The 134,195-nt window shown below is 37.9% G+C and overlaps 7 protein-coding genes and 1 long non-coding RNA gene across 10 annotated transcripts; 5 read left to right on the top strand and 3 right to left on the bottom strand.

Moving 5' to 3' along the window:
- The first annotated feature begins 10,157 nt into the window (after positions 1 to 10,157).
- LOC137966059 (uncharacterized) lies at positions 10,158 to 56,119 on the top strand. Its single transcript, XM_068812524.1, has 24 exons — positions 10,158 to 10,319; positions 18,982 to 19,112; positions 38,778 to 38,862; positions 39,567 to 39,620; positions 40,922 to 41,013; positions 41,098 to 41,201; positions 41,620 to 41,695; positions 41,963 to 42,398; positions 47,268 to 47,606; positions 47,697 to 47,903; positions 47,995 to 48,093; positions 48,194 to 48,266; positions 48,718 to 48,845; positions 48,939 to 49,236; positions 50,242 to 50,453; positions 50,541 to 50,665; positions 51,143 to 51,260; positions 53,395 to 53,450; positions 53,543 to 53,636; positions 53,742 to 53,922; positions 54,819 to 54,887; positions 54,983 to 55,101; positions 55,177 to 55,239; positions 55,731 to 56,119. Coding segments are annotated over exons 5-24 (2,907 nt in total). The 5' UTR covers positions 10,158 to 10,319; positions 18,982 to 19,112; positions 38,778 to 38,862; positions 39,567 to 39,620; positions 40,922 to 41,011; the 3' UTR covers positions 55,839 to 56,119.
- On the bottom strand, positions 14,288 to 14,719 carry LOC137965331 (uncharacterized). Its single transcript, XM_068811641.1, has one exon. It carries the CDS (start codon positions 14,717 to 14,719, stop codon positions 14,288 to 14,290), a length of 432 nt encoding a protein of 143 aa, XP_068667742.1.
- On the bottom strand, positions 14,807 to 15,406 carry LOC137965333 (uncharacterized). The gene has a single exon (XM_068811642.1). It carries the CDS (start codon positions 15,404 to 15,406, stop codon positions 14,807 to 14,809), a length of 600 nt encoding a protein of 199 aa, XP_068667743.1.
- LOC137965334 (uncharacterized) lies at positions 32,972 to 35,726 on the top strand. The gene is made up of 3 exons (XM_068811643.1): positions 32,972 to 33,788; positions 35,093 to 35,446; positions 35,677 to 35,726. The coding sequence occupies exons 1-3, from the start codon at positions 32,972 to 32,974 to the stop codon at positions 35,724 to 35,726; spliced, it is 1,221 nt and encodes a 406-aa protein (XP_068667744.1).
- Positions 36,118 to 38,859, top strand: LOC137965335 (secreted RxLR effector protein 161-like). Its single transcript, XM_068811644.1, has 4 exons — positions 36,118 to 36,534; positions 37,501 to 37,557; positions 37,697 to 37,848; positions 38,721 to 38,859. Exons 1-4 carry the CDS (start codon positions 36,118 to 36,120, stop codon positions 38,857 to 38,859), a joined length of 765 nt encoding a protein of 254 aa, XP_068667745.1.
- Positions 56,120 to 70,666: 14,547 nt separating the features above from the next.
- LOC137966460 (cytochrome b5 domain-containing protein RLF) lies at positions 70,667 to 77,333 on the top strand. Of its 3 annotated transcripts, none has more exons than XM_068813077.1 (6): positions 70,667 to 70,746; positions 72,834 to 72,898; positions 73,051 to 73,438; positions 75,902 to 76,036; positions 76,860 to 76,910; positions 77,025 to 77,333. In XM_068813077.1, exons 2-6 carry the CDS (start codon positions 72,866 to 72,868, stop codon positions 77,099 to 77,101), a joined length of 684 nt encoding a protein of 227 aa, XP_068669178.1. In that variant the 5' UTR covers positions 70,667 to 70,746; positions 72,834 to 72,865; the 3' UTR covers positions 77,102 to 77,333. The 3 variants fall into 3 exon arrangements, with proteins under 3 accessions (XP_068669178.1, XP_068669180.1, XP_068669181.1); XM_068813079.1 differs by lacking the exon at positions 70,667 to 70,746 and adding an exon at positions 70,811 to 71,144; XM_068813080.1 differs by lacking the exon at positions 70,667 to 70,746 and adding an exon at positions 70,811 to 71,140.
- Positions 77,334 to 83,424: 6,091 nt separating this feature from the next.
- Positions 83,425 to 85,996, bottom strand: LOC137966669 (uncharacterized). The gene is made up of 4 exons (XM_068813356.1): positions 85,800 to 85,996; positions 85,628 to 85,708; positions 85,483 to 85,540; positions 83,425 to 83,634 (listed from the first exon to the last, which is right to left on the bottom strand). The coding sequence occupies exons 1-4, from the start codon at positions 85,994 to 85,996 to the stop codon at positions 83,587 to 83,589; spliced, it is 384 nt and encodes a 127-aa protein (XP_068669457.1). The 3' UTR covers positions 83,425 to 83,586.
- Positions 85,997 to 107,155: 21,159 nt separating this feature from the next.
- On the top strand, positions 107,156 to 107,917 carry LOC137965036 (uncharacterized). Its single transcript, XR_011115993.1, has 2 exons — positions 107,156 to 107,258; positions 107,348 to 107,917. It is a non-coding gene; the product is annotated as an uncharacterized lncRNA (long non-coding RNA).
- Positions 107,918 to 134,195: the final 26,278 nt, after the last annotated feature.

Genomic DNA, 134,195 nt, shown 5'->3' on the forward strand with positions numbered 1-134,195 from the left:
TACATGCTATATCGTTTGCCAGTGAAATACAAATGTCATTGGCAAATATGTAAAACCCTTGGGTTAGTCAACTTGATGCAGGAGATGAATTTCAACTGCATTATTCAGTTCATCTCTTGACGTCGTTAGTGGAACACCAACATTCAATTCATGTAGATGAATAAGATAAATCTAAAAATCATCTACAAGGTTTAATTTTGGGAATCTGGTTTCCGCAGTATATTGTGAATCATCCAGATGAAGCCTCCACAATTTAATTTCGGGAATCTGGTTTTCGCAGTATATTGTGAATCATCCCGATGAAGCGGGCACTACGCTTTGAACCCTCGTCGATTTTATTTTTTTTAGGTCTCTCTCCTGCACCCTCCCTCTCTCGGTCTCCTCCTTTCTCGCGTCACTTCTTCCTCCCCGAATTTTTTCCTCTGTCTCTTTGTGCCCATCTCTATTCTCCCTACTCGCTCTGGCTTCTCCGTTCTCCCTATTTCTTCGCCCTTCTCCCTCTCGGCTTCCCTTTCCCTTCTCCCTCCCGTTGCGAATGTCCTCTCGGCCTCCCTCTCTCTCCCTCGCACTCGCTCTCCCTCTCGGCCTCTCGCTCACTTCTCCCTCTCTCCTATCCCTCTCTACTCCCTCTCGGCCTCCCACTCCCTACTCCCTGTTGTTACTCTCTTTTCCCCCAAAACACCTCCCGATTTCGTTCAATTTCCCTCATTTCGATTTTTGACATTTTAGTGACGATTTCTTTTATTCTACGTTGATTCAGCTTCGATTCCCCATTCAGCTTCGATTTCACCCTTCGGCTGCGATTTTCCCCAAACTTCAGAAGCTAAGCCTAAACCCTATTTTTTTATTAATTTAGTGATGTATTTGATTTAATTTTTTTTTTTTTTTGCTTAATTTGGGGATTTAGGGTTAGGGTTTATGGTATTTATGGTTCAATTTCATCTTTATAGGGTTTAATTTCGGGATTAGGGTTAGGGTTTAGTGTATTTAGGGTTAGTGCTTGACATTTAAGGGTTTAGGGTATTTTTAAAAAATTAGGGTTCTCAATTTTGGGGTGATAGGGTTTAGGGTTTAGGGTTTGGGACTTTTAGGGGTTTTAAGATCTATGGTTTAGGGTTTAGGTTCTTGAATTAGGGTTGAGAGTTTAGGATAATTTTTTTAGGGTTCAGGGTTAGGGTTTAGAGTTTGGGGTGTTTAGTATAGTTCAAAAAAGGCTGAGTTGCCTACACCAACGTGCATTAGCCAACGAAAACTAACCCCCATCACCGACGATGTACAGTTAGTAATGACTCGAAGTCATACAGACAACGATAATAGCAATGGTTTTGTGGAAGGCGATACCCAATCAACAAACTTTCGGAGGCAGTGTTCATTAGAATCCACAAGAGTTGAACAATTTTGAGATGACATAGCGACTTGCATATGGAATGATAAATAGTGATTGTATCTTATTGCTTTTGAACATGTGTTGTTTTTATGTACTAAACTTGTAATTTGATAATTTTAATATTAAAAGCACGAACTCATTATTAGAATAATCTTTCTTAGGACATATATATATATATATATATATATATATATTATTTTTATTAAATTTTGTTACTATATTAAACTAGATATTTAAGTCTGATAAATAAAATATAGTTACAATAAGCTTTTGATCAATTAATTATTTTCAATTTTGTGGGAATATATTATTAATTATTACCACGTAAAAAAGCCATCTTCTGTTATTAATAAAATAATTCCTTATTTATTCATTATATTTATTTTTTAATTATTGTATTACATTAATGATTTAATAGTGGTAGTTAAGATATTGTTAAATCAAGCATTTGATCCATTATTTTGGTTTAATTAACCCATTTTTTATTTAATAAAATCAATGATTTTAAATTTAATGAAAACATATTATTAATTAATAATATGTACAAATATATAGTTATGATTAGATCAATTTTCCTGTTTAATCATTCCTTTTTAGGTTAAAGTATATCATATGTTATTAATAAATTAATAATTGAACTTATTACATTCGTTTCTGTTATTTATAACATTATTGTTTTATAATTAATCATGTGCGTATTTCATTGGCTCACATAATTAATGTATTAATGTACAATAAAATGCAATCATTAAATAATATAATATCTAATCCAATTAATTAGTATATCAATATATTTTAATTATACATTAAATTGCTTATTCGTGTAGTAATAATGCCTATTTTACCTAATTTGGGGGTTTAAGAATTATGTTTTAATTAAGTATACTATTAGGGTTTAGGGATTCTCTTGTTTTTTTATATTTTTCTCATATTGGGGCACTAACGCTGGAAACTAATTTCCAGTGCACATGTAATTGTCTACACTAACACCAAGTTCGTAGATGAAGTTCATGTAGATGAATGAAATGAATTTGAATTAGGAGATGAAGATGAATTTCAAATTTTCGTTTTGTTGACTAACCCCCCCACTCCCCTCCCTCTACTAGCAAAAAGGAATTTTGTAGCAGAAGTCTTAAACTTTTGCGAACGAAATTAAGATTTTTCTGACAAAAGTACAACTTTAAAAAATGAATCTTCCTTATGATAGTGAAATAAACCTTTCTTTTACCTGTAAAATTATCAATTATGTTGGCGTAAGAAATATTTTATAAATTATTTTTATTTATTTTGTTTTTTTCTGTTGACTATTATATAACAATAAATACTCAAAATTGGTGGATGAACTTGCACCTCTATACAAAATGAATTCATATCCCAACTACAAATAAATAAACTATTTGGAGAAATATAATTTTGTTAAATTGCATAGATAAAAATTGAAAGGCACACACTAGGTATCTATAACATAATCCTCATCTCCTAAGAGCTCATCATCATGCATCTTCGGAGTGTAGCTAACAAATGAATCTCCTTGGGTGATGCATGTGACACAGAAGGTATACACGGTGCATGTGGAGTTTCAATATCAAATGATTTGTACAATTGTATCCGATATCAATCATTATACCAATTGGTATTTATTAATACTAATTAATGATTATTGGAAGATTTGATGTAAATAGAGTGTCATTGATATAATTAGTTTATGTTTTCTAACAGTTATATATGTGACACACTAACATTTTGCGCATATAAACTGCTAAAATTCTTAATCATCTAACTAAATATCATCTTCTTCTTTGTCTTCATTCTTTACCCTCCAATTAGCGTAGGAAAACGTTTAGGAGGAATATCCAACCTAGCCAATGGCCCAACATTATCTTCCCCTTGGACAACATAAATGTTGTCATTTGACAACTCCTGTTCAAAGATATCTATTTCAATAATAGTTGTTATTTATTGCTCTACAATATTAAATATATTTCTCGTAACCACGTTTTGAGCTACACATCAAGGAACACCATATTTTGGGTAATCCATGTAGAGAACTTCTTCCTTTTGAAACGCTAAAACAATATATCATCATTGCACCATGTGTATGAGGTATTGATGCTTTTGAGCAACTGAACAATCTTGATACCTTGTTTTGTACTACTTAATCGAACTATTTGCTCATGAATGCATAAATAGAACTATTCCCCAAGTATCGTAGATAGATTCTATGAGTCACCACCCCATAATAATAAAAAAAACTATCTTCATAGTACTTTGACAATGATGCCGCTATTGTGAGTCCTACAAATCACATTGACCTATTCAGTGTGGATTCATATGTCATTATAATGCAACTGGAATAACTACTACTTGATATGGGGCTCATACTCGGGCTATATATATCACTGCACACATCAAGTTTGTCATGATTCACTAAAAGTTGTAAGTTGGGTGCCACTAAGATCTTATCAATAGAACTAACACACCATTATTTTACACCTAACTAGCTTATTTTTGAACTAGGCAACAAACTCATCTTCATGTCATTGGTCCAAATTGGTTCACTTTCCAAAAAAAAATGTGTTTCCTATTTAACATAAATACTAGGTTATTAAAACAGAAAATCTATAACTAAACATATATAAAAAATTACAAGAGGTATTCTTCAATCTCATTACAGTTATATAGGATATCCACAAAATTTTCTTATATAAGATAGCATCAATAATTAATTCATTCTTTCCACTCAGTTCACATGCAGTTGTACAAAAACCAATATTCTGTCCTCGAAGCAATCAACATCTCCATTATAATTCCAATCAATTCAGTTGAATTTTGTTTCAAATTCATTCAGGTATATAGAGCAAAACATCAAAGTTTCATTAGTTAACATATGCATTGGTGGTTGAACCTTCAAGATGAGCATTATCTCGTCTCATGTTTTTTAATTTGCGGAGAAACCTATTCAACGACCATAGATGGAGACAGTGTATGATGATTCCCCTCTCAATTTGGTACATCCATTGATATTTGTATAGAACCACAAAACAATGCCTTGTGTGGTAAATGAATAGCCAAATGGACCATCATGTAAGAAAATAATAGTGAAAAATCCTTTCTAGCTTACATAAGATTATCTTGATGTCATGCTATAGTTTTTTCAGCACATCAATCTTCAATGTTTTTTTAGCACAACAACCTTTGTTTGATAGATAACCAGATAACCACGTAATTATCACAAGAAGCCAGTGTAGCATCATTATATAACAACCATGACTCTTTAAACCCGATATATATGAAACATCCACATTGGTGCATCTTGAAATATTTGAAACGTACCCATCTGGAAACTTGATAATACAAATTAAGCGAAACATAGAATTATTTTTCTCTAGCGGGGATATTGAGTATGATGCATGAGGTGTAAACCAAGTTATCATCAATTCAAAAATGTAGTTCATTTCCAAGCCAAGTCTAATTTTTATGGAGTCCTTATATTTACTAGGCAAGTTCAATATCAATAATATTGTCATAAATGTTTTTCTCAACGAGCATAACACCCAAACTGTGTCTTAAATCTCAACTTTGACAAATAAAATAGTGCAAAAATATGCTCTTCTTCTTTTAGTTTAATTCAATAGGAGATTATTTTTTCTTTCTATTGTTTTGAGTTTTTCCATATGGCTTATAGGGGAGCTCGTGAATTGTCTATCAATATCATTTACCTGATAGTTTAATAAGATAAAGGGGGATCAATGCTCTTGTGTAACATCAAGCTTCCTATCCCTTTGCATTGCAACCTATAGTTTATGGGTAGAAACCAGTGATAACCCATGCACCATTCCCTTTCCTTCATGTTTTAACCACGCAAAATTTGTTTAGCTCATACACAATGAGCATGCCAATTTTCCTTTAATTCTCTAAATTGAGAGTGAATTGTAAGTCGGGAAAATATTTATGGTCCAAAGGAGTATCACACACATCATAAAAACATGTCCTTTAAATGGATCAAAGGTTTGCACTCCCTCTTCCCTTAGTTCCGACTCATCTACCAAGGGGCGCATATAAACATCAATATTGTTGCTCGATAACTTTGACCCATGAATTAATAAACTCATCATGCAGTTATTATCTTTCATACATTTCCATGAGGCAAATTATACAACAACAACATTGGTCATACGTTGTAAGATGTGTTGACCTAGGTTGACTTTAATCCATATTTGATGATAACAAAACTTCACTGCATTTGTTCTAATATTTACAAATCTCGCATTTTAGATGCAATACCTTCAAGAGACTCAATATTAAGGTCTATACAAAGAACTAGTAAACTCAAGACAAGACCTCGATCTTTATGATATGTCAAGTTACCTTGAAGAGGCATCCGCACGCAAATATTGAAGATTCAAAGACTATAGTATAAGTTGTTTGAAAATATCCCCAAAACTCTAACCATATATGAGGACAACCACCAAACTTTGATTTTAAGGTACACAAGAGAATTAAATATTTATGGCATATTTTTTAAAACCATGTTTAATCTATGCATCGAAATAGTTTTAGACTTACAAAGTCCCTTAACCAAGTTATTGTCATGCTTAAAACTTATATTTTCATTCTGGCATAAAGCATGATCGATCATACTTATGGCATGATCAATCATAGATGATGTAGTTTGGTAGAGCACATAAAAACATGATCAATCATAGTTTGTCTATGATTTTTGGCTTGATCGATCAACAAGCATGAGGAACTAAAAATCATAATTGCTACACATGGTTGATTGATCATACAGCACTTTGCAACCTTTTAAAAACGGGCAAACAATGATTAGTTTGGGTGGAAAACTTATAAATACCCCTTCAAACACGTCTAGGAGAGTAATGTGAGCATTTATTGGCAATTCATAGCATTCAACAACCATTTTACTTTAAATTCCTTCATAAAACCATTTCTTGAGAGAAATAGAGCTACACTCTTACAAAAACCTCTTTTCTCTCTCAAAATCATTATGCACCGTAGCATTTCAAGTTCTAGTGACTTATCTCTTAAGCATTAAAAGATTGGGGACTTGGAAAGTACTAGGAGAAAGTTGTCTCTCCATATTCAAGGGAGTAAATTTCTTTTTTCGTATGTTCGTTTTTCATTTATTTTATTAAGAGTGTTCTAGAACATGGAATCTAGAAAGGTTCTTGTTAGAACTGTAATCTAGCTGTAATATGAGAGAGATTTTGAGTATTACACATGGCTTAAAAGATAACCAAAATCTCTTTTGTGTAAAATTTTAGCTAATAGAGCTTATTAGTGGAATTTTCTTGAGCATGAGTTTTTGTGCAATAACTACCAATAAGGGAAAGAAAATTCTATCTTAACTGTGATGTGTGCTTTTGTTATCTTATTCACTTTAAACTTTGCATACAAACACCAAATTTTAACTTTAAAATCTCAGTTCACCCCCTCTTTAAAAGCCACTTGGGCCAACAAGAAGTTCTTATATTACTAAGTGGGTTAAAACCATCATTGGCAAGGCCTAGGCGTTCATTATTTGAGTGTACAACAAACCACTTGTGCTCTTTATCAAATTCATGTCAGAGTTTATAATTTGTCGAATGTCTCAATGTATTTACTTCATCTATGTGCATCTTGGCATGCCATCTCATGTCTTTTGTTTTTTCTTTTGATGTGAACACTTATTGAAGTTGTTGCTTGAGTGAGAAATATCGTAGGACTTTATGAGGCGCTAGTTTTTGTTTGTTGTTTGATCCTACAAGCCTCAATTCACTATATTGTGGACAATTGTCCTCCTTTTCACATTGCTTTTAGAATTGGACTCAATCATTTTTACATGCATATATCTTATCATATTGTAATCTCATCTCGTGCAAGAGAGTCTGTCTCATAATTGTTATGCGACATTAACTAACACAAAAGAAGAACTTTCATCAACACAAGTATATTATCCATTCCTTGTTACTTATATCGCACGTTATCTTAATATGGAGTAAACATATTAGAAAAATCAGCATAGAAAACCTCTGACAACCAGGATATAGTTCTCTATTGGCATTCAAGAACAAGGATGAAAATTTGACACTACCACTTGTTCCATGTTTCGATTGCGTGATAGGATTACTAAGCCCTGGTTAGCTATCATTGACGAGTGTATATTTTGTTAACACATCATAGTTGAGATCATGGATTCTATGCATACAACTTGTTAGAGCAATGGTAAAATCAGGTTGGTCTCCATTATTTGGATGATAACAAAAAAAATAGCTTGAAAGTATTCTACTAATAGTGTTCTCAATGTATTTAGACACATGCCTTTCGACACAAATATCAAGTTGCAAAATCAAGACTCGAAGGAAAAATATATTGAGAATTGTTGTTGAGAAGAAGAACTTACACAAAGAAGAAGTCCTGAAGACTTGAAGGCCTAGAGTTAAAGTCAAATAGAAAATCTTAAGAGCTCTAGCTATGTAAGTAGATAACCAACCAAACTTTGATTTGTAAGCACATTTATTTCATATCTAGAAACTACTCTCTAGATAGGATTATTCGTAAGCACATTTGATTGTTGCCCTGATCAATTAATAGGCTTAGAAAACAAAAACAAAAAAACATTATTGTTATATATGGTTGATCGATCATAAATGACATCCCATGGATATACAAGTGATCTTCTAATTGGTGTACATGTTGGAAACCTTATTAAGATATATTTTTTATGGGTAAAGCATATTGTTATTAGAACCAAACACATAGTTTTTGTGTGCCATCTGATGATGAAGAAGCCATAACAAAGAGTCCGCGACAAGTCTTATGTTAAACGTTTCTCATAGGTTTCAAAGATTATAAGGCGAATCTCATGCAAGACAAGTCTCATAAGTGAAGCAAACTCAAACGAAAAGGATGGAATAAAAGAAGATGTTTCCTATTTGTTTTATATCTCTTTTACTTTTAATTTAACAAGTTATAGTTTGGGTGTAATAGGGTAATTGAGAACGTACAGTTCATTTGTAATTAGGAAGTTGTTTTTCTCTTTATTAATAAGATTGCCTAAGAGGGAAGAAGACAACTACATGAGTCTCCTCTCTTGGTTTCTTTTGTCTTAATTTGCCTTCACCTCTCATCTCTCTCGTTCTCTTCTTCCTCTCTCACGTATTCCTTTCAAGCATGCCCACTTTTTGAAATTAACATGAATAAAAGTCTTTAACTCTTTCTTATATTCTCCAGTGTATAACTTGTTGTGTAAAAGCTTCATCAAATTCTTGTCCCTTTTCTGTTTAACACCAACATGTCACACAAACACATCAATTATCAATATCAACTTGATTTATACATAAAATGATTCTAATTTCAAATTGTAAAATCCTTGAACTATGGCTCCCAAAGCACATTCTAACTACTTTATTCAATTGAATTTGTGACTCCACCTAGCCCATTCAAGACTTAATATCATTTAGTGATGTATGGTTATAATTTAAGATGCCTATCAAAATCTTGATAGGATCTCGCTACACTCCTCATGGTATATTGGTACAATTTTTTGACATATACGTACAATGCTCTGTCACATACTAGTCAATAAAGTATACAATATTATTGAAAGGTAGTTACATTTCATTCAAATAATTTAAATTAATAACAAAAAGATAGAAAGACACAAACAAATATTTGTTAGACTACATAAATAATTAAGAGATAAAGTAATTAAGAACTAGCTTATTTTTACACTAGAAATAAATTTATTTTAAAAATAAAAAATAGGGTTCAAGTAAAATATAAATAATCAAGAACCAACTTGTGTTTGTAACAAAAAAAATATGATTAAAATAAGTGGTAACTAATCAAGGATCATTTTAATGCTTTTTGGTTTATTTTTCCACGGTTTCTTATTGAAAGAGTAGGAAACTCAATTTCCTATCCCTTTTAAATATTTCTTAGAGGCAAGATGAATCTAGCAGAAAATGTTTTCCCCAAAATAGCACAACACCAAAAAATTTTGGTCATAAAAAAAATTTCCACTAGACTATTTTTTTCCTATTTCTTATTAACACAAACACACCCGAAATTCAACTTGGTTTATCCCATGGAAATGAACAATTGCATGTTTGATTGTTTTGTGAGGAAAGGATGATGGGAGAAAAAAGTTCCTCTCCCTCATTAGGCTTTAACATTATACTTAGTGGCTGCCTAGGGGAAGAAGGTGCCTATCAAACAATTCTCACCATGTGGTCAATTGTAGAAATTAAAATTCACTTGTAAAATAATAATTTTTTGTCAAAAAAATTAAAGTAAGCAAGTGAGAGAAATGACTCACTAAGGTTAATTGGCAAATAAATAAAATAAATATTAAAAATAACATATAACATTTTATTGAAATTATAAAATTTATGAAATAATATAAGACTATTATAACACATGCAAAATTATTAACTAAGTATGTAATTAACTATTATTTAAAATTAAATTACTATTTAAGTATAGAGAGATTTATTTTTTTTAAATTAAGCAGTGTTTATGGTAAATTTATTTATAAATGAATTATAGTAGAAAAGATCAGGAATTTTAAAAATGGTAATGTTTGAAAGTAAATTTGGACTTTAACCAAAACAAAATAATTGTCAGCGATCCGCAGAGTCAGCCTGCGGAGGTCAGAGGCCCTTGGAGCTGACGAAATTACCGGCCCGCAGGCTACCAAATTTATCGGTTCCTTCACTGGCTCTTTTTCTTTAATGGCTTTTGTGGCGTCCTTCGGCACCAAAGCATCCTTCTCCCTCACAGTTCACAACGAACCAAAAATTATATGGAAAAAGGCATAGGAGTAAGAAAGCCTTTTAGTCGATGAGACACAGTTCTGCAGATTGAACAACAAAAGATTCATTTCATGATGTTCGCAAAACGCCTTTTTAACAAGGTCACAGGCCATCAGGTTCCGTAATGTCAACCTTTCTTTTGATCGTTTGTTTTGAATTTTCGATTCTCTCAATTATGAGCTACGGACAGTTTTTTTTTTTGTTTTTATTTGGGTTTTTGTTGTGAGGGGTAATTTTTGTTTTAGTTGAATGGAGTTGGTAAGAAGTTATTGTTTCATTCTTCTACGTGCATTTTCTTTTCCTTCTCTCTCATTTCTTTTCATTTGTCTCCCTCCCTTCAAATCGGAAAATTTGCCATTTCAATAGAATTAAGAGATATACATCAATTACAGAAGATTGCTAGTGAGCTAAACATTTGTGTGTCTGTGTGTGGTTGGTTGGGGGGAAGGGGGTGAGGTTGTTGAAAAGAAAACATCGATACGGTGGGCTTGGGACTATCATAAAAGTGTAGAGGGAAGTCAACTCTCAACGTAAGCGTAAATTGTGCCAGTTTGGATCGAGGTGCTACACTTATGTTTCTTAATTTCTAATTTGTAAAACGGTGTTGAAGAAAAAAATTAAAAAAAACGCATTTTAGTTTATAAAACATTTCTCATATAGTTTATTTCTCAACAATGGTTTATACTGGGTGATGTTGTTTATTTATGCTATTTACTTAACAACGAAATGCAACTTCGTTTTTTATATTATTGCTGGAAGTGGTTACTAATTGGAAGAAGAGAGTTAAGGAATGATTTTGGGTGTCACAATTTTAAATGCAAAGGTGGAAAATAGCCCTACACTTCTTGGTTTCTCATCTTTTATTCAGAATGAGTTGGTGAGTCAGCTCTCCTTCAGGACTCTTCGGATTAGGGGCTGTAATGATTCTCTCTGAACCTTTGGCTTGGATTTTCCTAACCTTCAGCCTAAATTTGATCAAACAGTTTTGAAAATTGGAGGCTTTTGAAGTGTCATCCTTTATTTTTACATTAGAGATAAGAAGTGTGTTTTCTCTTAGTAGATAACATTATAAGGCAAAATATTGTGCTAAATGTGGACAGTAGAGTGACAGAAATCTTTGTCATGGTGACTTATTCTTGTAGTGTCTCAAATCTCTAAGAATAAAAATCTACGTTTTAAAATCTTCTCCAGCAGATTCTTTAACACATCATTGGATCAATTCGTCAAGATGACAAATAATATCTGTAGTGAAGATAGCCGTTATAACTCTCAGATAATCCTTTCGAAAGAGTAGTTTCTAGATATGAAATAATTGCTGAATGAGTTTCACAGAGAAGTTTGGGTGTTTTTGATACTTCTTCTTGTTTAGGTTTTTCAAATAGAACTGATTCTCTCTGTAAATAAGGTTTCTTTTTTTATGAAATGATGCTGATTTTTATTAAGACAAAAGCTCAAAAGAGCAAATTACAAAGGAGGGAACCCTTCCCATACAATGAGAGATTGCTGGGAAGTTCCGAATTTTGCCAATTTATCAGCCAAAGAGTTGGCTAATCTGGGAATGAGATTCCAATTACAATGCATAGATGATACAATGTCAGCAATACTGTCAGTGATGGGCCAGTGGCGCCAAGGGGGGATGCTGTCTTTGGAACACCAACTAATAACCGTCTTCGAGTCTCCTTCAATGATTAACTTGCCATGGAGACGATCCCTGAATATTTGGAGGCCGAACAACAGAGCTCTAACTTCGGCAGTATTAGAATCTGCAATGCCCATCGGACCAACATAAGAAAGAATGGGGTCTCCATTGTGACCTCTGAATATACCACCAGCTCCGCCTGGACCAGGACATCCAATAACACTACCATCAAAATTCAGCTTTATGCAGTCGCAAGGGGGAGGATCCCAGATAGCCATTCTAGGAGCTCTGCTAGGGCCAGACATGTGAGCGATCAAATTCCAATTTTCCCGAAGGGAAACCCCTGATAGAGTGGCAAAATCCTTCTTTGTATGAAGCCAACTCGAGATGAGGCCGACGGTTTGAGAAGCCGTGTTGTCTGGGGTACTAGCTTTGGAATTGAATCTCCAGTTGTTCCGCTCGAGCCAAATGCACCATGGAACATGCGTAAGACAGGCCGAAAAAATTAACTTACCCAATTGAGGAAAGAGAATCCCTCGAACCATCTCAAAGGTGCCAAAGAGGTAGCCCCAGTTGGAGCCCAATTTTTTGAAATATCTTCATCCAAGTTTGCCATGAAAATCGACAGTGTAAGAGGACATGGAACTGTCTCTTCACACTCACCGCAAAGGGGACAAGAAAGATCGGGGGCAGTGAAACCTCTTCTATGGAGGTTGTCTGAAGTAAGAATCTGCTCTCTGATGGCTGACCACACGAAGAACTTGATTTTGCTTGGCACTAAGAGTTTCCAAGCCAGATTTGCCTTGTGCTCATGAAGACTATAGTCTTGCTTTCTGATATGAGAGTAAGCCGAAGTTACAATGAATCGGCCATTATTACTGGCCTTCCAAATCAGCTTATCAACTGAGTGCTCCTGAATAATAGTACTGCTGAGTTTAGTAAGGAGAGAAAAAAAAGCCAACGATTCCTCATCGTTTAATCCCCGACGAAGCGGAAGACTCCATGAATCAGCCATAGAGCAAGAGAGGTTGTTTGCCACCCTATACTGCCCCGGAAAGTCCTCTGAGAGAGATCAGGGGCCACACCAGTCGTTCGACCAGAAGAGAAGGGTCCTTCCGTTGCCCATGTGAAATGCGGTAGCATCTCTGAATACTGGAAGGAGCTTGAAAACTGATTTCCATCTCGGGGATAGGAGGTGAGCAGTGCCACCCTCTCTCCACCAGGCACCCGAAAACTGAAGGTAGAATTTCACCATATTCTTCCATAAACTATTGTGTTAAGAATCAAAAAGTGGGAGCCCAATATACGTAGCTGGCATATTTTCCACAGAGCATCCCAGATAGTTCGCCATATTCCAAAGCTCAGCTGGATCAATATGATAGCCAAGGAGAGTGGTTTTTCCCCAGTTTATGTTATGACCAGAAGCCAATTCAAATAATCCCAGCACGGCACACAATTTTTTGATTTGATCCATAGTACCAACCCCGAAGCAAATTAGTATCATTTGCAAATTGGAGAACCGAAATATCAAATGCTGTGCAATCAGTCGTGGGTGGGAGCCATCCCATGTTCTTGGCTGAGTAGATTAAGGAGGATAGGTATTCTGCCACCACGTTGAAGAGCAGGGGGTAGAGGGGGACTCCGTCTGATTACCCTAGTTCCCTTAAAATACCAGCAAATTGTGCTATTGAGAAGGACGGAGTAGTTTGCAGAGGAGATGCAACTTTGGATCCAAAAGCGCCATTTTTCATCGAATCCCATCTTCCCCAGGAGGGTGTCCAGAAACTTATAGTTAACTCTGTCAAATGCCTTTTCGAAGTCAAGCTTGAGGATGAATCTGGGGAGCTTTCGGACCTTGAAGTGATGACTAAGTTCATGACATGCCATGGCTGAATCAAGAATGTTTCTTCCCTTAATAAAAGCACTTTGGCCATGGTGAAGGACAATAGGGAGGATTGCCCTGAGACGACTAGCAAGGAGGCGCGCAATCACTTTATATGCACTGGTAGTGAGACTGATCGGCCGGAAGTCGGATGGGAGCTCTGCCCCATCTTTTTTAGGGATGAGGGCGATGAATGAGGCTCCGATACTCCTATATCTGATGCAATGCTGATAAAAGGAGCGGGCCATGCTGGAAATGTCTTCTCTGATGAAGGGCCAATAACGACAATAAAATTCTCCGTTGAATCCATCCGGGCCGGGAACACGATCCAAAGGAAGACCAAGGGCTGCAATTTCAATTTCTCACGTAGAGAAGGGGAGCTCGATGAGACTAGTTGCAGTTGATGGAATAACTTGAAGGTTAACCCGTTGGAAGAAGGGCCGAAATGGTTGATGATCAAAGTATAAATCTGCAAAAAAATTCACCAGTGAGTCATAAATAATGGCTCGGTCCGAGGTGGTCTCACCGTTGACGCTAAGCGTGACAATGCGGTTGGCCCTTCTTCATGCAGAGGCGACTGTATGGAAGAATTTTGTATTAGCATCCCCGTCGGAGAGCCATTTGAATCTTGCACGTTGCTTCCAGTGCACTAACTTGTTGTGGGCGAAGGACTGCAATTGCCCTTGAAGGGCATACCTCTGAAAGACTTCCGAAGAAGAGAGACCTCTGACTTCCTCCTCTGAGTCGAGAACGGCTATCTGAACAAGGGCATTGGTTCTCGCAGTTGAGGAAGATGCCTTCTTTTCAGAAGCCCAAGACCTCAGTAGCGGCTTTAGCATCTTAAGCTTGATTGGGAAGTCCCGCCCTCTTGGTCCTACAACAGACATATTCTCCCAAAAGGATTGGAGAGATAGATCAAAAGAGGGGTCGGCCATCCAATTATTGTTGAATTTGAAAGGGGGAGGGCCCCAATTGCCAAAATGGGTATCAATCATAATCGGCCAATGATTAGAGACGGCTCGATTGAGCACTTTAACGGATACATTACTGTAGAGTTGAAGCCAATCATTGCTGGCTAAGAATCAGTCCAACTTTGAGAGGACAGGGGGTTGTCTGCCATTTGACCAAGTGAAGGTCTTCCCAGATAGGGCAATCTCGTCCAGGTCCCAACTGCTAATAAAATCAGCAAATAGCCTCATGGAGGTAGTGATTCTTCGGGACAACGGGGATTTCTCGTGGCAGAAGCGAGTGACATTGAAGTCACCCACAAGCATCAAAGGAATAGGCCACTTCTGACAAGTCCTAGATAGATCCTCCCAAAAAAGATGGCGCTTCTGGTGTCTGGTAGGGCTGTAAACACCAACTAGGCACCAAATGTTCCCCGAACCTTTGTCTCGCAGCTTGATGCCAAGGGAGTAAGAGCCACTGCAACGGTCAAGCACCTCACTAGTATTGGTGTCCCACATCAGTAGGATACCGCTTGCCGATCCCACTGCATCCACTGAAGCCCAGCCTGGCTCCTTTAGGTGCCACAACTCACGGATGTATCCAAGGGGTAGAGAAGCCACCTTGGTTTGTTGGAGAACAACAACGTTTGCCTTGGTAGAGGCAAGGAGGTCCCGGATGGAGGCGCGGTGACACAAGGACCCAATTCCATGGACATTCCATGAGAGAACAATCATTGATCATCTTTTTTTACTTCTTAGATGGGTGGTTATCTCTTAGGAGAGGCTCCGCGAAGACAGTGCCCACCACCTTGGCAAGTTCCATTATCTGGGCCCAGGTTTCTGGGTCGTATTTGCGTTGATCTGACTGAAGAGCTGCCACAAGCACTTAAGCTCATTCACCCGGCTTTGGAATGATGAAATCTCCCGCCTCTGGGTTGCAGGGATTCGAATAGTGGCACTGGGTCCTCCCTGTAGAAGCTGTCTCTACTGCCCTCTAGCTCGGCGCTGGTAGGTTACAACGGGAGGGGGAGAATTGTTTTGCCTGTGGGCACGAAGAGTGTGCTCACTGCTTCCGGACTCTGCATCGGAGAGGTAGTTTTTAGGGTGGGGATTTCTCGGGGGTGTGCTAGGGGGGATTCCAATATCTGGGGGGAAGTTTGTGGAGTTGTGGGTGGAGGGTGAGGTTAAGGGTATTTCTGGAGTTCAGACAGAGGTGTAAACGACATCTGGAGCTAGGCCAACGACATTTTTTTTAGGGGACTGGGTTGAGTGGGTGGGTGAGTGATGTGTCGGATAAGTGGGGGGAATGCTGGGGTGTCAGCGAGTATAGATCCCATGCCAACTATAAGGCTGCCTGGAAGGGCTCGCAACTACTAAGAGGGGGCAGAGTCGAGAGGTGCACTTCCCAGCTCATTGGCTGGCTGTGTGATTTCCCGAGGTTTGATTGTGCTTTTGGGGACCACATCTCTAAAGTCATCCATTGCAGCGATGCTGATACGGATCCAATATCGCTCATTATCCACTATGACACATTTGAAATATTGCCCTTCACATGGGTGAAGAGGGTTGATGAGGATCCGGGCCTCATCCAGACGGTGTCAGTGCTCTGTGAGTGAGTCCAAAGCAATGATAGTGCCAAACTCGGATACGACTCTTGAAAAGACCGCGTTTTGCCATAGAAGCCCTGTAACTGTGACCCATTGGCGGTATTGGCTGGATGGTGCTGAGGGGAGCCACTTTCAGACCTCGATGATGCCAGAGCTGGTGTGGGGTATGATGGCAAGAGCCGCAGAAGACTCTTGCTGGGTTCCGAAATGAACAAGCCAAGTTTGGGGAGTGAGATAGGAGATTCTAGGAGTGTAAGGGAGGTGAAGTGCATCAATCAGCCATTGAAGAATGCTGGATTTGATGACTTAGGGGGATGTTTGCCGAGAATGGAGCGAGTCAAAATTCTGCGCCCATCATGGAGAAGGTTTGGTGGGATTTGAATGATTTCGGCTGTTTTTGTGGGAGTAGGGGGGACTGGTGTATGGTTTTGGGGCAAATCAGGAATTTTTGGGGAGGAGGGGGTGCTGATATGAGTAGGAGGGGATGTCGGGAGGGTGTTTTGGTGGCGCTAGGTTGCTGGAAAGAGAGGTGGAAATCTTACTCTGGCATCACAAGGGCTGATTGACTCTTCTGTTGTGGCTAGCACTGGGGAGAGGCTCTAGAGGGCATCAGCTAGCTCATTCCAGCCAAAACCCGAGTTTGTCGCCTCAGGTATGAATAGCCTGGCTAAAATGAAGGTTCCTCTTCTGTGGGTGATCCTACATTCCCGGCGACCACGGAATGTAGTCACCGAGAAGAGAAATATCGAGTCCCGTGACCAGAGCTCACGGGATTTTTCAGTTTCTGAGGTAGCTCTCTGGAATTCAGCTTGAAATTGTAAATAAGGTTTCTTGAAAGCTAACTATTCTCAAATCAAATTGTCTGACTAAACAATCCCATATATCGCTGAAATAAAATGAGTTTCAATAAAATTTGCACACTTAAGTTATATAGACCCAAAACATGTAACTTTCTTTTGTCAGTTACCACCTTGTTTAACATTTCCCAACTAGGTTGATTGACACCTTGTTGTGATATCAGAAGGCAACAAGGGGTTTCGGTCTAGGTGATAACATTTTGATTTTTTACCATGTTCCTGATCGATGCTCGATAGTTACATTAGGTGTTCTCAAGCATTGATGAGAGAAGGATACAAACCATGATACTGCTGCTATGGGTGGTCCTGGTTCAGCCTGGTTTAACTCGGTTCACGTATTGCTTGAACTGGTGCAACATCATAATACATTGTAAATAAATGTTTTTTGTGTTAGCTTCAGTTTTTAGTAGATATATATTTTTCTTTGTTAACACCCAACTCCTACAGTAGATTTTTTATCCCTCTTCGGGAAGTCATGAGTTCAAATCTCACACTCTCAGTTTTTATATCTTTATATATTTATTTTTTTCTAGATTTGTAGCTCCTCTTTCCTTCAAGTGCTCCTTTAGTACTCATCTTTATAAAAAAATATGAAATTGAAAAGCAGTGAAGCTCTACCTTAACTGAATTGCCCCAGTTGACCCAGCCAGTTTTCTGGTCAAACTGTTTAGCCCTGCAAACTCAGCTGGCTTTCACAAGAAAATGGATTTCTCCATGAAAGTTGTTGACCGACTGTTCGGTCTTTCAACACAATTTTCTAGAGATAGGCTTAGATTACATAATAAAGAAGTCATAGACAGCCCCTGCCTCCATTCGACCTAAAGAAGGAAAAAAGATCCTTTAGACATGATCATATAATTAATTTGCCTACTGTATTGCCACTATACTATACTTAATTACAAGAAGACTTAAATTAATTCTCGCCTTGCAAATTACTGAAGAGAGGGATGTCCGTAACTGATAAAATAGTGGGGGATAACTGTTGCTTCTGATGGAAGGACTTTGAAAGTTGTGTTCATGGTAAAGGCAGAAGCCTCCACTATTAAGAGTAATGGAGACCAACATGTTGGTGGATACAGAACACACGACAACATGTGTTTCTAAGCAATTTTATAGTGGCAGGGATGATAGACTTATTAACAACAATTGGGGTTCACTTTAGCAGTCACCCTAGGTCTTTGGGGTTGAAGGATTACAGGGGTTTGGGTACAAACTCTGGTAACAAAATTAGACTGGTGAATCTCTCTCTAGTCTTGGATGAAGCAGAAGCAGTTCCATTAGCTTGATGGAGAAAAGGGTACATTTCTTTGGATGCGTATGACCCATTAGATAAGGATAAGTTGCTCATTGTATACTTGGATGTGTATTCATTGGTTACTTTCATTGCAGACAGTTTGGTTGCCCTCACATGTCTAGGTTCAGTATATTTTGCAAGCCTTCATGCTCCTGTGGAGCTTCTTGTTGTTCATATGAATTCTTTTGCTTGAAATAGTCCATGCAGCACTAGTATGTTGCTGATGTTGGCAATTGAGAATGATGGAATCAGTGAAGAGGGAGCTCTTTCATGGACTAGAGTTCTTTTATCAGTTAATTTATATATTTTTGCCTGTTTGGTGTTTGTTCCAATTTGAACAATGAAAAAGTGAGATTTTATTTGTTCTTGGTATTTATGAGTAAAAAAATCTTCAATCATCTTTAATCACATGGTGGTGTGGGAAGTGGTTTGAAGTTTAAGGCATTCTTTGGCCTTTTTTATTGGATTCGGTGACTTCTAATTTTCAACATCTACTAATTCCAACCTTCTTTGTTGTTACTTTCTAAGCCTTTTTGTTGTTACTTAATTCAGCATAACACACGCCAACCACACATCGCATCAGCAGATTTGGATACACGAATGTCTGTCCATTACGGTATTCTATCCACGTCTTCAACTTTGGCTTTTGATCCAGTCCAGCGCCTCTTGGCTATTGGTTCACAGTGAGTTCAACAGCTATCTTTGTTTTGTTATTGTGTGGATAGTGTAATTGTGAACTACAGTTAGCAGTTGTTGTGGAAATGAATGATCGACTAGTTGCATGCATGAACCTTCCTCCATTCTGTTCTGTCCTGAGCTACATCACTTGTGAAATATGAAAAATAAGAAGAAATAGAGGAAGAAAGAAGAGGAAAAAGAGAGGAGAAGAAGTTGGAAGGAGGCTGTGTCGAAAGAGCAGCAGCCAATGGGTTTGAGGTCGATCCTAATTCTCCTTATACCCCCACTTGACTTAAAAGATTACAAAAATGACTTATATGCTCCTCTAAACTTAAATCCCTATAACTCCCTAATTACACATTAGATTGATACAAAATTTTAACCAAATAGTTCTAACATGAAGACAAGCTAATAACTATCTTAAGCGGAGACCATGGGAAATGATTAAAATACCCTTTTTACATAGATTTCAATACTTCCCCTCAAACTGGAGCTTATATATTAAAGAGCTCCATCTTGTTACAAAGATTCCCAAACTCTTTCTTTCCCAAGGCTATTGTCAAGATATTTCCAAGCTGGTTCACAGACTTGACATATGGAGTGACTATAGTTCCACTCATCATAGCATCATGGACAAAATGGCAGTCAACTTCTACATGTTTAGTTCGTTCATGAAACACTAGGTTGCGGTGAATATTGTGGCTTAGTTATCACAAAACATCTTCATAGCTTATGTAGTAGGAAAACCCAACTCTTTTATTGTTAACTTCACCCACCAAAATTTCATTAACTGCATGAGCCATTGCTCGTTACTCTACTTCTATATTAGAGAAAGCTACAACATTCTGTTCGTTACTTGTCCAGCTAACTATATTTCCTCCAACAAAAACATAGTATCCTAATATAGATTTTTTATGCAACTTAGATGTTGTATAGTCTACATCTGAATATCTACTAATTTTCAAATGCTTATGTGATGTGTATAATAATGCCTTTTCTGGTGCACCCTTCAAATTTCGTGATACCTTATGTGCGACCTTCAAATGCTGCTTCCTCGGATGCTCTATAAATGGGTTGACCATGCTCACTGCAAATGATATGTCAGGTCGAGTTATTGTAACATTTTTTTTTTTTTGTTGAGAAAATGATGAATTTATTTAAAACCAAGAAACATAACAAACAAGATTTGGCAGGCCTCCCCCTTACAAGAAGGGCATGAAGAGAGGCCACTTGCTTAGCATAACCATTTGCGACAGAATTTGCAGATCTAGGCACATGGGACCAAATACAGGTAAGGTGGGATAGAATGTCTAGAATGGAATAATACACATCCCAATGATGCTACGACAGAGGAGGGAGAGGACAACCATCTAACAATCACCGCAGAGTCTCCCTCAATGTGGAGCGGCTCGGAGAAGTGCTCGTGGAAGATGATGAGGCCTTTGAGGAGGAGGGCTTGAAGCTTGCAACAATGGAGTTAGAAATGCCCATATGTCCATGTTGGAAGATATGATGTAATTAGACTGTCATTGATGTAATTAGTTTATGATTTTTGTCTCTTCTTCATTCTTACTAGGGTGAAGGCGTCGGCCACTGTCACTTCGAGCCTGCCCTGTGAGTGTCTCCAAGTAACAAGAACATTGTCACTTCCAGCAACGGCCAAAGCTTCGGTCAACGATCGGAAAACCCTAACAACCAAGCCGGTGAGTATCTGAAGGCCCTGACATAACCCAATGACACGGAATGGATCGCTGTCTCTTGGTGTTGGCGACTAAAACCTCTTCTCCCTTTCTCATACGAGAAAAGCAGATTACAATCGAGCGTGTGAATCGCAACTTAGGTAAGGTCATTTGCATCAACTTGGCTAGCGGACCGAAGATGTCCTTCATTTGCATACCAATTGTAGCCCTTTCAGCCTTCGTCCAACAATTTCTACGCTGCACCCATGCGAGGACGGGAAGGTCGTGCGAGCTCTGGTCAGGTAGCTCGGTCTTCACCTTCTTTGTGCCCACATTTCGTGGTCGCTCTCCGGAGCTTCTCTTAGGCCCCGACCTCGACGAGCGTGCCATCTCCCACTGGCGAAAACAAGTAGATGTTCCACTCTCCTTCCCAAGCCCCACCAAAACCAAATCCCCCCTCCCCCCGAATCCAATTTTTCCCCTTGTCTCCCCCCTCCCGAAACCTCCCAAGCCAACTCCCTCGAAATTTCCTGCACCCTCGAGCTTTTCTGAGCCAGCACCTAACCGAGTTCTCAGAGACCATTTGCCTACGCCCAAACCTTCTTTGCGACGACGTCTTGTGCTGGTGTGCTCAATCATCATTCATACCAACTCCGGAATTGACAAACAGCATCCTCCAGTGGTTGAGTGCTGAACTAAACCTCACATATACACCCAGAATCTCCTATCTCGCCTCCCAAACCTGGCTCTTACATTTCTGCACTCAGTCGGAGACAACGATAGACCTCACTCTCTCACCTCACCCCCCTTCAGACATTGCAGGGATCTCGGAATGGCTTACCTCGACGCCATCCAGCCAGTTTGGGCAATGGGCGACTATAACTGGCTTAACAGTGGAGTTATGACAATCTTTGGTCTTCTCGTGTATCATTGCCGAGTTCGGGTCCATCATTGCTTTGGATCCACTCATTGAGCATTGGCACCGACTCGATGAGGCCTGAATCCTCATCAACCCGCTTCGCTCCTCTGAAGGACTGCACTTTAGAGGCATTATGGTAGACAACTCCCTCTTTTGGGTTCAGATCGACATTGGTGCTATGGCAGACTTCTGACGTGTGGAGTATCCCGCTGTTGATGAGCCATCTAGAGATGCCTCCCCACAGCCTGACAACGCATTGAGAGCAGCATATTCTGACTCCACTCCTCCCTAGGAAATGCGGTCCTCCCCTTGCAGCCCTGGAACGAGCCGTGCTGCTGCCCCGCAGGCCCCTAGGCATGCCTGTCCCCTTGCCTGCCACGGTCACCTCCCTTATCCCCCACCCACATGCACCAAAAAACTCCCCACCACTTCCAACCTCTCCGCAAAATTAACCCCTCTGATTCCCAGCAGATTTTCATCAGCCCCCAGCTACCACCCACCGACATTCACCCCATCTTTACTCTGGAAATAGCCACACCCCCACCGTCCCCCCATTTGGAGGCTGCCGCATGTCCCTCAGATGCGCCCTCCCTTCCTTTAAATTCAATCCCTCCCTCCCCACCTCGACACCCCACCCCCTTAAACTACCACTTAGATGCTGAATCAGGGACAAGTGAGCAAGCTCCTCAAGGCTGCCGCCAAAACCACTCTCCATCCCCCACAGTCACATACTAGCAGCGGGCTAGAGGTCAGCCTTGGCAATTGCTTCGGGGGGAGCCCAATGCTCAAACCCGCTTCTCTTGGGATCCAACGACGAGCCTATTTTGTTTTTGCGAAATTGGGTGAAAGATCCCAATGCTTCAGTCTAAGCAGCACAAGTTTGACCCGAAAACTTGGGCTCAAATTGTGGAATTAGCCAAAGGGATGGGCATTGTTTTCTCGGGGCCTCTCCCAGGGGACAATCATTCCTCTAAAAGTCAAAGAAAAAATAAATGATCAATTATTGTGCTCTTGTGGAATTGGCTCGCCGTAGCGCCGTGCGTCTATTCGAAGCCTCCTTGCCTCTACTAAAACAAGCAAAAAATTCAGCTTAAATCCGGATCTTTGCATGCAACAGTATACTTGCATGACCTTTGGTTCTTCCAATGCGAATATTTGCTTATATATAGATTAGATTGACATGAAATTTTCTCCTTTTGAAACTAGATTTAAATCCCTTTCAACCAAGTATAACTTCTCTTCATAAAATATATTTCTTTCGAGATAAATAATCTAATAGAGTTCGGACTCTGTAATCTGGCCGAACTGAGTACTCTTTTTTCTTTGGCCAGCATGACCATTGACTCTTCCGAGATTGATATCTCTATCTAAAAAACTCAGAATGAGAATTCGTTGAATAGGTAAAACAATAGACTTACATATCTTTCTTTTGATATATAATTCTCCACATAAAGTCTCGTTCATGATGGCATAAAAAGACTCGAAAGTTGAAGTTTTCTACTGCTGCACAAAATTTTTCTGCTTCTTGACCTTTGCTGCTTCAGATGTCGATTTTTCTTTCTAAAAATATATGATCTCAATGATTCTTTTTGAGTTTGAAACTAAACTCAAATATCTTTCCTATGATATATAATTTTCTATATGAAACATACTGTAAGAGAGTTAAAAATCCAATGAAAAACATGAATTGGGAAAGAAGAGTAAAGGAAAAATGAGAAACTCCTTTTGTTTCTTTTTATTTTTCTTTTTCCTTTTCCTTTTCTTCTTCTTCTTCTTCTTCTTCTTCCTCCCCTTCTTCTCCATCTTCTTCTCCTTTTCCATCTCAGATCTTTCCTTGCTTTGATACCATGTTGAAACTTAAGATTCCATGATGTATAATCACAGTAGAAAAAGATTAAGGGGTGAGAAGAAGAAGAAGAGTTGCGGAGAGAAGGTTTTAGGAGGAGAAAAGGAAGAGTGACGAATTTGGAGAAAAAAAGAGGAAGATTAGGGTAATGGACTTATCCAAATCCTCCCTCTTAAGTTGTATTTATAGATATCAAAAGTACTACAATTAAAAGAATACCCTTCACCCTAGTAAGAGTGAATAAGAGACATAAATCTTTAGGTGAGGTAGTGAATAAACATGAAAAAGATGCAAGCCAATCAGATGTTGCCGCTCTTAACCTTCAATAATCCGTTGGTAAGCTTGAGGGTCAGTTTCATGGTAGTAGTAATAGAGGTGGAGGTTGCCCTTTTTCTACTTGAGGCTGTTCTCGAATGATAGAGGGGATCGAAAATGCATTCACTATGGTCAGTCTAACCATATTTCTAACAAGTCATCCTCCACGATCAGTGGACCTCAGAAGCGATCCTGGTAGATGCGAAGCCCGTGGAGGAGGCCAGAGAGTTCAGCAGTGGTCGAGTCCGCAATGCCAAGAGGATCAAAATATGACATAATATCAGTTCCTCCAGGACCAAAAATCATCCCCCCAAAGCCAGCTAAACTCGGGGGTGGCTTCCGAACATCAACTTGGCGGGGCGCTGGGGGAATGGACATCTGAGCAATGATCTTCCAGTTGGTGCGGGAAAGGGTACATGATAAACAGCCAAATTCTTTTTGATTGTGAATCCAGGTGGAGATAAGACCCGTAGTAGTGCAAATCACCTCAACGGCAAAGTGCGAGGTAAGATTAAACAAGCAGCTAACAGAAGCTTATCGAGGCTTGGGACACGAGTGCCAGATGAGAAACGGCACATGGTGCTCAAGTCAGGGGGGGTGCAGAAATTGAGGCCCATGCTGTCAATCATAGAGGTTCAGACCTTCCAGGCAAAAGCATAGTGGAGGAGAAGGTGACTAATGGTCTTGGCTTCCACCCACAAAGGGAACAAAGAGGATTAGGAGCAGTGTTTCCATCTCTGATAAGATTGTCAGCAGTGAGAATCCTGTTGCGGCAGGCACTCTTGAGGAAAAATTTCACCTTTGGAGGACCCAAGAGCTTCCAAGCAAAAACAGCCTGGTGAGGGGCGGGAGGTTGTGTACAACCCAAATTTTTGGTAAACCTACTTGGGCTAATTCCATAGTCACTTACAAAGATGCCACCTCTCACACTGGTTCACATGATGAGATTTAGTAGGTACTACAACGACTTGGCCGGTTGACTACACCATCTATTACTCGTGCCACTGAGTCTGATCCTTCATCCTCAACAAGTGCCACAATGGCGAGTATAGGTATGATTGCACTGAATGTGTCCCGCTCTCTCTCTTGGATCATCGATTCAGGGGCATCTATCCATATGTTAGACGTCCTCCTTATTTCAGTCTATTCATTCATCTCCTTTATATCACCGAGTTACTTTAGTTAATGGATTCACCTCTCCTATTATACTTACCACTCCCCGGAAATCTTTAAATTCAGTCCTCTTTGTACCGAGATTTAAGTCAACCTCTTGTCTGTTAATCACTTCACTAAGTCTTTAAATTCACCAGTAACCTTTCTCCTACTTCTTGTGTTTTTTAGGACTTGGAGACGAAAATGACGATTGGTTCCGGGCATGAGAAGGGAGTGCTCTACCTACATGATGATGTTTCTATTCCCAAAGTTGTGACACTTACTACTACAAACTCCTCATCCTTATGGCACCTATGCTTGGGGCATCCATCACCAGTTAAGCCGTGTCAGTTATTTCCTTCCTTGCCAACAAATATTTCATTTGATTGTGAATCTTGTCAATTGGGAAAACATAGTCGAGCAAGTTTTCCAGTTAGTTCTAGTCGTAGCACCAAATTGTTTGACTTACTCCATTTTGATGTATGGGGTCCATGCCGGGTTCCTAGTCCATTTGGATTCAAGTATTTTTTTTCGCTCACAAATGATTTTAGTCTAGTAACTTGGGTGTATCTCCTACGGGAGAAATCCGAAGTATTTGATATATTTTTTATTTTTTTAATGAAATAAAGAATTAGTTTGGTGCTTGTGTTCATGTTTCTCATACTGATAATGGAATGGAGTATCTCCATCAAAAGTAGTCATCATTTTGTGCTTCCCATGTTATTACTCATCAGACATCTTGCGCATATTCTCCTCAACAAAATGGGGTAGCAGAACATAAGAACAGACATTTCCTTGAGGTTCCTCGGACTTTATTATTACATTGAATGTTCTTAAATTTTTTGGGGAAAATGTTGTTTTAACCTCTTGTTTCTTAATCAATTGCATGCCCTCATCTGTTTTGCATGGTCAAGTTTCTCTACAAGTTTTTTTTTTTTTTTTGAAATGATGCTGAATTTTTTTATGAGAGCTCACACGAGTAGATTACACGAGGGGAAACCTTCCCAAACAATGAGAGATTGCTGGGAGGTTCCGGATTTTGCCAATTTATCAGCCAAAGAATTGGCTAATCTAGGAATGAGGTTCCATTTACAATAAATGGATGACACAATGTCAGCAATACAATCAGTGATTGGCCAGTGGCGCCAAGGAGGGGAGTTTTCTTTTGAACACCAGTTGATGACAGTTTTTGAATCGCCTTCAATAATCAGTATGCCATGGAACCGCTCTTTAAAGATTTAGAGGCCGAATAGAAGAGCACTCACTTCAGTAGTATTTGAATCAGCAATACCCACCGACCCTGCATAGGATAGAATAGGGTCTCCACTGCTGTCTCTGAAAACACTACCAGCTCCAGCCGGCCCAGGGCAGGCTAAAGCATTGCCATCAAAATTGAGTATGATGCAGTCGTAAGGGGGAGGATCCCAGGTGGCCATAACCGGATTCCTACAGGGGCCTGCCAAGTGCTATATAACCCCAATTTTCTTGAAGGGAGACACCCGATAGAGAAGCAAACTCCTTCCTAGAATGTAGCCAGCTTGAGATAAGGCCCACTGCCTGAGAAGCTATATTATCCGGGTTGCTAGCCTTGGAGTTGAATCTTCTGTTGTTTCGCTCTAGCCATATACACCATGGGACATGCGCAAGGCATGCCAAGAGAATTATCTTGCTTAGCTTAGGAAGGCGTATCCCCATAACCATCTCAAAGGTGCCAAAAAGGTCTTGATGTAGCCCCATTTGGAGACCAATATTCTAAAATATCTTCATCCAGACTTGCCATGAAAAGCCGCAATGTAAGAGAATATGCTGGATTGTCTCATCGCACACACCACAAAGGGGACAAGTGCGATCGGGGGCGGTGTAACCTCTTTTATGGAGGTTGTCAGAGGTGAGGATCTGTTCCCTGATGGCCGTCCACACGAAGAATTTGATTTTATTAGGCGCTGAGAGCTTCCATGCCTGGTTTGCCTTGTGCTCATGCATGCTGTAATCATGTTTTCTAATGTGAGAGTAGGCGGATGCAACTATGAATCGGCCATTAATGCTGGGCTTCCATGTCAGTTTATCAATTGCATGCTCACGAATAGTAGTGCTGCTGAGTCTGGAGAGGAGAGAGCAAAAACAATAGTTTCCTCATCTTTTAATCCCCGACAAAACGTAAGACTCCATGAGCGATCTCTCCAAGAATCAGCCATTGAGCAAGAGAGGTCCCTCGCCACCCTAGAGAGTCTCGGGAAATCCTCAGAGAGGGGGCGGGGGCCACACCATTCATCCGACCAAAAAAGGAGGGTCTTTCCATTGCCTGTGTGAAAGGAAGTTGCATATCTGAATATTGGGAGGAGCTTTTGAATTAATTTCCATATCGGGGATAGGAGCCGAGTAGCGCCAACCTCCCTTTACCAGGCACCCGAAGGTTGAAGATAGAACCTGACCATATCACCCCATAGGCTGTTATGCTTGATGTTGAAGTTCCAGATCCATTTGAGCAAAAGGGCATTGTTCATCTCCTTCGTAGGCCGAATGCCTAAACCTCCCCGATTTCGGGGCATGCAAATATCCTTCCAACTCACCAAATGGTATCTGAAGGTGTCCTCTGATCCTCTCCAGAGAAAATGACGACGAATGACGTCAATCCTGTTGCAAACGGAGGCCGGACAGTGCATGAATGATAGTAAATAGTTTGGCAGTACAACCAAACAAGACTTGAGGAGAGTGAGCCGCCCAACCGTAGATAAAAGCTTGCCCCTCCAAGTAGCTAGTCGCTTCTCAAATTTCTCAATAAGGGGGGACCAAAGTGTCGCCGAAGGCCGAGAGTCAATGAGTGGTAGTCCAAGATATGTAGTTGGCAAATTTTTCACTGAGCACCCCAAATAGTCAGCCATTCCCTGAAGCACAGGTGAGTCAATATGATAGCCTAGGAGGGTGGTTTTCTTCCAGTTAATGTTATGTCCAGAAGCCAGTTCAAATAGCCCCAATACAGCACACAGTTTTTGGGTTTGATCCGTAGTATCAACTCCAAAGCAAATTGTATCGTCCGCAAACTGAAGGATCGGCACATCAAAGGCTGCACAGTCTGTCGTGGGGAGGAGCCAACCCAGGTTTTTGGCCGAATAGATAAAAAATGATAGGTATTCCGCTACCACATTGAAGAGCAAAGGGGAAAGGGGGTCTCCCTGTTTGATTCCCCTGGATCCCTTAAAATAACCGCAAGCCATTCCGTTGAGAAGAACGGAACAGCTTGCAGAGGAGATGCAACTTTGAATCTAGAAGCGCCATTTTTCCCCGAATCCCATCTTCCCCAGGAGAGTGTCCAAAAGCTTCCAATTAACTCTGTCAAAGGCTTTCTCAAAATCAAGCTTTAGGATGAATCTGGGAATCTTTAAAGCCTTAAAATGGTGGATGAGCTCATGACATTCCATGGCCGAGTCTAATATATTTCTTCCCTTGATAAAAGCATTCTGGCCATGATGGATGGCAATGGGGAGAACCGCCCTGAGGTGATTGGCAAGGAGGCGCATAATCACCTTGTAAGCACTGGTGGTGAGGTTGATCGGCCGAAAGTCAAAAGGAATTTTTGCCCCTTCTTTTTTAGGGTTGAGGGCAATAAACAAAGCTCTGATGTCATGCTGATAGAACGAGTGGACCATGTAGGCAATATCCTCTCTAATGAAGGGCCAACATCGGCAATAAAATTCCCCATTGAAACCATCCGGACCCGGAGCACGATCCAAAGGGAGATCCAATGCTGCTTTTTCAATTTCTTTACTAGAGAAAGGGAGCTCGATGAGACTAGCTGCGACCAAAGGAATAGCCTGGAGATGAACCCTTTCGAAGAAAGGGTGAACTAGCTGGCCATCAGAGTATAATTCTGCAAAAAAGTTCACTAGTGAGTCTGAAATAAGGGATCGATCCGAGGTACTCTCACCATTGACGCTGAGCGCGGTGATGCGGTTGGCTCTTCTCCGAGCAGAGGCGACGACTGCATGGAAGAATTTAGTATTGGCATCCCCCTCAATGAGCCATTTAAATCTTGCACGCTGCTTCCAGTGCACGAGCTCACTATGAGTGAAGGACTGCATTTGCCCTTGAAGGGCGTATCTCTGAGTTACTTCTGAGGAAGAGAGGCTTCTAGATTCCTCTTCAGAGTCAAGAGTGGAAATCTGAGAAAGGACGACGGCTCTCTCGGCTGAGGAAGAGGCCTTTCTCGTAGAGGCCCATGATCGCAACAACGACTTTAGCATCTTGAGTTTGGCTGGGAAATTTCAGCCAGTCGGGCCACCTTTGACAAGTCCTCACAAGGTCATCCCGGAAGAGATGTCTCTCGTGGTGTCTAGTAGGACCATACACACCCACGAGGCACCAAATGTTCCCCGATCCTTTGTCTCTCAATTTGATTCCGAGGGAGTAAGTGCCACAGCACCGATCGATCACCTCAATGGTATTAGTGTCCCACACAATCAGAATGCCACCAGCCGATCCAATCGCATCCACAAAAATCCATCCAGGCTCCTTTTGAGGCCACAACTCACGGATATATCCAAGGGGCAGAGAAGCCGCCTTGGTTTCTTGAAGAATAACAACATTTGCCTTGGTAGAGGCTAGGAGGTCCCGAATTGCGACACGGCGACGCACGGATCCAATTTCTTGAACATTCCAAGAGATAATGATCATTGATCACTAGTCTTCTTCTTGGACTTCTCAGACAGGTGGTTATCTTCCCTGGGGGGCTACGTGTAGACGGTGCCCATCGCCTTGGTAAGTTCCACTATCTGTGCCCAGGTTTTTGGGTCAAATTTTTGTTGGTTTATCTGAACAGTAGCCACATACTTCTGAGCTCTTTCGTCCGTCTCTAGAAGGATGAAGTCCCCTATCTTTGGATTGTAGGGGTATCTAGAAGTAGCACTGGGACCATCCTGGAGAAGCTGTCTCGGATGACCTCTATTCCGGCACTGGTAGATTGCAAGGGGAGGAGGAGGAATTTTGGGGTGGGAATTTCTCGAAGGCGGTGGAGGGGGAGTTCATTATTTGAGTGGTGGTTTGAGGGGTGTGAGGACTGTGGGATGGGGTTATAGGGAGGCCTGTGGGGCTTTTATTGGGGGGGGGGGGGGGGGGGGGGGTGTGGTTATTTCATGGGGTAAAGTATGAAGGTGAACAGCAGCTGTAGGTATCTGGGGGAGTGGAATAGATTCTATCAAGGATAGTATTTGTGATGGGTTGAGATGGACTGGTGGGTGGGTGGTATGGCAGGCTGGAGGGAGGGACAACCAAGGAGGCAGTTGGAATAGAGTCATCGCCAACTGTAAGACTGGCTGGTTCAAGATGCATCTTCTGGGGAGAAGAGGCCGGGGTTGCTGCTCTCAAGTTTCTCTGCAAGTTTTAAAACCTCGTTGTAAGTTGTTTGATGATGTTCCTCGCATATTTGGATGCACAAGTTTTGTACATGTGTCGGGTAATTCCTTATATAAGTTGTCATCTCGATCTGTCAAGTATGTCATTTTGAGACTCTTGTAAAGAAAAGGGGTATAAGTGTTATAACCCTATTCGACGGAAGACATATGTGTCAGCTGATGTAACCTTCTATGAGCATATTCCATATTTTGTATCATCTACTATGTTTCCTGTATCATTTAGTCCCTCTGTGGATAGTCTTGTCTTATAGCAGTTTTGGATGCACCAGTCACATCAGGTTCTTCTCCACCTCTTCAAGTTTACAACAAGCACCCTCGCAGTGAGTTACCACGTACTGTACCTCCAACTGCTCCAACTCCTGATCCCTCTCCTCTAGATCGACCATCTTTCTCTTTACCTGCAGGTCTAGTTCTGTCAGATTTGGATTTACCCTTTAGTCTTCGAAAAGGTAAAAGGTCTTGTACTTCTCATCCCATCTCAAAGTATGTGTCATTTGACTTTTTATCCCTATCTTTTAAATCTTTTGCCATGTCCTTGTCTACTTCCACTATTCATTGTTCAGTGCAGGATATTTTGTGTTCTTCAGAGTGAAAACATGCCATGTATGATGAGATGAATGCGAAGAACATGGCATCTATGTGATCCATCAGCAAGCACAGCTATTATGGAGGGTTGTTGGCTGTACACCATTAAATATAATGTTGATGGCTCTATTAAATGACACAAAGCAAGGCTGGTGGCAAAGGGGTATACACAAACCTTTGGTGTTAATGTATTTGAGAGGTTCTCACTTGTGGCCAAACTTATATCGATACGTATATTTGTCTCTGTGGCAGTTAATTAAAGATGGTTTTTCTTTCAATTTGATGTGAAAAATGCCTTCTTGTATGGTGATCTAATGAGGAAATATATATGGAGCAACCTCTTGGGTATGATGCTCAAGGGGAGATGGAGAAGGTATGTAAGTTAAAGAAGGCTATTTATAGACTTCAACAAAGTCCATGAGCATGGTTTGAGAAGTTTAGTACTGTAATGATGCAATTTAGTTTCTACAAAAGCCATTGCAACCATTCTATGTTCTTTCTCAAAAGGAAGACTAGTGTGGCTATCTTGGTGGTCTATGTAAATGATATTGTACTGTGTGGGGATGATCTTGAAGGCATTGCAACAGTTAAAAAGCACTTGGTGGTTATTCTTTTTTTTTTTTCAAATTTATGATTTTAATGATAACTCCGACTATACTCCACTTTAGAGAGGGTTTTTGGTCTTAGTCAAGATAGGTTAAGGGTGCGTCGGAATGGTAGCTGCTTAGTCTCATCCGAGAGTCCAATCTCTTTGTATTACTTTTGTGTCTTTGAATAAAAAGAAAGAATGGGGTTGATTTAGGCTCCTTCAGATAAAAGATTTGGGTCGTCTAAAGTACTTGGCATTAAAGTTACTCGTAGTTTAAGAGGTATGGTTCTTTTTCAAAGGAAGTATGTGTTACGATATGTTAAAATGTATATTAAATGTAATTTATGTTCATCATTGTTGTATAATTTGGGATATGTACATAGGGTTATTTGATTAGGCTTAATGGGATTGGGGGGGGGGGGGGGGGGGGGGGGTGGTATTGTCTTGGGCCCATGGGCCATTTTGTAACAGGAAAACCTAAAGGTTAAATACTTAATGAAAGGGGAAAATCCCGAACGGAAACATTTTCGGATTGATTCGTGTGTGCTTCGTTTCGCCGTGAAACCAGAGAGCTACGCTTTCTCTTGTGGATTTTTGGACTGTTCCGTCAGTCCCTTGATTTTACTTTGACATGGTATCAGAACTCTGAAGAGTAACCTTTCCGACGCTTTTTGTCCGACGACCTGTGTTGTCCGACGAGTTTTTTTTTTTTCTCGCTTTCGGCATTGATTTCGGGCGTTGTTGGAAACATTTGTCGGGGGGGGGGGTTCCGTTGTCGGACAAGTTCCGTTGCTAGGAAGGGGGTTCTCGCCGGAAGGGAAAACGAACGGCCGAGGGTTCTCGCCAGAAGGGGAAACGAAAGGGGTTGTCGGAAAGTCTTCTCCGAGCTCGGAAAAGTTGTGGTTCCGTCGTCGGAAAAGCTTCATTGGTGGTTTCGTTGCCGGAGAAGCTACAACGGGAAGGGGATTCTCGCCGGGAAACTCGCTGGAAGGGGGAACGAAGGTGCAAAGGTGTTTTTCGAATTTCTCACAGTTTGGGGGTCTAATTCGAATTTCTATTACCATGGGGGCAAATCTTGGATTTCTAAAAGTATAGGGGTCTATTTGCAATTTCTGAAAAGTGGGGGTATATTTGGAATTTCTTATCTTACGGGGGTGCATCAGGAATTTGGTTCGATTTGACTTTATCATGTCAGCAGACAAGTCCGATTTTGCTCCTATTTGGTTCACGGGCAAGAACTACGGTACTTGGGAATTTTAGTTCCGGCTATTTGTTCAGGGAAGAGGTTTATGGGGTCATATTGATGGGAGTGATCCGGCACCTGGCGATGCTGACGCATTGTCAAAATGGATCATCATGGATGCTAGAGTCATGACTTGGATACTCGGATCTCTTGAGCCTCACCTAGTCCCAAATCTGAGGCCCTACAAAACTGCCGCCAATATGTGGCATTACCTCCACAAGATTTATCGTCAAACCAGCACGGCTCGTCGATTTCAAGTTGAATATGAACTTGCAAATTTCACCCAAGGCAGTTGTTCGATTGAAGAATATTTCTCGGGCTTCCAAAATCTATGGGCTGACTACACTGACATTGTTTACGAGGATGTCCCTGCTGCTGCTGTCTCTGCTGTGCAAACTGTACATGACACCAGTAAACGGGATCAATTCTTGATGAAGCTTCGTCCCGAGTTTGAGATTGCTCGATCACATCTGATGAATCGTCATCCACTGCTGTCCCTAGATGCCTGTTTGAGTGAACTTCTCTGGGAGGAGCAACACCTCACTACTCAGGCTGGCATGGAACCTCGCGTTCAAGCTGATCTCTCGGCTCCTGTAGCTTATGTAGCTCAAGGAAGGCCTCAGGGTCGGGACACCAGTTCTGTTCAGTGCTTCCACTGCAAGGCTTATGGTCACTTTGTTCGGGACTGCCCCAAGAAGTCGGTTCTGTTCTGTAGCTACTGTAAGAAGCCGGGTCATCACATCACCGTTTACCCTACACGACCTCCACGGAGGAAACCTACAGCTTATCATGCATCCACCGGTACATCTAGTTCTGCTACATTGCCGCCTGCCGTTTCGGTCCCTATCATTCCTGTTCCACCAGCACCTGCCAGTTCCACCACTCTCACTCCTGAAATGGTACAACAGATGATCATTTCTGCCTTTTCTACTTTTGGTATCTCAGGTAAACAGAACCTTTCTACTCAACCATGGTATTTTGATTCTGGTGCCTCTAACCACATGACCAACAATGTGGTATCTCTTTCGAATGTCAGAAAGTATGATGGCAATCTGCACATCAACACTGCTGATGGCAACACTCTGCTTATCAGTGCTGTTGGTGATCTCTCTCCATCTTTAGTTGATGTCTTTGCGTCTCCTGTTCTGTCGACAAACCTTTTGTCTGTTGGTCAAATGGTTGATAAAAACTGTAATGTTCAGTTTTCTCGCTTTGGCTGTGTTGTGCAGGATCAAGCGTCGGGGAAGGTGATCGCGAAGGGGCCTAAAGTGGGCAGACTATTTCCACTTAAAGTCTTTCTATCAATTGTTATTCCACGTTCTCCTGTAATTTCTTTTGCTTGTAATGTTGTTGGATCTGGCCCTAAGTTGTGGCATAGACGTCTAGGCCACCCAAACTCGGTTGTACTTCGTACATTATTTAAATCGGGTTTATTAGGCAATCAAGATTGTACTTCTCGTGACACGTCTTTTGACTGTTCATCATGTAAGCTTGGCAAAAGTAAAACTCTATCATTTCCGCATCATGCCTCGCATGCCTCCCACTGCTTTGACCTTATTCATAGTGATGTTTGGGGAATTACTCTCGTTATTTCGCATGCACAAATTAAGTACTTTGTCACCTTTATTGATGATTTTAGTTGATTTACCTGGGTCTACTTCCTACGAGCTAAGTCTGACGTTTTTGTCGTTTTTAAGAGGTTTCTTGCACTCATTGGAACCCAGTTCTCCGCTCACCTTAAAGTACTCCGCTCTGACTCTGGAGGCGAGTACATGTCGGCAGAATTCCAAGAATTTCTTCAAATCAAAGGCATTATCTCTCAATGTTCTTGTCCCTCGACACCCAACAAAATGGTGTTGCTGAGCGCAAAAATCGTCACATTCTTGATATGGTCCGCACCCTTCTCATTAAATCATCCGTTCCTCCTAGGTTTTGGTGTGAAACTCTCTCTACCTCCGTTCATTTAATTAACCGCCTGCCCTCGCCTGTATTGCATCATGTCTCTCCTTTTGTTAAATTATTCGGTTATTCTCCGTCCTACACAGATCTTCGGACGTTCGGTTGTGTTTGTTTTGTGCATTTACCTGATCATGAACGACATAAACTTACAGCTCAATCCGTTATGTGTGCATTTCTTGGGTATGCCGGTTCTCAAAAGGGCTATGTTTGCTATGATCCTCAGGCGCGTCGAGTCCGTGTTTCTCGGAATGTGGTCTTCTTTGAAAACCAATATTTCTTTCCCTCTCAAGTTACTCTTCCGTCTACCTCTTTGTCTAGTTTGCCGAGCTTTGATGAGTCTCAACCCACTACCTCGCTGCCCTCTCCTCCTTCTGACCTAGCGTTTGCTCCTGATCCTCCCTCTACTCCTGCTCACCTCCATCTTCGTAGATCCACACGTAGTTCTCACCCTCCTGACCAGTATGGTTTTCCCTCCCCTGTATCTCTGGTCGCTACTTTGTCTTCTATTTCCATTCCTTCTGGATATAAACAGGCTATAGTACAGGAGTGTTGGCAAAAAGCCATCCAAACTGAACTACAAGCGCTAGAGGAGAATCACACCTGGGACATTGTGGCTGACCCTCCTACTATTCGGCCTCTTGGAAGTAAGTGGGTCTTCTCTGTCAAGCTGCGTTTCGATGGATCGTTGGATCGGTACAAAGCCTGCCTTGTGGCCCTGGGGAACAGGCAGGAATATGGGATTGATTATGAGGAAACTTTTGCCCCAGTTGCTAAGATGACCATAGTCCGTACTATCTTAGCCATTGCCGCCTCTCAATCTTGGCCATTGCATCAGATGGATGTGAAAAATGCCTTTTTTCACGGTGATTTGCAGGAAGACGTCTATATGAAGCTTCCCTCGGGTATGTCTACATCCTCTCCTGATCATGTCTGTAAGCTACGACGTCCTTTGTATGGGCTTAAACAAGCTCCCCGGGCTTGGTTTGAGAAATTTCGCAGCACACTTATCCTCCACCGGTTTACCCAGAGTCAGTATGATTCCTCTCTCTTTTATCATAAGTCTGTTGCCGGCATGGTCATTCTCTTGGTTTATGTGGATGACATCATCATTACTGGCACTGACTCTGGACTGATTACCAAGCTTCAGAAGGTGTTGCATGCCACTTTTCATATGAAGGATCTTGGACGTCTCACGTACTTCTTAGGGCTGGAGGTCCATCACACACTCAAAGGTATTTTCTTAAACCAACATAAGTATATTCAAGATCTTATCACACTCGCTGGGTTGGAGGACACATCTTCGGTGGCTACCCCTATGGAGGTCAATGTCAAATATCGGAAAGATGAAGGGACTTTCTTTGATGATTCGACTATCTATCGACGACTAGTCGGAAGTCTCATATACTTGACTACTACTCGCCCAGACATTTCCTATGTTGTTCATAAGGTCAGTCAGTTTATGGCATCTCCTCGACACCTTCATCTTGCGGCCGTTCAGTGCATCATCAGCTATCTGCGCGGCTCCCTTGCTCGTGGTTTATTCTTTCCTACTGGCTCCGCGCTACATCTGGTTGCCTACAGTGATGCTGATTGGGCAGGGTGCCCCGATACCCGTCGCTCTACTATAGGCTGGTGTATGGTTTTAGGCGATGCACTGATTTCTTGGAAATGTAAGAAACAAGATCGAGTGTCCAAGTCATCAATTGAGGCCGAGTATTGTGCTATGTCTACTGTGTGTTCGAAAGTTATTTGGCTCCGTGGTCTTCTTGCTGAGCTCCAGTTTCCTCAGCCCTCATCTACACCGCTTCATGCAGATAATACAAGTGCTATACAGATTGCAGCCAATCCGGTTGTTCATGAGCGTACCAAGCATATTGAGGTTGACTGTCACTCCATCCGCGACACTTTGGAGCGCCGGGTAATATCTCTTCCGTACATTTCTTCGGATCTTCAAGTGGCCGATGTCTTCACCAAAGCATTGTCTCAATCCCGACATAATTTTTTGGATGGCAAATTATTGCTGGTTGACTCACCATCATCAATTTGAGGGGGGATGTTACGATATGTTAAAATGTATATTAAATGTAATTTATGTTCATCATTATTGTATAATTTGGGATATGTACATAGGGTTATTTGATTAGGCTTAATGGGATGGGGGGGGGGGGGGGGGTATTGTCTTGGGCCCTTGGGCCATTTTGTAACAGGAAAACCTAAAGGTTAAATACTTAATGAAAGGGGAAAATCCTGAACGGAAACATTTTCGGATTGATTCATGTGTGCTTTGTTTCGCCATGAAACCAGAGAGCTACGCTCTCTCTTGTGGATTCTTGGACTGTTCCTTCAGTCCCTTGATTTTACTTTGACAGTATGTGTTAGATATGCTGCATGAATATGGTCTATTGGGTGCAAAATTAGTAGACACCCATGGAAATCAATCATAATCTCCATGACACACACTCCTACTCTCAAGGACAAAACGTAATACAAATGCTTGATAGGTAAAGTGATCGAAGCTACAGTTTACTAAGCTCAATATATCTTTTTTTGTGGGAGTTGTGAGTCAGTTCATGAAAACCTTAAAAAAGTGCATTTAGAAGTTGTCCAGAGGATTTTAAAGTATTTGAAGGGTCCTCTTGGAAAAGGTTTGTTGTATACTTAAAATGGCAAAATTGATGTTCTTGGATATTCTAAGCAGATTATGCTGGGTGTAAAATGGATAGATGATCTATGTCAGGCTACTGCTTTGTTGGGGGTAACTTAATAAACTAGAAAAATAAGAAACAGACAATTGTGGCCGGGTTGAGTGCAGAGGCCAAATATAGAGTAATGACTCACACCGTTAGTGAGATTATGTGAACTAAGTATGGTTTCTTATGAAATGTGACAATCAGACTGCTATCTTCATTGCAAGCAATCTTGTATTCCACGAGAGAAATAAACATATAGAAGTTGATTGTCATTTTATCAGAGATGTAATTATGGATGGTAGTAACTCCATAGGTGAAATCATCAGACCAATTTGGAGACATATGTTGAAGAGCAGGTATGGAAGAGTCTTACATGACTCTCACAATAAGAAGTTTCATAGAGCCAAAATTAATATGGTGGAGTCTTATAGGAGTCTCACAGGAGGAGGTCTCATAGAAGAGTCTTAGCTAAAAGTGTTTTAGTTATGGTAGTCTTCTAATTATGTTCAGTTATTTAATTATGCTAACACTTATCTTTAAGTGTTAAATTTTGGGTGTAATTGGGACAAGGGTAGTTTAGTTGTAATAGAATTTTACTTGTTTCCTCTATTATAAATAAAGGCTCATTGTACTCAAATTACAACAGTTTAGTAAAATATTTCTCTTTTTCAGAAATTTGACATGGTATGTATTTACAAAGCCTTTGAGAAGATGTGAACGTTTTTTTTTTTTTTGTGTCAAACTGGGATTATTTGATATCTACTTTCCAGCACGAGGAGTGTTAAAATACTAGTTCAGCGGTATTTTGGCTATTTCCGATATCCTGATTTATCCTATCTTATGTCTCTTCGTTAGATAATTACATTATATTCTTATGTTTCAAGTTTTATTAAAAATAGAGTTGTTTTATAGAACTTATGTGATTTTTTGTAACTAGGGGCATTTTTGTCCTTCTTGTAATTATCATTTAAATCCCTAATAAAACGAGATAGCTTGTGCTTTTCAGGCAAGAACTCCAATGCAGTCAAGGCTGCTTGTCCCCTTCCTCTTCTCTCAACTCTTCTCTTCTTTCTCCCTCAAATCTCTTTCTTTACAATTTTACTTGGCTTAGGTGTACTTGTCTCCCTCTGGAGCCATTCTTAATGAAATATTTGTTCTCATTGTTTAAAAAAACATATAAGAAGGCAGTAACTATGGTGACTTTCTTTATTTTTATGTTTTTTATCAGGTTGCAGTTTCGATTGTGTGCTAATATAAATTGTCTGGTACTGTTTGAATGGTGCAGGGATGGTAGGATAAAAGTTGTAGGTGGGAAGAATATTGAGGGGCTTCTTGTGTCCCCAAAACAGTTGCCATTTAAAAATTAAGAGGTTGGTATTTTGGGTCATGGAATGAAAATAAATCACTAAGTTACTTCTGGGTTCTACCATTGCAATTATGTCTGTCCCATAGTCACTATTTTCATTTTTATACTCGCTTGACTTTGTGATCACTTTTTCTTTTGTTTTGGGAGGATAGATATTTGAATTTTTTGTACGTGAATCTGATTTTTGCAAAGAAGACAATATGGTGGGCTTTTTTTGTAATACTCTAATCAGATTGTCACTGTACTTAATTCATTCTGAAAAAGTGTTACGTATGTCCTTTTGAACAGTTTCATGATTCTCTTTGCTAAAATCCAAAGAAAATTTATGGTCCAAATTATTTTCAATTGTTTAAAGTATTTTTTGTACTTACAATGTTTATAGTTTGTTTTGTTTTGTTTTGTTTATTATTAGTTTTTTGAATGTCAACATGCACACACCCCGTTATCCCTTAGTGAGACTTGAACTCAAAACCTCACACATAAAAGAGAGAGAGAGAGAGAGAGAGAGAGAGAGAGAGAGAGAGAGAGATGACCTACGTCTTTCCTAAATTCATATATTAAATTCATAATATACGAATTTATTTCATAATTATGTTATTAATTTGTGGCTTTTCTGTTGATCGTATTATTCACATTAATCTTGTAAGGCTTTGCTGTTTATGCAAAAGAAAAAACTTATTTATGATAAATTAATGTATTCTTTATCAGTTTTTACACAACCAAGGGTACCTGGTGAGCATCTCCAATGAAAATGATATTCAGGTATTGCCTTTTACTTTTACTTATTCAATGAACTCATTTATCGTTTTTGCTACACACTGAACTTGTTTTATTGTATTCTATCTATAAAGTTGGGTCCAAGGCCTATCCCAAAATGACTAGCCAACTTAGGAAACCTCTTTACCAACTAATATACTCAAGATCTTTGTACTCACTAATCTATGTGGTACTATTCCTTAACACACCCCTCACGTGTAGACCCTCTGTTTGTGGCTCTACAAGTGGATAATTTAGGAGTAGGCAGTTTAGGTGTAGGCCCTCTTTTGTGGTTATACAAGTGGATAGTTTTAGGTGTAGGCCCTTTTTTGTGGCTCTACAAGTAGATAGTTTAGGTATAGGCCCACATATGAGTACCCGGCAACGGAACCAGTAAGATTAAGATTAACTCGCCACCAACAGCAGTAACTCGCCGGATTAAGATTCTGGTTTGAGTGAGGATATACAATAACTCAAACAGCAGAATCAGTAGAGTAGAAAAACTTCCAACCAGTAACATTATTCTCCGATGAAGATAAGTAGCATAACTTTCCAGAAATAATACTGAAGGTGGTGTTGATACGGGGCTGGATCAAACCAACGGGTTGGGATAGAGATGTATGTACCAAAACCATGATCATCCACCGAGCAGAATCTGATTCTGCTTTACAAACTCATTCACCGAGCAGCCGAAATATGAAAAACTCAGCAGTAGAAAGGGACTTCCAGTAATGATGAAAAGCAAAATAGCAATATGAGCAAATAAAAAAAATGATGGGGTTTTTTTTCAATCCTGAATAACCATAGATGTGAGTCCTGAAAATCAATGCTCCGATACAATGTTGATTTTCAGGACTCCATGATTTAGGTCATGGAGAAAAATGAGAGAGACACCATTGGGAGAAAATAGGAGGTTATGGTCTTGATCCAAACTCTCCCCCATAATGTATATTTATAGATATAAAAACTACCAATATTACAAGTATATCATTCACCCTAATAAGAGTGAAGAAGAGACAGGAAATGTAAACTAATTACATCAGTGCCACCCTAATTACATCATATATTCCAACACTATCTTAATGGTACTAAGAGTTACCTACAAATCTTTCTAAAAAATAAATAAATAAATAAATAAAATTACCTACAAATTTTTGGCATAATCTCCATTTATTGATGGCTCAGTAGTGGACCTAAGTACATAAATATGCATAGGTATTGAATGGCCAATATTCAGTTAGCTCTTCTTCATGCCATGTGTTTTAACTCTAATTACATATTAATTTGGACAATTTCCCTATCTTCAGGTCTGGGATCTGGAGCATAGGTCTTCAACTTGTTGCACACAGTGGGAATCTAATATTACTGCATTCTCCATAATTCATGGGACATATTTCATGTAAGCCATCGTAATGATTTTTCTGTACAGCTCTTATTTTTAATCAAATAAAAGCCTTCACAGAGCAACTACTCTTTTATGTAGGTATGTTGGGGATGATAATGGCTTGATGTCTGTTTTGAAGTATGACATTGAAGAAGGGAAACTCTGTAGGTTGCAATATCAAATACCTGCAAACCTTATAGCTGGTAATGTGATGGTTCTTTCCGTAAACATATTTTTACCTTAACTTTTAGTTTGAATATAGTTCATGAAATACATAACTTGTTCTCGTAAATGCAAAATATCTACTGGTCATTACTGCTTTAATAGTGCTTGGTGGTATGCTCACCTGAAGATGTGTTTGCCAAATAGATGTGCAACTTCTGTAATTAAAAATTCTTAGATGGGATTTATAAATAAACTTCTCTTTTCCATCAGAGGATCCTTTTTTTTCTTTTGTTGATAAGCACAGCAGATGGACATAAGCCTTTGCAGAGTTTTGAAATTTGTGCTGCTTTAGCATTCATTCTTCTTCTTCTTCTCTCTCCCTCTCTCGCTGATATCATTGTAGGTTTCAAATGTTAACTTCGTCTAACCATGGTCACTCCCAATCTACTTTCACAGAAGCAGCTAGTGTTTCATTGCCAAATCGTCTATCCATAGTTGGAATTCTGCCACAACCTTGCACCTCTGGCAATAGGTGAGGTAGAAGTAATCAATAGTGGTTTTTTTCTATTTTTTCATATACATACTTTCCCAGCTAATACTCTTCTGATTTATTGTACCTGAAAACCATCCCATGAATTTTTAAGTGTATGAATTGTAACTTGTTACACATGATACATTACATTTATTCCTTTTTTTTTCTTCTTATTGTTCTTGTATGCAAAGTCATCTTTATATTTGTATTACTAACGAAAAGTTTTTTTTTATCTGAATGCAATTCAAACTTGTTTTACTTTTGCAGTGTGATAATTGCTTATGAGAATGGATTGATTATCCTCTGGGACATTTCTGAGGCTCGTCCAGTTCTTGTTAGGGGTTACAAGGATAATCTGCCAAGTAAGACTTCTGATGAACTTCAGACCTCTTCATCTAGCAATGGTCAAGAAAAAGAGATATGCTCGCTTTGTTGGGCATCTGCAAGTGGGTCGGTTCTTGCAGTTGGGTACATAGATGGGGATATACTGTTATGGAATATTTCATCTTCTGCTTCCACTAAAGGCCCACAACAAGCTGAAGTTTCATTTAATAGTGTGGTTAAGCTAGAGCTTTCATCTTGTGAAAGAAGGCTTCCTGTCATTGTTCTGCATTGGTCTCCAAATAGTAAGCCATGCAATGATCGTGGAGGCTATCTTTTCATTTACGGTGGGGTTGAAGTAGGATCTGAGGAAGTTTTAACAGTAAGTATTTCACTTGTCAGGCGTTTTGTTCTGGTTAGAGAAGGGTTGACCTATAGCAATCATTTTGATGATATGCTTCTACTGGAGCTGCATATATTCAAAATTTAATGATCTGTAAAAGTAAACATCTTGATAATATTACTAAACTTGTGTGAACTGAACTGTTTTTTTATCAAATTGAAGCCAATCTACTGATCGTTATGGTTGACGGGAAGCATTCTTTGCTTTTCTTTATATCTTAGCAAGACATTCAGATCATGATATGGTTTGTTCATTGGATTTAATTACTACTTCTGGCAGAATGATATGGTGCACTATTTACTTTGTAGTCTTTTTTGTCCTTCCTTTGTTCTTCTTTGAATTTGATTTGGCCATAATTTGACTGTTATTAAGTTATTGACTGGAGTAATCAGCGGGTCTTTAGGAAGAGAATGAATACCATAAGCATGCTTCACATAGCCGCTAAGCGAATGAAGGGTAGACTTTGTAGCCTATCACATACAGCTGGTGATGCTTTGAAGAAAAATGCATAAGATGTATCATCAATATCATGAAAAGAGTTGTATGTACATCACTGTAATTGCAGATGTAATAGTCTCACCTTTCTTCAAAAGGATAAATACTTAAAAATGAGTGTTTATCACTATAGATGATAAGTCAGTTATTTATATCATGATATGCCACTTGATGTTGACTACATAAATAGGGAAAATTGTTATAATAATTGTTGGAAAAAAATAGTCTCACATGGAAAAATGAGTAGAAAGATCTTAGGTTTATTAGTTGGGAAAGAAGGTTCCTAACTTGGTTAGTCATTTGGGGTGGGCCTTAGACCCAACTTCTAACATGGTGTCAGAGCATGTACTCTGGCATGGGCTTTCATCTCTGATTGTCCACGTATAGCTGGAGCCAGAAAAAAGGTCTTAGATGAGAGGGGAGTGTTGAAAAAAATGTCCTACATGAAAAATGAGTAGAAAGATTTTGCGTTTATTAGTTGGGAAAGAGGGCTCTTAACTTGGTTTGTCATTTTGGGATGGGTTTTGGACCCAATTTTTGACAATAATATACTGATGGTTGCACTTAAATAGCTATTAAATCATTCAAAACAGATGGTCTATGAAATAAATCAAACAAAAAAAATGGGGTTTTATTGGATCGTGTTTGAGTGGGGAAAAGTCCCACATTGAGAATTGGGAAGAAAAGTTAATGGGTTACAAGATTGAGCAATATGCTTCCTAAGTAGCTAGTCATTGTAGGAAGGAATTGGACAGCCTAACAATGGTGTCGGACCAGGTTGAGTGCACAGGCCATGGCCCAGTGCAAGATCCCCAGTTTAATTTTGTATCGAGGGTTCCATGAGGTGAGAGCTAGGTTTTTTGTATCTTGTGGACATGTCTATGCTTGTTGGTGTAAGTCTGGACATGAGGACAAGTTTGAAGTGGTAAAAAGTCCCATATAGAGTAGTCTTGAGAGAAGTGATGAATTATAAGGTTGAACAATAGGCCTTTTAAGTGGCTAGTCATTTTGGAATGGAACCGGACTCAACCCAACAATGGTATTAGAGTAGGATGAGTGTGTGAGCTGAGATCCAGTTTGTGCTCCCCAGATTATCTGTTTGTTATGGGTTCCATGAGGTAGGAGTCTGTGTTGTTTGCTTTTCGCCAAGTCTCAAATGAGGGGGAGTATTAAGTGGAAAAAGTCCTAAATTGAGAAATGGGAAGAAAATTTAATGGGTTATAAGATTGAGAAATAGGCCTCCTAAGTGGCTAGTCATTTTGGGATGGAACTGGGCTCAACCACAAATCTTTATATACTTTATATGAATTTAAATTTTTTTTTATTTGAAAATTTTAGATTAAACAATCTTTACCATTGAAATCATCAAATAAAATTAGGTGCTCTCTAAATGGTTCAAGGAATATTGCTCCTTTATCTCTATAAATTAATATGGGAGGAAAAGTTAGACACAAACATGCAACTACTAACAATGGTGAATGCCAAGAAGGATCCCTAGAACTATTCCGGGATTTTCAGGTAGGCTCAATGTAGATTGGGTTGAATAAATCCATCAACCCAAGGTGACTCCAACCTGGCTGAAATTATAATGAGAAGAAAATTGGATTACCTTAAAGCTGTGCCATTGAATTATAGCTGTAATGCTCACACTTGGAGTCGCAAGAAATAAGCTTAATCAAACTAGTCCTATGTTGGGTGTTTTGGTGACATGTTGCACACATTGAATGCTTATTCCTAGTATGATACATGATATCATATGGGCGTTATGATTTTTTGATAATTGTTTTAGTATGAAACAGACTGTTGTTGACCAATATTATACATGACATAGATGCCCACCTCTGATGAGCCCTTGTGTGAGCCAAGTCGGGTTTCTGGTTCTCAGATTCCTAAATGCATAACTCCTATGTTGAGGGGTTGTTCATGACTTGCCTATGTGGAGTTAGGTCCAAGGCCCATCCCAAAATGACTAGCTAACTTAGGAAACCTCTTTCCCAACTAATAAACTCAAGATATTTGTACTCACTAATCCATGTGGGACTATTCCTTAATACTCCCCTTCACGTGTAGGCCCTCTTTTGTGGCTTTGCAAGTGGAAAATTTAGGTGTATGCCCTCTTTTGTAACTCTACAAATGGATAATTTTAGGTGCAGACCCTCTTTTGTGGTTCTACAAATGGATAGTTTTAGGTGTAGGCCCACATATGAGTACCTACTCTGATACCATGTGAAGTTGGGTCCAAGGCCCATCCCAAAATGACTAGCCAACTTGGGAGACCTCTTTCCCAACTAAAAAACTCAAGATCTTTGTACTCACTAATCCATGTGGGACTATTCCTTAACAGACTACAAACATTCATCTGGTACATCCTGCTCCCTTTAGCCACTGTAGTTCTACAGAGGCTGAAGCGAGAGCTTTGCTTCATAGGTTAAGACTTCACAAAGATAATATTTCTGACCCTCTTACGGTTGAGGGTGATTCGAGGATCATGATAAGCTAGTCCTTGCAGAGGAAATCCCCCAGAGCTCTTCCTGCAGATCTTCGATGAGATTGAAAACATCTATAACTCTTGTTATTTCTTAGACTCCTACTCCTGGAGGTGGCAATAGTCTCCCTGGTTCCTTGGCTAAAGGTGGTGCCTCGCCTTGATACCGTGTGTGGAAAAACGAACCATGCAACTGATTGATCACTGCTTGTATTCTCTATTTTTTATGTTTTTCTTTTTTACCTTCTGTAATTTTCTAACAAGGCCCTCCCCCCCTCCCCCCACCCCCCCTTCTCAATCCCCCCCCCACACCCCTCTACCACCACCACCACCACCCCAAAATAAAAAACAACTAATAGTACCCCCAACCCAAAAGATTACGCTGCTGTTGCTAATAAAACAGAGGAACATGGTTCACATAACTAGCTTTATGGGGAAAACTTTAACAAAAGGTGGACCTTGACCTGCTTCTATGCAAAAGGCTGTCTGAGAAATCAATACTTGCTGACTTTTATTGCTTTTGGACTTGTAATAATATAGTCAACAAAGAAGACGGGGAAGCAAGTGTACTCATCAACCAGGATAACTAGACAGCATAAAGAAAGCTTGATGCCCTAGCTTCATGTTCAGATGGCAACCCAAGCACTGGGCGTTTCCCCAAACACAGATAATGACAACAACTAAATCCTCTTCAAGCATGGGAGGATTATAAAAATTATTGATGATAAGCCTTAAGACTTTGGAGAAAGGTCTTAACTATACATCCTAGGAACCACAATGACCAAATGAGACAGAAAACTGCTTGTTCTTTCATTCTTTCTGCATCCTTGATAAAGTTCCCTTAAAAAAGGCACGTTCTTTATCGTGACAGAACAAATGTAAAATGTGTTATGCTCTAGGGATGGGAATGGGCTTGATCCCACAGCAATCCTGCCCCCAAGAAACCCTGTGATGGGTTAAACTTTGAACCCTTTACCCTGCCACGTCCCCGCAAAACCAGTGGGTCCCGGTAAATCTGCTTCCTCCCTCACTAGAGCCGCACCATTGAATCTGATACCCTTGGCAAGAAAATGACCTGCCGAGGGAAGCAATAAGGAGCTGGAAGCTTGTATTGATTGAAAAGAAAAACAAAAGAAAATGAAGAACATGAAGAAGAAGAAAGTGTACTTGCTGAAGAAAAGAGCTAGTGCTCGTTCCTCCTTGGCATTCCCATCACAGTCCTTTCTCCACGATATCTGTCTTTTTTTCTCATCTTCGTTGTCTAAAAGCTTGATCTCGATGAAAACTAGGATTCCTCCTTCATCAAGTTAAAACGGCCAATAGGTTCAGTTCCCTTTAAACCAACTGAAACCCATTACCAACTGTTAAGAAGAAGACTGAGAATAAAAAGCGAAAGAAAATAGCCTCAGATCAATGAGATCTGCCTCTGTTTTTGTAAAGGCTTAGAGGATCTTATGCAGCAAATTATCCTATTCGTTCTATACATTCTGTGGATGGGGTACGGTGGATGGTGACTCTCTCCTCTTTCACTTTCAGTCTCTCATTCCCCTTTGTAAGGCGGAAATAAAAAATAAAGTAGGGCAGAAGAAAAGGGAAAGTTTGATATCTTCATTGCCATTTATGCCCTCTAACCTTCTTCTTGATCCAATCTTCAGATTTATATTTCATTTCCTAACTAATAAACTCAAGATCTTTGTATTCATTAATCCATGTGGGACTATTCTTTAACAAAGATAATATAGCTGCTAGACATTACAGTAAGTGTAAAATGAAGATATCGCTCTTCAATGGATTTTCTAACAGGCTGTTTACATAAGTCTCTATCATATAATAATGTGATTGGTTCCTTGCTTGCCTCACTATTACAGGTCTTGAGTGTTGATTGGTCTACTGGCCTAGAAACTTTAAGATGTATTGCCCGTGTGGATCTCACACTGAATGGATCTTTTGCGGACATGATTTTGATACCAAATGCAGGCCCACCTGAGAAAAGTTCCCTGGCCGCTCTCTTTGTGTTGACAAACCCAGGTCAACTGCATGTATATAGTGGTGCTAGCTTGTCCTCTATATTGTCCTCTCAACAGGAGAAAACACCTTCTCTGCTTGCAGAGCAATTTCCTGTTGTAATACCCACTCTTGAGCCACATATGACCGTGTCTAAGCTCAGCATAGTATCATCAGGTGCAGAGTCGAATCTTCTCGTAGAGGTAAGTTCCAGATCAACAAAAAGAGACAAAAGAAAAGTAAAAATGTAAAAAAAAAAGAATTTACATCTTCTAGCTCTTTTCATTGTGTAGATGGCATCTGTTATGAAGTCTCCTGGACCTCTGTCACTTTCCATGCGCACAAATTGGCCTTTAACTGGTGGTGCACCCAGTGAATCATCATCTGCTAAGGACACTGGGATCGAAAAGTTATACATAGCAGGTTATCAGGATGGGTCGACCAGGATATGGAACGCCACAAGTCCAATCCTGACACTCATGCTTGTTCTAGAGGGGGAGGTTGGAGCTTCATCATTGAAACTTTATAATATATCCATCTTTCACTTTGTTGTAGCAGATTTCTATAAAAAAAGTATGTTTTGTCATTTAGGTACCCAGTATCAAAGTGGCTGGTGCGAGTGCCGCAGTGTCAGCATTGGACTTCTGTTCCACATCTATGAGTTTAGCTATTGGCAATGAACTTGGTCTGGTCAGAAGACCTGTTTATTTTTCTCTTTTGTCATCTTATATCTACTTCACGACATGTCCTTAGTGCCAATTTTCACCTGTATCCGTGTTGATTCATTTAGGTCCGTGTTTATAAGCCATGCAGTAATCCTGGTGAGGTGAATTTCAACTTCTTGACTGATGCTAAATGTGAAGGTGAATAATTTTTAATTTTTTATTCATTCAATAACTGATGTTGCCCAACATGTCAGATAATCATTCCTTTAGATACAGGCTGATTTGTTTCTTTTGTTTTTAGGGCTGCTTCATTCCCTCCTGTTGTATCATTGTACAATCTTTTTTAAATAAACTTTCTCACTTTACTCAAAAGATTGTTGTTGTCTAACACGGACTGTCCAGACTTCTGTTTTATTCACTAAGTTCTTGGTTCTTGTCAGTTTGCATGGACAGAAGTAATGGTTTTACAATGAGTAATTGATTCCAAAAATTAAAGTTCCAATAAAGGGAAAAATATATAGAAGACGTTGATAGGACTCGGGCATGGTAATGTCATACATTAAAACATGGTTAGCTGGTCCAGCTATTTGTTTCTTGTTTCTACCTTCCATGTTCTTAGACCCTGTCATTGGGTGATGATATTTTGCAGTTCATGTTATCCATCAGGGGAAGGGTTTTTCTTGTGTGACAGCCATTTTAATCCAAACTTCTGTCATCCAAGTTCTTCAATTTGCAAACTCAGGCTCAAAACTTGCTATTGGATTTGAATGTGGCCAGGTATTATCATTCTCTCTTTTTCTTTTAATTCTTTTGTGTAGTGATTAATGTTTCTCTTAGATTATTAATGAGCTTATCCGTATTTCATTACAGCTTGCAGTAATTGATTTACAAAACTCTTCAGTTTTGTTTCGGAAAGACTGCATTTCTAGTTTGAACACCCCAATCATTTCTATTGTTCCCTGTGGGTATGCACATATTAGCAACTCGATAGCAAGCAATCCAACTACAGAAGACACTAGAAGTCCAGTGGGATCACGGGAAGGAGTTCTATTTATTTTAACCAAGGATGCACATATTGTAGTTATTGATAGAGTAACTGGTGACATTCAGAGTTCACAATCTTTGCAATCCAAATCAGGGTCCTTGGCGATTTCCATGTATGTTATAGGCAAGTGAGATTCTCTCTTTTTTGATTATCATGAATGAAGATTATTATTGTTAAGGAATAGTCCCACATAGATTAGTGAGTACAAAGATCTTGAGTTTATTAGTTGGTAAAGAGGTTTTCGAAGTTGGCTAGTCATTTTGGGATAGGGCCTTGGACCCAATTTATAATGGTATCAGAGCAGGTACTCATATGTGGGCCTACACCTAAACTATCTACTTGTAGAGCCACAAAAAAGGGCCTACACCTAAAACTATCCACTTGTAGAGCCACAAAAGAGGGCCTACACCTAAACTGCCTACTCCTAAATTATCCACTTGTAGAGTCACAAAAGAGGGTCTACACGTGAGGGGGAGTGTTAAGGAATAGTCCCACATAGATTAATGAGTACAAAGATCTTGAGTTTATTAGTTCGTAAAGTGGTTTCCTAAGTTGGCTAGTCATTTTGGGATAGGACTTTGGACCAATTTAACAATTATAATTGGCACATCATATTTTTCTGGGAATCTTGGAAACATGGAACTGGAAAATCCCAACTCAGAAACTGAAAAGCCCACTGACAGCAAAAAAACAGACTGATTATGACCAAGACTTTCGGGAAATATTTTTTTAGATATTACCTGGTCAAGAAGCAAGTTCCCCTTTTCCTGATATGCTCCAGCTGGTCACATTGCAAACTGATCTTCCATCAGATAAGTTATTGGGCATGTAGAAGGCTAATGGACCTAAGGATCTATCTGCTGTCACATGCAGTGCCCTTGTTTTGTTTTTGTTTTTTTTAACCACATTTTGGATGGTTAATGCTATTTATTGGGTTGGATTTTCTTTTTGGCAATCTGTACAAGGTTCTGTGGAACCTTTGACATCAATGCTTCATGGTGACCAAGCTTAATTGGACCTTAATACGATGCCAGCAATTTGACTCACTATATTTATATGCCTAGTCCTTAGAGAAGTCTCATGCTGATCATATGTTGTTACTCCTTTTGTGGCCTTTTGTGCTGTTAGGTAACAACAGCACAATCTCTGAAGAGACATATGAGAATCACCAGCAAGAAGAAAATGGTAGTCAATCCAAGCCTCCCCAAAATATTCGTCTAAATAAAAGTGCTTTGCAGGAAGCAGAAGTACAGCTGCAGGCGGAGACTTTACAAGAATCACTTTTATTACTATGTTGTGAGGACTCACTTCGTTTGTACACTTTAAAATCTCTCATCAAGGTGTGCTTTTATTTTTATTCCTAATCATTCAAATTTGCTGTCATCTTGTCTCCTTGTTAAAGCTAGAGCAATTTGTTTACATTTAAGGGTGACAAAAAGGTACTTCATAGAGTTAATCTAGAGAAAGCATGTTGTTGGTCAACAATTTTCAAGACAAAAGAAGAGAAGCATGGAGTTGCCATCCTCTATCACTCTGGGAATCTAGAAATAAGGTAAGGTAAGTTCTTAATTTCTTAGAAAGATTTTTTTTAATATTTGGTATATAAAGCACCTATTTAGTGGTTTTTGACCAAGATTTAAGTCTCCATCTCCCTAGTATATTTTCATGCCATCTCAAAGGTTGAGAAAGTATTCCAACCTCTGGTATCTATGTTCTCCTTCAGTTAAGTTAGAAAACAGCAACAAAGAGGTATTCTCCTGTATAATATGAAAATGTGGGCCCTGTGTTTTAATGGGTGTCTGTATATCTTATTGTGGACTTATGAAAGAGGCCGCAGATCCTCACTGGAAAATGGTCTCTTCCTGGGGTTTACCTTTCTCTTTTTTATTTATTTATATGTCTTGGTTTATGTTAACCAATGGCTTTTCATTACATGCAAATTGCAGAGATGTTCATTAAATTAACATCTGATTATGTTTGCTTCTTAATAATGTGATTATGCACATTTCTGTTGGTCCAACTTGAACAGGTCTTTGCCAGACTTGGAAGTGGTGGCTGAAAGCTCCTTAATGTCACTGCTGAGATGGAGCTTCAAGACAAACATGATCAGGACAATGGCTTCCTTGAAGAATGGGCAGATTGCTTTGGTTAATATTCTTTCTTTCATTTTCTTATGATGACAAGAATTTCCTTTTCATATGCTATTTGACTCTTCCTTATATCATGTTGCTTGCATATGTAACTGCATACATAGTGTGAAGAAAAAAATGAAACTCACAGTCCACAAGCTTTTTTTTTAAATTTTTTTTTTTTTAAAAATGGCATAACCATGATTTCATTCTTTTTCAATAGAAATAAAGGCCTGATATGAATTTGAAATTTTTAATGTATGCCGCATAAGTAATTAGATTGCTTGTGATATCCCTCTCGCTTTTAAGGTATACTGTCGTCTATGTCATTTAGATAAAAAGAATAGGAAAACGAAATCCCCAACATTCCATGTTGTTTCTTCTAACTGAAAATTCTTTTATTCCCCAATAAAATTTTTGAAGTGCATCATCTTAGTTATTATTGAGAATAATCCCATATAGGTTAAAGTCTAAAAAATCCTATGATTATTAATTGGGAAAAGGCCTTTAAACTTTGGTTCGTAATTATGGATGAATTTGGACCCTACTTTTATTTGGTGTCGAAGTAGAAAGTCTATCGTAGCGGGCCAAGTTGGCTCCTTGTTTAAGTTTGTTTCCTGCTTATGTTGTCCACATCTCTGGTCCATTTTCTGTTTGTTTAGGCCTGGATGTGAGAGAGCACAATAATCATGGAACGGTTAAAATTTGGACAATCTCTATGGTTATTTGTTGGGAAAAAGCTTCCTCACTTCACTTAGTTGTTTCAGGATGGACCTGCATCCAAATTTAGCACTGGTTAATTATTATTATTTTTTGGATATGTTCTATAACTGGGAGATTTATCTTTGTAAAATCATATGATTGAAGTTTGAGAAGGAGAAGAATGAGAAAAAAGAAAGAGGAAAGAGAGGGAAAGCAGCAAGCAGGCTGCGTTGAGTTGAGGGCTCAGAATTCGAGCCCTCTGCTTTTTATTACTTCACTTAAGTGAAAATAATACAAAATGATAACATTGCCCCTCATTCCTATACCCCTTATAACTTCCTATATACAGCTCATAATTAAATGAAAATTTAAATGTAGACTTATACTATGAAGCCTAACTTACTCCGACCCTTATGAGAAACTTACACTTATAGTAAATGACCAAACTACCCCTATAAGTGAATTTTAACTCCCCCTCCTGGGGAGTAAATATCAAATAGACTCAACTTCCCACAAAAGGTCAAATGTTCATCTCTTCCAAGGGGTGTCATACATACATCACCAAGTTGATTAGATGACTTCATGTATGGTGTATTTACTTTCCCTTGCATGAGAACATTTCTAATAAAATGTTAGTCTACTTTAATGTGTTTAATCCTTTCATGGAAGATTGGATTACTGGCTATAATGATTGCCGTTTGATTGTTGCACTTCATAACCACAGGCCTTACAATGTTGTTTTGTTAGAGGAGTAAGAAGCAAAATATAGTGGCTAGGTCCAGTATCAAAGCTGAGTATGGAGCAATGACTTATAGTATGAGTGAGCTCATGTGGGTTAAATTTGTTTTGGTGGAATTAGGTTTTCACATAATTGAACCTATGGTTATGAAGTCAGTTAGGTGTTGGGTTGAGCCCAGTTCCATTCGAAAATAAGTGAGCACTTAGGAGGCCTATTGTTCAACCTTATAACTAGTAACTTTTTTTCCCCTTTTTCAATGTAGGACTTTTTCCCACTTAATACTCCCCTTAATGTCCAGGTTTTACACATTAGGGGCATGAGACGTAGGCATAAAGCCTATTACTCAAACCTTATAACCTAGTAGTTTTTTTTCCCTTTTTCAATGTAAGACTTTTTCCCTCTCAATACTCCCCTTCATATCCAGATTTTACACATTATGGGCATGAGATGTGGGCATAAAGCCTCAATCGGGCACACAAACTTCTACTTTATAGAGCCCACAACACACAGATATCCTAAGGAGAATAGTAGACTTATAGTTTGAAGCCTAACTTACTCCAACCCTTATGAGAAACTTACACTTATAGGAAATGATCAAACTAACCCTTCGTGAATTTTAACAATCTTGATGTTGCAAAAACTCTCATTGATTTCTTGAATTTTTACCTAATACCGTTATTATTTTTAAAATTTTTTTTGAGCAATATGCAGGTAAATGGATCTGAACTGGCCTTTGTTTCTCTTTTGGCTGCTGAAAATGACTTCAGGTTTTATCTTCTTGTGTTAAGCTACTTATTTACTAGTCTATTACACTTCAACTTTGCTATGTAGATTCTAAAGGTCTGTTCTTTGTTTGTAGGATCCCAAATTCATTGCCTTGCCTTCATGATAGTGTTCTTGCTGCTGCAGCCAAAGCTGCATTTAGTTTGTCATCAGCTCAGAAAAAAAAACAGGTATTTTTTTCTTTCAGAAGGAAGTCTATTCTATATTTTCATTCATTTATTATATTTGGATTAAGCCATGTGTTTCTGTTCTGTATTTGACCTTTGTTGATGCAGACTGTGGGTCCAGGCATTCTTGGGGGTATCATTAAGGGATTTAGAGGAGGAAAGGTGGATTTTACTGGGGAATATACAGAAACTATGGTACAGCAACTGGAGAGCACATTTTCAAGGGTTACTCTCCCAGATCCATCTTCTAGTGTTGCAGTTGATCTGGATGTTGGAAATCTTAGCATAGGTTTGTGGGCTTTCTTACCTGACCAAGATTAATTAAAAAGTCAGAAGCATCAATTACTTTTAAGAAAACTTAAGGTACCCATAAGTTGGAAATAATATATAATTCTTACTCAGTCTCTACTCTCATTCTAAAATGACTATTTTTCCCCTATTATATGACCCCTTCAATTTTATCCCATTGGATCGACTGATATTCTCCCATAGGATTAACTAGATCTCTTAGCCTTTTAAATGGAATAGGATAATTTCTCCTTTGTCTTTTTTTTTTTTTTTTGAAATGGTGATGTTTTTATTACAAAGCAAAGCAAGAGAATACATCAAGGAAGGCCTCCTCTTCCAACAAGAGTTTGCAGGGAGGGACCGAATTTAGCACACGAATCAGCAACCCAATTTATCCTTTGTCTTTAGGAATCCTATTTTATGATCTTGATAGTCTAAGATAGGTATTGTATACCAGTGGTGGGTGTATTGGCGATATATCTCTCGTATCATTCAATGCATCTTGGATGTTAGAGGTGCCAATAGAGTACACTACGTATTATATCGATTTTTTCAATAATTTTTAGCTGAGTCAGGCTGATACAGCAGGATACACTATACATATCGACTAATGAGTATCAAATTTAAGGGTCACAATATAGTACACTTTATTGATATAGCCACCTGTGTTGCCTATAACTAAGCTTCAAATAAATGGAAAAGATTATTTTTCTGGTGAATTAGCAAAACTTTCTACAATATGCTCCAGTAGAAAACTTGGATATTAGACAGGCAATTTTGTAGTTTAATATATAAGATTTGACCTTTCACTAATTTACCATAATTCAACATGTGTCTCATCTGAGAATAGTGCATATTTCTGAAATTTTGGTTTCACTATGTGAATATCACATACAGATGACATTGAGATCGATGATCCCCCTGAGGTATCTACTTCATCTCAGAGAAGGAAACATGAGACAAGAGGTATACTATTGTTCATTTTTCTTCTTCTTGCTATGGAACTTTTTTTTTTTTTTTTTTGAAATAGGCTATGGATTTTAACTACAACTTATTTTAAGCTTGTTTTATGACAGATGAGGAAACAGAAAGACAAAAATTGTTCCATGGAGCAAGTGGCAATGTAAAGCCAAGACTAAGAACACCTCAAGAGATAAGAGCTCAATATAGAAAGGCTGGGGTGAGTACTCATTTGAGGAGCTGATGTCAATCTTTCAAACTTTCTATTTTCTGACTTTACTGGTATGTTTTCTAGGATGTCTCAGGGATAGCAGCAGATGCAAGAGACAAGCTAGCACAGCGGCAGGAAAAACTTGAGGTAGAATTTGCTGTATATATATTGATGAGGACAAAATCAGGAAACGTTAATTATCTAATATTCATCAAGCCAACCGTTCTGTTGGTATTTATTTTTTGGTTGAGTTGGTATGCTGAACAAGTCTCTGGGACTGCCTTGCTAGATGAGTGGAGTTAGTCCTAGCCTAGTTTTTTGTATGACTTAGGCAAGCCTTAAGCTGCAGCAATCAGGAACTAACGACTGTTGGTTACTCGTGATTAGTTCAAGTCTACTTATATCCACTACAGGAAGTGATTGGGCTTTTGGTGCTAAAGTCATCTGAATGTGTAAATTTTATCCTCATTAGATAGGATTTCCTCCTGATACATGTTTTCTTCCAAAATTTATATGCCTTTTTTCTCCATAAATCTTGATACTTTGCTAGAAACATAAGAAGTCTTTCACACAGTTGTACAATTTGGCTTTCTTGAATCTCTTGAAACAAATATTCTTCTTTTTTGTTCCAATGTTAGAGGATTAGCAGAAGAACCCAAGAGCTGGAAAGTGGGGCAGAGAGCTTCGCATCGATGGCAAATGAACTTGTCAAGGCAATGGAAGCACGGAAGTGGTGGCAAATATAACGAGCTTGAGAAGCTATCGCCGGCATGAACCAGATATAAAGTTAAGCTTCAACAAGTTCCGTCATTTGCAGCTCCCACCTGTGTGTAATTTGGTCCTTGCAGAGGCCTCGCAGATGTTCTAGCCATCAGAAATTTCGTGTTGACGTGTGCTGAGGTGGTGGCTATTGATCCTTGAAGCGGACATTCCAGTATTGTTGTATATTTTACTCGTCATTTCCTATTTAAGATCGTACTTGTACAGAACATACCGCACGAAATTGAGAAATAAAAATTGATGCCATTCATGTGTTGCGTTTTCGTTTCACGTAGTTGATATCTGGACAAAATCTTGTTCTTAACGTTTCTCCATATAAGGTTGAAAAGGGACAAGAAAGACTATAGTAAGTCAGATTTCAGCTAGAACGATTTGTACATCTTTTGAGAGAATTAATACAAACTGTACCTCGATAGTCTTTCATGGAGGTTCTATCGATTAAACCGGTGGGGCGCCAAAAAAGTTTCTTATCCAAGCCCAGATAGTTTTTGAGATACAAAGAGTCGTGAATTTTACTCGTAGCATTTGCCTAGTTCTATTTAGGGGGGGTTAGTGCACATGACTCAGGACATGATCTTCATGCGCATTACGCAGGTCATGTCCTGATGTCGTTAGAGAACGCCCAAATTCATGTCATGTACATGAATATACATGAATCAAGAGTTCATGTCTCAAGAGTAAAGGGCGGAAAGTGCTTTCCGCCCAATTTTGAGAATCATGTACATGACTCTCGCGCGGGGCTGTCTCTCGGGGATCTCTCTGCCGCACACCCTCTCTGCCGTTGCATTCCGGCAGCCCTCTCTCTTTCTCTGCTCCCTCTCTCGTCTCCTTTCCCGCAGCCCTCTCTCGTCTCCGTTCCCGCAGCCCTCTCTCGTCTCCGTTCTCCGTTCCCGCAGCCCTCTCTCGTCTCCGTTCTCCGTTCCCGCAGTCCTCTCTCGTCTCCATTCCCGCAACCCTCTCTCATTCTCTGCTCCCACTCTCATTTCCGCAGCCCTCTCTCGTCTCCATTCCCGCAACCCTCTCTCATTCTCTGCTCCCTCTCTCATTTCCGCAGCCCTCTCTCATTCCCGCAAAGCACGGGAGGTCAAACATTTGCAGAGCTTCTCGGCCTCCCTCTCTTCTCCCTCTCGGCGTACCGTCGGAGCGCCGCCTCTGTCGGCATTGCCCCCCGCCGCCGTCGCCGGCCATTGCCTTTGCCTTTCCCGGCCCCGTCGCCATCGCCCCGCTGGCTCGCTGCTGAGGAAGACGAAGATGTTTAATTTTTCCTAAGTTAGGAAAAATTAAACTATCTTCATAAAAATTATTATTTTATAATTTTTATTTATAAGATAATTATTTTTATTTATAAAATAATTATTTTTATTTATAAAATAATTATTTTTATTTTACAATTACTATATTAAAATAGTGATTTAATAGTTATAATTAAAATATTATTAAAATAAATATTTGATAACTTATTTTGGCATAATTATCCGATTGTTATAGTTAATTAAACCAATTGTTTTAAATTTTGTGATAATATATTATTAATTAATAATACATAAAATATATTATGTACAAATATATAGTGTGTTAAAGTTATGATTAGATCAATTTTTTCTCTTAAATTATTCATTTTTAGGTTAAAATATATCATATGTTATTAATAAATTAATAACTTAATGTATTACTTTTGTTTTTTTATTTATAATGTTATTTATTTATTATTTGTAATTAATCATATACGTATTTCACTGGCTCGTGTAATTACCATATTAATGTACAATAAAATATCTAATTCAATTAATAAATATATTAGTATATTTAATTATACTTTCAATAACTTATTCGTGTAGTAATAATGGTTGTTTTACCTAATTTGGGGTTTAAGGATTATGTTGTAATTGAGTGCACTGTAAAGGTTTAGAAATTCTCTTGTTTTTTATGTTTTTCTCATGTTGGGGCACTAACACTGGAAACTGTTTTCCAGTGCACATGAAGTCGTCAACACTAACACAAATTCTTACTTGATCTTCATGTACATGACATGACATGATCTTCATGTTGGACATGACTTGATCTTCAAGAATCCACTTTGGGGCACTAACCCCCCCTTAGAGAAATCACTGGATGGATGTAAAGAGAGGATGTAAATAAGTTGGATCTCTTTGGGGGAAAGCTCCTCTGTGGCAGTTCCCTTCATGCAAGGTTTGAAAGCTTTATTTATCCATATCAAACCTTTTCAGCACCTCCTGCGTATATCTCCATTGAAAGATAAAAATACTCTTGGTCTTTGCATTACTTTAATACCAAGGAAATATCTCATTTTTCCAATGTCTGTTTTGTCGAACTCATGTATCATAGAATGGGGGGACTAATCCACAATGAACTTGAAATGAATTGAAGAATTTTATTCATCTTAAATGAATTGATTTAACTTCAACTCATCCTTGGATGTTAGTGTAAACGAGTTCAAGTGCACTGGAAAACAGATTCCAATGTTAGTGCCCCAAAATGAAAAGTATGATATAAACAAGAGAATGAGTAACCTTTTATAATATACTTAAATAGAACATATACCTAAACAAATAATTAACAAAAATAAACATGGTTACTAAACTTATATAAGTAATTTAACGTGTAGTATTAAAATATATTAATATCCTAATTAATGAAGAACTATATTATATTACTTAAATTAATCCACAATGAACTTGAAATGAAGTGAAGAATTTAATTCATCTTAAATGAATTAATTCAACTTCAACTCATCCTTGGACGTTAGTGTAGACGAGTTCTAGTGCAATGGAAAACAGATTCCAATGTTAGTGCCCCCAAATGAAAAATATGATATAAACAAGAGAATGAGTAACCTTTTATAATATACTTAAATAGAACATATACCTAAGAAAATAATTAACAAAAATAAACATGGTTACAAAACTTATATAAGTGATTTAACGTGTAGTATTAAAATATATTAATATCCTAATTAATGAAAAACTATATTATATTATAGTTTATTATAAATTAATACAATAATTATGTGTTACTAGAATAAATTATTAAAAATAAAGAAATAAAAAAATAACATAAGCGAATATAATAAATAAATAAATTATTTTTTAATAACATAAGATACGTTTTAACATTAAAACCCACTAATTTAATACAATAATAAAAAATTAATAATATATACATATATATATATATATATATATATATATATATTTATCAATAACATAATATATATATTAATGTTTATTAATTAATAATATACTGTCACAAAATTTAAAACCATTGGTTTAATTAATTAAAGCAATGGGATAATTAAACCAAAACAATTTATCAAATATTTATTTTAAAAATATTTTAATTATGACTATTAAATCACTAATTTAATATAGTAATTATAAAATGAATATATTAAATAAATAAAAAAATATAAATTATTATTTTTGTGACAATGGTTTAATTTTTTGGAAAAATTAAACTATTGTCTTCCTCACGACGCGCGTCGTCTTCCTCAACGGTAGGCCAGCGGGCAACAACGACGGAGGCGGCACTCCAACGGTATGCCGAGAGGGAGGCCGAAAAAGAAGAGAAGTCGAGAGGCTTTGCGATAGAGGCTTGGCCTCCCGTGCTCTACGACGGAGGTCGAGAGGGAGGAAGGCCAATGCAGGGTGGGGGGAGTGCAATGCATGTCCCGCGCTTCAAGTGTTTTTTGCCTGAGCGAATGAATTGACGTGATTTATTTGAAGTGGGATTCATTCTACACTAACCCCTTAATCTAATGAACTAAGTAATACGGGAGTAATTCATCTCACTTCATTTTTGACTAACCGCCATCCCTCCCCCCCCCCCCCCCCCCCCCCCCCGTCCCCCCCTCCCTCAATGTTTAAATTCAACAAACATATGCTCATCATTACCCATACAAATCAAGTTATCAACATAGAGACAAACAATTAGAAATTTACCTCCTCTAGCTTTGTTGAAAAAAACATGCTCATAAGGACACCTCTTGAAACCTTCCTTGATATCACTCTATCCGACTATACCAAGCTCGTGGACCTTGCTGTAGTCTGTACAAAACCTTCTTTAACTTGTACACTTTTTGTTCATTACCTTTCTTCTCATAACCAGGAGGTTGTTTGACAAAAACCTCATCACTAAGTTCTTCATGGAGAAAGGGTGACTTTACATCTAGCTGAAAAATCATCCACCGATTCTAAGCTGCAAGAGAAACTACCAGTCGAGTTGTCTCCAAACGTTCTACAGGTGAAAAAATCTCAGTGTAATCAATGTCATGCTTTTGGGTATAACCCTTTGAAACCAAACGAACTTTTCACTTCTCCAACTCACCATTTTCATTGGGCTTCGTCTTATACACCCATTTCACACCAACCTTCTTTGCCCCGGAAGGAAAATTTGTCAATTCCCAAGTATTATTTTTCGTTATAGCTTCAATCTCAACATCCATTGTTGTTCTCCACTTTGCATCTTTTACTACCTCTTCAAATAGAACTGGATCACTGGCTGCAAACATGGGTAAATATGCCATGTCTTCTTCCTCAAATAAAGCTTCACTACTTACATAATCCCCCATCCAATTTGGCTGCCTTCTTGACCTTTGTTCACGACATTCAAGTGAAGGTTCTTCACTTGAGCTAGATGAATTGCCTTCATTTGACCCAATCGAGCTATTAGTTTCACTTTCCTTAGCACTGCTATGTTTATCAATTTTAGCTTCATCTCCATTTCCAACAGTTGCATTTGGTTCTTGGTCATTGTCGCCTCAATTCAAGTCGGCCAAAATAACTTCCTCATGCCTTTTGTCCCAATCCCAACTGTTATCTGCCTCAAACACCACATCTCTACTCATTATAATCTTCTGTGAAATGGGATCACATGACCTATATGCCTTTGACTCCTCAATGACTCAAAGTAAAACACATATTACACTATTGTCATTGAGCTTTGTCCTTTTGCAATCAGGAATATGAACATGAGATACACACCCAAACACCCTAAAATGAGCTAGTGATGGTTTGAATCACCTCCAAGCTTCTTCTGGAGTTTTGTTCTTCGCTGCAAGACTTGGACACATGTTGAGAACATGAATTGTCCAATTCATAGCTTTAGGCCAGAATATTTTGGGCATTTTCTTCCCCGAGAGCATACCTTGGACCATATTCATGATAGTTCAATTCTTTCTCTTTGCAACATCGTTTTGCTGAGGGGTGTATGCGGCTATTAGTTGCCTTTGAATACCATTCTCACTACAAAAAAATAGTGAATTCAAGTGAAGTGAGCTCACCCCCTTGATCTGTATGAAGATCTTTGATACTCGAACTTGTCTCTTTTTCAACACGATTCTTTATTTCTTGAATGTTATAAATGCTTCTGACTTTTCAACCAAGAAATAAACCCAAACTTCATGACTAGAGTCATCAATAAAACTGATCATGTACCTTTTGTTTCTGTTGGAAATGGGGCTGATTGGTCCACATATATCAACATGCACTAGTTCAAGAATTTGAGAAGCTCTCCATGTGCCTTCCCTGGGAAATGGATCTCTCTATTGCTACCCCACCAGGCAATCTTCAAATACATTCGACGAGGTTTCAAGACAAGGCAATCCTCTCACCATTCCCTTTTGTTGTAGAATTTTCAGACCACTGAAGATTAGATGACCATATCTGTAGTGCCAAAGTCGAGCTAGATCTTCCATGAAAAAATTGAAACAAGCTTCCTCCTTCAGTTGTGTTTGAGCAAACAGTTTGAACATTCGATTGAGGGCATTGTAGTCTCCATGATTAGTCATCTCTCAAGGTGATAAATTTTGCATGTTCCTCGTTGTATGAGGATTGCAAGTCCCTTATCAGCTAGCTGACCAATGCTTATCAAGCTATTCTTTAATCGTAAAACATAGAATATGCTAGTAATAATATGTGAAAAACCATTCACCAGAATTCCCACATTACCATTACCCATCACATCCATATTTGAATTATCTCCTAGTTTCTCCTTCTCCCTGAAAATTTCTTTAAAATCTGAGAAAAACTCTCCCTCTTGCCACACATGTGATTGTTGCATCCAGAGTCAAGAAACTACAGTTCTTCTTTGTCGACTTCTTTATCATTCACATACGCCATCGACAACATTTCTTGACTACCTTCCACATAGTTTTCTCTTGCTTATGCCTCTTCCTTTGGACATTGATACTAAAAGTGTCCAAACTTATGACAGTTGTAGCATTCAATAATGGATTTTGTCAAAGCTACGCCTGCCTCCTCCTCTTCGGTGTTCTCGAATTCCATCATGACCTCATCCTCTGTCTCCTGAAGACTCTCTAAAAGTAACCTTCAATGCTTGCTCTTCTACAACATGAGCTTTCATACGTGGCTCATGTACTAGAAGGCTCCTTTGTAACTTATCAATGTTGAGAACATCCAAATCATTTGATTCTTCAATAGAACACACCACGTAATCATATGTGGGTGACATGGATCTCAGAATCTTCTTGATGACTGCTACATCGTCCATCTTTCCCTTATTGGCTCTCAGCTTGTTGACCACAACAAGAGTATGAGCAAAGTACTCGTTCATAGACTCTCCCACCTTCATATTCAGCATCTCAAACTCCTTTTGGAGAGCTTGTCATTGCGCTTGTTGCACTCATGTTGTCCCATGATACTACTGTTTCAATGAATCCCAAATGCTTTTGGTTGTATCCTTGTTTAAGATGGTTTCTAGGATTGATCGATCTATGGAGTGGAAGAGGTAATTCTTCGTTGTCATCTTCTTCAACTGTTGCAGGAATCCCATCTTCCACCACATTCCAATATTCTTTTGACTCCACGAAATTCTCCATGAGCATTCACCAGTGATCGTAATGCCCGTCAAATCTTGGGATAACTGGTTGCACAAATCCATTCTCTATCACCATATTCTCATCAATAGCTTTGATACCAAATGTTAAGAACTCTTTGTTTTTGTCTAGTAACACAAGCAAAGTAGAAGAATGTTTTATTAACGTGGTAAGTGACTAGGAAACAAATAAATTCTCCCTAAAGAATAAGATTTATTCAAACTATTAAGCAACTAACAGAAGTAGATCCTAAATACTCAATCAACACTAACAGTTTCAACAGTGGAACTGTTTGAGGAATTTCGGTTAACTTGAGTGAAGAACTGAAACAAATGCTAACTGAAAAGAGCACTAAAAACCAAAAGTTAAGAAACGAAAAACTTTCCTAAGTGAAGCAGAGATTGAGCATGGCCAACAGATGTATAGTTAAGCAGAGATTGAATGGTTATGATAAGTTACCGAATCCTGACGTCCACTCCCAATTGGAAATTTTTGTCACTCGTTTGAATCCATTTCTAGTTGCTCTATCCCATTTTTTTTCTCAATTCTAATTTTACACAGAGGGGGAGAAGAAGAGGGAGGCACCATCTCAACAATCTCTCCCAAACTTCCCTCAATTCGAGTTTCCTTCATAGACTGAGGGGGTAGGGGGAGACTTTGCCATCTCAAGCAATTTTTTGTAAATTCTGGGCACAAAGCAATTCAGAAAATATACGAAGAGTCTACTAAATTCAAAATAAGTTGTTGGCTTATATAAGCCTTACAAATAAATAAAATTAGAAAAATAAACAACCCACGTTTTACTGGTCCTAATAACGTGGTAAATGGCTAAGGCAATGGTCTATCTAAAGATCCTAAATAATAGGATCTATTGACTGGACAAATTCAACTAAAAGCTCTAACCACCCCAACAATTCCACCCCTAAACTGATTGCAGTAATGCTTTCAGTTTACTAGTGGTATCACATACACACCCATTGACTCACGTAGCTTCAAGAACACATCCAACTTAAGCGGTTTTGTCATAATGTCTGCAACTTGTTCTTGTGTGACACAATGCTTCAACTCAACAACTCCATCTTTGGTCAAATCGCACAAGAAATGAAACCTTACGTCAATGTGTTTATTGCGTCCATGAATGACTGGGTTTTTGGATAGCTTAATGGTAGAACTTTTGTCACATAACACAGTGGTACACTTGCCTTGAGAATGACAAAGCTTCTCCAATACTCTCCTCATCCACACCCCTTGACAAGTACAAGAGGCAACTGCCACAAATTCTGCTTCAGTAGTGGACAAAGCAACTATAGGCTATTTTTTAGAGGACCAGGACACAACTCCTTCATTGAGTAGAAACACATAACCAGAAGTGTTTTTCCTGTCATCTACATCTCCTGCATAATCATTGTCTGTATATACCATCAATTCTCCATTACCCTCTTTTCGATAAAAGATTCCCAAATCTATAATACCTTTCAAGTATCGTAACACCCTTTTCGCAGCTTGCAAATGCAACTCAGTTGGACTTGCCATGGATCTGCTAATGAGAGACACCACATACATCAAGTCCGGCCTTGTTGCAGTTTGATACATAAGACTTCTGACCAACTGTATTTACATGGTAGCATTCACCTTGGCTCCTTCATCCTTCATTAGTCTAACGCCAGGAACAATGGGATTCTTCACACTATTACTCTTCTCCATCCGAAAATTCTCTAAAACTTCTTTTGCATACTTTCTTTGACTAATATAAATGCATTCAGGATTTTTTAACACCTCCACACCGAGAAAATATTTCATCTTTCCCAAGTCAGTCATATCAAATTCAAGTTTCATAGAATTCTTGAACTTAACAAACATACTTTCATCATTACCAGTAAAAATTAGATCATCAACATATAAGCTAACAATCAAAATTCTACCTCCATCTCCAGGTTTTATGAATAAGGTGTGTTCACAGCTGAACCTCTCAAATCCTTCTTTGACAAAATATGCTTCGATTCGGTTGTACCATGCACGAGGGGCTTGTTTAAGGCCATACAACACCTTCTTCAATTTTTACACCTTATACTCTTCTCCTTCCTTCGCATAACCCTGTGGTTGCTCTACAAACACTGCTTGATTTAGCTCTCCATGTAAGAAAGCGCTTTTGACATCAAGCTGAAACAAACTCCAACTATTTCAAGTTGCTAAATCAATTACCATTTGAATCATATCCCACCTAGCCATGGGCACAAACACTTTAGTATAATCTATGCCATGATGTTGTGCATACCCTTTTGCTACCAACAGAGCCTTACACTTGTCAACCTTGCCACTTTCATTGAGTTTAGTTTTGAAAACCCACTTTACTCCAATTTTCTTCATTCCTGTAGGCAAATCTGTCAGCTCCCAAGTCCAATTTCTTTCGATCGTTTCTATCTCCAAGTCCATTGCAGCTCTCCACTTGGAACTCTAAACAACTTCTTCAAAGGTAGTCAGATCTATAGTTGAGATAAACAGAACCAAATTTTTGTGCTCAACTTCTTCTTCTAAAAATTCTCCCCCACTCACACAATCTTCCATCCAGAACAATACTCTTCTGGTCCTCCCTTCTGGTGAGCTTTCTTCAGATGTTGGAGAATTCTCTCTAGGTGACTCACTTGAAGATAAGCTAACCTCCCCTCCTTTTGCTGCAACCTCCTCTTCAGATTCTTCTTCACTTTGATCATGTTCACTTCCTTCTTCATTACTATCTCCCCACTCGAGGATACCAAGTCTTGCTTCTTCATTACTTCTCCCCCAATCCCAGCACTCATTTTCTTCAAAAACCACATCTCTGCTTACAACTATCTTCTTGGACACTGGATCATAAAGTCTATATACTTTAGACTCTTCACTCATCCCTAGCAGCTCACATTGAAAACTCTTATCATCCAACTTCTTTCTCTTACTGTCTGACACATGAACATGGCCAATGCATCCAAAAACTAGAAAATAATCAACATTGGGTTTGACACCACTCCAAGCCTCTTCAGGAGTCATATATTTCACTGCCAATGTAGGGCTTCTATAGAGCACATGCTCTGTCCAATTTACTACTTCTTTCCAAAAGTTCTTTAGAACTTGTTTCTCTGATAACATACTTCTAACTGTGTTCATGATTGTCCTGTTCTTGCGCTTAGCTACTCCTTTTTGTGGGGAGTGTAGGCTGTTGTGAGCTGCCTACTAATACCATTATCTTTGCAAAAAACATTGAACTCGTGAGAGGTGAACTCTCCACCCCTATTTGTGCGCAGACAACGAATAAAAATTCTTGTCTCTTTCTCAACAAGGTTTTTATAATTCTTGAAGATAGGAAAAACTTCAGTTTTTTCAACAAGAAAATATATCCACACCTTACAACTGTAATCATCAATAAAGCTTATGAAATACCTCTTCTTACAAAATAGGGTTGATGGGTCCGCAGATGTCAGCATGTACCAACTGCAGTCTTTGTGATGCTCTCCATAAACTCTTTGAAATTGCATCCCTGTGTTGCTTTCCCACCATGCAATCAGTGCATATTTTGGATGGTGCCTTCAACTGTGGTAACCCTTTCACCATTTGCTTATATTACAATGTTCTCAGACCCTTGAAACTCAGATGCCCATATATGCAGTGCCAAAGGTGAGTGTTGTCTTCAAGAATTATTTGGAAGAAAGTAGGAGTTTTCGTTAGAATTCTTGCAAGAAAAATGAACATCCTATTTGCAGACATTTCTATTTGCATAATAAGCCCGTTCTTGGGATGATAGAATCTACAAACTCCATGTTGTACGAAAATAGCCACACCTCTTTCTTGCAAATGTCCAATACTTAATAAGTTATTTTTCAACTCAGGTATATAGAAAACATCAGTGATTACTTGAGTAACTCCAGTAATTTGTAACCTAATGTTACCTTTTCCCAACACAACAATTTTGGAATTATTCCTGAGCGTCACAGATTGCCAGAATTCCTCATCAAGATCCGAGAACCACTCCTTATTTGCACACATATGATTGCTACACCATGAGTCAATGAACCAAACATCTTCTCTCCTTGATTGATTAAGCTCCACATATGACATCAACAACATTTCTTATTTCTCCTCAAGCTCAGCATAATTCGCTTCCTTCTCCCATTTCGGATACTCATATTGAAAGTGCCCTAATTGATGACACTTATAACACTCAACGATAGCTTTGTTGAATGCTTGTCTGCCTCTTCCTCCGCCTCTTCCTCGAAAAGCTCCACGAGCTCGACCTGCTCCTCTTCCACCATTTCTATCATTGCAGGTCACCTTTAATGCCTGTTCATCTCCTCTTCCATGCCCGTTCATCCTCTGCTCATGCCCATTCTCCTCAAGCTCAACATAATTCGCTGATATTCTCCATAGAATGTTGAATACTAAACAAGGAGAAAATATTCATGAGTACTTGACATGGTTTAGAGGCTTTCTTCAAGAGTGGAAGTTAGCTCAACCCTCCACCACTGATATTTCTATCCAAGACTAACAAAAGGAAGCATTAATTACTGCTATTTGTCTTGTAAATATTAAACCTCATCTTGAGATTGCCAAGAGTCAACTGTTGAGTGCTTCTGTTGTCCCAAAGTTTGATGATGTGTGTGCAACATTACTTCGTATTCCAGACACTTCTTCCTCCACTACTAATGTATCATCCGCTATGTATTCTGATCATAGAGGATCATCCTCTGACAGCGGCTGAGGCCGAGGAAGAGGTTATAGAGGGGGCAGGGGAAGAGGTGGAAGTACTGGCAGAACAAATGATATTAAATGTACTCATTGTAAATTTCCTGGCCACACTATAGACCAGTGTCATTACAGGGCATGCACTTATTGTGGTAAATATGACCACTATAAAGAAATATGTTATAAAGCTAATGACAAGTCAGAATTGACAAGGGCAAATCAAGCCCTTATGAGTGATGCACAAGAAGACCACCCCACAACATCAGGTACACAGAAAAATATTACTGATGAAGAGTATGAGCTATTTTAGAAAATGAAGACCATGCTGGGTTCTTCTCCTAGTTCCTCTACAACTACTACTGCCACTACTGCTTTAGGTATGCTATCTGCCTCATCTTCATCCTGGATAATTGATTCAGGAGCCTTCGAGCATCTTAGGTAACAAAACTTTATTACATTCTCTATCTCTGAGTCTTTCACACAAGTTTGTTACCATAGCTGATGGTTCTCAAACCAAAGTCCAAGGAAAAGGTTTTACTTTTGTCACCCCATCACTTCCGCTCACTGACATTCTTTTTGTTTCTACTTTTCCTTTGAACTTACTATCTGTTAATCAACTTACAAAATATTTTAATTGCTCGGTCACCTTCTCACCTACTTCATTTGTTTTTCAGGATCTTATAACAAAGCAGGTGATTGGTGGAGGCCATGAACATGGCTTTACTACTTGGACGTGCCAAAGATCAAAATGGTGTCTACTATTGAGACTGAGACACGATTATGGCACAATAGGTTAGGACATCCTTCTATACAGTCTCTTCATCATATGTTTCCTTCTCTTAAGATCAGGTCAGAATTCAGTTGTGTGGTGTGTTAAGTAAACATCAAAGGAGTACATACTCCCCTCATCCAGAAGTCAAAAGTGACACTTCTTTTTCGTTGATTCATACTGATGTTTGGGGGCATTTGAGTGTCTCTAATATTTCTCAAGCCAAATATTTTATTACCTTTATTGATGATTTCATTCACACAACTTGGTTGTTTATTTTTAAGGAGCGTTCTGAGATACCATCCATTTTTAAGGTCATTTTATGCTATGGTACTCACAAATTTGGTCAGAAGATAAAAATCCTTCGGTCTGATAATGCCAAAGAGTATATGTCAAAAGACCTTCACCCATTTTGTCAAGAAAATGACATTATCCATCAGACATCGTGTGCCTACACTCATCAACAAAACGGAGTAGCGGAACGAAAAAATCGTCATATTCTTGAGGTAGCTCGAGGTCTTTTATATGTCATGAAAGTTTCATACTTTTATTGGCCCCATGTTGTCCTTACAGCGTTCTTTCTTATAAATCGTCTACCGTCTACCGTTCTTGGGAATAAATCTCCCTACTCTAAACTCTTACCACATGATGACCCGTTTGCATTACCATTGAAAGTCTTCAGTTGTCAATGTTTTGTTCATAATACATTGCCTAGACACAACAAACTTGATCCTAAATCTATCAAGTGTATTTTTTTTGGATACTCTCACACACAAAAAGGTTATGTTTGTTATAATCCTTCTTTGCAATGCTTATTTGTGTCCAGGGATGTAACATTTTTTGAAGACTCATATTATTCTGATAGTGCTCCTCTTGGTATATCATCAGTACCAAGTTCTCCTCGACCGGTTATGCCTCGTGATACAGAGATTGTTCAGCCCCCAGAGCTAGTGTCCGATACCACACCTGCCTAGTTAGCAGATCCACCATAGGTAAGTCCTTCATCACCAGTCATTTTTGGTCCTCAATTTGATACTTATCCTATTGCTATACGAAAGGAACCTCGATCATGCATTCAACCTTCTACTTCTCATCCTATTTCCAATTTTGTGTCTCATCATCGCCTCTCACCTTTATGTTGTCAGTTTCTTTCTTCTATTTCCTCCATATCTATTCCATAGTCATATCAGGAGGCTCTACAACATCCAGGGTAGAAGACATCAATGGATGAAGAAATGAAGGCACTCAATGATAATCACACATGGTCACTGGTTCCTCTACCTACAGATAAAAAACCCATTGGTTGCAAGTGGGTTTATACAGTAAAACATAATCCGGATGGAAGTATTGCACGACTGAAGGCAAAAGGTTACACTCAATGTTGTGGTATTGATTATGATGAAACATTCTCTCCAGTGGAAAAATGACATCGGTACGTATATTATTATCTTTGGCAGCCAATTCATCATGGCCAATATATCAATTGGATGTTAAAAATGCATTTCTCAATGGTGATATCAAAGAAGAAATTTATATGCAATAACCACCTAGATATATGGTTGAGGGGGAGTCCGTATGTCGCCTTAAAAAATCTTTATATGGACTAAAGCAATCCTCACGGGCATGGTTTGAGAAATTTAGTCAAACCATCATACGAAGGATCGTCAAAAAGAAAAACTTGTTAATCAAGCTCTGATACCAAATTTGTTATAAGTTCTAGGCACAAAACAATTCAAAAAGTATACGAAGAGTCTACTAAATTCGAAATAAGTTGTTGGCTTATATAAGCCTTACAAATAGATAAAATTAGAAAAATAAACAACCCACATTTTACTGGTCATAATAACATGATAAATGGCTAAGAAAATGGTCTACCTACAAATCCTAAAAAATAGGATCTATTGACTGGACAAATTTAACTAAAAGCTTTAACAACCCCAACACAATTCCTAAGAAAAACTCGACTGCCATTCTTTTACTCCATGAATTAGATATTATTAGACATTGGATAGATACACACACAAAACCTAATGGTTCATGTTCACTAGCTCCCCTACTTCCCAATTGTCAACATTGGTGAATGAAGCCATCATATAAGACATGATTTAATATGAATTACACTAGTTGAAAATTAATTAGGAGCTTCAATTACAACCTTGATATAGAAGAGAATTAATGCTTTAATTAAACAAGATATTTATGTGGTGAAATTTGTAATGTATGTTAATCTATGTATAGTGTTCGAGTGCGTGTTCAAGGTTGTGATGGTGTGTCAAGTGTGGACCATGGCGTATGGGAGGTGGGGTTTTGTACTTTTTCTTATTATTTACTAAAAGTGAGTAAAAAATTGAAAAAAAATTGTATGGGCACGCACGTGTGAAATTGGAAATTTCATTCTGATTCCCACGACGACTTACGTTGGATTGACCGTGACGTAGCAACCTTTCTTCATGCCTTGGCGTCTCGACCGCTCGCTTCTTCACGCCGACCGAGCTGACAACACCACGTTTGGGCTGTTCAGGCGTCTTCGTCGTGCCCGGTAGGTGGTTCCTTTTGGTCTTTACCTCTCTCAGATTTTTCACTCATCCGCCTACAACCTGTGTCTTATAACCTCTTCTATGCTTTCAATTTCCTCTGATCGATCTGTACCTCTCTCGTTTGGCTTGGAAGAACGGACGATCACTTTCTCTATTGCTTCCTTCGAGAAAAAAATATCTAAAATTCTCTTCCTATTTTTCTTATTTTTTCTATAATCACCGCTCCAGTCTGCAGAAGCTTCATAGGAGGGAGTCACGACTTTCATAATGCAGCCGTTCTATTCGCCCTCTTCTCTCTTTCTACGGTCAACTTCTCCATTTTGTGGTGTACATGATCCTCAAGGATGATCATTTTAGAGTTTCACCACGGTAGTTGGAAAATCAAGACCAGTTGAAGTAGGTGTGCTTGTAATTTGCTAGAACCTATGATTGGTGGACCAATAATCATTTTGAAGATGAAGTTCTCAATGCAATATTAACCTAAAATATAGTTAATTTTGGACCTAATTAGAGGGAAACATAGGCAGGAGGATCCGATTGTATGGTATTTGTGTGCCTGAATAGTTCGGAGGTTGAGAATTTTCCACGTTGTTTTTTTATTTCTTAAAGGAAATTCCGTACGGACCTCGATGCATAGATATTTACTTGCTCAGCATCTGAGAGTTTTGAATTAACAGATATTTCAAAGAAACGTTTTGATAGAGAATGTGAGGGTCAAATTATTTTATCCAGAAAGCTACTTGGTGTCTTGTATCTTCCAGAAATGTTATCATGGTCGGTAAGTTGCATATTTTCTTGTACCGATCTGACTATGCTATTGCCAGAACACTGCACACCTTGTTGATTGTAGTTAATGTATTATCACCTGATTCTAGTAGTTAAAATGTCTATACACATACAATCTGCTCTAGCAGGCATGGTGATCCTTTAAGACACATTAGGGATCTGAGTATATCTTGTCTGAATTCCATGTCTTGTATTTGTTTACACTTTCTAGTCAGAGTTGATTTGGTACTTGAAAGCTCTTTTCCATTCCACCAATTTCAGCATCTGAAACTATCCAATCCAATCGATGAGATCCATGTATGGACAATAAAGGTTCAGTGGAAAAGATAACTGGCATGGCCAACCTAGAGATGTTTTATCCTTGGACAACCACCAATTCTAATTACAGAGTAATGGAATGAAAGCGTGACTATACATGTTTTGGTTCTTTAAATGGTTCTGATCTCTTTTTTTCTTTTTCCGTGGTGCAGTGTTTACTAAAATTTTCTTCCTTCAATTTCATTTTATTCTGTGGTAAATGAGAACTATTAAAGACATGAAATGGTTGGATTTTGAGTGACTTCCCGTTTCTTGTCCATTATGTGGAATTTTTATTTACAAACTTAACCAAGGACATGTTCTATTGGTTGTGTTGTACTTGAGATTTCTAACCATAACAATCAGTTTTACAGCTAAATGGTGGGATTTTTTATGACACATAAATAAAGTAGTTATGTTTTTTTGGCTGGGTCTATATGTCTTATGACCATCTGTGGTTCTATCTCATCTGTTTTGTAATTGTGGATTGTGTTGACTGCTTAGAGTGTTTATCAGCCCTTTTAAATTGCTGTTAAACTAGATTACGTTAGTACCACAATGATTGTTCTATTAATTTATGCCCTTGAAAGTGACCATGACCATCCACTTTGAAGATTTTTTATAGGTTTATACTGTAAATTATGTTGCTAAGACTGAGTGCAAGCACCTTCTTTTTTACTATTTTTTCACATTCCATATTTCTTCACATGATGACCCTTCTAACTTTTAGTAATAATTTATGAAACTTGGTTACCCTGGCTACTGGGACAGACTGGTGGGGTTGGAAGTGTTTGGGTGATGTACTTGAGAAAAGATCATTAAAAGATAGGGCCAATCACCCAAAACAAATGATTGTGTTTTTTTTTTTTTTTTTTTTGCAGGGGTGGGGGGGGGGGGTTGGCATGAGATCTTTCCCATGGATTATTGATTTTTTTCTTCTCTTTTATTCAGTTTAGGATATATCTGATAAACTAGTAAAGCTTTTGAGATGTCATTCTCTTGGCAGATTCTATACCTACACAGATATCAGGGGAGAAGATGGTTGATACTAGTGATTTTACCTTTTGTCAGGCAAGATAAATTATCTAGTGATATTCTCTTTTAAGTTGAATAGTTTCCAAGAAGTTATTTTAGTTTGGGATTGTTATTTGGTTGTGGTTGGAGTCTTGAAAATGATGAATGGTGAATATGCTTTTCTGATTAAGAAATGGTTGCTTGTTCAGGTTGCTTCTCTGGTAGATGAAGAGAATCTGGAATCCCCAAAAGCAATTCCTCAGATTGGCCAGATCACAATCAAGGATGATTCAAATAGTTTAGTTTTAAATAAAATTGATACTTCAACACAAAAATGTAGTCTTGTACATAAGGAATCAAGAGATGATGAATCAAAAGATGACGATTCTTTACCTTCTAATTCAGTCAAAACCATGCCTCCAACATCTGAATTGAGTAAATCCTCAGGACAAGGAAGTATTGGAGATGTTGCTGTTGGTCCACAGGGACAAAAGGCGACTACTAAAAAGCCTGTGCAGAGGGCGAAGGTTCCCTTTGAGAAAGGTTACAGCCAAATGGACTGGTTGAAGCTCACACGGACTCATCCTGACCTTGCTGGTAACAGTCATCTACTTACACTTACAGTATGCATTATTTCTCCTTTGTTTTTTATTTGTTGATTGTGTTTTAGACTGTCATTCACACGGTTTATTAAATATAAGGTGCTAAATAGGTATCTCTACAGCCTGCTATCTACCTAATTGAGTAAAAATATTTTCAATTTTGTCGTCCTATTCTTCATGATATATTGAAGATTACTCTGCAAATGAGGTGCACTTTCATTTATGCAGACTGAAGTTATAGAGTTGAATTATAGTGTTTTGGAAAAGTTTGTCCAATTAGTTGACTGACACCCAAAGTTAACCAGTTATAGTGCTGCTTCCAAGCTACGGTTGCTACATTCGACCCCAGTGATTGCATTTTCTATACTTATCTGGCCAGCTTTATAATGAAGGGTTGTTGCATTATCGTTGCAATGAGGAAACTATTTTTTAAAATTTTGTTGGGGAAAACACTGTTCTTTTTTACTTTGATTTAGTACTTTATTCTTGAGTTCCTTTGGTTGGCCAACTTATCTTGAGGAGGACAATTCTTTTACAACTTTGGATTATTTTTTTATTTTTTATTTTTGTGCTTTTGAAATGGTAAGAATTTCATTCAAGAAAGGGAGAGCGTACAAGGAAATAAAAAAGGAAAACCTAAAAAATAACTAGTCCCCCTTGCACAGGGGGAGTTTAGAGATATAGAAGAATTGCAATGAGAAAGATCATAGTTCAATAAAACGTCGTAATTGATTTTGTAATCTTATCCAATATGATGTTGATAATAGTTGGAATGTCAAAAAGTTCCTTTTTTTATGTAATTTTAAGCTGTTTGGAACCCCTAGAAAAGAAAAAGAAAATAAAATAAAATGAGAATTTAATCATTATTATGCCCAAAAATAGTTAGTGAAAATGAGATAATGATCAAATTCTCCTTTTCACTAACTATTTTTGGGAATAATAATGGTCAAATTTTCATTTTCTTTTCTTTTCTTTTCCATGGGGTTCCAAACAGACCCTTAAAGTTAAACTATATTAGTTTTAGGAGTCCTATATTTGAAAACTTTAGCACTCATTGCACAAACTTCAGAAATATTATTCTTGCATGTCAACTGTGGATCAAAGGTTCATGTTTCACTTACCTGCTACATGCATTTATGTGGTGCAAACTATGACATTAATGTATAGTATATGAATTTCGATTCCCTCTGTGGAGGCACTGCAGCAGGTTTACTAATCTTTATTGTTTCCTGTCTGTTATTTTCTCTTGCCCCATTTTTTACTTTTCTGTTTATCTTGACTGCATGGATCTTTTCAATCTCAATTGCACCAGTAAAACAGTGTATGCATCACCATTTAGAACTGAGAAAATCCAAAGCACAATATGGCTGGATAGGCCAGTGCTTAGATGAACCTGAAATTTCCTCAATTATGTTCTTTGTGTTTCAGAGTTGTTGGCTTTAAAGGAGTATTTTACTGGATAACAGTAAGATTGCTATTGAATTATAGCAACGAGTTCTCTATATTAAGACCTGAAGTCTAATTTCCTACAAATATGATTCATTTTTAGTCAATAATCAAGATAGTCTATGGCAAGGTTACACATCCAAGTTACATTACGTTATTCGACTGCAAAGTAACACGTGCCAGTGTTTCAAGTTATTGGGTAGGTATTAAAACATTGATGCTGATTATAAAAGATCGAAGCTTAGTGTTCATGCACCTTCCAACTGTAGAGTTTCTAAATATAAGAAAACAATTTTATTCTGTATTTCCATTATGTAAGATGTGTTGCACATGTTTAACAGAGACTTAGTAAACACTTTTTGAAGGGTTTTAAGAAACAACTAAAAAATGATACGGGCTGAGGATGTTGGTTGCAGGGCACTGCATCAAATTGTTTTCACCTTAACACTATGTGAAGTCAATTCTTTTGGTGGGTGTTTTTCCTGTTATCAGATCCTTGAGTATCAAATCACCATTCCAGTCAGTTGTTACCTACTTGGTTTGCTACACATAAGAAAGGATGGATGGTGCAGATTGCTGTTTTCATAACCCCTTTCAGTTAAAAGAGAAATGTGGAATAAAGTATTGTCTGCAATGATATTGATCTACAATTCTAGAAAATAAGATATTCAGTTACCTACTGCTAGTAAGTTGAACCAAGATTTCAAGAATTTAGAGATTTACTTAGGTAGGAAGTTCTACGAGTGAAATTGTTGAATGAGTTTTTGGCTCAACGGCCACCTGAGGGGTTTTCAGCCGTCGAGCTATTTGTTTCTAAGACTCATAGGAATATGGGGTTCGCCATTTACAAAAAAAGGTTGGTGAAAATTTAGTTGATAAAAGCCTATGTGCATTTTATGAGATTACATGGGAGAAGTCTCAGTTGCTTAGATGTAGATAACTTGTGCTTGTTATACCTCTTGAATTTTGTTTTGGTGGTGCTGGTTGGGGTTGAATGGAGTCATTGTTTCAGGACTAAAGGGACAATCCAATAGAAGACTGATTTCTATGGATGAAGTTAAGCAACATAAGGGAGGAGATTCTATTTGGACTGTTTTGAAAGGCCGTGTCTACAATATTTCACCCTACATGAAATTTCATCCTGGAGGTACATACTTCGTTCTTTCAATGGCCTTATGCGCTTTCGTGCCTATCATTTTACGTGGTTCATGGATTAACCAAGATCTGAGCACTGTAAATTTTATTTATTTATATTTTTTTTTAAGAAAAACATTGTTCTATGGTTATTATGAATTAATTTCCCTATTCTTGGACTTGGAATGGCTCTCATGTCTTGGTTAAATTGCAATACGTGCTGTATTTTATTCACAAACTTAAATATTTTATAGAGGGGGTTAATTATGATCAACCCAATGAAATTTGTGAGGTTACAGTTGAAATTTCATTACATTTTCCTTTCTTGATTGCCCTTTTATTTTTAAAAAGGATAAAAATGCCCTTAGTAGAATTCGTTTTTGTTTTTAAGTTTTACATAATTGAAATAATTATTTTTAAGAAAGGGAGCTGGAAGACATGTGGGGTGAGATCCTGCCTACATTTCTTCACCTAGAGAAATGTAGTTAGGGAGTGAGGGGGCCTCTGCTCTCCTGGCATCTCTCTTTTTTTGTACTCCCTTTCTCAACAGAGAGTGGTTTGGGGCTCTTTCTTCCCCCAGAGGAAAGGAGCACTGTTTTTCTTCCAATCTTGGGGACCGGGGTAGAAGAGGTGGGTCACATGTTCTCTTTTTATTTAATTTTTAACAATAACTAAAGATAATTTTGTCCTTTCACTAAAAAGAGGACAAAGAGGTGGGTCACCCCTTCTAGATGCACTAGTAATTAAGTGGAAAATTATTTTATCTAACTTCTAGGAGCAGTCTTTTATTCATTTTTAGTCTTTAGCCACTTCTCTAATGCAATCGCTTATTGCAGGTGTTGATATGCTGATGAAGGCTGCTGGGAAAGATTCTACCTCTTTATTCAGTATCCTTTATTACAAAACTTGTAGTTCTGTTTTTCTTTGTTCAATAAAATATTCCCATTCATTTCTCTTTTTTGTCCATTTTTAGATATCTTGTAGATCTTAACATCATTTAGATAAATATCATGCATGGGTGAATGCAGAATTCTTGCTGGAGCGATGCCTAGTGGGCATCATAGACGATAATCATTGAATGGCAAAAGTTGTTGATTTTCATCAACGGGACTAGTTCATTTAATTGGATTTGTATCAGTTATAAAAATCATGTTTCTGTAACAAAATAAAAAACGAAGTTCCATTTTTGTTATCCAATTGCCACAGGTTAGTGCTCTATTTATGTTGAAAATCCTAGAGAAGGACCGTTCGGCCATTTTATATATTCTGTATTTTCTAGAGTCTATGCTACTTTGTCCAACATGTTTTAATTTGCCATTATTTTAAATTTCCTGGAATTCTAATAAGTGTAGTGGGAGATATAAGGAATTAAGTACACTTAAATGAAGAGGGGCAATTTTGCCACTTACCCCACTTATTTAAGAGAATGGGGGTCATGCACGACCCATAAGTAGATTCAATTTCAAGTCTTTTTTTCCTCTCTTCTCTATTTCAATTTCTTTCCTTTTTTTTCAAAGTTTACTTTTCTTGGTATCAGAACGATAGTTCCTGGTTTAAGAGTCCTTTGTTTAATCAGATCTTCTCTTTGAAAGGTGGGTCATCCAAGAAAGGGAAGTTTTTTCAATTCTGTTGTTGATTGCTTAGTAAACATTTGATTTTGTCTCCTTCTGCCATACCTAGGACTGATGGTCTCTATTGCTGATTGCGTAGTTCTTTCTTTGACTTTTGATAGATTTCTAGGCCGCAACTAAGATTATGACCCTATGTTTGCAACATCTTTAGATTTGTTGATGTCAACCCAAAATGAAGCAGGATGTAAATGATTTTTGGGTTCTTTGTATTGTTGATTGTTATTTGCCCTTGTTTTGGTGTGTATATACTGACTTTGCCCATGAAATTGAAGCCACATATTTGACACTTGCACAAACCTTTTGAAGGCGAAATTAAGGTTGGTTTAATCCTTATCATACTCTAAAGGTTGATACTAGTGAAGTTTAAACCCTTCCGTCAAGAGAAATTGGTAACTCTGATAGGAAAAATATTATTTCAATTACATAAGAAAAGTTGAATGCCTCAAACTGTTTAAGTTGGGCTAAATCTGTGGCGATCTATTTGAAGGCCAACCAAAAGTCAAGGTTTATCAGAGATGACGTATTAGTAACTTTGAATGATGATTTTTTTTACTATTAGAAGGGGTGACGGACTTGTTACTGAATTTTATAGTGAATTCTTGGAGTCCAGTAAGAAATTAATGTTTATCACTCATTCGCAACTAATGAATGAGAACTGAAAAAATAATAATCTCAATTTCTGGTTGCAAGGTTCCTTGATGGATCGAGATCAAAATTCGATGAGGTAAAAGCATAGTTACTTGCCTCTAATGAGGTACCTACTCTATCTTCTATCTTTAAAAGGATTATGAGGGCCTAGAATGCAGTACTATTTGAAAGTGACAAGAGTATTAAAATTGTTGATTCATTTACACTTAACTTTGTTAGCTACTTAAAAGTGTCCTCCAAAGGTCGTGGCAATAGTAATAGAGGCAAGGGAAGAGACGGGTCCGGCAAAGGCCGAGACTGAGGAGATGGTAAATCTGAGCAGAAATGTAGTCACAGTGGTCAGACTAACCACTAGATTCAGTTTGAGAAATCAGCATGGGCCAACTCAACAATTCATGAGAACAATGCTGTCTCTATAGAACCAAGGAATAACATTGTACTAATGAGGTACAACAGTTAATCCGTTGTTTGGCCTAGTTGAATGATGCTTCTATCTCCATTCCCAAGGCTCATTCCACTCCTATTGCCAGCCTAGTTGAATGATGCTTCTATCTCCACTCCCACGGCTCATTCCACTCTTATTGCCACTCTGGCAAGTACATGTAAATCTACACTTCATGTGAGTTTATCCCCTACTTGGATCCTTAATTCTGGTGGCACTACACACATGCGAGGTATGTCTTCATTGTTTTCTGATCTAAAATAGTCTATTGATATTAAACATGTTATCCTAGTCGATGGTTCAATAAATTCAGTTAAGGGTGTTGATGTGTTGAGCCCATCATCCTTTATGTCTCCTCAATTAGTGTTGTTCGTCTCTAAATTTTCATTGACTTTGTTATCAATAGGTCAACTTACCAAAATTATGAAGTGCTCAGTTATTTTTTACCCTTCTCATTCTATGTTTCAAGAACTTACAACGAGGAAGACGATTAGTTCGGCTCGTGAGAGAGGTGAACTTTATTACCTAGAAGGGACCTCACCAGAGAAATAATTATATGCTTTACACACTGCATTATCACCTCTACAATGGCATCTACGATTAGGTCATCCCTATCCAGTGAACTACTTTAAATCTTTCCAGCATTTCCTTCTAGCCTTACTTTTCAATGCGAGTCGTATCAATTGGGTAAGTATCATCGGGCATCATTTCCATTGATTAATTCTAGAAACAGTCACTTTATTTGATGTAGTTCATTAAGATGTTTGGGGTCCTTGTCTCGTTAGTAGTACGTTTGGTCATAAGTATTTTTTTCTTCTTTATTGATGATTTGGGACGATGTACTTGGGTTTATCTTCTATTGGAGAAGTCTAAAGTACTTGATGTATTTAAATTTTTTTACAATGAAATAAAAAATTAGTTTGGAACTTCTATTCACGTACTCTGCACTAATAATGATTTGGAATTAATGAATAAAAAATTTGATCTATTTTGTCAAAATCATGGCATCATACATCCATCAATCATCGTGTGTTAACTCAATAGTATGGAATTGCATAACTGAAAAATAGTCATTTATTGAAAGTGGAATGTAATATGTTGTTGCAAGTGAATGTACCCAAGTTTTATTAGGGTGATGTAGTTCTTACTATATGTTGTATGTTTTTTAATAAACACAATGCCATCTTCAATTGTGGAGGGTAAAATACCTATCTAGGTCCTACTACCATCTAGTCCATTGTTTCTATTGTCACCTTGACTATTTGGGTTCGTATATTTTGTCCATGTGTTAGGTGGCTCCAGAGACAAACTCTCTCCTCGTGCAATCAAATGTATCTTTAGGGGGTATTCCCATACACAAAAATGGTACAAGAGCTTATGTTCGTTGACAAGGAAGACATTTGTGTCAGTTGATGTGACTTTCTTTAAATATACCACATTCTATATGTCATCTACTGTAGATATAAGTCTCTCTCCTACTATTCCAGAAGTTGTTACTCCAGTCCCAATTGAGAAGACTTCTAGACATACACCTAGTGTCACTATTGAGAAACCGTTGCAGGTGTACTCTAGATGATGGGTGCCTCTACTTCAGCTTTCAATCCCATCTCTTACATTGGAGCATGACTCATCCTCTCCAATGGTTCCTGAGGTAAGTGATATTCACCTTTCCATTGCTTTTTGGAAAGGTGCTTGAAAAGGTAGTTGTTACCCCTTTCATTTTGTTTCCTTTGATTACTTGTCCCCTTCCTACAAATAATTTGTTGTGTGCAAGATGTCGTCTCTTCTTGCACTATTTCTTATTATGTGCCGGATGCCCTCATGTCACCTTAGTGGAAGCAGACTATGGAGGTTGAGATGGCAATATTATTGGACATGGGTACTTGGACATTATATGACCTACCATCTGGTGCTACTGTTGTAGGGTATAGATGGGTTTATACAGTCAAGAATCATGCGGATGGAATCGTTGAAAGTTACAAAGCTCTACTTGTAGCCAAGGTGTAGACTCAAACCTATGGAGTATATGTTTTTTTGACTTTTTCTCCGGTGGCTTGGTTATCATCTATTAGAATTTTGATCTCTATGGTTATGAATCAAAGGTGGTCCCTTTTAGTTAGACATTAAAAAATGTATTTTTATATGATGATTTGGATAAAGAAGTGTATATGAAACAACCACTTCGGTTTGTTACTCAAGGGGAGATCAATAGCATGTGTCGGCTTAAGAAAGTAATATATGGACTAAAAGAGAGTTCTCAGGCCAAGTTTGAAACATTCAGTCATGTTGTCATGTCCTTTGGTTCTTCCAAGAGCCACTATGATCACTCTCTTTTTATCATAAGGATATCATTTTGGATTATTGTGCTGTTAGTATATGTGGATGACATTATCTTATCTAAAAGTGATGTAAGAGGTATTGAGGAAGTAAAATCTCATATAGCAAAGCATTTTCAAACCAAGGATCTAGGCCCCATGAAATATTTTCTAAGAATTGAAGTAGATATAATCAAATTTGGGGTGGTTCTAACCCAGAGGAAATATATTACTGATATACTACAAGAAGATTGATTACTGGGAGCTGGTCCAATTGAAACGCCCATGAAAGTTGGACATGATTTACATGATGAAGAAATTAAAGAACTTAAGGATAAAACAATATTTCATAGGCTCGTTGGTGAACTCATATATGCTATTGTGACTCGCCTAGATATTGTTTTTGTTATGAGTGTGGTCAATCAGTTTATGAAATATCCATGCAAAGCTCATTTTGAGGTTGCACTGAGGATTTTGAGGTATATGAAAGGAGCCCTTGGAAAAGGTTTGTTCTTTAAACCACATGGTAATCTAAGAATTCTAGCCTTTTCAAATGCAAATTATGTTGGATCCAAGCTTGATAGAAAATCCACCATTTGGTATTGTGTATTTTTTTAAGGAAATTTAATCACTTAGAAAAGCAAGAGGCAGAAAGTTATGGCTCACTCTAATGTTGAGGTAGAATACAGAGCTATGACCCATACTATTAGTAAATTGAAATGGGATAATCAAAGAATTTGATCTACAAGAAGATGAGGCAAATGGTTATGTATTGTGACAATCAGACAACTATATTCATTGTTGAAAATCCAGTGTTTCTTGAGAGGACAAAACATATTGAAATAAATTGTCACTTTTGGTGATAAAGAGAGAAGTGGTTACACCATTAGTATAATCCTGTGATCGGATGGGGTTTACGAGTTGTGATGACCTTGGTACCATTGAACTGCAAGGTATCACAAAGGAGTCCAAGACTTTGTAATAGAGTATTCTAATGTATAACAACCAGCTTAATAAACCTAAAAGAAAGAATAAACACCATCAATAGTATTTATTCCATTAGCAAATAACAACATTAAATATTGAGGAACCCAAAAAGGCTGAATGATCGATTGTCTTTGAAGTCTGAGGTAAATAAGAGCAGCTATCAATCAACTAAAGAATGAATTGACGAGAGCAATTAAAGGGTATTTTCATTAAAAAAAATACTAACGAGTTGACGCACAAGTTAACAATCCGAACTTCGAATATCTCGAGTTTGACATGTTATACTTAACGAGCTTTATTTCAAGCTTGACTTCGAGCTCAAGTAAAAATTGAACTGAGCCAAACTTTTTTCGAGCCAAACTCGAACGGGTTGCAAACCTGTTTGGCTTAATGCCACCCCTTCCTGCATATAGGTAAACATCATCAAATTATGAATAAAGTATACATTACTGGTGATATTATTTAAGGCCATTCAATAGGGCAATTTTAGGAGTTTGGTTGCAGGTTTGGAGCAATAAAAAGCTCAAGAAAGTAAAGGGAAGACCTCTAGTAAATCATGGGGAAGACTCCCGAGTCATCTTCGATATTGACAACATTGCATCTGAGTCTCCCACTGGATAGCGTCGTCTCTCCTCTGCCATTAGCTCCTGACAAGACGATGAGAACAGAAATGAGGAGGTTAGCAAGCAGAGCAAGTTTGCTACGTTCCTTCGAGGACTAGGTTTGACAGATATCGCATAGGATGTCAGAAAGATGTCTTCCAGTCCAATCTAAAAAGTGATACAGGCTATTTTTGAAAAAGAAATTATTTAAGCTTGATACAGGCCACTTGAAAGAGCAAGGGATTTCGACCATCAGCAGCTAAATAGGCTCTTTTTTTCGTAGTTCAATTCGAAGTGGAATTTTTTCGTAGTTCAATTCGAAGTGGAATGAACCACCCTTTTGTTTCTAACAAAGATTCACTTTGTAGAAAAACTCGAATCCGAATATGGCAAAGTTCACCTGCAAGTAGGAAATAGAACCTGTGGAGGCTTCTATCCTAAATGGCATCCAATTTCACCAGTAGTGGTACTTGCTAAACTATGAAACAGATTTAGTCCTGCTACAAGCTTGGGGAACTGGTTAAACGGTAGTACCAAATTCCAATTGTGATCCCAGGATACAGTCATAACAACTACAATTGAAGTGAAAAGAAGCTATCCGAATCATGAATTGCCTTGCTTCTAAAACAATGATTCCAGTTAGTAAACATGTGCAGTGCTGCAGACCGAGTAATTCAACTGGATTATGATCCGTGCTTACCATCATTCAAATGGGCACTTCTTCACATTAAAAGAGTTTAGGACTCCATTTAGCACGTCTGTGGAAGCAGTTGAGATACAGAAAAAAAAAAGACAACAATTCAAAGAACGTAAATGAAAACAAAACAATAGAATCCTACACTGAATCTCCTCAACTGGTTTTAGCATCATACGTTTCTGCCCATAAAATATCTACATAACAAATTAAGTAAAAGCAGTAATAACTTTTCCATGTGGAGTTAATCTTTGGCATCCTCAGCTTTCATCTTCTTCTCCCACCTCCGCTTCTGAGGAAATACAAATATCCCACCACATAAAAAAAACAATGTCAGATTTGTTTGCTTGAAAGGGTATTTGGTAATCGAATGGGAAATAGAGGGTCCCAGCATATGCAGGACAAGGTTCTGAGGATGAGAACAAAAATCATCAAATGATAAAAAAGAAAAAATTAATCCACCAATAACTGAAAAGGCCCTAAAAAGAGTTTTATATACATGTAAAGATGTTAAAATCCCTATTAACTGTCAAAAATCAGTCTGATCATTTTTTTCTTTTTTGGTTTTTATTTTGAAAGGTTAGATACCAGCATTTTAGTGACATGCATGTGGAGTCAAAGATTAGATACACTCCTTTGCTTTTCTAAAGTAATAAAAACTTTTGCAGAAGATGCAACAGCCACTTTGAAAAACAACAGATAAAATATATTGAAACAGAGTTAAAAAAGGGGAAATGACAGCTTATGTCTTTTATGGAGGAAGTTAGATGATGCTGATCCCAATATCCAGAGATTTTGAACTCCACTTCGTCTAACAAACAATGATACAAGCAAATAGGCATTCTTGTTCATGCAAAGTTTAAGAACTTCAAGCCAACACTAGTTTGGAAAAAAGAGTTACAAGGGCATAGATTAGCATTATCCAAGCAGCTCTTGTTTGACATCATTGTAGCATAACAGAGAAAGGATGCTAGTAGCAATCATGTTCATGTGAAATTTAAGAACTTCAAGCTAAATCAAAGTTAGAAAAAAGAGCTGCAAGGCATAGATCAGTATTATCCCAGATATTCTTGTTTGACAATATCATAGCATATCAGAGAAGGGGTGATAGTATGAAGATCATGTGATTCTATCCACCATTCTGGTTATAGATGGATGGAAATTGGTGTTTACAGTACATCGTGGAGGAAGTCAAGCTTGTCAACCAAATATTGCTTTGTTAGAGAACAAAAAAAGATCACTTGTTCCTAGTTTATGTAGCTGTTCCCATACTAGGAGTATTCAGATTACAGGAAATTAGGTTCTAACAAAAGTCCACACTGTCTTCTGGTGTTATGCAAGTGTGTGAATAGCACCTGAATGCTAACTCAGTCTTAGGTTGTGAGTTAGTCACATGAACACTATAGTTTTATAGCGATAACATTTGACAACAGAACTTTGAAGAGAAAACTTTTTAAAGCTGGGGATCAGAATTAGGGTGCCCTCGAGACTAAATTTAGCACAGTTGTTCCCAGAGGGATTGATGAAACACCAAGTTGAAAAGGTTCCATTTTCCATGACTCAAAATGGAAAAGGAATTTGAAATTTTATTCCTCAGTTCATTTTCTAAACTTGAGCTCATTGGATGATCATCTATGCTACTTTTAAAGGTAGTGAATGTAGTTACAGTTTATCTTTATTATTTAGTACCATTATTACTCAAAACAGGCACATAAATCCAAATAAAACAAGAAAAGAAAATGATTTCCATCTATGTCGAGTAACAAAGAGGAAAAAGATTCCTCTTTAGAGAATAGTGTTAATGTAAAACCAATAAAAATTTTACTTTATTGTTTTTGCTCTTGTTATTATGAATGAAACATGATTTCCGTTGAGGTTTTCTATGTAAATCAAGGAAAATCACAAACAAGAAATGTCCCTGTGCCAGTACATAATAGTTCTATGCAATAAGATGGAAGTCAAAATCATGCTCTGCTAGTTATATGAGTAGTATGAGTAGATATGAAGGCAACGTCGAAGAAGGCAAACAACAGATTTAACAAAATTGAGATAAGTAATATTATTTTTCAAATATAAAAAAAGCTATAAAGTTTAAACGGAAAAGTGAAGAAGTTCTACATAATAAGTGATGGACACTAACCTTGTAATCCAGTAGCATTTGCGGCATTTTCTTCATCAACTCAGCAGTATTTGCTCTCCTGAATAGTCGAGGAGAAATATAATTAACACGACGAAAAACCTGATAACTGCAAAACAAAAAGCTCAGAGACTCCAAAATTACTCACTTTTCTGCTGCTATTCTATCACACTTGTGTCCCTTCCTCTTGTTCCGCATCTCGCCCCTCAGCGGATCGTAGGGCCAATCTCTGAATTAAAGATTGAAAGTTGAAGAAAATGGGCGGAATTTATAAAAACAGCCCCGATCAGAAGGAAATCCCAGAGGGAACGAAAACGTACTCTCCAGCGAGTAGGACTTCTTTGCGGAGTCGAGCGCGTCGGCGAGCGCTAATACTGAGCGGCGTCCAGGCACCCAGTTTCCAGTATCCCCAGACACCCTTAGCGAGCTCATCTTTGTTCTTGGCGAGCTTCTCCCGCCATGGGTATTGGTACCCTCCCATCACTTTCGATGCCAACTTCGCTGCTTGACCCGCCATCTCTCTCTGAAACTCTGAAGAGAGTGTCCAGGTAGAAGTACTTACAAGGGGAATCCGATACTAATCGGGCAGCCCAAAATCCGAAACTTATCGGCTAATACGGGTGACGTATAGGCTGTATCGGATGGTTACAGGTTATTGAAAAAAATGGATGTAAATTTTTTTTGTAAAATATAAAAAAAATAATTAATTCATTTAATAGCTTCACATACATATATATTTTAAAAATATATAAGAATAAGAAAATATCAAATAATATATTATTATTATTTAGCTATAATTTAATTTAATTTAATTATGTATTGATACATAATGCTTATAAGTTATAATAGATATTAATGTATATTATGATAATATTAAAATAGGCACTATTTAGTACATTTTTAATTAATAATAAGATGTATCTAATACAAAACTTCATATTGGTCTTTCATTACATAAAGCTAAGTCATATGACTGAGTAATATTAGATACTTGCAATGGTCTCCATACATCCGAGTTTACTAAAGTGAAACAACTAGACTAAACTTTCTCTAAACAAGAAGGAAAAAAAAAACTTCAATGATGTGTGATTAACTCAAGAAATTCATAATCCCAACTAGTAATCGATTTTAAGGAACTAAAGAGACGGTCAGAGAAGGGTGGCCAAACCTCTTGTGCTATTGGAGGGTTTGTTGATTTGTAGCTACCAATGCTGAGATTGTACTATTGACCTTCTTTAGTTGTGTTAAAACTTAGGATTTCATGATGTATAATCATAGTGGAAGAGGATTAAGGGGTGAGAAGAAGAAGAAGAGTTGTGGAAAGAAGATTTGAAGAGGAGAAGAGGAAGAGTGACGAATTTGGAGAAAATAGGAGGAAGTATGGACTTATCCAAACCCTCCCCCTTAAGTTATATTTATAGATATAAGTACTAATATTACAAAAATACCTTTCACCCTAGTAAGAGTAAATAAGATATATATATCATCAACTAATTACATAGTGTCATCTTTATGAGATGACTCTTTATTTACCATCGTGCCACCATTATGTGGATTTGTGGGCCTTTTCTATGGTCCGTAGGCTTGAGCCCATCTTCCACACACTTGGACGTGTGGGCTTGGACCCATCTTCCAACACTCCCCCTCAAGCTAGGGGTGAGAAAACATCATAAACGCTCAGTTTGTTGTAAATGGTGTATATGATCTTCCCGTATAAAATAGTGGTTCACCATATCTTCCAACACTCCCTTTCAAGCTGGTGGTCTCTTTGTTCTTTTCCCAGAGACTCAGCTGGCATAATATAAGAGACAGTAAAATCACTCCTAGCCGTAAGTCATCGCTCAATAATCTAGTCAAATGGTTATGCTCTATTTCACAGGCGAAAAAGTAAGCCTATTGTGGGGCACAAAGTCTACCCCTTTTTTAGGGTAGCTAAAAAAAACCTCTTGGGTGAATAATCAACTTGACTCATGCTAGATGTTAAGCACACTCCTTTCCTCTGTAGGTAGTAGGTCTATAAGGATTACTCAAAAATGAAGTAATAAACTCCTCCATCTCATTGTTCTAACACATGGCACTGACTCTCAAATGGTAGGAGTAAAAATGTCAAATAAGGGAGTAAAGGGTAATCACCGAAAGATAATATTTTAGGGCCACCATGTGCTTTCTTCTTCATCAGAGTAACTAATGCTGACAACAATCAACAACTGAGAAATCCTTCAATAATAATGTCTCAATCAAAGAGACATAATAGTGGCAACAGTAATGAGGTAATGCCCAAATAACACATACCAAATAGGCAGTTATAAAGCAGCGGATAACCAGTAGGTAGTAAAATTTCTTAAGAGCAATAAGGACACATAATATAATTTGTAGCAAATCCATCCTTGAATAAGGAAGCAATGCACCAAGTAATAAGTTGAAGATAATCCAAGGTAATAATCCATGGTAATAATCAAGCCGGTGGCAGATAGTAGATAGCATATAGTAGCTTTGACAATGAGTGAGTGAGTCAAGCCAAATAATAGACTACCAATTATAAATTGAACCAAGTGAAGTTTGATAATCAATAAACCAAACAATCTTCAATGTGCTCATCCTTCATACTTCTCCTTCTATTCTCCCCTTCAAGATGGGAGATAATGTCAATGATCCCACTTTGAAGTCAACAAATATTTTGCAAGGTCAAGTGTTAATCCAACTCTTGTATGATTAAGTAAAAGAACGCTAGTATCAACAACATCACTAGCTCAGATATTGTAAACCAAGTAACTCAAGCCAAGCCAAATATTTCAATTGTTTCTTACCTCAATTTTTTAGGTAAGGATACCAAATCAAATTCTTTGTAATATTTCAAAGTACCAACAAAATCTCGCAAAATTCATGGATGGAAAAATCTTCTAAATAAGGTAGTTTCCTCCTTCAATTTGTGCCAACTTAGCAATCAAAGAAGACACATTTCCTTGCCTTTTTTTTCTTAAAATTTTTAGGTAAGACAATCTTTGACAAATAAATAAAGGAAATTTTCTGAAAATAAGATGATCTTCTAAAGATTATTTCCAGATATTGTTAGTTAACAAATAGAAACTTTCCAAGGGTAGATCATGAGATGTTTTCCTGATTTTTTTTTTATCAATAATAGCAACTCAAAAAGTTAAGAAAAAAATTAGGCTTTAATCTGGATCTTTGTATGCAACAGTATACCAACGTAACTTTTTATTCTTCCAATGCAAATATCTCCTTAAATATATATCAGATTGACACGAATTTTTCTCCTTCTAAGACTAAACTTAAATACCTTTCGACTAAGTATAAATTCTCTTCATAAAATATACTTATTTTGAGAAAAATAATCTAGTAGATTTTGAACTTTGTAATCAAACTGAACTAAGTACTCTTTCTTCTTTGGCCAACATGACCATCGACTTTTCCGGGATTGATATCTCCATCTAAAAAACTCAAAATGAGAATTGGTTGAATAGGTAAAAAAATAAACTTACAAATATTTCTTTTGATATATATATTTCTCCATATAAAGTTTCATTCTTGATGGCATAAAACGGCTCGAAAGTTGAAGTTTTTGCTACTACACGAAAGTTTTCTATTGCTTTACCTTTGCTGCTTCAAATGTTGATTTCTCTTTATAAAAATTATTATTTCAATGATTCTTTTTTAGTTGAAAACTAGACTCAAATATATTTCCAATGGTATATAATTTTCTATATGAAAAAATGGAAAGAGAGTGAAACATCTAATGAAATATAGAAATTGAGAAATAAGACTTAAGGAAAAACTAGAAACTCCTATTTTCTCCTTTTCTTTTTTCTTCTTCTTCTTCTTCCTCCGACATAATGAACAAGGAAAAAAAGCTATAAAACAGCCAAAAATCTGAGTGATTTGACTAATTGGAATAAGACTCAATGAGATTTGAACCACAAAAAGTTAATTGGAAAGTAGTAGAGACAAAGATGGAGAGGAGTCAATTCCTTGAACTTTTGTTTGGGAACTTTAGGATACAAACCCGTTTGTAGGGCAAGGGACAAGGAAGATAACTTACCAATCTTTTCAATGATATGTACAAAAGCACTTGAGTTAATAATCTAAGGAGAAAAACTAGTACATGAAATAAAAGACATACCCGGCAATAGTAGCAGTCGAAGTGGTATGGGTGTAATCAGCATACTTTTGATCTTTTGAAAGACTTCAAAGTCCTCTTTGGTCAAAGCTCTTGTGTTGGTAAGATGGATGATTCCCAAGTCTTGTAGTTCAGAAATAGTTGTGACTTGATTTACAATGATTGGCTTGCCATGGAGTTTCCAACACTTATTTACTTGATTAAACATACCACTATAAGTGTAGCTATGAGTGTTAGGAATCACCCATACCTTGGCCTTTTCCATGACCACCACGCTCACGATGACCTTGGTCTCTTCCATTAGTTTTGTTACCTCTTCCTTGAAAAAACATGGTTGAAGCTCTTTAGGAGGAAACATGTATATTTGGTGCTTCTTTTCTCATAATACAATACATGAAATCACATATGTCTTCAAAAGAAGGTTTTACCATGGAGCTCAAATCAGAGATTGATTTTTTCACATGAGATATGACTTCAAGTTGGCCAAAAAAAAAATAGCACCAACTACCTCTTCTAGTAGCCTTTCAAGGATTGCTTTATCAGTAGAATATGGTTGAATATGCTTCAATTTTTGTAAGAAACCTAAAAAGTTTGCAAAGTACTCATTTAGATTTTCTCCTTCTTTGGTGGTGTGCATGGCCTGAAAAATATTGTACAACATTTGAAGGCTGTTAGAATTCAAATATGATTTTGCACAAGTGTCCTAAATAATTTTGGTTGTGTCAAAGGGCACAATATTGTTTGTTATATATTCTTCCGTACTATTAATCAACCAACTAAATACTAGAGTGTCCTCTTTTAGCCATTTCTTATAACTGACATTTTTTTCATCAATCATAGGAGAAGGTTTAAATAGATGATTACTAAGGTCACGAGTTTAACAGATTGAGCCCATGAAAGGTAGCTTGAAATACCCCTGAGTGGTATGGTTGCAATTTTCAAAAAATTGCTTTTACCAAACTCAGAAGAATAATTATAAACCCTTGCGGGCATAGTAGAATTATACACCAAAGAACACACAAGGAGTGTCCAATAGGATAATAAAAAATAGAATGAAGTTGCATGCACTCAAGGACTTAGGTGAACAAAAAATAATTAGTTTTTGGCATGAAGAAGGACGTCAAACACCAGAATTTTGGATTAAGGGAAGTGAATAGTTGTTGAAACAATGGCAACAAATTCTTTATAAGAAAAAAAATTTCTTCATCAAAACCACAAAAAGAGAGGCTGCTTTCTATACTTTAGAGAAAAAAGGAGTTAACCCTTATTTAGGATTTCACTTCAAGTATGTGCAGAGCTTGTGTAACATGAGATGCTTATAGTTTGGGACTTCGAAGGAGTTTCAGCAAATCCCAAAGTGAATTTATGACATCAAAATTGGAAGAAGTAAGCATGTCTAGAAAAAAAATATAGATTGTTGCATGCATATGCTCTCCTAACGTGCATGAAAACAACAATGAGAAATGATTTTAATGGCAGAAATATAAAAGATTAATGTGCATGTTAATAAGAAAAGATAAGATTTGGGCTCAACAGAGATGCTTTAATCTCAAACCTAATCAAGCCTTAAAAAAAGGAGAAGGTTGAAGCACATCAACTTAGCTAGAGGAAGATGCTGGTTAGCCTGCTATGTAGCAGCCATTATCTTTCAACAACCCCTTTGATGAAACTGAAAACAGTATATCTACTCTGCCCCTATTTTTTGTTGTCGACTGTTTGGGATCCCCATCTAGGTCAATCTTCCTCATCGATCCACCACCTAAGGATTCCTTTCTGATGCTTTGAGCAACATTGTTGCTAGATGAATCTGGACAAGGGGGTTCTACTTGCCTGGTCATGGGAATAGATCATTACCTAATTTGTTTGATAGATGAGGGAAGCATGAAGAGAAATTTAGCAAAGAATTTCAATGGTTTAAGCTCACCTGATTTGTTCTTCCTTGCTGTCTCTCGAGGTTTACTTATCGAATTGGGAGTTCTGTTCATCGATTAGGGACTTCAATTCCAAATCCAACGTTGTACGACAAGGGATGTAAGGGCTCTCGAGCGATTTCTAGAAGAGCTCAAAGCTCTCGGCTTTGGAGACGAGGTCGGAGAAATAGGGGAGAGGCGAGAGGGTCATTTGTGTGATGGAGAAGGTGGAGAAATTGGCGCTGAGTCCACCGAGAAACCAATGGAGTTTGTTGGTGTTGTCGATAGGTCTATTGCGAGTGAAACTGGTCACAGAGACCCTTGAAAACATGGGTGTAAGCTGCAATGAATTGATTTCTATGCTTCAACCACTAGAGGTCATCCTTGAGAGTGTATGGTATTATCATGTTGATCTCCATTACTTTTATGATAAGAAAATGTTTAGCTTGAAAGTGTGCTACTAATGGTGTTGTCAGTGTATTTCAGATACAACCCTTCTACCACAGATATTATGAGGTCTACGATAAAACCTAAAGATAAAAGAATGATCAATCAAGTTACTAAGTCAAGACTTGAAGCATAACACATTGAATATTGCTAAGAAGAAGAACTTACAAAAAGAAGAAGATTGAAGGCTTGAAGACTATAGTCGAAGTCATGTAGATATCTTAAGAATTGTAGCTATGTAAGTAGATAGTCAACCAAACTTTATTTTTTAAGCATGTTGCAAGACATCTCAAAGTGGCATTAAGGTAAATACTTTTTCCACATCAAGTAGGTGGCAAAAGTTGTAATTTAAAGGCCTACTCATAAGGATGACACCAGGATGTAATTAAAGAATATGATATATGTCTACTTATGTCTTTTCTTTTTGAGAGCTTGTAGCCCTAAGAGAATTTTAGTCATTGTAAACTTTCTTCCTCAACTATAAATAGAGGTTCAAGGCACGCGGTAGATCATTAAATCTCTTCTCTTCTCTCTCAAATTCCTCTTAAACTTTTCTCCCAAACTCTCTCTCTCCCCATCTCTTTAGTCGTCCCTCTCTCTCTCCTTTCTCCTCTCTTCCTTTGTAGAAAATTCTTATTCCATAAATTCTTCTTGAGTTTAAAATTAGACTCAAATACCCATAAAAAAGGGAGTAGTATCTTTGTTGTGCCCTACATTGGTTGTTTTCTGCCATTGAAATTGAGCAATGACCTTTTTGACTGGTGTATGGAGCTTTGTTGTACGGCTAGGAGTGATTTTTCTTATCTCACCATTATGTTGTGCAATCTAGGTCTCTTAGTAAAGAACTAAGAGATCCACAGCTTCAGGGGGAGAAATAGAAGAAGAAGTACAAGAAAGAGGTAACCAATAATGAAAAATTCCAACTGTTGTGGTAATCAAATTTTATGTGACTAGAATATCCAAGTAAGGGGAGGACATGATGAGAACAAGATGAAAACTACAAGCAAGATAAAAACAAGAAGAAGTTGAATCAAATCAAGACTATCAAAATTTCTTTTTCAAGCCACACAAGATTGGAATTTCTTTTCAAGGACACAAGTTTATTGGCTAAGATTATTTGCAATGTGGAGTTACAAACACTAGCTTGAGGGGGAGTGTTAAAAGACACCCATGTATGTAGGGGTGGTATGGCTAGTAAATAAGGAGAAATTTCAAAGAGATGGCACATAATTATAATTATGCAAGATGGTGTATGTCCTCTTATGTTTTTTCCCTTTTGAAGTGTGTAGCCCTAAGGGCATTGCAGTCATTGTAAGCACCTTCCTATAACTATAAATACAACCTCAAGGCTTGGGGTAGAGCATTCAAACCCCTTCCTATTGGCTCAAATTTATCCATACACCTCTCTCTCAGTTCCTCTTCTTTCTCTCCCTTGGTTTCAACTCTCCTCTCTCCCAAGAGCTAGAGTTCATCACTTCTCTCATTCCCTTAAGATCGGTTGTGTTTATGTTTTAGCCCTAAAAATCAACACATAAATCATAATGATTTCCAAGGTTTAAAAAACAGAAGTTATTTTCTAGTATGTTTAGTAAGAAACTTTGGAAAGAAAATTATAGTTAACAAATCATGTCAAAATATTCACTCATAGTTGGCAAATTGATAGTAGACCCTTTGGTAAATGTACACCAAACCTCTTATACTTAGCTAACATGAATTATTGTTCCTCACTCTCAATTACTGAACAAGTTACAATGAACACCTAAGGCTTATGTCATTAAAATCCAAATAACACAAAAGAAAACCAATTTACTTGAAGTGAAGAATTGCACGGTTGGGAGTATCATTTCAATTTACCAAATGGGTTTTCTCTAAGCCACCAGAATCTACAACTTTACTGGATTATAAAGAACAATAGAGCATGATTATGGTCAAGAATCCTGACATATTGATCTATTAATTATCAAAATGAAAAGAGCATGATCATGACACAAACAATTATTACCATTCATGTTATAATTTATAAAAGATGAGATTATAGGAAGCCAACTGAGGACTGTTGCTAGATAAATTAGTAATTTTCTACTAAAGAAGATGAAAAATGAAATTGTCAATTCTAGGAAAGAAATAAAAACTCCCACCTGTCAACATTAAGGAAAGAACTTTGAAGGGTTACCCATTTAGTGAATGTAGACCAAACCTCTAATACTTTGTGCCTCCAAAGTTATTGAAGGCCTTCTCATGGTGAACAATGGTACCCATGGGCGATACTATATTGCTACACTTATATATTAAGTTTTCTTTACAAACGTGTTCAATAGCGTGAGATATGGATGTTTATGCATAGTACTATTATATCAGATTATAGAAATTTGGAATCCATAAGGGCACCCTCATTGAGCAAGCCTCTCATAGTTTTCACCCAGTGCTTAAAACAAAGAGACTGTTAGGAATTAAACGCCATAATTCCAAACTAACAAGAAAAATAATAATAATTTCGGAAGAAAAGAAATGTGAGCATGAAAAAAAAGAATAAGATTTATACAGGTTTGCCTCAAGGTGAGACTACGTCCTATCTTCAGCCGCTACAGTAATCCACTATGAAGATGAAATAGTTTACAATAGAAATCACACACTTACAGGTGTTTATCTTTAACCTCTCGGGCTGCAACTCGAGATGCTCATTGGATTAGGATGATTAAAAAACCCTAATAGCGGCGCTTCTCAATTATAAAGAGATACAAGAGTAAAATTCCCAAATTTCCCTTAATAAAACAACTCAACGTAGGGCGTTAATTAGGCTCTGCAACTTAACAATATCCCACTTGGAGACTAATTCATCATCAATATCTCCTCTGCAGTAGCAACGGCTTCTCAATCCTTAGAGAGAAGTACAATTGAAGTTGTACACAACTTCAGTTTCTCAATCGTAACAATCCTTGTCAACATATCAGTTGGATTCTGACTCCCTTGAATCTTCTCAAGTGTTAATACTCCATCATCCAGAGTCGATGATGAAGTGATAACGCACTTGTATGTGTTTTTTTCTAGCATGATAAATAGGATTCTTTTCTAAATGAATAGCACTTTGTCTGTTACAATACAACACATTCTTCCCATGCTTGAGACCTAATTCTTTCCAGAAAGACTGCATCCATACCATCTCTTTGCTGGTTTCGATCACGACAACATATTCTCCCTCTATAGTGGAAAGAACAACTATCTTTTGTACCTTAAAGACCTAACCAACTCCTGTACCACCCAATGTGTATATATATCCAGTGGTACTCTTTCTGCCATCAATATCTCCACCCATGTCAGTATCTACATAACCCTGTAATCCCAAGTCTGATTTTCTAAAACATAAGGTTGAGTCTGTAGTGCCTCTCAAATACCTGAGAATCCACTTCACTACTTCCCAAATTTGTTTACCCGGATTACTCATATATCTGCTTACAACTCCCATTGCATGAGCTATGTTTGGTCTAGTACACACCATGTGATACATGAGACTATCAATAGCAGAAGCATAAGGGACATTGGCTATGTTGGCTCGCTTCTGCTCTGTAGAAGGCGACTGCTCCTTAGATTGCCTAAAGTGACTAGCCAAAGGAGTACTCACTGGTTTTGCATCATTCATTTTGAATCTGTTCAACACCTTCTTCGCATATTCTACTTGTGACAATTTCAAGACATCAGTATCTATTGTAATCCTCATCCAAAGGATTTGTTTTGCAACACCCAAATCTTTCATTGCAAACTTCTTCGACAACTCCCTTTTCAAATTATCTATTTCCTATTTGCAAGCACCTGCTATCAACATGTCATCAATAAATAGCAGTAGAATGATGTAGGAGTCATCAAGTTTCTTCAATAAAAACAATGATCTGTCTGGCACCTCAAAAAACTATTACTACTCATAAAGGAATCAAACTTTATATGCCATTGTCTTGGCGTTTCTTTAAGACCATACATGCTCTTTTGAAGTTTGTACACCATTTTCTCCTTTCTTTGTGCTTTGAAACCCTGTGCCTACATCATGTAAATTTCTTCCTCAAATTCAACATGAAGAAAGACTATATTTACATCCAACTGCTCTAAGTGCAAGTCTTCATTTACCACTAGTCCAAGTACCGTTCTAATAGTAATCAATTTCACTACTGGAGAGAAAATCTCAGTGTAGTCAACACCTTTTTTTTTAAAACCCTTTACCGTCAGTCTTGTCTTGTACCTCTTGTTGTCACCATGTTCTTCTTTTATTGGGTACACCCATTTATTCTACAATGCCTTCCTTTTGGGAGCTCGGTCAACTACCATGTCCAATGTGATAACAATGAATCCATCTCATCCCGCATGACCAACTCCCACTTGGTTGATTCATCAACTTACACGACTTCCTCATAACTCTCTGGTTCACCTTTATCAGTCAACAAAATATAATTAAGTGTAGGAGTGTACCTTTGTGGTGGTATGGTAGTTTTGGAAAATCTTTTGAGTTCAGTCACAGGAATGTTCTGATTTACTTTTTGGGGTATATTCTTGTGGTCTTTCTGAATAATATTCTCCATCTCAACAGCTGGAAGATCTCTCAATTGAATCACTTCAGACTTCTTGGCTTCCTCACTTGTGCTCTCAGACCCTGTTCTCAACATGTCTTTATACAAGGCACCTTCATTGAAAATCACGCCCTTGCTCCTAATAACCTTACGACTTTGGTCACTTCAGAATCGATAACCAAACTCGGTACCGCCATAGCCAATAAAAAAACATAATTTAGATTTAGCATCAAGTTACTTCTAGTAGCAAAATCAATGTGAATATAAGAAATACAACCAAACATTTTCAAGAAGAAAAGTTTACCTCTTTGTCGCTCCAGACCTCTTCTGGTATTTTGCAATCCCATGGTTTTGAAAGACCACTTTTGATCAAATAGGTAGTAGTGCTAATAGCCTCAGACCAGAACATCTTTGGCAATCTCGCATACAATCTCATGCTCCTAGCACGCTCGTTCAAAGTTTTATTCATCCTCTCAATCACACCATTTTGTTGAGGTTTTCCATGAATGTTCTTCATCTTGATTCCATTATCGGCACAGTACTACATGAAATCATCATCTACGTATTCTCCCCCATTATCTGACTGCAAGCACTCCACCTTCAAATCTGTCTCATTCTCAACTATTGTTCTCCATCTCTTGATGGTATCAAATACATCAAATTTCTTTTTCAGGAAATAAACCCATACCTTGCTACTTGCATCATCAATAAATATCACATAGTAGTTAGAACCACCAAGGGAAATAACAATTGAAGGCCCCTACACATCTGTGTAAACTAACTCCAATTTTGTTGTCTTTTGCTCCTTTCCAACCTTAGAAAAACTAATTCTTTTCTGCTTGCCAAAAATACAGCCTTCACATAAACTGTTATTTATATTTTTCAACCCCGGTAGCTTCCCTTTGGACTGAAACACTTTCATTCCCTTCTCACTCATGTGACTGAGCCTATAATGCTACAAGTCAAAATCAGTAACAACATCAGCAACTGCCACCGTGTCTCTGCAACTGGAAGTGATGTAAAGCGTTCCAATTTGTTGGAAGATGGGCTCAAGCCCACGAGCTCAAGACAAGAAGCTCACACGTCAAAGGAGTGGCATATGTGTAAAATATGGTACTTTCCATAAAGATGGCATAAAAGTGTAAATATGTGTTCCTTTTATGTCTTTTGTTTTATCAAGTTGTAGCCCTAAGGGTATTGTAAAACTATAAATAAAGGCATTTGTTAAGAGGTAGGGCATTGAAGCACTCTACTCTTTTTCCACAAATTCGTCCAGTCCTCATTTTTCTTTTTGACGCGACCCTCTTCTCCCATAATCCAAACTCTCTTCTTCCACGTTCTTCTTCTTCTCTTCTCCTCTCTTCTTCTTCTTCTTCTTTCTTGTTGATCTAAAGTTCCTTTCATGAGATCCTAAATTCTACATGGTATCAGAGCAGGTTGGTCCCAAGTTCGAGTCCCGCTCCCACTGAATTTTGTCCCAAGTATTTCTGGTGAATTTGACCTGGGTTTTTCCAGGAGTTTGTCCCGGGTTTTTTCGGTGAATTTGTCCACGGATTTTCCCCGTGCGGGGGAGTGTTGGAATTTGTGTTTGTATTGATCGGGCCAGTCCTTGTATAAGATTCGTGGGGTTGCTTTCCTAAAAGGTTCAAGCCTTTTTTTGCACGGTTTCACGATCTTCTTCAACAATGGAAACTAGCTCAGCCATATTCCACTGATATTGTCGTTCAAGAACGACAAAGAGAAGCTTTGGCAGTAGCCATTTGCTTATCGAATATTAAACCATACCTTGAGGTGGCCAAAACTCAACTTCTAAGTTCTTCTGCTCTCCCATCCTTCGATGATATTAGTGCTACATTACTTAGGATACCGGATCCATCCCCTCCTTCTCCTATTGATGCCCCATCGGCGATGTTCTCTGGCAATCGGGGAACATCTTCCTCATCCTGAGGACGGGGCAGAAATATGAGAGGGGGTCGAACTATGAGAGGGGCTGAAAATAGAGGTGGTAGAATGGGTCATAATTATTTCCGTACTAAGCCTCAACTTTGCACTTATTGTAGCTGTCAGAACCACCTTGTGGCATCATGCTGGAAACTTTATGGCACGCCTGATTGGGCCATAGCTAACCCAGTCTCAGTTAACGTTGAGAAAAATGAAGATAAGGCTAAATTATCATCCGGAAATGTGATTCTTACGGCTGAGGACTATGCTGCATTTTAGAAAATGAAGTCCTTCATGGAATCATCTATTCTCTCATCATCTACTGCTGCCACTACTATTGCCTCAAGTATGTTTTCTTCCTCTTCTTCCTCTTCCTCTTGGATCATCGACTTCTGGGCCTCCGAACATCTATCAGGTAACAAACACTTGTTGCAGTCCTTATCTCCTTGTTATCCTCATAAATTCATTAATATTGCTGATGGTACCCAAATCAAGGTCCTTGGCAAAGGTTCCTCCTCTCTTACTTCATCTATTCCCCTACAAGATGTTTTGTTTGTTCCTCAATTTCCTTTAAATTTGCTCTCGGTTAGCCAATTGACCAAACAATTAAATTGCCCTATTATCTTCTCACCGTCTTCTTGTGTCTTTCAGGGTCTCACTACGAAGGGGGTGATTGATGGCGGCCATGAAAAAGATGGTTTGTACTATTTCACTCTTCCACCATTAGCTGCATTATTGTCCACTATATCTGATGCCCAACTTTGGCACAACCGACTTGGTCATCCGTTTACCCCTTCACTTCGTTCTTTGGTTCCATCTTTAAAAGGACTTTCTAATATCAGTTGCGAGGTTTGTCAATTAAGTAAACATGTCAGGAGTACATATTCTCCTCGTTTTAAAACTACAAGTACTGCTCCGTTTGAGCTAATACATTCTGATGTATGGGGCCCTTTATGTGTCTCAAATATTTCCCAAGTTAAATATTTTGTCATTTTTGTTGATGATTTTACTCGAGTGACTTGGTTATATCTATTAAAAGAGCGTTCCGAAATTCTTCCTTTGTTTAAAATTTTTCATGCTATGGTCTTGACACAATTTGGGAAGAAAATTTAAACCCTTAGATCTTATAATGCTAAGGAATACATGTCTCATGACTTCAAATCATTTTGTGAGAGTAATAGGCTTATTCATCAAACATCATGTGCCTATACTCCTTAACAAAATGGTGTTGCTGAAAGGAAGAATCGTCATCTTCTTGAAGTTGCTCGGGGCCTCCTCTACTCCATGAAGGTACACTATTTCTTTTGGCCTCATGCTATACTTACAACATGCTTTCTCATTAATAGGTTACCTTCATCAGTCCTTCATCATAAAACTCCTTACTCTGTGTTATTTAATGGTGAAGATCCTTTTTCTCTTCCTTTGAAAGTGTTTCGATGTACGTGTTTTGTTCATGTTACATCTCCACATAAAAATAAACTTGATCCTCGGTCTATGAAGTGCATTTTTTTGGGATACTCTCGCACCCAGAAAGGTTATGTCTGTTACAATCCTACCCTTCAGAGGATGTTTATCTCTAGGGATGTGACTTTCTTTGAGGACACTCCCTTCTACTCCTCCCATGATGCTCCTCCAGGATGGACTTGTCCTTCTACTACTCCTTGTCAGCTTGTGCCTTTCAATCTTGAAGTGGATCCATCCCCTGATGCACCGGCCGTACCTTCACTTGTGGAGTTGTCGGACCCACCCGAGGTAAGTCCTTCTCCTCCTATGTATGGGCCTGAATTTGATACTCGGCCTATTAATTTAAAAAAAGAACGTCGCTCCTGTACTACTTCTCATCCTATCTCAAATTTTATGTCTCACCATCGCTTGTCTTCTGAGTGTTTTTAGTTTCTTGCGTCTCTTTCTTCTAGTTCAGTTCCGCGGTCATATCAGGAGGCCCTGAGACATCCAGGATGGAAGGCGGCTATGGATGAAGAAATGCACGCCTTATTCGAAAACCAAACCTGATACTTAACATCACTCCCGAAAGGTAAAAGACCGGTTGGTTGTCGATGGGTTGTTTTGGTGAAACATAATCCGGATGGATCGGTTGCTCGTCTTAAAGCTCGACTGGTTGCTAAGGGCTATACGTAGTGCTATGGGATAGATTATAAGGAGACCTTCTCTCCTGTTGCAAAATTGAATTCGGTACACGTCATCTTATCTATTGTTGCAAACTCCTCATGGCCCGTCTATCAGTTGGATGTTAAAAATATTTTTTTAAATGGTGATATCAGTGAGGAAATTTATATGGTTCAACCACCTGGTTATGTGGTTGAGGGGGAGTCAGTATGCCAGTTAAAAAAGTCTTTATATGGGCTTAAGCAGTCCCCTCAGGCTTGGTTTGATAAATTTAGTCAAACACTCCTACGGTTTGGTTTTCATTGGTGCTCAGTTGATCATTCCGTATATTATAAAGATACGGTCAAAGGGAAAATATTATTGGCCGTATACGTGGATGATATTATCTTAACCGATGATGGTGCTTTGAGCATACAAGAGGTGAAACAGATGATATGTCAGGAATTCAAGACTAAAGACCTTGGTATGCTTAAATATTTTTTGGGTATAGAAGTTCTTCAATCCAAACATGGGATAATATTGTCTCAAAGGAAATATGTCTTGGATCTCCTTGAAGAAACAGGAATGAAGGGTTGTAGACCAGTTGACACACCTATGGATACAAATGTAAAATTATGTGCCACAAATGAAGAAGATATTGGTATTGGCAAATATCAAAGACTCGTGGAAAAACTAATTTATCTCATGGTAACTAGGCCAGACATATCATATGTTGTAAGTGTGGTGAGTCAATTCATGCACAAACCACAAATTACCCACTGGAAGGCTTTAGAGAGAATATTATCTAAAAGGAGCTCCAGGAAGAGGATTGATGTATAAAAAACATGGGCACTTCAACATAGAGGGCTTCTCAGATGCAAATTGGGCTGGATCTCCTGATGATAGAAAATCTACATCAAGATATTGTACTCTGGTTGGGGGAAACTTGGTTACATGGAAAAGTAAGAAGCAAAATGTGGCTGCAAGATCTAGCGCCAAAGCAGAATATAGAGCTATGGCTCATACTGTTAGTGAACTTTTATGGATTAGGACCCTTCTTACCGAACTAGGTTTTTATAAAAAGGGGTCCATGACTTTGCATTGTGATAATCAAGCAGCCATTCATATCACTTCAAATCCAGTTTTTCATGAAAGAACTAAACATATTGAGGTAGATTGTCATTTTATAGGGGAGAAGTTTCAAGCAGGAATAATCTCTCTCAAACATGTGTCATCTCAAGAGCAAGTAGCTGATATTCTCACTAAACCCGTTACATCTAAAATCCTATCGTTTATATGTGGCAAGCTAGGTATTTATGATATCTTTTCTCCTCTAGCTTGAGGGGGAGTGTTGGAAGATGGGCTCAAGCCCACGAGCTCAAGACAAGAAGCCCACACATCAAAGGAGTGACATATGTGTAAAATATGGTATTTTCCATAAAGATGGTATAGAAGTGTAAATATGGCATAGAAGTGTAAATATGTGTTCCTTTTATGTCTTTTGTTTTATCAAGTTGTAGCCCTAAGGGTATTGTAAAACTATAAATAAAGGCATTGGCTAAGAGGTAGGGCATTGAAGCACTCTCCTCTCTTTCCACAAATTCGTCCAACCCTCATTTTTCTTTTTGACGCGACCCTCTTCTCCCTTAATCCAAACTCTCTTCCATGTTCTTCTTCTTCTCTTCTCCTTCTCTCTTCTTCTTCTTCTTTCTTGTTGATCTAAAGTTCCTTTCATGAGATCCTAAATTCTACACAATTTTAACTCCTCGTGCAATGACCATGGATCCCTTTGTGACTTTCTAGGCACCACCATTAAAAATCACATGATGACCTTCATCATCAAGTTGCTCTACTAAGATCATATTACGCATCAATTTAAGTACATGTCTCACCTTGTGAATTTTCTACACTATCCCGTTTGACATCCTCAAACTGACATTACCAATACCAACAATATCCAAAAGTTCTCCATCAACAAGATACACCTTCCCATGATATCCAGCAACGTAATTCTCCAATATCTCATGATGTGCAATGGTGTGAAAAGAAACTCCTGAATCTAATACCCAAGAGTCAATATGGCTATCAACTGACAAGGGTAAAGCATCTTGTACCTCTTCAGCCACTGTATTTGCAGCTTCAATTTTCTTTTCATCATTCTTCGGTGCTTTGTAGTTCTTCTTTATGTGACCAGACTTGCCACAATTCCAGCATTCCACATTTCTTCCAAATTTGGACTTGCTTCTACCATTCCTTGACTTCCCTCTATCATTGCCCTAGTTGGAATTCCTCTCGAAATTCCTACCCCTAGTATCGACACTTGGGGTAGAATTAGATCTCGACGATTCTCCGGAGTCCTTTCTAAGAACTTCCTCTACGAGAATGATATCCCGAACATCATTAAAGATCAACTTTCTGTTGCCTACAGAGTTGCAGACCGTAGCCCTCATAAGCTCCCAACAATTTGGTAAATACGCCAAAAGAATTAAAGCACGAACCTCATCATCAAATTTAATTTGAACAGATGTCAATTAATTGACAATCATGCTAAACTCATTCAAATGCAATGCAACTAATGTATTTTTTGTCACCTTTAAATTGAAGAGTTTTTTCATGAGATGTACCTTATTATTTGCGGAAAGCTTCTCATACATGTCAGAAAGAATCTTCATCATCCCCGTTGTGGTTTTCTCCGACGCCACATTGTGAGCAACGTTCTTCGATAGTGTTAACCTGACTACCCCCAATACTTGTCTATCGAGGAGATTCCACTCATCCTCTTTCATACCTTCTGATTTCATATCTAGAAGTGGTGTGTGCAGCTTTTTACTATACAAATAATCTTCGATTTGCATCCTCCATAATGCAAAATTCATACCATCAAACTTTTTGATCCCTAGTGTCGATCCTACTCTGCTAGTCATTGCTCTCAATCACGAACCAAAACTTTGATACCACTTGTTAGGAATTAAATGCCCTAATTCCAAACTAATGAGAACAATAATAATAATAATCGTGGAAGACAAGAAAAGCAAGCACGAAAACAAAAAACAAGATTTATACAGGTTCGCCACTAGGTGAGACTATGTCCTGTCTTTCACCGTTGCAGTAATCAACTATGAAGATGAAATAGTTTACAAGAAAAATCACACACTTACAGGTGTTTCTCTCTAACCTCTAGGGCTGAAACTCGAGATGTTCCTCGGATTAAGATGATTAAAAAACCCTAATAGTGGCGCCCCTCAATTATAAAGAGAAAATTAGGAAAACCACGACACAAGAGTAAAATTTTCAAACTCCCCTTAATGAAACAACTCAGCGTAAGGCGTTAATTAGGCTCCGCAACATAACAGAGACTACACCCCTATCAACCTCCTTCAAGTATTCTATAATGTGAGTAATTATTCAAAATAATCATACCGGTAGAGCATGTTATTCTATAGTTTAACAACACCCATTGTAGAAAATTTTCATTAAACAAAAATGCCATTCTAGACAAGATTATAAATATGAAAAATGTGTAGAAAAGAGAGATGTATGCATGAGATGTTATAAATATGCAATGAAACTAGTCTATATCTGATTAGCTTAACAATGCATAAAATCTCAAACTGTTGTCCAGACTCCAGATTGTGCCCAAATTAAATAAAATAGAAAAACAAAAAACCTTTATATAAGCTCCCTTGAGCTCAAATCAAAATCCCAACAAAGGTGTGTTTGGGTAAAAAAAAAAAAGAGAAAAAGGAAAGATCATACTCAAGAACAACAAGTTGTTATTGTTCCATATCATAGCAACCCAAAAAAAAATTTCTCAACCAATAAAGAGTAACACCAACACAAACTTACATATTTCAAAAAAAAAAAAAAAAAAAAAAGAACTATGCAATTAACACACCACAGCCAAATGAGAGCTGCGCTAATCACATTGGTAGTTGAGAAAGTGACACACATTTCTTTTCATAACATAATGATGGCATTTGCATACGAGAGCAAGAGAGAAAGACAGAGAAAAGGAGGGGAGGAGGTGGGGGGTGTGGAAAGAGGGACAAGGGACAGAAGGAAATGGCGGTACTTGTAGATCGATGAGTGTATTCACAACAAAGGGAGGAGATAGAGTTGTCTTGTCAACGGATGAGGACTAGGCACTGTGAATCTCAAAACACAGCAACTGTATGCACAACGAAGGGAGGGAATAATGGAGCCGGCTCATCATCTGAGGAGGATTAGGGCACCGGTGATCTCAAATGATGGCGAGCATATGCATAGTGTGTGTCGGCAGAAGAGGTTAGGGTATAGTTGATCTCAAATCAGCCCGATAAAATTTTCTCTCAAGTTTTTATTGCTTTTTCTTTTCTCCCCGAATTCCATCATTTCCTGATAAGAAAATATATTAACTAAGAGAAAACAGGAACTTTCCCTCTTATTTTCTTTTCTCTTAATGATATTTTGTTGTCAAATAACAGAAAATAATTTTGCTTCCCATTTTCTTTTATTTTATTTTATTTTATTTTTTTCACTTCTCAAACAAGCCCTAAGAGAGAGAGAGTAAATTTCTCTCATATTTTCTTCTCTTCAAGAATCTGTGTTGTAAAACACTAGAACAAGGATTTTCTCTCTTTTTTTTCTTCTTTTATGTAGTTTCCATAGAGGAGGTAAGAGGGGTTGGACTTGGCACCCACCTGTTCGTGGAGGTTGGAGGGCCTCCTATGAGCAGAAAGTGAGGGGGATCTCTGAGGCCCTCCTGCCCTGCCTTCTCTCGAGGAGAAGGGGTAGCAAAAGGGCGATGTTCCGTCTCCTCGGGAGCAAAAGTGTAGTGGGAGAGCTCGAAGCTTCCATCATATAGACTACAAGACACAGAGTCAGTACATTGGATCCAGCCAAATTATTCTGCGCAAGAAAACCTTCTCTATCAGTAGAACCTTGTTGGCGAATGACTACATCGTTCTGCGCCGTGCCATCAACTGCATCCAGAAGTAGTTGCCCTAAGTGGAAAAACCACTACAAGGTTTTGCTCAATTTGGAGCACCGGATTCAACCACTTCTCCTCCTCTTTTGTTGACCAGAATAGTCGAAATCACAAACACACTGCAACCAAAGTCACTCGCAGGATAAAAGCACAACTAAAAATGCTTCACATATTGACACCAACGTCTTTTTTTACGACAAGGAGGCGATGAGAACGGATCACTCCGTCATTCTGATCTTCACCACTTGAAAGCTTGACATGCACTTCTCTGCTTCAAAGTAAGACACGTAGACGCATTTTACGTCGTTTCTTCCATTGAAGAAAGACCAAACCGAGCAATCATGCGACGTAGGAGCTAGCATGTTACGAATGAATGAATCGACAGAAATTGTGTCATTCTCTGCATTTAGAAGTTGCTGTACCCGGTGGGCAAACCACTCATCCTTTGCTCAATTTGGAACACATTTTCCCATTTTTATTGTTTATGTTTCTACGACAACAGTTGAATCACAAGCAGCAAAGCATTTTGCACAGTGCGGGCAAAGTGGCAAACAGGACAAAGCAACAAAAGAAAATGCTTCAAATACTCCTCGGACATGTTACTAATAGCGGCTTTTCGAATTCTCCACCAGAAAAGAATAATATAAGGTGTTATAAATTAATATGGACAGGAATATTGACTTGAATGTCGATCAGGTCCAGACTATCATCAGCTTTTGACCCTTTCTAAAAGTTGTTGAAGGCGACGTAAGAGACGAGCAGAGTGAGATAGCAGAGAATAAGGAAGACGAAGTCTTTTTGGTGTCTGCTGCCTACCATCTTCTACACAGCAATTAGGGTCAACAAATCTTATTATTTCCGTTTCTGAATTACTTTAGTTGCGACTTGCCTAACAAAATATTGAAGTAATGGGAATCTGGTTTGTCTGGTTTCATCTGCGAGTCCAGATTTGGTTAGGTTTTATCTTGTACTCTTCGAGTTCAGTTTCTGGCTGAACTCAATAAAAAAATTAGGAGAATGTCTTTTTAGATACAAAACTCAACTTTTAAAAAGCTCATGCAAGTCAATGGATTCCAACGGCAATCATTCTTGATCAGTTTTTATCTTTAGAATTAAGAATCTTTTAGATTTTTATAATATCAACTGTGTATCTTCCGCTTCAACCCGGCTGTTAACTACACGTTTTTACCTAGTAAAAAACCCCTCTTTGGAACGTGCCCACTGAGTCGTCTAATACTCATCTCACAGTCAAAGAAAGATATGGTAATACCGACGTCTTAAATCTACCTCCTCGTAACACAATAATGGCCCGCGTAGATTCTAGAATCTAAGAGTGCCGCTGTCCAAATTCACTGAAGAGCACTCTACACACACACCCCTAGAAAACGAAATAATTTCCTTGAAGAAAACCAAATTCCCGCGTCAGCTCCTCTCCCGAAGATCTAACGGCTCTAATCCGCCAAACCCTACAGTCTGTACAGATTCACCTCCTGCAGCCACGATTAATCTGGTCAACGCCCTCTTCGAATCTCTTCACGCCACGTTTCGACAGACAAAAACCATTCTTATAAATACTCTCCGGATCCGAACATCCAACGAAAGGAGAAACAAAGAAGAAGAAGACATGGGATTCGGTCGTAACTCTGTCGTTGCGCTCTGCTGCTGCGTTTTCTTCGCGATGGTTCTCCTCTCCTCCGCAAGAAACACCGTTGGTATTAACGGTACGTTGCGCCTTAAATCGAACTGCATTTTTTGGAATTAATTTCGTGGAGTTAGTTTATGGTTGGTTGAGTTTGGTTTTCGGTTTCAGGCGTGGAGACGGGTATGACGGGAAGGTCTCTGTTGGCGAGGTTGGACGACTACGGCGAACCTTCTGCGAACAAGGGACATGAGCCGCATGAACCGAAGGGGAAGTCCGGTGGCGGATCAGCCGGACGGAGGATCCCTTGAAATCCCTAGACTCGGGATCTACCCACATAGTAAAGTATTTACTACGGATAGGAATAAATAAATAAATAAATGGGGTCATGGGATGTGGATTGTGGCCTTTTTAATTAGTTTTATGTGTCGGTTACGCGTTACTCGACTCGGTGACGAGGTTATTTTGTGATTCTTTTGGGTGTTTGAGGCCGCGGACCAGCAAAGATAGCAGGGTGACGGAGATGATTTCTGTAGATTTTGGTCGAACAAGTTGTCACGCCTTATATAATATATTAAACCCGGATAATGTTACAATCTGTTATGTCTGTTTTTGCTTTTTGTTTTCTCATGTTGGGGTTACTCCCGTTTCTGTCTTCGCTGCTGCAGCAGAAAGGAAGAACAAAGAAGCCAAAATAAATGATTTCGGGAAGAAAACAGCTTTCCGAAAGAGTTCGTGCTATGCGATCTGTCATGAGTTTTCATGTAAAGTAGATTCGTATCAAGCTTTGAAGTTTTTAAATGATAGGAAAGACAAAATCACGGAGACTCCACCTCAAGTGGTATCAAGGTAAATACTTTACCCATGTGGAGGAGGTGATACAAATTGTAATTTAATGATCTTTTCATAAGGATCACACAAGGGTGTAATTAAAGAAAATAATGTATGCCTGCTTATGTCTTTTAGTAGTTTTCTTAAGAAATTGGGGAGGAACAAGTCTCTCTCTCTCTCTCTCTCTCTCTCTCTCTCTCTCTCTCTCTCTCTCTCTCTCTCTCTTCTCCTCTCTTCCTTCTTCCTCTCTTTTTCTTCTCCTCTTCTTCTTCCACTCCTCTTTCTCAACCTTAGCAATGGGTTTAAGATCCTGACATTGAAGTGGTGCTTAAGTTTTATCAAGTTTTATGTGTTGTTGTTGGTGAAGATTTCACTTGGCAATTTGATAATGTCTTGATCTCGGCAAGAGGTTTATTGGTTGTTTTTCCTTTGGATAAAAGATAAGTGTTCCATCTCATGCATGATAATGTCTTGTGCTTGGTTTATTTTTAATGCAAGAGCATGCTCGATTTAAGCTTATGTTGGATTATCATATGTTTGATTTTCTCTCCTAGAAAATCATATGTTAGATGAAGATTTTCTTATTCTCTTGTTGTATAAGTGAATTATTATGATCAAAGCATGATTAAATTCGTTCAAGACTAGTTTATGTTATTGTTTATATGTTTTACTCTCTAAAGAGCTTGGTGAAGGTTATTTTCTGGTTACTTTGAGGAGGATTTTTTTTGAAAAATGTGTGAGTCTTTGTGCACAATTTTTTTATCTTCCATTGGTTGTGTTATCCTCTGGAATATCTTACCTAAAAAATCAAGGAGAAAAAGTAAGATCAAGTTGTGATTTAAATCACAAAATTGGTTGACTTTACATAGAAGGAAAATTCCTTCTTCTAGAGCTTCAAAAAATGAAGGTTGGAGAAATAAAGTGATGTGATTTATCTATTTAAATGTTTCCTATATTAGATTATTCTCTGGAATTTCTTTCCTAAATCATTTATGAAAGAAGGAAGTCATAGATTGAGATCTTATTTTCAAAGTTGACGCAAAAGTCATAGAAGGAAAGTTGACTTCTTTATGAAGATCTTCTAAGTTATCCAAGATCCCTTGAGATTTCACTTGTCTTTATAACTATTTCTTAACTGAGGAAGATTTGGAATCAATCTTATCTTATTTGGATTAACACGTTGGGTCATAATCTCCTTGATTACATGCATGATTAAGGCCTTGGTTTGGTTTGGCCTAGTGTGAATTGTTAATTGACTAGGTTTGGCTTGATTGGTTTTCTCTCCTTTATTATTGATTGGTTGACATAGTGCATTGAATATTCATTGCTGATTGGTGAAGATTGTGTGAAAATGTGTGGTAAAAGTGACTTACTTAAGATTATCACAATACCCTTGAAAGGGTTATCAAATTACTTAAGTTGGGCTGAGTCGATTAAGAGATTCCTTACCACTAGAGATCTCTTAGGACATTTTGCTAAACCAGCTCCACCCATAGACAAAGATTTAGTTCCTATATTAAATGGCTCAAGAATGACACATTTGTCATTAGTTGGCTCATTAACAGCATGGAAGAACATGTGGCAAATAATGTTGTCCACCTTGAGATCGCAAAGCAGATATGGGACACTTGCTCCAAGTTATACTCTAGCATTGAGATTTTATAGAAATTATATGATGTGTTGTTGAGAGAAGAAACCAAACCTTAATTGAAATGGCTAGAGTTATGTTTCTTGCATACAATATGCCACATAGGTTTCGGACTAAAGCTATAAGCATTACATGCTATGTCATAAACCGAGTTAACATAAGGTATCTTCTCAATAAAAATCCATATGAGTTGTATATGGGCACTCTTCCCAACATTATTTACTTTAGAACCTATGGATGTCAAGTGTTCATATTGAAGAACCAAAGGAAAAACTAGGGAAGTTTGACTCTAGGGCTGATATAGATATTTTCTTGGGTTATTCTACTCATAGCAAAGCATATAGAGTTTATAACAAGACATCTATGAGAGTCGAGGAGTCGATTCATGTTGAGTTTGACGAATTTGATTCACTAAATCCAACCCCAGCACCAATTTCCAATGATGAAGAAGGAAACCCTTTCGATTCATCCTCGGGATCTCAACTTCATGACCAAAATCTTGAAAAAACCCCAAATGACTCGAATAACTGAGAAGAACTACTTATGGAGCCAAAGAACTATAGGTTCATGGCTGATCATCCCTTCAAAAAAATCATTGTTGACCCTCAAAGAAAAATTACAACTAGAAGAGCAACTCATGAAACTATGGCAAATAGTGCCTTCGTTTTTCAAATTGAGCCCAAAACCCTTGCCGAAACTGAAAAAGATTATTTTTGGATCATGACAATGCAAGAAGAATTGAATCAATTTGAAAGAAACAATGTTTGGACTCTAGTACATAAACCTAAAAATCAACGAGTCATAGAAACTAAATGAGTCTTTAGGAACAAAACGAAAAAAGAAAATCAAGTTGTGAGAAACAAAGCTAGGTTAGTTGCCAAAGGATATTAACCAAAAAGAGGGTATTGATTTCGAAGAAATCTTAGCACCCATGGCAAGACTAGAGGCAATTCGAACCTTTTAGCCTACGTTTGTCACGTGAAGTTCAAATTGTACGAAATGGGTGTAAAAAGTGTATTCTTAAATGGGTATATTCATGAAGAAGTGTATGCTTAATAATCCAAAGGTTTTGAAGACTTGAGTAAGCTTAACCACGTATACAAACTACACAAAGTTATATATGGAGTAAAGAAAGCTCCTAGAGCATGGTATAAAAGATTAAATAAATTCTTAGAAATAATGGTTATAAGAGAGACAGTGTAGATAAGACTCTATGTACCAAGAACCATGATCAAAACTTGATTATCTTTCAAATTTATATGGATGATGTCATATTTGGTTCTATAAATCCCTCTCAATATCAAGAACTTACTAGTGTAATAAAGAATGAGTTTAATGTTAAGTTGTGGAGCCTAATTAAAGTCTTATGCTCAGTCAGTACACGGATTGACCTTCGCGGTAAGGTCGTCATGGGGGTTGGAAGGGAGGCGGGGAGCCTTCCCTCCCCACAGGTCCACGATATATTGATTGTTGTTTCATTAAGAGTAGTTTGGGGATTTCACACTTGTATTGCGGTTGTCCTAGTTTTGTCTTTATATTTAGGGCTGCAGCTATTAGGGTTATCATCGAGGAGGATCATCAGTTGCGGTTGAGAGAGGTTAGAAAAAAATACTTGAGTGTGTGCGATTTCTCTTGTAAACTACTTATCATCATATTGAATTATTGCAGTAGCAGAAGACAAAACGTAGTTTCACCTTGAGGCAAACATATATAAATCTTGTGTTTTTCAAGCTTGATTATTTCTTCTTTTGCAATTATTATTGCTCTCGTTTGTATTGAATCAGGGCATCCAATTCCTAACATTTAATGGGTGATGTTGAATTTATAAAAAAGAGAAATACTTCATTGACTTCATTAACTTATTATAATCAGAGCACATGAACCTCTATTTATAATAGAGGAATGTAGTAGAGTCCAATTACAATAAAAATACTTTTGCCCCAATTACACCCAAACTCTAACATTTAAAGATAAGTTTTAACATAATTAAATATCTCATTATAGATAAAAGACAAACATAACTCAAACTATAACTCTTCTAGGACGTGACCATAAGATAAAAATGCATTTGTGAGTCCTTCTTGATCTTCCAACTTATGTCATACGGATGCCAGCTTGTGGTAATCATGGTGGGTCCTATTTCTTATGTGTTTGGGCCCATCTTGCGGGCCTTCCTTGGTCGTGTGGGATTGGGCCTATCTTCCAACACTCCCCCTCAAGCTGGAGGTGAGAGAACAACATGAACTCCCAGCTTGCTACAAATGATGTATAGAATTTTTTTGTTTAAAATGGCACATCTTCCAACACTCCCCCTCACGCTATTGTGTCCTTCCATGAGGCCCTGCTGGTATAATATAAGTGAGAGTAAAAATCAATCCTAGCCGGTAAGACATTGCTCCATACTCCAATCCTAATGCTGGATGTAGGGCACACTCCGTCTTCTGTAGGTAGTATGTCTATCGGCATTGCTCTGAAGTATCCACCATCGTGTCCCACCACAAGACAACGACTCTCAAGTGGTAGGAGTAATAAAAGTCATTACAGAGGGTAGTGTGTCTATCATGGTATCCCAATTCAGACACCAACTCTCATGGTATCCCAGCTGTGATATTTTTGAGAGTTAAATTTACCATGGTGTCCCAATCCGGGCACCGACTCTCGTGGTGTCCCAACCGTGATATTTTTTAGAGTCAAATAAATTATGGTATGAGAAAACGTACTGAGGCCACATCTTCTTCAATAATAATGTCTCGTCTAAAGAGATATAATAGCAGCAACTGTAATGTAACATGACCATCTTCCAACACATATAACACGAACCAAAATAAAAAACCTTGTAGAAGGACCCATGAAATAATCATAATCCGATATAAATATTTTTTCTTAGATGCATAAGATTCATCTTTTGTGCTCTCCTTTTCTTGAATATTTTGGTCACATAAACTTATCCGCAACATATGGAATAAAATATCTCTTTCTTGTACTTCTTCTTCTCCCCCTCAAGTTGGGAGGTAATGGCAATGATCTCAGCTTGAACCAAATATCAGAGATACAACAATAAACCCAAATAACATAGATGTAGTAATAATCCCTTAAACCAGGGAGAAGTGAGATATTTTCATGATATAGCTATCAGAGCTAGGTGGTTCCGGACCACCTGGGTTAGGTTTTGTCCACTCTTGGTCCACCTGGGTTAGGTACTTGACTTTCCTCACTTAACAGATCAGTCTGTTGAGTTGTATTGGCTAGGCGTTTGACATGGAATCAGAGTTGGGCATAACGTTCCGCGTTCGAATCTCGACATAAGTGATAGAGAACGGGAACGGTGGGTGTCAGAGCTAGGTGGTTCTGGTCCACCTGGGTTAGGTTCCATCCACCCCTGGTCAACCCGGGTTAGGTACTTGGCTTTTCACACTTAAAGGACCGGTCTATTGAGTTGTATTGGCTAGGCATTTGACAAAAACAACTCAACAGTGATGCAAAACAAATGGCATAAATTCGGATTTTTCAATACCACAGAATACCAGCATGACCTTTGATTCTTCCAATGTGAATATATATTTAAATATATATCAGATTAATATGAAATTTTCTCCTTATGAAACTAGAATTAAATAAATTTCATCAAGTATAACTTCTCTTCATAAAATATATTATCAAAAGATAAATAATCTGATAGATTTCGGTCTCTATCATATGGCCGAACTAAGTATTGTTTCACCTTTTTTTTCAGCATGACCATTGACTCTTCCAGGATCAATGTCTCCTTATAAAAAAATTATACCGAGAATTGGTTGAATAGGTAAGAAAATAGACTTACATATATTTCATTTGATATATAATTATACATATAAAGTCTTTTTTCTTGATAGCATAAAATACCTCAGAAGTTGAAGTTTTTTTGCTGTTGATCGAACCTCTTTTTCAATTTGACCTTTGCTGCTTCCAATATACATTTCTCTTTATATATAACTCAGATAAGAAATTGGTTGAATTGGTAAAATATTAGACTTATAGATCTTTCTTTTGATATATATTTCTCCATATAAAGTCTAGTTCTTGATAGTATAAAATACCTCGGAATCTGAAGTTTTCTATTGTTGCTCAAACCTTTTTGCAATCTGACCTTCGCTCATTCAAATATAGACATCTCTCTATAGATAACTCCGATTGGAAAAAATAATTTTTCCTTGGAAAGTAGACTCAAACATATTTCCTTAAATATATAATTTTAAATATTAAAATCTCATTATAGAGGAAAAAAACCCAAAGCAAACAACGGGTGTAGAGACTGAAAAAAAATTAACAACGAACCTACAACGAACCTAGACTTATTGTTTAGGGTTTAGCAAAAAGGATCTCATTATCTCTGTGGGTTGACCAAGTCAACTCACAGAACCCGCTCTGATACCATGTTGAATTTATAAAAAATAGAAATACTTCATTGACTTCATTAACTTATTATAATCAGAGTATATGAACCTCTATTTATAATAGGGGAAGGTAGTAGGGTCCAATTACAATAAAACTACCTTTGTCCCAAGTACACCCAAACTCTAACACTTAAAGATAAGTCTTAACATAATTAAATAACTCATTATAGATAAAAGACAAACATAACTAAAACTATAACTGTTCTAGGACATGACCATAAGATAAAGATGCCTTTGTGAGTCCTACTTGATCTTCCAACTTATGTGATACGGATGTCAAGTTGTAGTAATCATGGTGGGTCCTACTTCTTATGTGTTTGGGCCCATCTTGTGGGCCTTCTTGGTCGTGTGGGCTTGGGCCTATCTTCCAACAGGTGAATTCAATTTTTCCTTAGACTTCAAGTAATGCAAACCGATAATGGCACATTCATAAATCCATCCAATACACTAAGGGATTTCTTAAGAGATTTAACATTAAAAATCTTAAGTCAATTGGAAAACCCATGAGTTCAATCTTGAAACTTGTCTTAGACAACTTCGATAGGGCCATAGATCAAAAAATGTATAGAAGTATGACCAAATCCCTACTTTACCTTTCCGCCAGTAGACCGAATAATATTCTAGGTGTGCCTATGTACTAGATTTCAATCTGATCCTAGAGAATCTCACTTAGTGGCAGTAAAAGAAATTTTCCTTTAACAACTCGGGACACCAAACTTAGATCTTTAGCACTCAAACTTTTCACCCATCGATCTAGTAGGTTACTCCGATGTTGATTTTTCCATATGCAAAATTGATAAAAAAAAAAAAAAAAAGAGTATGAGTGATAGTTGCCAATTACTTGAAAATATGCATGTCTCTTAGTTTTCTAAGAAACAACATTCGATTGTATTATCCACCACCGAATTTGAATACATTGTATGTGGAAGTTGTTGTACTCAACTTCTTTTGACGAAACAACAACTAGATGATTATGGCTTAGAGCAAAAAGAAATTTTAGTCCATTGTGACAACATGAGCGCCATTAATCTAAGTAAGAGCCCAATTCACCACTCTTGACAAAAAAAACATAGAGATTAGACATCATTTTATCAGAGAGTGGGTTCAGACTAAGGTTATCAAAATTGAGTTTGCTCTCACTGAAAATCAATTAGCGAACACCTTTATAAAACCATTAGGATTTGATTGTTTCTCAAACCTTCGAGAAGAACTAGGCATGAGCAACCCACCTTGATTCACTTAGGCTGAAAAATATGAGCTTAATGAACACATTCCACTTTAGTAGTGCCAAAAGAGTGAAGTGGAAATCAAATATTACATTTGTGTTACCCCACATAGGTCATTGATCGATCAATGCACATTGGCTGATTGATCAACTTGAACAATTGATTGATCAATCATTCGTGGCACAAAATGAGAAGTGGAAGAGTCACAAACAATTTTTAATCCAATCTCTTCACTTCAAATCATTCCCAAACCCTATTACAACGTTTCCTAAGAGCTCCAAAGCCCTAATCAAACCCTCTTTTTCACCCACTCTCTCCCTAAAAACCAATTTTCCACCATGGTACGCACCAAAATGATGGCTAAGAAGAAGACACCCTTCAATGAAAGCGATGTATGTGAGGAAATGCCCAACTGGAGGGAACACTTCCGTACAAGGCAACAAAGATGTAGATACTTCTCTAGCTTCATGAATAAAAGCAAAGTGGAATCATGTGAGGTCGACAAGGCCTTTTGCACTCGAGAGGTTGAGGATTTTGAGAGGATGTTTTCCTCCTATAAGGGTTTACTTGAGTTGGACAAGCCAGTTTACCCACTGTTTGTCAAGGTCTTCTACTCCAATCTTGAGGTAGAAGAATTCGGGTCGAACATCTTGCGGATATCCTCCTATGTGAAGAAGACCTCCATCTCCATTCAGTCCATGGAAATAAATAACCTTCTTGGGAATTTCTTTATGGGGATGACCTGATATGTCAAGGAGAATTGGTCGATTGATCTTCACCACGATTACCCCCAAAGCATCCAAGACACCATATGACTAGTGTTTGGCCACTAGGCAGCAAGCTCCTATGACGTAAAAATCAAAGACTTCACAATGACCCAGTGAGTTATCATGAAGCACCCACGTCCTCAATCCGAGGAAGGAGACATATTTAAGACTTAACTATCATCGACATATTTTGGATGTGGGAGATCACTCAGTGGGTACAGCTTAATTTTGGGTACTTCATGGCCAATCAGATGGCCAACATTATTGCCAGCTCCCGAACATATGGACTTCCCTTCCCTCAAGCCATTACAGCTATACTCAAACAGAGCGGAGTAAACTTGTCAGATGATGAATCCGTGGACATTACCAAGAAGATGTTTGTTGGAAGATAAAGTTTGAAGTATAGTAGCATGATGTAAATTATCTTTAAATTTTATCCATTTTCTCCCTTCTGAGGGTAAAGGGTATTATTGTAAATCTTGAGATACTCATTGTTATAAATACATATTGAGGGGGAGGATTAGGCACATCACTTAACTCTAATCCCCCTTCCCGCTCTTTCTCTCAAACTCTCTCCAAACCCTCATCTCTCTCTCTCTCTCTCTCTCTCTCTCTCTCTCTCTCTCTCTCTCTCTCTCTCTCTCTCTCTCTCTCTCTCTCTCTCTCTTCTTGTCCTCTTCTCCTTTCTCTCTCGTTCTTCTTCTCTTTCTCCTTCTCCTCGATTTCCACGTATATTTAACTGCACATTTACTTTATTATCATGGGATCCTAAATCCAACATGGTATCAAAGCAATGGATTTAGGATCCCAACGTTAAGGTGGTGATTAAGTTTTATCAAGTTTCACGTGGTTTTGTTGGTGAAGCAAAGGCTCGGCTATGCAAAGATAAGGTTTTTTTGTTTCTCTATCTTTCATGAGATATTTTTTTTATACAAGATGTTTAATAGTTGATTCTTCTTGTCCAATCTGGATAGAAGAGAAGTGTTACATCTCATGCAAGATTGCTTATAAATCGAAGTAGTTAGTTATTTTCGGTTTGATCTATTTCATACAAGATTGATTAAGTAGCAATCCCATTGCATATAAATTAGATTTCCTTGCTTGAAAAATATATCTAGATTGAGGTCTTTCATCTTTGCTATAGTTTTCGTTGATTATCATGATCTAAAGCTCATCATTCTATCATTTTTGAGATTTTTTTTTTTTTTGCTCTCTAAGATCTAGTGGAAAATTGAATTTGATTGCCGCGAGGAGTGAATTTTTTTATTGTTATTTGGAAAGAAGTTGTTGGAGTTAGCAATAAATCTAACCTTCTATGTTGAGGTATTTTATGGACTCTCTTACCTAAATTATGCATGAAAAAAAAGAAAAACAAAGTGTTGATTTGTTATACAAAGTTGGATCACTTTATCTAGAAGGAGAGTTTCCTTCTTTAGAGAGATTCTAATTTGATCTAAAGATCTCTTAAAATTTGATGTGGTCTAAGATTATTTTTTAATGACCAGGATGTGAGATGATTATCTATATGTTTAAGTGTATGATTAAGGAAGGATATTGGCTGGATTTGGATTGCCTTTCCATCCCTCTCTCTCTCGACTTAAGATCCTATTTTGAAATCTAATGTGCTTCTTTAAGATTCATTGTTGAAAAAGGTATGAGATCTACCTTATATGGGCCAGAAAGGGAAATATTTGTTTGATGCATGGTTGATGATGAATGCTAGTTAAGCTCGGGTTGGTCTATCTTCTCTTGAGTTGGCTTATATTTTGTTGCCTCGATTTGTTTGTGACTTGGGTCAGTTTGTTTGATATATTTCATATAAATGGGTTGTTAACTTATTAAGTGATGGTTGAAGACTACATGGCAAGTAAAAGCTATCTTATTAAGATTACCACTGTCCCCCTGAGATTATTTGAGCTGGTCCCAATCAGTTAAGAGGTTTCTCAGCACTTAAGACCTCTGAGGACATTTAACCAAATCAACTCTACCAGCTAATGAGGAAGATAGTTCTTATATTAAATAGCTCAAGAATGACACTCTAGTCATTAGTTGGTTAATAAACAACATGGAGGAGTATGTTGCAAATAATGTAGTCCACCTTGAAACCGCATAACAGATTTTTTCATACCATCTTTTTCTCTTACGGAAGTGCACTCAGAATAAGAAGAGCAACACTTAGTGTTCCTAGAAAATTTAAATTCTAATTCATCACATACCTCCTTAGGGGATTTACTGGATGAAATAAAATCAACGATTTCATTAGGGAATACACTGAGCGTAGTTACATGGCCTTGACACAGTATCCTTCGTTAGAAATATCTAAGTCATTCGAATGATTAGCTGATTTAGGTTAAATGGTAGGCCATTTGCTCTTCTAGTTGGGCTAAAAAGTCTGTCTTGAAGAATTTCCCACAAATCATATCCTATATGCTAAATAAAGAATTTCATTTTAAATTATGTTCCATCAAACATAAAAGGGTATATAGGGGTCTTTACCTTGGAGGAACATAATACCATCTAGAGATGTCATAATATTACATGCATCCAACTTATTGTATTTCATAACAACTTTCTGCATGGGCTAATGGCAACCACGTTAAGTATTGCTAGTGGTATAATACAATAAAAACAATAGACACATAGAGGTTTTTATGATGTCATTTAGCATGGTCAAGCTATCTACTTAAGACCCACTAACAATTTTGTGGAACTTAACCAACTCACTCCCCAAGTGCAACAAGAACAAACTATTCTTTATAAACAACCGAGCAGGTGGTCAAAGATGAACAGTTTTGGAACTTCGGAGTTCTTGGATTTACTATTGCAAGTTATGGCTTGAAGATACTTACAATTTTCAACTCTTGGAAGCTCTCTATTTCATTTGTAGATGATTACCATAAAAAAAAAAAAAAAACCAAATGGGTGCTTATAAATTATCGTTTTTTGGCAAATAGCCAATTTTTGGACCATTTGAGTGTCTAGTCAACATGATCAATCATCCAATCAACTCCCTAAAAAATGTTTCCCCAAGTAAATCCATTCAACTTGATGTAGACTCTAAACTTAATAGAATTTGATTGAGTTGACCTAATCCTTATTTGGTCGACCCAAAGAATTCCAAAGAGCAAACTAGACACACTTTTCAGGGGAGGGGGATATGGAAAATAAATCACTTAAGAAAGAGAAAGTGAATGTGAATTACAAGGTGATTTGCTTAGAGAACATAGTTTTTTGGGCTACTCCAAGTCTCAAAGTTATAAATAACTTCTAATGTAGTAATTTGAATTTAATTTTTATAAATACCTAAAAATAAATAAATTAAAATAAAATAATAAAAAATTAAAATAAAGATTACATATATAATAATTTATATTGATATTAATTAAAAAATAAATCATTATAATATAATATAATTTTAATTTTGATATATTTTGAATTAAACTCGTAATCATCTTTTTTAATTAATATAATTATAAATGATAAATAGTCAAAAAATTTCCAAATTAATTAATTGAGAAAATAAAATAATATTTTATTTTATGAAATATTCATCAACTGAATGTATAATAATTATATTTACTTAAAATAAATATATATTAATGAATTACATAAATTACTAAGTTAAATACATTATTAATATCATATAATTTTATCACTTTTAATTAATTAACTAAAAATAATCACTTATTACGATTATAAATTATTATTATCAAACATATTTCAAGTTAATAAATATGATATATAATTTAAACTAATTTATTTTTTATATTAATTAAAAATTTTAAACAAGAAAAATAGGAGAAACTTTCCATGGCCATGAGAGGAGAGTTTGCCCCTTGAAAGACTGAAAAAGACAAGACAGAGCGACGACGATCCCCCCCTCCATCATCAAAAAGAGGATTTAAAATCCTTTGATGGCCATTAACTAAATTTTCAAGGTCAGCTCGCCGTTACTTCCACGCATAGTAAGAGAACCAAAACAGGTTATAACGGAAGGAAAATTTAGCATACACGCATCTCTCACGGAGTTCGTTCGAGCTCCAGAAAAACGGGACATGCATTGGACATTGATCGGCTGCTATAGATCATATACATGGCATGTACTACAGCTATATAAGGTTTGCAATTGAAGATTAGAGATGATAGAAAAAATAAGATGGGTTTCAGGCAGCAATCTCTGTGCCTTTGCTTGTGCTTCGTCCTCGCCATCGCCATGAGCTCGTTGGGAATAACTCCCGTTCTGTCTGGTACGTCTCTTTTATTAGTAGGACATATAGTAACTTTTTTTCTTTTTAATTATGCAAACATCGTCACTCTTGCTTTGAAATCGCAATTTTCTATCTTCAGAAAACGAGCTGGTAGCTGATCATGATATGGCTGTCACCAACTGTACTTCAAATTGCCAGGACGCTGAAGGTCGTGGTAACCATGACTTCGAAGTTTTTAAGACACCAGTACTCTGCGACCCAGTTCTTTGACCAGATTATGCCATTCTTATATGAATAAATCTCACAAGAGACTCTATAGGTTTGATATGCTCACTTGCAAACTGAAACAGAAGGGTGGTGAAGCAGGGAATTGTGCTTTCAATGTAGCTGCCTGGTAAATGAAGTGATTTTGGAATTATATCCTATAGTTTATGTAATTGGACATTTTAAAATTTATATAATTTTATTTGAGCCATTATATGATGCAAAAGTAAGGACATGGTGCAATTCAACCCCATTGTCAGGTTGCAAGATGAGATTGGAACGAAAAAAGCCAACCTATCAAGGGGAGGAAGTTGTATGGTAGGGTTAAAATGTGAAGGGAGTTGAAAACCAAACCCATGTCAAAGGACAAGGTTATGAGGTATGGTTAGGAGCATAGTTAGGTTTCTTAAAACCCACCTCGAACTTGCTCCGTTCCCATCTTTACCCTATCCTCATGTAGAACAAATCTGGTCAAAATGATGTACCCCTTCGCTGAATCCTCCCATCGAATTGCTCAAGCTAGATATCACACCATCGAGGCATTGACCTTAAATGTGGGGAAAGAATTCACCTCGCAAGCATGAGCTTCCTATCGGGTCCCTCCTAAAGCCTACCTCTATCTAAAAGCAGCACTCTGGATATAGAGCTCGTTTCATGCAAACCTCAAATTTTGAGTTACAGAGGTCACTGCGGCCAATTAAAATATCAACCAGCTAATTACAGGATCTTTCTAAAACCAAAACATCCGCCTCTTCCTGGTATCCTAAGGTGAGAAGCCTCTACCCAATTAATTACAGGATCTTTCTAACACCCAAACAATGTGTGACTATTCCATAACAACTTCACTAACTCTTAAACTACTAGCTTAAGACATAGAACACATAAAATGAGAGGACTTTCCCATTAAAACATCCCCTTATATCCACATTGTTACAGTCCCGTTTTCATACTAGCTTTGAAGGATAGAGCAATAGGTTTGGGACCCTTGAACAAAAATTTGGTTGGCTGGATAGGATTATGGTTTTAAGGTTTGGGTGAAGGTAGGCAGGGGGATCAATGCCAGAAGGCTAGGTATGTGATAGGCAACATGGGGAGAAGTTGGAGAGGCAATGAGAGATTGCTAGGAAGTTCCGAATTTTGCAAATTTATCAGCCAAAAAGTTGGTTGATCTAGGAATGAAATTCCAATTACAATGGATAGATGATACAATGTCAGTAATACAATATGTGATAGGCCAGTGGCGCCAAGGGGGAGTTGTCTTTGGAACACCAACTGATGACAGTCTTCGAGTCTCCTTCAATGATTAACTTGCCACGAAAAAGTTCCTTGAAAATTTGGAGGCCGAATAAAAGAACACTAACTTCGGCAGTATTAGAATCAACAATGCCCACCAGCCCAGCATAAAAAAGAATAACGTCTCCATTGTGACCTCTTAAAACACCACCTGTTCCAGTTGGCCCAGGACAGTCAATAGCACTACCATCGAAATTGAGTTTGATGCAGTCACAAGGGGGAGGATACCAGATGGCCATAATCGGAGTCCTGCAGGGGCCAATCATATGAGCTATCAAGCTCCAATTTTTTCAAAGGGAAACACCCGATAGAGCAACAAATTCCTTCCTTGTATAAAGTCAACTCAAGATAAGGCCAACGGCATGTGAAGTCGTGTTGTCCAGGGTGTAAACTTTGGAGTTAAATCTCCAGTTATTTTGCTCGAGCCAAATGCACCATGGAACATGCTCAAGACAGGCCAAAAGTATTAACTTGCCCAGCCGACGAGGCAAATCTCTCTAACCATCTTAAAGGTGTCGAAGAGGTCCTGATGTAACCCCATTAGGAGCCCAATCTTCTGAAAAATCTCCATCCAAAATTGCCAAGAAAATCCACAGTGTAAGAAGACATGTTGGACTGTCTCATTGCACACACCACAAAGAGGACAAGAAAGATCAGGGGCAGTGAAGCCTCTTCTATGAAGGTTGTCAGAAGTAAGGATTTGTTCTTTGATGGTCGACCACACGAAAATTTTGATTTTGCTTGGCGCTAAGAGTTTCCAAGTCAGATTTGCCTTGTGCTTATCCATACTGTAGTCTTGCTTTTTGATATAAGAGGAAGCAGAAGCAATAGTGAATCGGCCATTAATACTAGGCTTCCAAGTCAGCTTATCAACTGTATGCTCTCGAATAATAATAATGTTGAGTCTGGTAAGGAGAGAGCAAAAAGCTGAAGATTCCTCATAATTTAGTCCCCGGCAGAACGGGAGACTCAACGTCTTATCCCTCCAAGAATCAACCACTGAGCAAGAGTAACCACCCTATACAGCCCCGGGAAGTCCTCCGAGAGGGAGCGCGGGCCACACCATTCATCTGACTAGAAGAGGAGGGCCCTTCCATTGCCTGTGTGAAACAAGGTAACATCTCTGAAAACTAGGAGGAGCTTATAAATTGATTTCCATGTTAGGGATAGGAGGTGAGTAGCACCACCCTCTCTCCACCAAGCACCCGAAAACTTAAGGTAGAATTTGACCATATTCCTCCATAAACTATTATGCTTGATGTTGAAGTCCCAAATCCATTCGAGCATAAGAGCTTTGTTTATTTCCTTCGTAGGACAGATGTCTAATCCATCCCTATTATGAGGCATGCAAATATCCTTCCAACTAACCAAATGGTATCTGAAGGTATCTTCTAATCCTCTCCAGAGAAATCTCCAATGGATGGCGTCAATCTTGGAGCAAACGGAGGTCGGACAGTGCATAATTGATAGCAGATAATTTGGCAGCCCTGTCAAACAAGAATTGAAGAGAGTGAGACGCCCCGCTGTAGATAGGAGTTTACCTCTCCAAGTGGCTAGCCTCTTTTCAAATTTCTCAATGAAGGGGGACCAGAGTGACGCCAAAGGCCGAGAATAAAAAAGTGGGAGAAGTGGGAGCCCAAGATATATAGCTAGAAGATTTCCCATAGAGTATCCCAAGTAGTCAGTCATATCCTTAAGCCCAGCTAGATCAATGTGGTAGCCTAGAAGAGTGGTTTTTTTCTAGTTTTTGTTCTGACCAGAAGCCAATTCAAATAATCCCAAAATAGCACGCATTTTTCTGATATGATCCATAGTACTAACCCCAAAGCAAATAGTATCATCTGCAAATTAGAGGATCAAAATATCAAAGGTTGTGCAATCCGTCATGGGGAGGAGTCATCCCATGTTCTTGGCCGACTAGATCAAGGAGGATAGATATTCTGCCACCACATTGAAGAGCAAGGGAGAAAAGGGGTCTCCCTATATAATTCACCTGGTTCCCTTAAAATATCCACAAACCGTTACATTGAGAAGGACAGAGTAACTTGCAGAGGAGATGCAGCTTTGGATCTAGAAGAGTCATTTTTCCCCGAATCTCATCTTCCCCAGGAGGGTGTCCGAAAACTTCCAGTTAACTCTGTCAAATGGTTTTTCGAAGTCAAGTTTGAGGATGAATCTAGGGAGCTTGAGAACCTTGAAATGGTGGATAAGTTTGTGACATGCCATGGCAAAATCAAGAAATGTTCTTTCCCTTAATAATAGCACTCTGACCATGGTGAATGGCAATAGGGAGAACTGCTTTGACGCGATTAACAAGGAGGTGCGCAATCACCTTATATGCATTGGTGGTGAGACTGATCAGTTGAAAGTTAGATGGGAACTTTGCCCTATCTTGTTTAGGGCAATAATGAACAAGGCTCCAATGCTCCTATATCTGATGTCATGTTGATAAAAGAAGTGGGCCGTGCCAAAAATATCATCTCTGATGAAGGGCCAGCAGTAGCAATAAAATTCCCCGTTGAATCTGTTCGACCCAGAGCACGATCTAGAGGAAAACCAAGGGCTGCAATTTCAATTTCCCCACTGAAGAAGGGGAGCTTGATGAGGCTTGTTGCAACTGATGGAATAACCTAGAAGTGAACCCTTTGGAAGAAAGGGCGGATTGGCTGGTGATCATAGTATAAATTTGCAAGAAAAAGTCACCAACAAGTTTAAAATAAGGATTTGATCCAAGGTGGTCTCACCATTGACGCTGAGCATGGTGATGCGGTTGGCCCTTCTTCGTGCAGAGGCGACTACATAGAAGAATTTAGTATTAGTATCCCCATCTGAGAGCCATTTGAATCTTGCAGGTTACTTCTAGTGAAAGATTTCTCCATATTGGTGGCATCTTCGATCTGAACATCCATCTTCAACTAAGATCCAATCACTTATTCCTTCATCTTCCTCAGAGTTATCATTTGATTGTGAGGCTTGTTAGCTTGGGCAGTATTATAACATCATTTCATCCAATCGTCTTTATAATCATGTGTTTGAATTATTCATACTAATGTATGGAGGCCATGGAAGGTAATCTTTGTAAGGTTTGTTAGCATGGGAAGCACCATAAGGCATCTTTCCATCCAACCATCGTATAAGCAGTCATGTCTTTGAATTAATCCATACTAACATGTGGGGCCTATACAGGGTCGTACCTAGTATATTCAGGTTTAAATATTTCTTGACCTTTATTGATGATTATAATCGCATCACATGGTTGTATCCCGTCAACGAGAATTTAAAGCGTTTAATGTATTTCTGAAATTTTAATATGAAAAATTATTTAGTACTTCCATCTGAATTCTGCATAGTGAGAATGGCTTAGAATTTGTCAATAAGAATTTTTCTGAATTTTGTTTTATTCAAGGCATCATGCATCAAACGCCTTGTCCATATATAACCAACAATAAAATAGAATTCGTATCTACTAAATGTTGCTCGGACTCTTATGTTTCACATAAAGGTTTCTAAACCATATTGGGGGGTATGCAATACTTATTGCATGTCATTTTGATTAACGACATGCTCTCGTCTATTTTATAGAATTATATTCCTTTTCAAATTCTTCAACCTATGAAACCTTTGTTTGACATCTGTCCTCGAGTGTTTGGTTGGACATGTTTTGTCCATGTGGTTGGGTCATTTGTTGACAAAATTGCTCTTAGGTTAATCAAGTTTTTATTTTTGGGATATTCAGAGAATAAAAAAGGTTACAAGTGTTATGATCCCTAAACCTAAAAATTATCTATTTCGACTGATGTAACCTACTTTGAGCACGTTCTTTACTTCATATTTTCCACAGTTTTCTCCTCAAATCCTAGTTTTCCTCTTCCTGTTATAGTGATAGTGATGGATGCCCCTAATTTTGTACCACTAAACCAGAAAAGAAGGTCTTTCAAATGGGGTGATGCTGGGAGATTTGGCTGGAGGGGTGGATTTTGTGCGTGACGTGTCCAATGTCGGTATCCGGTTCCAGGTTGACACAGGGTCATCAAGGTTCAGTGTTGACTCGGATCGCCTCTGTGTCAACTCAGGCTGAGTTTGTCACGACGGGAAACCTTCCGATTCGAAAACCCTGGCAGGAAGGATTTCCAGGTTTCCGAACTCCATGGTGGGAGGAAGGATTTCCATGTGCTAGTTTCGCTGGAAATGAGATTGATGAAGTGGGTTCCACTTGCCGGGGATTTTGGCCGGAGGAAGAGATTCTCCCAGTGGAGGATCGCTGGTTGATCGTCAGCCCAGATGAGCTCGCCAAAGATGCTTGCGAGGCATTCCAAGGTATGCCTGCAACGAATTTCCACGGGGATGCCACGGACAGCCACCCAGTGCCCTGGGAGAGGGGCTATGAGATCGGCCCCCCAGTCTTCCATGTTTAGGATCAGGGATCCCATATCGTTCTTCAGCATATACAATTTTTGACAGTCATCTTCTGAATTGAAAATGATGAGCCACCGTCTATCTTGAATTCGGGTGATGGTTTTGCCTCCAATTTATCTTCCATGAATCCATTGTTGTATTTGTTGGCCTGTGTGGTTGGTTGAATGAACACTGATGACCGCTGCCAGGGAAAGTTTGCGAATTCCTTCTGTCGCAGCTTGGGCCGGTAGGGTAAGAGCCTGGTATTTTGGTATTTGGGTTAAGGTTCAAATGGGGGGGGGTTATGACAAGTATATCAGTTCCTGGACAATGAAAATAATAGATAAGAACTCAGGGGTAACAGAAGAGGTGACCCAAACATTGCCTAGACTGTTCATGCTGCATAAGCTCAAACAGCCACTGACATGGTAAAATTCTCGCATCACCACGTACTTAAACTTCTCTCCCGGTTTGAAAAGCCTGTTTGCAACTTCAATTGAGTTGTCGTTTCAACTTTGATAGATATCATTTGTACATTCAGTTCAACCACAAATAGCAAACAACGGCTAAGCTGTCATCTGTCATCTGTCATCTGTCATCCTTGTAATAAATAGACAATTAACATTTACCAGCCAGTAATCTAATTGTTCCAACTGTTGTTTTTAGTAGGTGGGGTCCAGCCCATGAGTGGCCCCACTACTAATCTCTTTCATGTGAAAGAGATAAAATAAAAGAAAAAGGAAAAGAAGGGTGTTAGCTGTGCGAGAGAGAAACAGAAGGGTGTTGGCAGTAAGCGAGAGAAACAAAAGTGTGTTGGCCGTGAGCGAGAGAAACAGAACGCGAAGACGTTCAGCGAGAGAGAAAAAGGGGGTTCGATCGAGAGGAGAAAGAAAACAAGAATATGTGGTTGAAAGCTATGGAAGAGGAGATAAACTTTTTACATAAGAACCACACTTTTGAGTTGGTGACATTGCCGAAGGGTAAGAAGACCTTGAAAAACAAATAGGTTTACAAACTGAAACAAGAAGGGAATAATCAAGTCAAGTACAAAGCAAGATTGATTGTAAAAGGTTTTAGCCAAAAGAAAGAAGTTGATTTTGAAGAAATCTTTTCACCTGTAGTGAAGATGCCATCAATTAGACTGATTCTTAGTCTAACTGCTAGCCTAGAACAAATGGATGTCAAAACAACATTTCTCCATGGTGACTTAGAAGAGGACAACTAGAAGGATTCAAAGAAAAAGGGAAAGAACATATGGTTTGTAAGTTGAAAAAGAGTCTCTATGGGTTGAAACAAGCCCCAAGACAATGGAATAAAAAGTTTGACTCCTTTATGATGGGTTAAAGCTACCAGAGGACATCTACATATCATTATGTTTTATTGTAAAAGGTTCCTAAATAGTTGTTTTATAATTCTTTTGTTGTATGTTGATGATATGCTAATTGTTGGGCAAGATATGAATTTGATTGACAGGTTGAAAAAAAAATCTAAGCAAGTCCTTTGATATGAAGGACTTAGGTGCAGCCAAACAAATTTTGGGCATGAGGATTTCTCGTGATAGAAGGAAGAAGAAAATTTGGTTGTCACAACAAAAGTACATGGAAAATATTCTTGAGAGGTTCAACATGAAAGATGCAAAACCGGTAAGTACACCACTTGCAAATCATTTCAAATTAAACTCCCAACGGTGTACTTCAATTGAGAAGAAAAAAGAAGTCGTGGAGAAGATTCTCTACTCTTCAGCAATAGGAAGTTTAATATATGTTATGGTATGTATTAGACCAGACATTGCTTTTGTAGTTGGTGTTGAGTAGATTTCTTGCAAATCCAGGGAAAGAACATTGGGTTGTTGTTAAGTGGATTCTTAAGTACCTCAAAGGGTCTAGCAAATTGTGTTTGTGTTTTGGTGGTTCAAAACCTATATTAGAAGGTTTTACGGATGCAGATTGGGCAGGTGACATAGATGGGAGAAAGTCTACGTCAGGTTACTTGTTTACTTTTGCAGGGGGAGCCATCTCTTGGCAATCTAAACTTCAAAAATGCATTGTTCTCTCTACAACAGAGGCTAAATACATTGCAGCAACTGAAGCTAGTAAAGAAATGTTGTAGTTGAAGAGGTTGATGGGTGAGATAGACTTCAAACAAAAGAGGTATGCAATTCATTGTGATAGTCAAAGTGCTTCGGACTTGAGTAAGAATGCTATTTTTCATAGTAGGACAAAACACATTGATTTGAGGTATCACTGGATTAGAGATGTGTTGGAAAATGATACGTTATCTCTTGTGAAGATCCACACTGATAAAAACCCATCAGATATGATGACAAAAGTGGTGACCAAGGAAAAACATGGGTTGTGCACTAGTCTAGCCAGTATGGAAGATTGTGGTGAGCCCTCCTCATGGTCTTGAGGGGGAGATTGTTGTTTTTAGTAGGTGGGGTCCAGCCCATGAGTGGGCCCCACCACTAATCTCTTTCACGTGAAAGAGATAAAATAAAAGAAAGAGGAAAAACCTTAAGTGAATAAGGGTGTTGGCCGTGAGCGAGAGAAACAAAAGGATGTTGGCCGTGAGCGAGAAAAACAAAAGTGTGTTGGCCATGAGCGAGAAAAATAGAACGCGAAGACATTCGGCCGAGAGAGAAAAAGGGGGTTCGACCGAGAGGAGAAAGAGAAGAGAAAGAAGAAGAGAGGAGAAAAGAAAGAAGGTTTTCCGAAGCTTCTCCAAAGTTGTCTTTTTCTACATCCTTATTTTGGTGAAATTTCCATATCCGGTGATCTCTAACCTTTGTTTATTTGATTATCTCTCAATTATTATGAATGAGTTTGAATTAGAAACTTGTTTTCTCTCATGATTTTGTAAACCTCAAGTTTGGGCAAACTTGAGAGTAATTGATATTGTAAGCCCATATTTAATAGTGGAAGATTATTCGGATTTGCCCCGTGGTTTTTTTCCTTCACACTGAAGAGTTTTTTCACGTAAATCTTATGTTGTGGTTGTATGATTGAGCTTGGTTGTTTGAGCTTCCATAACGAGCATTTGGTTGTTTGATTGAGTTTACTTATTTGTGATTCCCATAACACCAACCACTCCATATATCACAGACTCTTTGCTAGGAGCTCCTAAACAAAAATTATTTGCATCGAAAAATGCAACAATCACAATTAGGACAGCTCTAAAAATCGTTTCACGAGTCCGATTTTGTGACATGACAATTTCCATTAATAGCAATGTATAAACGATCCAGAATTCCTCTAGTACAAGCTTCTAATAAAAATTCAGGACAAATCAGTTCAGATTCTCATATCTTAAGTGATAAGAAGAATCAGATTCAACTAACAGGCAAAAGCGTAATCAAACGCAAAATCGTCTTTGCTTCTCTAATCAGACAAAATATATCTTAACACAACAATGAATCATCCGCTATCTAACTCCCGAGATCTTTCTTCTCACGGAATTCGTAGAAAACTAACGCGAAATTATAAAAATGAACTGACCGACTTGCATCTGAATAACTCCGTCAAAACGCCCGAAAGAGAAACTGTAACCAGGATGTTCTGAATCAGTAGATTTAATCACGAATTTGTCCGAAAATTCCTGCTGTTGCATCTGATTGCAAAGCTTGAACGGTCTTCGATTTGCCTCCATCTTATGGCTTCGGAGAACAAACTTTTCCTTGTTTATTTGTCTTGGCCAGCGGTCCTAGTAACACTCTTACTCCATCGTTCTAAAAGCATTTTTTAGATCCATATATCCTCATTTCCTAATAATATTTTATCTAGCTCATTAGAAATAACAATCCTTTCTACCTCTATTTCAGGCCTACCTCTTTTGTCACTCATTGATTACGATAAAACTTTTTCTCCTGTCGCCAAGATGAATTATATTAGAGTTCTTATTTCTCTAGCAGCCAATTTTAAATGGGAGTTACATCAGTTAGATATCAAAAATGTTTTCTTTAATGGTATACTCTCTAAAAAAGTTTACATGAGTCAACTACCTAGTTATGTGGTTGAGGAGGAAAAAGTATGTCGACTTAATATATAAATCTATGGGTTGAAACAATCTTTGTAGGTTTGGCTTGATAAATTTACCATTGAGGTTACAAAAGTGTTTACCAAAGACACACTAAGAGAAATATTCTTATGGTTGCATATGTAGATGACATTATTATTACAGGCAGCAATTTTTGTAGCATTCACCAGGTTAACAGGACCTTAATAAGGAATTCCAAACCAATGACGTCAGACTTCTCAAGTACTTCATTGGGATTGAAGTTATTTAGCCCATGCATGGTATAATCTTATCACAAAGGAAAAAAGTACATGATCAGTTAAAGGAAACCAGGATGCTTGGATGCAAGCCAGCGAACACACCTATGGAACCTAATGTTAAGTTGTGTGCATGAACTTGTACTGATGTTGATGTTGGTTGGTTTCAATGTTTAGTTGGGAAGCTAATTTATCTCACAGTCACAATACCAGATATTTCCTATTCGATCAGTGTTATCAGCTAGTATATGCATCTACCTCAACAATCACATTGAGAAGAATTGGAAAGAATCCTTTGGTACCTGAAAAAAAGTCCAGGTCAAGGGCTACTATATATATGCCATGCCCACACTGAATATTAAATCTTCATTATTTGTTCTCCCCCTTTCTTGAATATTTTGAGCACACATAAAAATTACCACAATATGTGGAACAAAATACCTTTTTCTCGCACTTCTTCTTTTATTTCTCCCCTTCAAGTCGGGGATAAAAAGAACATAGAGACCTAGTTTAGACAAAACATAATGTGTGAGAAGAAATAACTCCTAGCTATACAACGAAGCTCCATACACCAGCCAAAACTATCATAGTTTGAAAAACACTCCGCTAAATTTTAAATGCAGAAAAATGGCCCATTTTTAGGGCTTAACAAAGAGACTATTCACTTTTTAAGGATAGCCCAAACACAAATCACCTCTTGGGTGAAGAATAAAATATTTGACTCAAAATGGATGTTGGGCACACTCCTATACTTTTTAGGTAGTGGGTCTAAGCATTGCTCTGAAGTGATAAAAACATTAGAAGATAAACTGAAAAAATAGAGAAAAATAACTTTAACCGGAAGGAGGCGACTATGCAACACTGATACTTCAAAAAGAATCTAAAATATGATTTTTTTTTTTGTAAAGACTAGGGAAAACTATAATAGTAGAACTTAATAAATTTGACCAAGTATAACTTTTTTTCTAGGGGTGACCACAATTTTCGAAGTTGACAATGTGTAAGATACACAACCATAAATAAGCAAAAATTGAAAACAACATCGAAGGAAGAAATTTTTACATACCTTGAACGAGCACATCACAGAGTCATTAATTCTGACCAAAACTCTTTGATTATAAGAATATTTTGGCTAAAAAACTAGGATTCTAGGAGAAAAATAAACTCAATTCATGCCAATGTAAGGAGGGTAATTGGAGAAAAAAATGGAAAAAAAGAGTGATATCAATATCCCAAAAATATATATCTTAGAATCGCAAACGATTTATTTATAAAGAAACTAGACTCAAATATTTTTAAATTGATATTTAATTTGACATAAAAAGCTTTGTCCTTCAATCTTTTATGACCTCATGATTTGCTTCAATCCGTAGTTTGATCCTCGTCATCTCCAATGCAAATATCTCCTTAAATATATATTAGATTGACAAGAAATATTCTCCTTCTGAAATTAGACTTTGATACCTTTCATCTAAATATAACCTTTCTTCAAAAAACATACTTATTTTGAGAGAAAGAATTTGATAGATTTCAAATTTTTTAATTTGGCTGAACCAAGTACTTTTTCTTCTTTGGCGAGCATGATTAACAATGACATTAAAAATAAGAAACATATATTCAATCTTCCACCATGCCAAACATTAAAAAATTTCAAATGAATACATGCAAAAAGGAGTCTTAATTTTCGAGCCACTAAAATTAAAGGAAGTCTGCAAATGATAAATTTATCCTACAGTTTAAGACCTGGATCAATAGTTCAAATTTGTTAGAAAATCACTTAAATTTAGTGAATCATGCAAGCAAAGTAGTGTGGATATTTATCTTTATTATTCTAATAAAATATAACCAAATAAAGATTTTATTTTTTCTAGTATTACTCAGGTTCTAAGAGAATTAGATAAATTGGAGGAAAATATGCCCCAATTGTAAATAAAGATTTTATTTTTTCTAGTATTACTCATTGTTTTCTTTCTTTACATCAAATCACAACATTGTACTCTCCCTTTTAAATTCTCCTATCATGCTCTCCCCAGTAACACTTTTCATAAGAACAATTTAAGTTGACAAAATCATTAAGGAACATTTTCCATTATCAGAATTGCTAAGTTTGTACATCACAATTTATGTCTATCGTTTTCAACAAAAAGCTCAACAAACTAGTTATAATAGAGACCCAAATTGAAAGATTTTATTCAATGGAGTAATTTCTTCACTTTTATACATTTGTAAACTATAATTCATATTTGTACGGTATCCTTCTTAAAATTTCTTTTAAGACAACAATTTTTTAAATATAAGAATTGAGATACATAAGCACTTTGGTTATTACTAGCATAAACATCTTAAATTAGGCTAGTTTATTTCCGGTTGAACAAAAAAGAAGAAGAAAATTCATTAATATTCTATTAACAGAGTTGTATAAGAGTTAAATAAAAAACAAATTCAGCAACCATGCTTCATCAAATCACTGTTAAGTTGTGGAGCCTAATTAACGCCTTACGCCCCGTCCACAATATATTAACTATTATGTCATTAAGGGCAGTTTGGGAATTTTACTATTGTATCGCAGTTGCCCTAATTTTCTCTTTATAATTGAGGGGCGTCACTATTAGGGTTTCATCATCTTAATCTGAGGAGCATCTCGAGTTGCGGCCTGAGAGGTTAGAGAGAAACACTTGTGAGTGTGCGATTTCTCTTGTAAAATATTTCATCTTCATAGTGGATTACTGCAGTGGTGGAAGACAGGACGAAGTCTCATCTTGAGGCGAACCTGTATAAATCTTATTGTGTTTTTTCATGCTTGTTTTTCCCTTCTTCCACATTTATTATTATTGTTCTCATTAGTTTGGGATTAGGGCACGTTTAATTCCTAACACTCACCATCTACAAAATCCATAGGGTTGTACAGAAAAATTATACGAACATTAGGGTATTGCAAGTAAAGAGTCGGGTGCCAGTTTTTGCTATAAACTACCACAAAAGATGATGTTTTATTTTCAAATGAAGAAGTAAATGAAGGCTAAATTCATGAGAGTTCAATTGACTTAATTTAAGAGAAAACGGTTCTTTCCTTCTATATAACAAACATACATAGGCTTGTGACTATAACAAGCATGTATATGCCATCATAGGAAAGAGAGTCATAGATGGAGTTCAAAGAGAGAACTAGACAACATAAAAAAAATTTTGAGTAGAATAAAAAACAAAAAACCAAACAACCAAAGAAAGAGAGAGAGAGAGAGACTCACATGATGGGGTTCAACTTCAATTAAAGAAGACAACCTAGACTTCAGATGAATACAACTCTGGGCCTCCAAGAAGATGAGTGATGAACTGTTGATCCTCAAAAGTAGAAGATGAGTCTTAAAATCTAAAGACTAAAAACTTAGATAGTTAGAAGTTAGAACTTAAAAAAAAAATCCCTCCCTCCCTAATATACCAATAAATTGTAGGATGATAGAAGTATAGTTGTTGAAATCTTAATAAAAAAAATAATCTTACAAGTTACTATTTATCACCTTTTCTAAACTGGCGTATCTCTTCAAAATTGGAATCCCTATGTAATGGAATCATTTCAAAATTTTGAATAGAAGCACCAAGGTAGAGAAAATTTTCATAATCAACTTCTTCATCCTCATTTAGGGAGTCTTGATTCTCTTGAATCTTCATTCCCTTCATCTTCCTTC

Source organism: Aristolochia californica, unplaced genomic scaffold (assembly GCF_029961685.1).
Source record: "Aristolochia californica isolate CCGP_79_NKW_82.1479 unplaced genomic scaffold, dmAriCali1.0.hap1 SCAF_5, whole genome shotgun sequence".
Taxonomy (NCBI): domain Eukaryota; kingdom Viridiplantae; phylum Streptophyta; class Magnoliopsida; order Piperales; family Aristolochiaceae; genus Aristolochia; species Aristolochia californica.

Bases quoted from the DNA above. Each gene is read 5' to 3' on its own strand.
- LOC137966059 (XM_068812524.1), top strand. The intron at 49,237-50,241 runs GCAAGTGAGATT...TTGTGCTGTTAG, and splicing joins GATTTCCATGTATGTTATAG to GTAACAACAGCACAATCTCT. The intron at 50,666-51,142 runs GTAAGGTAAGTT...CAACTTGAACAG, and splicing joins TCTGGGAATCTAGAAATAAG to GTCTTTGCCAGACTTGGAAG.
- LOC137966669 (XM_068813356.1), bottom strand. From the start codon at position 85,996: ATGGCGGGTCAAGCAGCGAAGTTGGCATCGAAAGTGATGGGAGGGTAC. The intron at 85,709-85,799 runs GTACGTTTTCGT...TCTTTAATTCAG, and splicing joins GAAGTCCTACTCGCTGGAGA to AGATTGGCCCTACGATCCGC. The intron at 85,541-85,627 runs GTGAGTAATTTT...TCGACTATTCAG, and splicing joins GATAGAATAGCAGCAGAAAA to GAGAGCAAATACTGCTGAGT.
- LOC137965335 (XM_068811644.1), top strand. From the start codon at position 36,118: ATGGAGGTCAATGTCAAATATCGGAAAGATGAAGGGACTTTCTTTGAT. The intron at 37,558-37,696 runs GTAACTTAATAA...TGTGACAATCAG, and splicing joins AGGCTACTGCTTTGTTGGGG to ACTGCTATCTTCATTGCAAG. The intron at 37,849-38,720 runs GTATGGAAGAGT...GTTTTTTATCAG, and splicing joins AGACATATGTTGAAGAGCAG to GTTGCAGTTTCGATTGTGTG.
- LOC137965331 (XM_068811641.1), bottom strand. From the start codon at position 14,719: ATGATTGATACCCATTTTGGCAATTGGGGCCCTCCCCCTTTCAAATTC.
- LOC137965334 (XM_068811643.1), top strand. From the start codon at position 32,972: ATGACTTGGATACTCGGATCTCTTGAGCCTCACCTAGTCCCAAATCTG. The intron at 33,789-35,092 runs GTAAACAGAACC...TTCCCTCTCAAG, and splicing joins TTCTACTTTTGGTATCTCAG to TTACTCTTCCGTCTACCTCT. The intron at 35,447-35,676 runs GTAAGTGGGTCT...GGTGATTTGCAG, and splicing joins TACTATTCGGCCTCTTGGAA to GAAGACGTCTATATGAAGCT.
- LOC137965333 (XM_068811642.1), bottom strand. From the start codon at position 15,406: ATGATTGTTCTCTCATGGAATGTCCATGGAATTGGGTCCTTGTGTCAC.
- LOC137966460 (XM_068813077.1), top strand. From the start codon at position 72,866: ATGGTTGATACTAGTGATTTTACCTTTTGTCAG. The intron at 72,899-73,050 runs GCAAGATAAATT...TTGCTTGTTCAG, and splicing joins GTGATTTTACCTTTTGTCAG to GTTGCTTCTCTGGTAGATGA. The intron at 76,037-76,859 runs GTACATACTTCG...CGCTTATTGCAG, and splicing joins CATGAAATTTCATCCTGGAG to GTGTTGATATGCTGATGAAG.